This window comes from Corvus moneduloides, chromosome 2, assembly GCF_009650955.1.
Source record: "Corvus moneduloides isolate bCorMon1 chromosome 2, bCorMon1.pri, whole genome shotgun sequence".
NCBI lineage: Eukaryota > Metazoa > Chordata > Aves > Passeriformes > Corvidae > Corvus > Corvus moneduloides.
The window spans coordinates 68,543,006-68,673,247 of NC_045477.1; the positions used below are offsets into that span (position 1 = coordinate 68,543,006).

The window sequence follows — 130,242 nt, forward strand, 5'->3', positions numbered from 1 at the left end:
GCACTTCATCTTGATCATCAAATTGGTGTGACACACAACACCATGTAGCTGCTTAATTATGCATGTGAGTGTTCATTTTATCAAAACTACAGCTTTCATGTGCAGTTGTCTAACAAGGAAATGATTCCTGTGTAGTTTTTTTTGTGAGGCACATCACTGCATGGCTTTGCAGACACCCACACCGTGGTGTCACAACATTTACATCATAGCATGCTGCAGCCTGCCACCACGAAATGCAATGAGAAAATAGGAAAATACTGCTATTATGTCACGCTGACATTGTCTGCATTGTCTGCTGTAAAATGTGTGGCAGCTACATTTCTCCAGCAAAACACAAGACTTACCTTGTCAAAACCAGCCTCTTCATGGAAACAAGAACAGAAGAAAATCCTTGGGGGAACTTCCAACCGTTACACAGCTACTGTAGTTTGCCTGCAGCTTTGTTGCCTTCAAAGTCACACCTATGCAATGGCACTGGGGTAGAGGGAAAAGTTTCCCCTTCATCAAGGTCAAGAGGAATTATTGCTCCAGCGCAATGACCCAGTACTCTGAGTCCAGACTGAAGTCAACTGACCTTCATACCAAAAATCACCCCAGATGACACTCCTGGTGGTTTCAGCATGCAGCTAATGATTGAGTACTCCCTTTACTCCAGAAGCTGGCTCTATGGATATGGCAGGACACTGCATTGCCAGAGACTGTACTCTAGGCACTGTGGGGAGAGAGTGTCATTCTGTCCTATTGCTCTCTACAGCTTTCAATATTATCTGATCAAAATATAAAGAAACACTTATGTGATTATCGTGTAACTTTTGTAGACTGAAGGATTACTTGTCAGCTACCACTGTCTCCTTTGATTTCTCTATTAGATAAGTCTATTCTTTTGGACAAGGAACGCTATGCTTCTTAAACTATGCTTCTGCAGAGAAGACCTAAGTGATTTGCCTCTTTGGCTCATTAGCTTGTCCTTGCACTTAAGAAAGGACAATGCTGCTTATGAGTTGAATGCCCACTTCAGCTGATGAAGAATGGCAAAGAGACTAACCTGGCTTTATCTCCATTCTGTCCACACTTCATATTACATTTCCTTGCAGATTAAGAATTATGTAAAATTCTTAAATCACTGCAGAACAGTTTTGTGTGTGCTGTCCTGTGGGTAGTAAGCAATAATACTGCAAACACAGATGGACGGAACAAAGAGCTACAATATGGCAAAGATAGGCAGGACAATGACACAGTGATGAGCAAAGCAGCAGGACAAGAACCTGTGGACCAGTTCGGGAAGTAAGATACAGGGGAGTGAAAAGTCATGATGAATATGTCATTTTCCTACAGACAGGTGTCTGAGAACCAGATTAAGGGTGTTCTCCCAAACAATTGTAAGCTTAGTTTAGTAAATTATGTTTTAAATCAGTTTTCCTGTGTCTGTTATCTGCTTTTCTACACACAATGACAGATAGCACATGAACACATGAAAGGAATTCCTCATATAGGATGAGTCTCAATGTTCAGCAGATCCTAGTTGTGGATCTCCGTTTCTTCTCAAAGCCAGGCCCCCTCCCATGCTGACAAGATATATTGGGACTCTGCCTGCCAAGGACTGACATTTTACCTTTAAATCCCTGCAATTTTATGTGTTAACCAAAATGCCTTATTGTTAATATCTGCAACCGTTTTGTTTTTTTTTTTTTCCAGTAATTACACTAGCTGTGTATTCATTCCCATTTGGATAGAATTTAATTACCTAAATTTTGCACATCGATATAAATACGTCACTCTTTCAAAATATGCAGTTAACATTCAGTTAGTATGCTCTTAACATTCTTAACATTCAGTTAAATCTGGTTTTAGTTACTTCTGGGTTTGAATTTTTGATAGATTGGTGTCCACAGTTTTGGGAAATTAGTATATCAGATGGATTATCTCCCTTTTTCTTGGTCTTTGTGTAGAATTCTTTCCTATTAAATACAGAAAATCAGGATTCAGTACTATCCTTATTACTTAGACTATGACAGCTGATTAGAAACATGATTGCTGTCTCCTTTATTCCTCTAAACAAGAAAATCTGCCCAATTGCTAGAATGGATTTATAGTGATTCAAAATGGATTATTCATTCACACAACCCTACCAATTAACAATATTACACCAGGGATTAATTTGTCTTGTGACATTTAGGGCATAGGTTGTGCTTACCAAGGGTGCATATAGGTACACATTAACTCCATAATCATTGTTATTAGCTTAAAGTCTCTCTCAAAGTGAAAATCCACCAGTACCCATAATCATCTGTGTAGAAAGCCATCATATAAAATATTCTCTGGGAAGTTGCTGCTTTCAGTATTTTACATAATAGCTGCCCTAGTATTTTATATCATAAAATGTCCTTAGCCATAAAATATTGCCATTTTCAAATACTTCTGTTCATCAAATCAGAATGTGTGGAGTGTTTCTACAAGACTGCACCCTTAAAGCCTTGATCCTGCAAATGCTTGACTTTGATGACACTTGAATGTGGCTATTACTCACGTTTCTAAGGTTAAGCATATTCATGTCTACTGGATCACTCCTTAGCTCCTAAGCATCTTGAAGCAGGAACATTGCCTAGAGATGAGCATACCCCTGGGAATAAATTTTCATTGATGTGCTTCCATGCACAGTGTATAAGAATCAATGATGTATGTATTTCTTTTCATTTAATGAAAATAAATCCATCCTGCGTCCTCAGCGAGACCAGTTTATCACCAGTACATCACAGCTAAATGAGTCATAAGTCAGCTAAGGCCAGTACTGCCTCCTCAGGCCTCACCTCTATGTCCCATGCTGGTTTCTACCCACAGAAAGCACAGCTTTTAACAGCACTTCATGAGGACTGACTTAGAGGAGGACATGATTTCAAGTTCAAATCTATGTGTTTCATATATTTCAGGTAAATTCCATCCTTTTTTTTATAGGTTCATGCTGGGATGGAGCTCAGTCAGGGAGGTTTGAATTAAACTACTGTGGCAGCAGCCAACCCAATGAGTACAGGGCGTGAAAGGACCAGGGATGTAAAAAAATATTAGCCACATATCATTATTAAACAGTGTTTCAGAAGAGCATACCTTGAGTTCATTCTTGCTAATTCAGCAAAACAGAAGAATAACTGCAGTATTGTTATTCTTCACATGGGCTTTTACCATTTCTGAGCAGCAGTAAAACAGGAGAGGATTGGGACTGCAGCACATGAGCAGCAGAGCAAGAAATGCACAGGTTCAGATAATCACAGCATTTTCATTCACACAATAAATACTTCTGTCTACCCAAAACCACCGTTGAAATCAGCAGCCAGGATCAGAAAAATAAAGTTGTACAACTGGATTCTTTTTGAGAAAAAAGGCATACACCATAACCTCCAGTATGGCACTGCACATACACACACATGCAGACACCGTCCTGCAATGCCAATTTTATGGACAATGCCAGCTCTGCACCTGCCTTGCAGTTAGAGAGCAGAACCGGGGGCTTCAAAGACAAATTTTGCATGCATGCACACACACACACAGCAATAACAAAGGTATGGCTCAGAAATAACCCTCTGAGCTCTTGGGGCGCAGCTAATTCATCCCAAGGCTCGGTAGCCTGAGAGTCACTCCATCAGTGCTGCCGTGGGGGTGGTAGGGATGCCACACTCATGGGAAGGCCTTATCCCATTCCAAAATCGCTTCAGCTTCCCTGCCACTGGAAACATCCCTGCTGCTAGCCCCCGCACCCGTGGGTATCCTCCACTTCATCCTTCACCCCAGACAGCTCCCCCAGCAGCGGCGCTGCTGGTGCCCTCCAATCAGCAGATATCCATGGCAACCGCTCTCCGGCACCAGGAGGAGAGAGCTGAGCTGGATTGAAAACCTGCCTTCTGCTCCTGCCTCCATCACGTGCGACGAATGGGCAGGCGAGCGGTTTCCCTGCTCCCCCAGACTGGGAAGCAAATTCCTGCCTCCCTTTGTTTCCTCCTCTCAGGCCATCATCACCCGCACGGCGCTCACCGGGGCACCCTCGCGTCGCCGCTGATGCTCACTTAACGAAGGCGCTGGCGGCTGGCACTTCGCTCCCACCCTCCCAGAATTAGCACTCCGTGGGCGAGCCTCGCAAATTGCTGACAAATACAGAGCCTCTGGCCATGCCAAGGCTTTGTTGCACTGCCCTCAGAAACCAGGCAGCCGCGTAATAAATAGGTTCTCGTAACACAATTAAATTGGGGGAATCAAATAACTGTTATCATTCTAAAGCGTTTGTTGATGCCGCAGATATTTAGACAGGATAGCAGACTGCATATCGCTTTCCCTCTCCTTGCCAGTGGATCCCAGGAATCGATTTGCATGCCGTGGCCCCGTGGCTTGGCAGCTGAGCCCTCGGAGGATTTGCAGCAAACCTGTCGGCCGTGGACTGCTCAGCAAGCACATGCAGACACACAACCCTTCACGTTGATTTCTGTTGATCCAAGGTATTGACAACCCTGGACCAAGCCAGGCTGACAAAAATTTTGAACTCTGTTTGGGGAGTGTATCCATTCTAATTTGTGAGCTAATATTTTTAGATACCCAGCTAAATCTGACTTGCAGTTTGGCTTTGTGGTCCTTGAATGAAACATTTTTTTTCACTCTGTCTCACTTCTTGCCGGATCCTTGGAAGGAAGAAAGACAAAGGAATTTGATGGGCACAGCACCAGCACAATCCTGTCCCACCTCTGCTGCAGCAGTTCAGAGGCTGATGCTAAACCTCTGTGCTGTGTCCAGGTTGTCTCTGAGTGTTGTATTACCCTAAAAGGAGGCTGAGAGACAGGTGTCTTACCTTATTTTTATCACAGAGAGTCCAGTGCCTAATGTCTCTGGATCTACATTCAAAGGAATCTGCCTTCCCTTTGGCTGATGCTGACAAAACCCTATACAGCTCTGCAATCTTACAAAGGTCTTTCAGGATTAATCACTGAATACACGGTCCATTAAAATGCCTTAGAATATACCTATGAAATATCTGTGATAATTTTTTTAAGGAAAAAGCTGCAATTCATAACTATTTTAAATATTAAAAATTGGGGTTTTCTCCCAAACACACAAAATTAAGATCATCTGCAATATGAAGAATCTCTTTATATCTTCTTTTTAAAATCCGAATTCTAATGATTGTAGAGGGCGTGTTCCTGTTAGCTGGGATGCCTGAATGGTTTGGAGTGCAGACATGTTTCAGGTGACTGATTGACCTAACTGGCTATGATGGCACCAACACGTTCTTCAGCTGCACTGTGAAAATAGCAGCCTACAGCAACATCAGAAACCTGTGTTTTCCCTAGACAGATGCAGTGGATAGGCCACATATGTAGCATATTAATACATAGAGATGATATATACAGGCTTTTTGTCTCATCCTTCTAAAAAGGTAATTAACTGTCTTTCTTACATCTAAGGGGAGAGATTGGCCAGAGCTGTCATATGTTCCTGTCAGATTTTTCATACCAGCACTGCAAATTAGGGCTTTGGGGAGTTAGCAAAAAATAAAGATAGGTGGTACAGAGCCAAGTGGAGAGAACTGTTGAATGTTGTATTTGCATAGGGTTTAACAAAAATAGGATCAGAGTGAATTCATTCCTGTTGCAGAGGGCTGGCTTGAGTCCCATGAAACACCCCATTAATCCCTGATGGCTAAGGCGGAGAGAGATCCTTTGTACAAAATACCCCCCTTAAAGAACAGCAATCTGGCTCGGATGTCCACAGTGTTTCCAACTGACTCCAAAAAGATGCAATGTAATGTCAGAAAATACCATCCCCAAAAAACCCATAAGACACAGCTATCACTAGAACCTAGAAGGGGAGGTAAATATATCATAGCAATTCTCTCCAAGGCAGGAACAGCTATTGCTGGTCAGGAATACAAGGGCTATAGAAGTGATAAATTTCTGCAGTAGAAGTCCAGTTACAAGAATTCTCTGCTTTGGTGTGATTTGTTCACTGCATATATTTACAAAAACAGTACTATCAGGTCTTATTCTTTCCTGTTGGTTATTTATTTATTGTATTGTACAGGCCATATCTTGTCATAAGCCTGGGTATCTCAGAGGCTGCCCCAATGTACAATGCCTGCATGAAGAAGCGGGGGAGAAGGACCACACCTGTTCCAGCCTGTTCCCACACTAGAGTGAGGCATGTGGTGCTTTGGTCAAAAGAAGGAGAAATTGGCTAAAAACCTGAGCAAATAGTAAATATCATTAACTGCCTGCATTTGAAGTTCGAAGTACAGAACTGCCACAGGAGATTTTATTTCCAGCCTCACCCAAGTTTTGCTTTCTTTGTTTAGATGGTTCAGGGCAGCTGGAAGCAAAACCTCATTATTTTATTACTCCATAAAGCCCACATAGATACAATAGAACACTAATAGTTATAATAGCAGTAATGGAAAGCTCATGCAAAAGACTTTAAGACCCATCCCTGCCCAATTAAAAAAAAAAAAGAAATCCAAATACATAAGTGAAAACCACAAATAAGCACTATGAGAGTTTCCAGGATTTGAATGTTTCTCAAAGATCTGCTGTGCATCAGTGGAAGTCTTTGCTCACTAGGAGAGAGAGAACAAGGTTTGTTCATGCAACTAGCAATTTGACTTTAACTATTTTACTCCTATTGTTTTGAAGATATTCATGTTTTCTCAAAAAATAACATTCTCTACCCAAAACCAGGCTACTTCTGCTTGATTATTCAGTGAAGTCACCATAATTCTTCTTTACAATGCCAGTCTGTCACCATCTAAATAATTGCCTTGTCACAAATCCAGCATCATAACTTTACAGTGAGATGAAGCAAGAGGAAACAGGCAGAGGGGTTAAAAATACTTGGTGAAGCAAACCTCTGAAAGTAGCTTTGAAGTGCCTTTGAAAGTGGTCACAGAGACTTGACAGAAAAAGATAAAACCACCTGAAAGGTAAGCAGATGTAGGCAATGACACAAGTCAAAGCGGCCCCCAGTGTGAAAACTCTCCTACACAAGACAAATGAGAGCATTTGGGTCACAGAACAGTCACGTCTGTGTGAAGGGTGGAACATATGGAAATTTTTGCTGTTAATTAGGGTGTGCCTATGGCAAGGCCACTGCAGCTGGACTTGCTTCAATTCAGAAATATTCAGCTCAATATAATGGTCTGGTTAGAATTCAGAAAAGAAAACCAAAGGTTGTGGGTTTTTTCCCTTCTTTTTTCTTTTTCACAGATGCCAGAACAGACTATGTAGAAACCAGGAGGAATAACAGTACAAGGAATGGAAGAATGCCCAGAGTCTGAGCAGGGAAGGTGATGACCCAGGTGAGACACTCTGTTTTGGGATGCCAGCTAGGACAGAGGTCCCATGCCTTCCCATTCTGCTTAGGGTCAGTTTTTGCCCTTCACAAAATGAGGATAGTGATGTTTAAAGGCCTCTGTAAAGTTCACTGGGTTGGGATGAAGGGGGTCTGGACTTCGTTCTTGTCACTTCTATCTCTGGTTGAGTGATGCTGGGCCAGTTCCTTTGCTCTGCCCTGGGCTCCTCAGCTTAATCAGAGCTAACAATACCGACCTCCTCTATAAAGGGCTTTCCAGTCCACAAAAATCTGGATGTTATTATAATGATTGGCAATCACATCATGAGAGTGGGATTAATTTTTTCAAATTCAGATGTTTAAATTATTTTAACTCCTTCATAACAACCCAAGAAAAGTCTTATGGCCACTTTAGAAGTTAACATTTTCTTTGGTGTTTGTGCACAAATATTTATGAGACTTGATCCGATCACCAAACTTAAATGCAGTCCAGAATATGAACTACATTTAGACTCACCTTTTGAAGGAACTGTTGAATACTCAGGAACTGAAATCTTAATGCATGAAGGGAAACATAAGGAAATGTGTAATGGATCCAGCTTTTCCAGGCGTATTTATTGACTTAGTGATAAAGAGAAGTCTTACTTGTGATTCCTAAATAAATCAAAGCCATCCATATATCTGTTAAAGTGCTGGCTGTTTCTCCAGTGAAATGGGGGTTTTTGTCTCTTTACTCTTCTTCTCTGAGCTGAATTTCAACAAAAATTCATATTCAGGACTAATAGTGACATAGAGTTCTGTGGACTTTGGATAAGGTCTGTGGTGAACTACAGCATTGTATCCTCACTGGGCCTCATACAAATATGAACCTGTGTTTCAAATGACCATCCTTGTCACAGCACCCATGATGTATCTTATGGGCCTGACACAGCATGACACTATGTTGTTTGGGGAAAAACATCGAGTTTGTTTAATGTAGTCCCTCAATGCTAATAAAGAATTTAGGACCTGATAGAGGCTTTTGAATAAGACTTTAAAATGATACTCTCTCACCTGGGCATGAATAGGTCCAAATTAGCATTTTGAATGAGATAAATTGCTGTAGATCAAAGCAGGTAATCAATCACACTTTATCTAGGCCTTTGCAGGGGTAGAGAGGGTGAATGAAACTGCAGTATTGAAAAGAAAATGGACATAATACACTAGCCATGCTCCCTGCCCACTCCGGAATAAAGAGAAGGAAATTTTAGAGAGTCTCCATTACAAGGAGATGCCCCTTTTTTTGATTAAGTTTTGTTTTAAAAAAAAGCTCACAGCTTTCACTTCTTCTGTACAGTCTTGAGAAATGGAGCAAGCAAGACCAGCCAGTTGTGTTCCAGACACCATTCTTAGGGTCCGTTTCCCTTTGCCATTTTCTGCTACCCATTTTCTGTTTCAACAGCGCGTACTCGCTAGCTCATTTGACAGTCTCTGCTGCCCTATACATAGACCTGCTTATTACATCAGGTTCATTGAGGTTCAAGAGCAACTCAAATGTGAAAGAGAGCCCTCATTTAGTTTCACAGTAATCTTGTAAATGCTGCACAAAGGTACCTCTAATTTCCCAAAGGACAGATTGACCCACAGACACTCTGGGACACCATGATTTTCCATCATTGTTTCAGGGGTTGAGAACTTGTAAGGGTTTTTTTGGTTGTTTTTGTTACGTTGGTTTTTTTTCTGGAACGATTAAACAATGGAGACTTACATCACATGAGATCTTCCAAATATAGCCAGTACTGATGAGAAGAGATATATTTATCTCCCTTTGTACTTTTCTGAGACCACCACAGATACAAAGAGTAGAGGTTATTAAGTCTGATATCCCAGCTGTATTAGCCTTTCTATACTGCAGCTGAATACACAGAGTTGAATTTATTGACTAGGCTTACATCACTGAACACAGGTATCCAGAAAAAGATTCCTTCAGTGAACTGGGGGAAGAGACAGGATTGAGGCAAAATATATTTTGATTTTTATTCAATTAAGAACTTGAAAAAAAAATTTAAAATATACAGCAACAACAAGATGTTTTCCAGAGCATATGTATTTGCAGTCCAGTGTGTTAGGAAGATGTGAAATTATTCATGGGCTTTTTCTCTGAGATAAGTCAGTGGAGAAAGATATTGTCTCCTCTCAGCTACTTTCTCCTAGGCTTGAGATAGTCTCTTATGTTGACTGGCTTACTCATATGGCTAGAAAGATCAAATAGAAGACAAAAGTTGGATGCTTTATTCAGATAACCATCCACATTTTTTTGGCTTATTTGAAATACACAGATAATATTTGAAAAATTCCCAAAATATACAGAAAACCCCTCAATAATTTCAAGAGTCATTCTTGTCATATGTGGGAAGACTGTCTACAGTGAGACAACATTATTCCTTATTTATGTCCATTGCTACCCTTACAGAGGACTCCATTTATTTTTTTATTTGTTTCAACAGAAATTTGATGAAGGTCATTCACTCTTTTCACCTCTGTTTTTCCACATGGTAAGTGAAGGACAGCGGTCTTTCCAGAGCTCCTTCTGTTGCAATCGCAGTCGTTGTGTTGCAAGCAACAAATTTTGTATTTTCCGCTACTCTCCCTTCAGGGTAGGTCAGGTTTGAAGCAGCAGTTAGGGTTCTATTTCACTGATAGCCATGTCCAAGAAGAATATAGTTTATTTGAAAACACTACCTTTACCTGTTTAGTCAAGGAGTCCACAACTCTTCATTTTTAGATTCAGCTGAGCTGCACATTGCTTAGGTGCAAAGTCTTTACTTTCTAGTATGGTTAAATTTCGGGAAATTTGGCTTTCCTTGGCCAGATTCCAGAGGGATTTCTTTAAAAATCTAGACATGACCACTTAATTGACTTATGCCAGAAGGAAGATTATTTATTAAATAAAATGGGTTTTGATTTAATCACATTTCAGAACTGACTTTGATGGTGTGGAAAGTCCAGGAGGCAGTGTAAACACCTGCATCCTGAGACCAGCGTGAGGAGTAGCTATACCACCCCTTAAACTGGGCTCCTTGAACAGTTTTGCAGCTAGAGAAAAACAAGGTAGTATTTATACTACTTCAGCTGGTCTTCTACCTTGAGGCTTAAAGACAATTCTTGGGGCTTCTGTGGCAAGAATCCCCAACCTGAGTTAACTCAGAGGATGGATGAAGAAATAGAGATGAGTTATCTGAAAATACAGTTCAGTATCTATTGCTGTCACTATCTGCACTTCATATGTGTGACAGACATTACAAGAAGTGACAATACATTTTTCAAACAGTCCATCCTACTGAGAAATAGGCAGCTGTGGTAAAGGGATGCTTGGACAAGCACTCTACATTGGATGGAATTCAAAGCCAACCTCCCACAGTCACTCAGGCATCGCTCTACAGAAGCTTTGTTTTTAAGGAAGATATACCACAGCTGTAAACAGAGGGCCTGGATACCAGGTGTGATCCACAAATGACAGCTCTGACCATCTCTTTTCCTTTCCCACACCAGACCAAACAACATTTAAAGCAGCCTTGCAATAACTCATGGCAGACTTCTCCACCTCACTCTGCCATTTGGAGCATGTCGCCATTCTCTCTCCACAAGCTGCCCACACATCTGGTTTCTGTCCCAGGCCCACAGATACTCATCCCAGGGCTATGAAAGCAGCTGCAAACTGCTTGGATATATGGAGCAGGTGGCAAATCCTTGATCTGTGCCAGGGATAAAGGGATTCTGTTGTGAAGGTGTTTTAGACCTTACCTGCATTCATAGAGACAGAAATAATTATACAGCTTGCAGGATATAATCAAACCCGCTGTGCTAAATCCAGAGATGCAAAATGCATGCATTGGAACCATGGCAGGGATCTCAACACATTGACCAGAATAGGAAAATGTGGAAGTGTATGTGTGATGGAGGATGAAAATGTGTGCAGTCAGCTGCCCATCACATAGCACAGGATTACACAGAGTATTGGGCAATGGTCACAGAGGCACAGGGGGTTATTCTGCTCTCGCTCTCTTCTAGACAATCCCTGCTAGGTGGCTACATCCCAGTTACTGTGTTTCCCCAATACAACTGGAAGAATCAAGGATCATCTCTAAAGTAAAATCTAAAAAGTAAAATCCATAAAGTAAAATCTACTACTTTTCTGAGAAGAAAAAATGTCTCATTAAAGACACCATTCCCCATATAAAAAACAGCAACATCAAAAGTACCACACATGTACCCAGGTACAGAGTGCATATTTGAGAAGCCCTGCCAGGTTCCCTTGCCTACAGAACAAAAAGTCACCTCTGTCCCAAAACAGGAGCCAGTGCTGATAATCTCTAACTAATAAATCAGAACAGAAAGACATGCTTGCACACTGGTTGATTTATCAGAATAATTTACATTATTCAGCTAATTCCTGAGCAACATCAACAATATTCACTGCTTTCTGATAGACTAAGTCTGGCAGGGGAGTAATTTCCCCCATGAAATACACAAGCAGTTGAAGGAGCAGAGACAGGAATTGTCAATTTTTACGTATCAGATATATTTTTGCTTTGCTATTGTGATGGAGCTTCAAAGGAGAGTTAAAATGTTAGGTGTGACTCAGTTTACACATCCATGTGTGTCAAAAGTCCAGCAAGTACCTGTTTTAAGTGAGCTGCTTCCCGCCACAAAGGACTGTGTTCCCTGTGCCAGGGGATGGAGTCAGTACTGTAGTCACCTTACTTCTCCCTCTTTCACTTTTATCAGCTCATGTATTCTAAGCATACAGGAACACATTGTCTTCTTAGACAACAGGCTTCAAAAACAAGGAGAAAATACATGTTTTCCCAGGGCTAGGTGGCTTACAGGATTATACAGCTATAAAGATCTGTTCACAAGGGAATTCACATGAGAAAATACACAGGATATGATGGTGGGAATAAAGAAAAAAAAAATCAAGGCAGCTCAAGAGACTAAGAAAAAAAGATGTTCAAAGATGTAAAAATCTCCAAACCTGATGCTTTTCAGGATCCTAACCAGTAACTGCTGAAGCTGTGAGAAGACAAAGGTCATTGAGCTGAAATATTGGTAGTATTTCTTTCGCAAGGGAATGAAAGGTCACAATGACGTCTTCTCTCCAAGATGTAGTTTCCTAATTTTCTCCCCAGTACCAGGAATGAATTCACTGAGAAAGCTGTGCCCTTGTGGAAGGCGTGAAATCTTCTGCTTAATATTTACATCTTTACTGAGTGGTAATATGGAAAACAGGTTTGGGGAGTGTAGAAGCAGGCAGCTTGGGGAATACTCTGGCCTGGTCTGAGGCTCTGCAGAGGCAGACAGCCATCTACCGCCAGCAAATGAAATAGAAAGCAGCCCTACAGCTTCCTGAGAGCTGCATTTACAGAAAACCATGCCTCACAGGAAACAGCTTTGCTTGGCACATCAGGCTATCCAAGCTAGCCAGCATCAGGACAAACCTGTCTCAGGAAATGTAATATTTTTCTTCTCCCACTGACATGTTCGTGCTGCATCTGGGGGAAAAAAATCAGGAACAGATGATGGAATGGAAGGCTTTTCCATACAGATATGCTGCAGGTTTTTGATTCCATTTGTGGAAAATCCCTTCTCCCCCTCTCTCCACCCCCCTCAACATGCACAGTCAGATTCACAATGAATCCTCACAGACTGAAACACTCTGAGCTCTGACAAGGAAGGGCAGCGAATGGAGGCCAGCAGTGCAAATTGGAGCTCTGGGAGCACACTGCAGGTAGCTGAGTATCAGATTATCCAGGCACCACAGACTACAGCTTCCACCTGGAAGGCAGAGAAACAAAAGCCTCCCTTTGTGTCCCAGGGTTCTGCAGGAACTAAACACAGCTCCTCTTTGTGGTAGACCCAGACTCTCACAAGGAACAGGGAGCAGCCAGTAAACTCCCAGGCTGTCCTCAGGGAATGGACTATTTTAAGCCTGCTTGCAAACATCTCCCTGCGTATGTGCTGTATTTTCATGGAAGAATAATTTAATCTTCATTGCCATCATTAATTTTTGACAGAGAGCACCATATGACATCCTGTTTACAGCCCACTAAATCTCCATTATGAAGCCATGCTTACAGAAAGAAGAACAATCTGAAGAGCTGTGTTAACTTTTATGATTACATTCCAGCCCTGAAATACAGAAACATGATTGAAGTTACACACACACATACAAAAAAAATTTTTTTAAAATTAAATTTTGTTATGCTCTTTTCAGGATCCAGAGGAAAAGCTTCTTGTTTAAATAACCTGCACTAATACCTTTAAAAACCCCTGTATAACATATTGGCATTCATCCTTATGCAATATTTACCCTGTTGTTTCCAGCTGTGTTAAACAGCACAGGTAAGTGCTGCTATTCAGAGAAATTCTGTGACAACAGCAGAGATTTTACCCTGGTGGGTGGGATTTTGCTCATACTTCTTGTACTCACATCCTTTCATTTGGAAATCTAAGAAGAATTTTGGAGAGATCTGTTACTTTGCCCTGGGGGGTAAAACCACTCAGAACTAAAAACCACATCAGCAAGGACAGCTGAGGTGAGCCAAGAGCTCCAGAAGGCTTCTGACACAGAGGCATCACAACCACCAAGGTTCTGAGAGGGACTTGTAAAACCAGGAACAGTTCAGCAGCCAAAACACAGCATGTGACCATTGCAACCAGTTCAAAAACAGGGAAATCCCATCATTTAGGCCTAGATTTACCCAGCTAAGTTAGGCACACCCAATTAATTTAACATTTCTTCAAAAGTCAGTGAAACAAGAGAGGTCCCTCCAGGGACTAATTCTAGTCTTAGACTAAACTACTTGAAAGATAACATAAAGCCAGGATTATCCTCTGGAGTTTTCCCACTCTCCCCTACTTCAGAGAGTGCATAGAAATATCAAAATAAGTGCCTAAACAGTGTGGGGTAAACGTGGACAATAACTGTCCTTTAACCCGCCTCCTTTGAGATGTGGTTTGAAGGACATCCAGGACACAGCCAAGATTCCTGGTCCTACTAACTATTCCAGGTGAGACTATTCTCTTCCACTATATAATTTAATAAGTATATATTCTATTAAGCATTTTATGAAGCATATAAGTATATATTTAATACAGTAATTCCCTTTCAATCCTGCTCCTAGCAGCAATCATTCTTCACATACACCCAATCTCCTTTGGATTTAAGAAAGTTGAGTCATGGCTTAATACTCTAAAATTATCCCCATTAACATTAGCTCCCAGTCACCAGTTTCTAAGGAAAACCTCAGTGGCACTATTGAGGTGACAGCTCATGACTACACAGGGCAAAACCCAGGTTGTGTGGGTAACTCCATTCACTGGGAGCCTCTGGAAAGTATTTATCTGGAAATCAAGGTGATAAAAATTAGACACTACAGCCAACAGCCCTGTGGTTGATTTAATCTTCATAGATTAACCAAAAAGTTGTATAAAACTTTATCATTGTGTATATCGTACAAATCTGCACAAAGCTTGGGTTTCAGATTCATTGGTCTTTTCAATCTCCAGAAACCTAGTAGCATGCACATATACCTCTTTTTGTTAGAGCAATGAATAAAATTCTGGGGATTTTTTTTTTTTTGGCATTATTTTTCTATTTGGTAATAGAGACAAAATTAAGAACAACTAACAGTTTTGACTGTTTTCTACCAAGTTCTCTCACAGTCAAGGGTTTTACAAAAAGAGCAGGAGATGTTTTTATCACCATCTTCAAGTATTCCATAGCATGAGACTACTGATGGCTATCAGACATGACCATATTTTTCTTTCTTTTTCATTCCCCTATTTATTTGCTGTTATTATTAGTACAGCCTGTTGAACCTCACACTCCAGTGAGGGCATTGCACAGCCTTCACCTGGGAAACACTGATGTCCTGTTTGACACCTCTTCCACGACCCACATTTATGCTTCCTCAATTCTGTTGGTTTTGCCTCCCCCATCCATTTTCTTAAAGAAAGGTTGTTCTCCTTTCTCAAAGCTTAATATTCGCAGCTGCCTCCTGCCTATTTCCCATATCTATGACAAGTGCCCAACCCAAGACTTCTCCCTAAGCCCTCAGTACCTATTCTCCTTTTCCTTAGGGCCACAGTCCTGCTTCACAGCCCTATCTCAGCCGTCATCAGAGGGCTGCGAAGAGCTGGTGAAAGAGCAGAGGAAAGTTGAGGACTGTTCCTCAACCCCTCAAGAGCCCACTTTGCCTTTGCAGCCCACAGTCCTCTGTGGAGCTCTCTCTGCTGGAGCTCCACCACTACCCACACCTGCCCCTTCACTTCAGGTTTCAGGGCTGCAGTATAAGGAGCATAGGGTAGGAGGCAGACAGGGAGGGCACATTGACATGGTCTTGTTTTCTCTGAAGCTTACATCACATCTCAGTTGCCTGGGTCATCTCTCTCAGCCTGATGCCCTGCTCCTCTATCCCTCCCTGCCACAGCTGGTGAACCTTGCCCTCTGTGAGCCACCTGGCTTTCTTCTGTCTTTCCCTCCAGCATGCAGAGCGCAGAGAAAATAACAAAGTTTTTAGTGAAGGCTGCAGTCAGGAAAGAATTGAGTGAAACAGTTACCTTTAGTGATATTTTTTTATTCCCATGGCTATTAGGGGCAAAATTGAGTAAGGGGATAGTATTGGTGATCACATCAGGTTTGTGCTGTGGTTAAAGGGCTGCGAACCCTGCTGAGAAACTGGTGATTTTCTTTTTCCTCCCATCTACATCTAATGCGTTTCTATCTAATTGTTCTGACATTTACCTACTGGAGATCAGATGTAGGATTTGGAAGAGAGAATAGGTTTCAATGAATGTAACAATTAGATTATGTAAATGAGAAGAGTGCTTAAATACTTAGGTAGTAGACTTTGCAGAAAGCTCAACACGCCAAACCTTTGCAAGCTCAGTTAATCCTACATGTATAATAGCCATGACTACGTGTGGCTTTTCATGCGAAGGCTAAGGAAGTAATAAAAGCTTCTGTAAAAGGATGACTAAAGGAAGCCACTCTCAGTACACAAGTTTTATTGGCCCTGCCAAATCAAAGAAATATGCTACACACCCTTGATTCCTCTGTGATGAAATTATATTTATCATTTACATGCACAGACCAATGTAAACTCTGACATTAAAGAAAAAATAAAAGTGCAACAATAAGACCATAAGGGTGCTACTACATTTGGAGGGTTATAAAAAGCTAATGCCACGGGGGTGCTTCTAGCTGCCTGACTTGACATTTGGATTTTGCTGAAAACAAGAGTTCCTCTTCACCTGCTGGTCAGAGGCCAAGCCAAAAAGATGCAGGGATTTTGTGCATTGGATCTTTGCTCAAAAGGTCACCTCTTCCTTTCCATAACTTCAGAAGTTTTAAGTGAACTTGCTGAACTTGCTCTTTGGGAAGAGGAAAATGTTTTACCCACTTCAGTGTTAAAGTGACTTTGTGGCAAAACCTAATGTGTGACTTGTTTCCTGTGGGTAAAGCAACCCTGTTTGTGGGGAGCAGTGATTGAGGGTGCCATCAGTGTGCTTTAGGGCTACAAAGGATTTTGTTGGTAGGTGCTTTCTCCTCCCTGTATTGTTACTGTGAAAGGACAGTAAACATTATATCTTGAAATGTTTACAGCTTGGAGAGAGTTGCTGGCAGAGCCGAAGAGAGATATCCCAACTCAATTTGTGACTCCAGACCTCATGGGGACAGGCACCTCCAGCAGGCTAAGAAAAGTGGCATGGGTTTCTCCTCACATGCCTAATGCAACCCCAGCCCTTGTCTTCTCCTGCAGTATATGCTCCCTCCTTCCTTCTGTTTCTCCTTTTCCTTCTCTGCCTCTGGGCCATTACACATTTAGTTGTGTTTGAAGTGGTTTGCTGCTGTGCACACACTACAGATGGTGATAGAGCACACATTCATTTTATGACAGATACATGGAACCAGGCCCTAAACTCCAGCATGCTCTATCTACTTAAGGCAGCAACAGGAGCAAATCCTTCTCCTTCACCTTGCCCTGCTGCCCCAGGCAGCAGCAAATCCTCCTTCACCCTTCCCTCCAGCTCCAGGCAAAATTTTATTGCTATTCATTTTCCTATTGCACACAGGATGGACTACAGTTTATTTCTGTGTTCAGAGGTTTACACTGAGACTCTCTTCAGACTCAGACTCCTCTGAGATGAGGGGAAAGAAAAGGAAGAAAATAAAAATAGTAATAATAAACCCCCCTGGAACTACTTGCTCAGATGACACTGCGGTTGAAGAGCAGCAGTCGTGGCATGTATGGAGAGAGAGTGACAGCATCACACGTCCCTCTTCTCCTTTTCCTGCCCTCCCCAACTTGGTGACTAGAGATCCCAACTCTGGGGTCTGGGAGCAAGAATGGGCTGTAAAGTCCTATCAGGATTGAAGCTCATGCAGGGGAGGGAGCACACTCAAAGGAGCAGAGGATCTGCCATGGCCCAGATAGCCTGAGGGTTCATGTTTTGTTTAACAGCATGTTCATTATAATTTCCCTCAAAGCATGCCATAAATGGAGGTGGGGGGATGGGGGAGAGAGGTTCTGTAACTGAGATCCTTTGGGCGTTCAGTCATGCTCATTATTTGAATCTCCTAAGTATAAGAGTAAACAAAGAGGCTGTGGAAGCTGTCCATGTTACATGTTTCTGCTGGTGGCTTTTTTCCAAGATGCATTTTTGACCAGAAATATGGCTTTTTGTTTCCTTAACAATTGGGCTAACCATTAGGCTATTATATAGAGTGAAAAGAGGTGCTGCACCTGTATGATTCTTGCTGGTATTTGCAGTGGATGAGAGAGAAGGAAGGAGTAAATGTTTTAGGACCCAGATTAATCAGATTTACTCTTTGCAGGTGTCGCTACAAAGCCAGTGTTGACCCAAAAAAGCTTGATGAAGGTTAAATGAAATCATCCCACCTCTAAAAACAGGCACTTACAATACAGTGGTATGTCTGCCTAAACTGGTCATAATTGCCCTGGGCCAGTGCTGCTCTTCCCACTTCTTTGATTTAATGGTAAATTTTTGGGACAGTGCTCATCTTTTGCCATCTTACGAGATTGATGCTGTAGCATCTCTCTAGGCTCTGTTACATCACAAATAAATACAGTTTCCTAAATGCAGGATTCTCCTCTTAGCAGCTTTGCACCATTAGAGAACTTTGGCTCATTGAGTGCTATGATCATTTCAGGTGGTGCTAGGAAAAATATATACTTTTTGTAAAGGGTAAGTAGGACAAATGTCAAGAAGCCAGAATTCCTCAAAAACTGACATGGTATAATGAGTTTTGGTATAAATAAGCTGCTATAAAAGCAGAAGTGTTTGTCACATCTACTTTATGATTTCCTACCTTAATTCCATTTCTTCCTGCCCTCCCACACACAACCGCTTTACACATCTCCAGCCCCCTCAGCTGAAGTGTCCTCCAGGGCTGTTTAACTTCATCAGGCTTTCTTCCACTGACAGACAGTTCAAAATAAAAAACCCAACACCTTCATATACTAGGGATGTTACCAACATCCAAGCCCTGGACCTTTTAATGAGTGGCCAGCTGTGGCCAGGCATAGGAAACATCCTCTGGCATTGCTTGTGCCCAATTTCTGCAAGAGCATGCAAACGAATCCCAAGGAACAGCCACACAAGGCTCTCTGCCTTTTCACGAAAGATGGAAAGCAATGTCACTGTCCATTGAGCTGATGAAAATACATTTCTTAGGAAAACACCAGAGCTTTGATGGAAATACATTTCTTAGGAAAACACAAGAGCTTTGATGCTATGGTTCTCCAGCAGGAAGAGGTTGGTAAGAACACCACGCACAAGCCAAGGAAATGGTCAGTAGTCTCACCCTTCATGAGGAATGCAAACAGGACTACAGTGGCTACACATGTGGGGGCCAGCTGGAAAAAAAAGGCAGCAGGATCCTGTCCTCCTGCCAAGGATATAAAGTACTAAAAGCAGTTATGCCACTGTAAGCAGTTTAGTGGCTTGGCATTCCTCATTTCCCTTCCTGTTTAGAGTAGGAAGGACATAGCTTTTACTTGTCTAGGGCAAAACATGATAAAATTATGTTCTTCCAAAAGAACTGCTACCTTTCCTCCTTCCACAACATGCAATACCAAAACTCAGGGCAAAAATACCCATTTCAGCCTATCAAAGCCCTCTGAAGTTTTTCAGGATCACCGCAATGGAAGACAACACAAAGGTCACAACTTTTGGTTAGGATAATGGCTTGACATGCATCCAGCCTCAATAGCTGTGACTGCTCAGCAGGCAAAGGGCTGCAGGGAATCACTGCTCCCAGGACTGTGTAACCCCATCCCTGGGACTACCAGGACCCCAGGCTATGCAGTACGAAGGCATGTCGGTCACTGAAATTTTAAGATATTCTCTCCCTCTCCAAAGCCTTAAGCACTACTGAAGTTAACGTTGTTCCTAATTATATCTTAAATAAACATGTGACATCAAAAAATTACCCTGTAGATTCTCCCTCATCTATATTTACTCAGGCATAATAGCAGCTGCCTACACGATTTTTGTCTTGCTAATGCACAGCAATAATCATAGAACCACCCACAGCCCATCTATTTTGGTAGAGTGCAGAAATAGACATTAAACCTATAAATGTCAGAACATTGCCTTCATTTCAGATGTTAGTATTATTTAAATTAGCACTTGAATGATGTTTCCACAATGTGATAGCTTTTCAAATGATGGTATATTGCACATGAAGTGCACTGGCCCTGCTTTAAGCACCTTCAACCCATTAGGTCCATCTATAATTTGGTGCTTTTAGAAATGCAAACGCATTGAAGAAGGGCTGTAGTCTCTTTGCTTATGCCCAGAGGTCCCCAGGGAATTGCTCATGCCATAATTACCTGAGTATGGTTTGAATATGGGGCTCTGGTCGGGAGGTAAACATGTTGTCCAGACCCATTTGGGAACAGCTGTGTCTGGGTGGTTGGAACATCACATTATCTGAACACGTCCTCACATCTCAGAGTGAGCACAGGGCTCCACTGCCATTGGAGGGAAAATGTGTTAACTGGAAAATGGAAGCAGCAAATCATGTTTTTTCTGTAGGTCTAGGAAAATTAGGAGCAAATCCTCCATCTTCCTTCTGACCACTAAAACCCAGTACGATTTAATTAAAAGAAAACCAGGGAAGAAGAACTGATTATTCAAGATTTAGTGGACATGGGGAAGTTTATGGCAAGGAAACCTTATTTTTAAAAGACAAAAAAAGGGTAAGTGTGAAATCAGACAGCAGTTAGACCAGATCAACTTGATGTTGCTTTCAAGAAATACAGATTCTGCTCAAACAGAACTGTACAAAAGGAGACACCTGGGATCAGATTGCTGGGAACAATAGATGCCAGTTTTAGGGTGAAGTGCTTCCATAATTCTCTTGCACAAGAGCAGAGATGAAACACTGTAAGACATCCGATTCTGAGAAGGCCCTATGTGTCATTTAGTAAGTCCTCTCATTATAATAGAGTCTTTGACCACAAACATCACATTTTATTACAAACAGCATGCAAATAGAGCATCATGCTTCATCAAACAGGACACTAAGTTCATTCTCCTCTCTAAGAGCCACAAAACCACCAAACCGACCCACACACACGAGCTGCATGTACAAAACCAACAGTGACACCTCGTGGGCAATATTCAAGCACAAATACACTAACTACGATTTCTTCCGGAACATCAACTTTAGCAGATTGATCATTAAAAAAAATGAAGGCATATGTTCTTTTTTAGCACTAGGGGGAAAAAAAAAAATCACCCTTTACTGAGTGCTGTACAGGATAATGCAGACAGCCCAGCAGCTCCACACCGAACTAGTCCTGTATCCTCCGGGAGCAGTACCAGGGGAGTCCTGACTGGCACTGGGGGCCTGCCCACAGCAGCATTTTTCATTAGAATCAGGTGTGCACTTCAAAGGACATCTCCCCCTCACCCCTACTTTCCCCAATTTGGTTGGCATCCCAGTGCTGTCCCAGCACACAACACTAAACTGGAAGACAACATTTGGGAGCACCAACTGCACGGGACAAATAGGCACTCAGTGCACAGGCCAGGCTTGGCCTCACCTGCAGCAAGGAGCCCGAACATGCAGCATGGAGGTGATGGCCAGCCTGCCCACAGCCTCCCACAGACTGGTCCTGGCTGTTCAGCAAGCCAGGCTTTGCATGGTGTTACTGCGGCTGCTTCTGGGCTCCAGCTAGCCTGGATCTGCACTTCACTGTCCCCAGGGTATCTCTAGTCCCCATGTCTGCCGCTGGTGTCAACTAGGAGGAGCTGTGGACTCCCTCAAAGGTAAAGGGACATCTGGATAGAATACAGAAGTGGCCAATCACCAACTGTATGAAATTTAATAAGATGTATTCTCTACCTAGGATGGGGCAATCCTGGTCATATGTACAAACTGGGGGATGAGAAGCTGCAGAGCAGTCCTGCAGAAAGTGATCTAGGTGTTTGACGGCAAGTTAAATTTGAGCCAGCAACAGTCATGACAGCAAAAGGGCCAACCACACTCTGGGGTGCATCAGGCACAGAATACTTTTCCCTGTGTAAGTTTCAGCAAGAAATAATGTATAGCACTTGTGTCATCTCTCAGCACATGCTCTGACCAAAAATAAAACCTATATAATAAAACCTTCTTACTTTCCTTTATCAGAGTGAAGACTTGAGTAAGCTGCAGTTTGAGCACAGAAACAGCCTGGATAAGCTCCAGGAGAAGTTTTTTTAATGGTAAGACTACAAACAACAATTCCCAAATCTCTCGTTAAAAGTGGCTGCTGAGCAAGAGTTCTGAAGAGCACAGTTAAGGACTGGAAGACTTCTCAACTCAAATGAAATGCCAACACAACGTTTTGGTAAAGGACCACTGCCAGCTCCTTCCTTTGGTCCACAATTAAGGTCAACACTAAAATAAAAGCAAACAGACCAAGTGCCAGTCTGTCCAGATTCTACTACACTGCAAGCCTGTCAGCACACAACCCATCAGCTGCTCAAGGCACCAGTCATCTTTGCTTCACTGCCCAGCTTTTTACTGTCACTGCAGAGTTCAACACGCTTTCAGACAGAGTGAGCTAACGTGTTAAACTTTAGGCACATGAACTCTCTCTCGCACACCGGACTAAGGATATAGCTAAATATTGGATATGTCTTTTTTGAAAAGAGCATTAAATTTTGTTTTTTCTAGTCACTAGAAAGACTGAGGAAGGAGAAGCATATGTTAAATGCATTCAATAGCTAACACTGGCAGTAAAAGATGAAGCACAGAATCAATTACAATTCTTCCAAAGGATGGTATAGCCTGGCATAAATCTTGACATGTTACAGCCTGCACATGCCTGTCAACACCCATCTATGACTACAAAGACTGACTGGATAATCACTATTAACACTGCCTGGGGTTATTCACCTCAGCACAGAAAAGGCTATTCACACTAATACCTATGTGGTTTCAGGTTTAGATTAAGTGTCCAGATGCAGACCCTCTGGATCACACTAGTAATATCAAATTCTTGGATCAAACTGCTGAAATTCTTTTGTACGTTACAAATTGTTCAGCTTTCCTGTAGTGATATTGAGCTAAGAAGTGTCATGTTGAAGACAGCAGAGTCAAACCACTCAACTAGATTTGTGATTTCAACTAAGGTCGATTTGCAGTAAAATCTAATGCTTTTTTTAGACAAAAGTGAACAAATGCAACTTTCAGGCACCTTAAATACGCATTCCTCTTTTGAGGAGATAAATAAATACTCTATAAGAGAAGAAAAAAAACCCCAAGAAACAACTTTCTGGCCAGATTTTCCACCTGTAAAAGAAGCGAATACCAGTCTCCTACATTAGCCCTTCTTACCACACTGACTTATTTCAGCCTATTTATTCCTAGCCAGTTTGCTAGCTAGAAGGACATACATCTCCCCAGACTTTGAAAAAAAGCCCTCTACCAGCAGAAAGCAGTCTAAGTTACCTGTTTCTGAAAACAGCAGATACTTTTTCCTCAAGAGTTAGGTCTCCACAAGTTTAGTGCAAAAACTGAGAGCTCTGTTGTGCTTAGCTCAGAGAGAACAGCAGCTTTATCCTGAGAACTTTTTTCCAATCAGAAAAACAAGATACAGAAACAGAAGAGCAATTTGTCTGATCCCAGGAAATGCCCCTTCTCCCAAGCAATTATCCTTGCAGCTCTGCCTCTGGCCCACTGGACCTTAAGACCTCCCCCTCCTCACAGCTGCACAAGTGCAACTGCACAGAATAGCTGTAAAGCCATCTATACATTAGATAGATGGACTCATACACACATCCAGTTCAGTCTTCTAGATAATCTTGCTGGTTATTCATCTGAAGATGGTGTGGAGGAGAGCTGCTTGAGTGCAGACTTCAAGCTACACAGCCTAGAGATATCCAGTTACAAGGCACTCTTGGGTTCAGCATACAAACACTATCAGAAGTGTCCTGACGCCATGAGGCACTTACCCCACTGTGGTTTTACTTCTGTAGTTTATTCCCATGTGTTGTTGCACTCTCCTCCCACTTCAAAGGTAGATACATAAAGTTCATCAAACTACTATTGTCAACGTGCATGTGTACTAACTGAACTGCTACAGAACAAAAATACCTTTTAACAATTTCATCTTCAGTTAAGAACAATGCAAGATTATTCTCCCTGAGAAGAATATATATCCTTGTACTCTGTGTACTTCTACAAATCCTGCAGGTTTTCTTCCCCACAACTAGAAACTAAACCCAGATCCTTTTCATATTTCATGTGAACAGTATTATTGAGAATGAGATTGGTACTTGAAGTGTAGAAAAATAAAACTAGCCAGAGGCTGTGGGAAATGCAGCAATGACATTTATTGGAATTTCTCCAGGCATTACATGAAAAAAATTTAAAGTGAAACAGACGATAAAGCTCATTCAGTGCATCTTCAAAAAAAAGATGTACCTGAATAATCTTGATTCTTTGTAATAGATTCTGCTGCAGTTCCTGGGATTAGTTTTTTATATACACATCAGATAAAACTCACTCTTGAACAAAACTGCAAAGAACTGCCTTGTCACTTGGCATTTCCCCATCTAGTACAATACGACATTCTTGAAATATCTAGACAGATTCCACATAATTTTATACACAGTGTTAAGACCTTTCACCCAAAATGTAAAAAGAGAGACTGTTAAGTAAATCAGTATCTTTAATCAAATAAAACATCATGGAAGTAAAAAAACAACAAAAAACCCAGGAGAGCCAAAGCCCCTAAGTTCCACAGCAGTGTGCAGCAAATAAGCACTGTTGTTGCTCACTTTTATGGTAACATAAAGCGTAATACTTAGAAAGCAGTGATATTCAGTCCATGCTTTCTAAATTGGACAATCTTATGCAAAAAGACACTGCTGGATTTGGCACTTTGCTTAATTGGTTTTCTTACTAAAAAGAACAAGTGTTTCCTGAAATACAGTATAAAGGGAAAGAGATAGCATGAGCCACTGTAACACGCAATTAAGGGTTCAGACATGCACTCCAAAATACTTGTCTATTACACATTTGTCTAAGCCTTCTCAAAAATTCACTTGAAAACATTTTCAAATCTATATGCAACTTTTTATAAGTTTACCTCTATAAACATAATTTCTCCCTTGAAATGATCAGAGTTTATCTCACCTTCTGTCCAGAACACACAAATTCATGACTTTTGTTTTAAAAAGAAGACCACAAAGCAGTATTAAAACAGGAATAGCCTGGAAAGCATTATTAAAACTGTGCCTGTACTTCAGGATCCCCTTTGAAATGTATAGCCACTGTATATGTGAAAACTGAAAGGTACATAATATCTGAGACTTGCTTGGTCCTCTCTTGTGCACTCATGCTTAACTTCCTGCAACCTACCTCAATTTTCTTCTCAAATAAAATTTAAAACAGCTTTCTGCATCCCAATATAATTACACAAGGCTTCTTGCAGCATTTCTTTGGTTAAATGAGAACCCCTTACACATTTAACTTACAACAGGCAAATCTCTGGTGGAAAACTAACATCGGAATGAATCCCATCCCACTGCTGGGCTTCCTTCCTCTCCTCATCACGATCAACCCCAGCACAGGTGGAAGCAAAAAGGCCAAGAAGGGAGCAGCAGTCACCAAGCTCTTGCCTTTGCGAGCTCTGCGAGTGCGTGCAGACACCTATTCCTTAGCTCTGGGTGACGGAGGTGGAGCTATGATGCAATGCTTTTTTGTTTCCAGTTCCAACATGCATGTGGAATCACACTGCTGACTGGGACAGCCCAGGCAGCGGATGGCACTACAGCTCTTTCTGTGCAAAACATGTCATGACACTTTTTCTGCTTATTGGTCTGTGCTCACAATGTCAGTAGAATTAAAAGAGAGGCACGCATGAGTTCACACAGATTTTCCACAGAAGATGTGAAACATGCTGCTCTTTGGAGGGCAAATTACATTCTCCTTTTTCTTTTTCTTCAAGTATTATTCAACATATTCAATATACAGATATAGAAAGACACACTATCCTCATTTCACTACAAGACAAGCACATCCAGAGTGAATTTGCAGATCAGAATTATCTTTCTCTACTCCAATTCCTCTTTTTCTTTAGGTCAACTCTAAATATACATCTACTCATCATAATTACATGTGAGAATCCTTTATTTCCCCCTTGTGATTTATTTACATAACCATAAAAAAATTAATAGCCTGAATTTGCATACTGACACTTGAAGGCCCATCTGTAGCTATGAGTGTCCCAGCACTATTTTTGGGTAATACCATTGCCTATTGCTAAGTAGTTATTGAAAAAGCAGCATACTCATTTTTTCATTCTTTTTTTTTTTTTTAAGAAATGCTGCCTAGAAGACCCTGGCTTATGGCTTACTCCATATTTTATTATTTGGGTTGTAGTTTACTTCCTTCAGGAGCAGTTCACAGTCAGACAACGATTCCGCTGGCAAATACTTCACTATCTGCTCAAGAGTCTTTTGATATGTTATCTTCTCCTGTTCCAGGGACTGAATTACAGTCTTCATTTTGTTCTCCCGAGTCAAAACAGTCTCCAGGCTGGCTTCCAGACTCTGAATTTTAGCGTGAGCAACCTGTAAGTAATAACATCATAATAAATTTATAAATGCGGAATAGTTTTCTTTTAATATTATGATAAGGTATCTGTTAAGGAAAGAATTACATAGCTACTTCTAAAAGACATCTGTGTAGGCAGACAATACAAGGAATGTGCATTGTGTATCATACACCAGACCTCCTCACAGTGACCAGATCAATCTGAAGGATTTCTCAAAGCTTTACAGAGGGAAGGAGACCTACAAGTTGCAGCAAGCAAGGGACAGCTGAAAGTAACAAGGAACTGGAGCTGGAGGGGAAAAAACGAAATCAGCAGCTGGAGTAGTACTGGAAGAAATGACCTGTGTGACAGTGATGGAACAAGGGGAACCCTCTGTGATAAAGTCAGAAGCATGGAGAGGCTGGAGGGAAAGAGAACCTCAACATTAAGTCTAGAAGCAGACTGTGTTTTCTATTGTCCAATTAAAAACCTACAGCTTCCTCTGACTAGTCAAAGAAACCCTTTACCACAGCAGTAGCAGTTCCCTCTGTGGGAACTGGAAGAATTTTGATTGTTCCTAGGAAAGGGTACAAGCAGAGGAATGAAGAAGTTACACAAACAAAAAGGTGAAGAGGTTAAGGAACTGGGAAAGATGCATTATTGTAAGGCACTCTGAAAGAACAGAAAAGCTTTGATAGAGCCTTTCAAATCAGCCACTCAATTATTCTACGCCTTTGGTGCATTTTCACAACAAAGGTAAAAGCCAAAGCTGCAGTAAAAAAATAAAGAAAAATAAAAAATAAAAAATAATAATAGCAAAACGTTGAAGTGATTCCTGCTTTCAGTATCAAAAGAACACAGCACAGCACCCTTAGCCCATGAACACAAAAATAATGAGGACTTCATCTTTCCTTTTTTTCCTTCCTTCTATTTTCATGTTTCAGAAGCTGAAAGTACTTTCTGAGCTCTTTGCAATGTTTGTTCAAATTAACAAATATAACAAGAAATAGCCTGGTGATGAAAAAACAAGAACTTGCCTTTCAGGAACATGCAAGACAATACATATTGCAACTGAAACAAGTCTTGGCCAAGCTACAGGTGAACAGTGAAGGAGGAAGGACTTCTTTAAAGCACAACTTTATCAGGCAAAGTCTGGTGGCTTTCAGATGTAGTGAGGTCTGCTAGAAGAGACCACCTTCCAAAAGTAGACTATGAGTTTCAGCAGAAGGAAACAAAATAACATTGCCTACAAAGGCCTGGAGGAAACAAGTCTGCTGCATTATGGATTATTTCTTAAAACTTTCCAACAGGGAAGCAAAGAGATGAAGGGACAGAGAACTTATTTTTCAGTAAGACACACAAATTTTGCCAACAGATTTTATGGAAGATAAGGGAAGAGAGGCTTTGGGAAAAAAGAAATCTAAATCAAGAAGGAAAAGTCCAAGGAATGACAAATAATTTAGAAGTATGCTTAGCAGAAGTGAATCACTATAATTAAGAGAACTGCTCAACTGCACAAGGTCTTGCAGCAAGAAGACTTCTCACACAGACTTATAACAACACTTTCTCCACTATTGGCTGAATCATAGAAATGACTTCTCCATGAGTTTGTAGCCTAAGTCATTTACCTGTAGCTTCTCCAACAAATCCATGTTTTGCCTCTTCAGATGATTGTTTGCCCTCTCCAGCTTCTCCAGGGGTTCACCTTCATCACAAGGACTCACGTTTTCCTGTAGTTCATCTTGAAGAACATGGTACTCTACTTCATAGGCATGGAGCTGTTTTGAAATATCCATCTCGAACACCTGCCATGAGAGAAAAAACATTTTTAACTACAATAGAGAGGACTTATTCCACACGAATGTTTGACTAAGAGTCAGCTCTTCTGGATTAATGCTTTTCCTGTCCCCTTCAAAAAAGTGTTTAAGGGGATGTCTACAGTAAGAGCATTATAACATCGAGAGTTGTAGCCATAATAAATCATAGACTTCAGAAAAAATTGGATCATGCCTTTTACAATTACCAAATACCAGCTCTTACTAGGAGATGTATCAGCAGGAAAATCTTATTCAATCCAAGAATTTTATAATATGACCAAGTTTTATGGACTCTTGCTCAGGAATATTAAGAAGTTCAAGACAAAGTTTTTAAATCTGGGATTCATCAGATCTCTGCCTTCAAAACTGGATCCCTTGAGCTCATTTACAGACTTCTATAAAAACATTCTGCACAGTTACAGATTCCATGTGCTCTATCTCTGCATGATGACACACTACTTTCTTATTGGGATACTTTAGGGATAAAGCATTGTGAAGACTACAGAACTGAGCCTCTAACAGTGAATGGATCGCATGACCCTTATCTGTTCACACATCTAGTCACAGCCTCTCAGCCTTGGAAAATTACCAAAGATTTTTAGACTAGGATAGGAAGGATGTCTACAGTGACATCTTTTCTGTTCCTTATCCTAGAGATCACAAATATTCCACCAACACAGACACACATAGATTCCCCGAAAAACCAAGTTCTGTATTACTTTCACTGTTCTATTCTATTCAAATGAGATAAAACTTTAAATTATGTAGTGTTCAAGCTGGCTAAGTACCATTTTCCTCTACATAGCTACCCGATAAATCACCTGTGTATTACAGATCTGCATGATGTCTACATTTTTCTTTCACTACCCATTATAAGGGGATGGTCCTGGGAACTACCAGAGTGAGACAGCCAAACAACTGTCCCTGCAGCCAGGCTAGGTAGGAACAATAGGATACAGGCAGTCTACACATGAATGCAGATCTGGAAGGCTGCTCAGCATGAGACCACACCACAGGCCAACTGAGCTGAGCTGACCTGCATGTAACCACATTCAGCTCTGCAGGCAACATAACCCGTTCTTTACTCTATCAGACCTGGCTTTGCACAAAGCCATTTCTACCACGCCCCCACAGCACAGCTGCTCTGCAACCCATGCAGTATTAAACTACCATCTCTATCACTGCCAGAATCAACAAGTTGTGAAGACAGACATGAAGGTGCCTGACACAGGTTTAGCACAGCAGTCACAGTCAATGCAACAAGGAAATGAAGATTTACATTGTCTAAAACTGAATTCTTATCTAAAAGCACCTGAAAGATTCAAACCTTAACAAGCCACAGGAATGCGTAAGTGCTCACTCACACACACGGTTTTCTAGAGCTCTTCTGTTATCTCTGAACTACCACTTGAAGGGGGAGAGCTGCTCCCAGTTTCACAATTAAGGTACTAGACTGAGGCTCATTCTCAATTTGCAGCTTCAGCGCAGAGGAAGTTTAGGTACAGAGATGAAGATTCCAGCCACAGACAGTATTTCTCAAGAAGGTTTTCATATCTTCTTCTGAGAAGACTTTTGCTTATACTGTAGGCATGATTCTTTTAAAGTAAAATAAATGGGGGAAAAAAAGAAAAGCGAAAAACATCCTTACCTGAGTAATAATTTTTTCCATTTGAGGCTTAGTCATATCTGGAATAGTAGTTTTAAGAAAATCAACAATGTTCTCAAAACTCTCACATCCCATTATAGATGTCTCTTGACTGCTAAGTAGGCTCAGTGCTACTTTAAATATGACTTCTGTTCCTTGAAGAAAAATAATGTCTAAAAGAGAAAATAATTACAGTACCTTGAAAATGGGAGCTAGAGTCATTGGATAAATACATATATTTGCTGGGATGTTCTTCTTTGTAATCAATCACAGTGCAGATATATTCAGTTCAGAAGTGCAATGTCTTATTTCAACAAGAGGATAAAGCATATTAAAGAATTTTCTTTCATCTTACAGATGTGAGAGAGCATTAAAGAAAATACTGCATGCTTGTTATGTCTGTAGCAGTTATCTGCAATAAGCATTTCATCACTGTCTGCCACAGACTGTTAACCAACTGCTAACTGGTTTTAAGTGCTCCTGTGACTGAAAAGCTACTGGGGAGCAGATCACAACACAACTGTTTTTCTACAGGCAGAAGCTAGTTCTTAAAAAACAATCATGTAGATTCCATAACGGGTTATAATATTTTCAAAATTCATGGTAGTGATCTTACTGGCTATAATGTAAGCCCCAAACTCTTTGAGGTATAATTACATGAATAAGAGAGGAAAGTCTGGGCTCTGAAATTTCTGAAATTCCCCCTTCTCAGGTCTATGATGGACATTCAAACAGCATAAATATAAGTATATAGTTTGTGACAGGTAGGCAATAGCCATTTGCTCCTGGTATATTACAATGGCCCATAAGACACTGAAAATTCAGGAATTCAAAGCATTAGGAAGTAAAACAATACAATAACTTTGCAATTTTAAAATGGGAACATGCCTTGGTCAACTTATTTACAGAGAAATGACCACCAAACCTCTTTCCCACCTTCCCCCATTCTTAAAAAATTCATTTAGGAAAAAAAAAACAACCCAAACAACAAAAAAGAAAGGAACATGAAATGCTCAAGTGTCCCAGAATTCAGTAATCCCAAAGGGAAAGAGATATTCACATGACTGGTACACCACTGAAAAAGAGATACACCAATCATTTGTTCATACAGACAGCAGACAGAAAACATTTGCTGTAAATGGAAAAAACCCTGTATAACGGAGAAATCATTGGGTAAGAAAAAATTAAAAACTTAAAACCAAACCCAAACAACCAAAACCTTCTTCCTGCCCCCAAGACAACACACCACACAAACTGAGAATCTAACACACTCCAGTATTAAAACATGAGACGAAGTCAGGTTGAATTTCTTAAGAAAAGACAAAAGGTGCCATACAAAAACAAAGATCAAAGGGAAAAAAGTATCTGATTTAAGAGGAAGTACCTTACACGTGCATTTAGATTCTTGGTGCATATACAAGTACAGTGAGTTTTGCATTAACAAATAACTTTAAATTTAAAAAACAGGTGCATTACTAGAGATTTGACTAAGCTGGCAGTTCTTATGGACAAGAAAAGACGACAAAAAACAATTACTTGACATTCTGATACTGTAAACACTACCAGGCATAATCAATATTTAGGTTTCTGTACTACACATTACCTGAAGAGGAGCATATAATGAAAAAACCTAGCTGAATGAAATCAGAGGCATATTAAGACTTGGAAATTGTTCAATATATACATGAATACCTAAACCAACCTTTAAGTTCAAATTTGCTTGAATTTTATTAGAAAGCACTTTAGAATCTGAATTCAGAAATGCATTTTCTTTTTTCAGTTTGCAAGTTGGCCAAAATGAACTTTTCTATAGATATAAACTGAATACATTTGCAACAATAAACTTTCTGCTGTTTACACTTCAGGAGTCTCTTAGGTAATAAGAGAATACATAATTATTTGCTCAAGTCTGATGTTTCAAGGAATACCCTTTGGATTTTCCTCTTCAAGGAGCTGACACCCCACCATGAAAAGTGTTGCTACTTGCCACCCACAACAGTCACCCTAAATGTCCCCAGCATGTAGCAAACTACTGGAGAGTTTCAAAACACAATGGACTGTTTATTATTGCAATAGAATAAGCTTTCTTACCAAATACTCTGGCTACAAATCCTAATGGAAACTGAGATGCGAACAGTGTAAGAAACCACGGTGCAGCATAAAGACTAGGACTGATTTCATTTTCTTCAAGATGATTATACAGGTCTCTGTGATAATCATGTAGAAGCCTTGAGAGCTGATACATCTGAATCTACAGTGCATGAGGGGGTTGGGGGGGAAGGAAGTAAAGAAAGAAAAGTTCAGCTTTACTCAGTTTTCCCAATCATTCACATTTCATTCGAGGGAAATTAACTGCAGTACAGATGGCACGGTAAAATGAAGCTTAATTGCCGCCTGGGGCCTCGAGTGGTATCCACTCACATATAAACAACCTGCCACTAATGAATTAAAATCAACAGGGTAGTCAATAACAAAGAACAGTTTGAACCTGATTACTAATGAAGTATCATTTCAGATTCACAGGCTTAAAGTAAGAAGGGAATATATTGCTCCAACTTTGTCAACAAACCAGAATTTTCAGTCTCACAGCAATGAAAGTACAGGTACCTCCAAGATGTCCAAATTCTCCATGAATTATTTCTGACTGAATTTACACATTCCAGCTTTCATTCTCTAAATTTTAGCCTTATTTTTGCTGCATTTAAAACTCTAGTGCTACAGTCATCACTTTAGATAGTTTCTGTACCCACAGAACACATTTTATTTCCCAGAACACCTCCCAGTGGTCCTGAGGAATTTAAGATACTGGTGCAAAAAGTGTTGCTATACAACCTATAAAAGGTTGCAAGGGAAAATGGTTAAAAGGTGCTATTCATGGCTAAAAATATCACTCTGTGGTAAATTATTTCCTTGTGACACTTCTCTCAGAAAGCAGACATATATTGATTAGTTGTCAGGCCCAATTTTGTTGTAAACAGTGCTTTATGCTTAAGGTGAATCTGCTCCTCAATAAGAAAATGACTCATTACATCCAGCTATTTTCCTACTTCTAGAGTTCATGCTTGTTCCCTACCAAAAGCTGAGAGCCCTTGAAGCTACCTGTTTGTCAGCACTGTGTACATGAAGAGGGATCATTCATTTAGGCAAATCAGCTAAATTTGTGCATGCATTTGAGTCCCTGTTTTAATTGCAAAAGATACCAATTAAGCCCAGTTTGGACAGTGCCAATACAAAACACACGTGAAGTCAGAATTGCATCACAGAGTAGTAAACCAACTGGGACAGTTCATTATGAACTAAGGATCTAGATTACTACTTTTTCCAGAAAACAACTAAAAAATCTAAGACAAATAAGTTTTCATTATCTTGAAGAATCATCCAACACTTTTCTTCTACAGGAGTGAAGCCAATTCTGCATAAAAGCTTGCTTGTGTTTCACTACTGTAAATGCAGAAGAATTTGCAATACTCTACTCCTATTAGAAAACAACCCAAATATAGTAAGATCCTCTAAGTCTTCTTGTCTAGTTTGTCTTGAGCAGACAAAATTTGACTTTAACAGAAGAACTGCCTAGGAGCAAACTGTGGGAAAAGACAAGCCATTTATTTTAAAAGGCAAACAGTACTACAAGTGGTAAACCTCTCCAAATTTAAAAGTACTCTTACAATGAAAGAGTCACACTCATTTAAACTATAATGTGAAATCCTGGACATGTGAATGCTCTCAAATCATCAGATGTTGGAAGTCTATAACTGCAGTATAACACACACACACTTAGAGAGCATCTACTAGGGAAAAAAAACCCCCACAAACATGCATTTATCACACTTTTACCCTCAGTGGTTTAAAACGTATTTGTGGGGGGAAATGGAACAGGAGGAGGTAAAACAATGATTTTTATGGCTGTTCACAATTCATCAACAACAAACTTGTTATAGCATACTTACATCCACAGTCCTCTATCACTTTTAGAATAAGCACATACAGTTTCTCTAACTATGATCTATTCCATTGCTCTGAACATTTTCCAAATAAGCACCTAAAGAGACTGATCATGAAAAGCGGGCTAAAACTCTCCCTTAAGTTTTACTTAATTATAACTGTTTGCAGGGAGCATGGGGAAAAAAAAAGGAGACTTTTGTATCTGCTGCTTTGTTTTCTCTTCCTCCTCTGTGGACTATAAAAACTCATCAGTGGTATATTCCTTTACATTATAAGGGGTTTATAAAATATAATTATTCAAGTCAGTGGACAGTTGCATGTCAAGGTGAAAGATTTCTCAAACTTTAAACCCTGAAATTCATACAGATCTGAAAATTTTTGTCTCCTTCCTAAACAGTCTTGAGTATCTACAGCTAGCTGCTAAATAATATTGCAGAGCTTGCATCATTGCATAAGCTAATTAAACGACTAAAAATTCATCTGTTTTCTATCTCTGAGCGTGATGGAGTAGAAGACAATGAGAGAAAAAGAGGTGAAACGATGAGTACAAGGCAGGGCAGCCCCAAGTACAAATGCCTGAGGAATACATTGACTGACCACTGTGTGTCACTATTGACTTGACTTGGCCTTACAAGACAGACATCTACATCCAAGTGCTCATGGACTGAATAAAAACAAAATCGAATTAATTTTTAAACTCTATCCACGCACGACAAAGCGTATCAGTTTTTTTCTAGCATAAGGAAGAGAGCAATGAGGAAAAGAAAAGGAAGGGCAAAATAGCAGAAATCAGAATTTCTGAAGAGGAGATGACAGGGATGTGCAACAGGATAAAGTCTGCAAGTTTTAAACTTCTCTGTTTGCAAACTGAGAGGCAGAGAGGGGTTTGACAATAAAATATACATGCACCTTACAACCTCCAAAACAGCGTAAGAAGCTTCTTACGGCCCTGGAGAACCTAAGCAACCCCTGAGAGCTCAAAAGTGATTTAAAACTCTGGTTTGCTCCAGAAGGACTGACTTACCTGTAGCGACATCATGTCTGGCCTGTACTGTTTACGGAAGCCAAGGTCATACATGAGGAATTTCAGCATTTCAAAGGCCTGTTCTTCACTCATATGTAGAAGCAGCACTCCAGCTACAAAGCTTATACCTTGACAGTAACCCACTTCTTTGTCCAGCAAAGAGTATGCTTTCAAGAGATTAAACAGTGATAGCTGTCCTGCTCCAAGGTGGGCGGAAAAGTAAGGATGCGTAGGGAATGTCCGTCCTGATGTAAAGAGAGAAGAGTAGTTGATATTCAATTCTTCTAAAGAAAAACCCCAAAAAAAACCCCAAACAGCATCTCTCCTCTCTCAGACCATTTCTCTTTGCTTTCATATGCAGTTTGCCTTTAACCAGATCAATCTGTATCTTACCACTGATTTTAGACTGTACCTTTTGATCTCCTTTAATATTCTCATCTGCACAGAACTTGCAGAAGCAACTGCCTGACTTCTCTTTTCAGACAGATGCAGAAGGGCATAAATATGAATGGCATAGCCTAAGAAATCATCTGCTTACAGGACTCTAAATGGCATACACAGAATGTATCCTGGTGACATAGAAAATGGTGTTCATAGAGCAGCATCTATCTTCAGCAACAGCTTCTATTTTGACTGGTGTGTTTTTCACTGAAAGACCCACAAAACCAGTCAGAAAGAACAGACTTACCTAGATCTACGAGGATGGCATGCTGTTGAGCAGTCAGTTGTTTCAGAAGTTCTTTGTAAGAGATGTCAGGAGGCTGCTGCTTGTTTGGCAGCCTGTGCCTGACTCGGTGTTGCACAGCCAAAAACTGCCAAATTTCTCCCCGACGACTTTTTGGTACACCTGCAGGTCAGTCAAAAAAATAAGAGGCCTAAGCAGGGGGATACTTTTAGTGCTACAACAAAAGAATTTGCTTTGTCATAATCTTGGCTGAACCACTCTGGATGATCCCTTACGAAGTGAACTCCACTCTGCAGTGTGTTCACTCAGTAGCCACAGCTCAGTCCCACAAACTAAACGTGATCAACAAACTTAAGAGCAATTACCCTGAGCAGTATCTTGGGCAACTGAGGTACAGATATCCCTTGCTTTGCCACTTCTGAGCTGTTAGCCTCCAGCAGGAAAAGATGCACAACTACACACAGAATGTAGAACAACCTGTTTAGGAAGTCTGAACTAAATTCTCAAGTGTAAAGTACAGGGAAATCCACCTCCTCTTTCCCTTCTCAAAAGGCTGCTCATGTTAGTCCACAGACACAGAGAAATACATCTCCCTTCTATTTCTCCCTTTCTATTTGAAAGTCAAAATGTCAACTCTGCTAATACCTTCTAGGTAAATAATTAAGAAGAATGCAAGTTTAAAATACCATATCCTTGTTCCCAATTCTGAACTGCTATCCAACAGCAGAAAATAGGGTATCAAGATAAGTAATTTGTTGGCAGACTTCGGAAGGACACTAATAGGAACTGCTTTATATCTACTACAATTTACTTTGGTAGCAATTTAAACCTCCCTTCTGTACCACAGCCAGATCAGGCTGAACTGTTTTTCAGCATCTGTAACACAGATATGATATTCTATGGAAGAGGGCAGAGCAGTGTAATCAGGCCCTACATCTGCATCATAACAAGGCCCTCTGGATACCCTCTTGGCCTATGGCTAGTCCACAGGAAGATCTACTTCAAGACAAAATCCCCAGCCTTTCACTCCAGGAAATGAAATACTAAGTGACCGTATTCCAGGACTCTCCAAAACTTGGCTCTGATTTCCCTAGGTTTTGGGCACAGACCACAGCAGACATTATGGTCCAGCCTTCTCAGTAAGCAAGTAAAATCAGAGCATCTGAAACTCAGAGTCAATTGGACCCACTGATCAGAGACCAGAAGTTCAGAGGTGCAGAGGCTCCTAGTTCCATCTTGGATGTAATGATACACGGAAACAAGATGCTACTTTCAGGGGTATGACTGTACATGTTTCTGCATTGCTGACATTGCAAGCTGCAGACACAGCAGAACCTATTTTCTGTTTTGCAGGAGAAGGTGAGCGCCTCTGAAAAGAAGGCAATTTTTTGCTTCTGGAAGAAGTGTATTGCTGGCAGATTTCTGTTGGATCAGAAGAAAACAAAAAATATCTTCAGACTTCATACCTGAAAGCCTCCTACATAAATACCTTCTTTTAAAGTGGAATGAATATCTTCCATGTCACATCGGATTTTGGCTCTGCAGTTTAGTAACTTCTTATCCCAAATATTTATGGCATCTTTCTGACATGTGCCAACTTCATCATAGTCCAGTTTTACTTTTCGTGATTGGAGCTCATCTCTGCTTGCTAGAACATGGAACAAAAAGGAAGAGCACACGGAAAACCAGAATATCAGAAAATTACAAGATAACAACAAATGCACAAACCCCATTCAAGTTAGATCTATCTATCCAATAAGCTGACTGGGGATAAATACATCTACAATTCATTAGTTTATAGCTTAGATGGGGACAGTTGTTGTAAGATGCTGCATGTAACAATTTAACTTCTCTTACTGGGTCATGAATATTAGCAATTCATGAAGCACATAAAAACATTTTTTAAAGCTTGGGGCAAAAAAACCCACATTCAACAAAACCTCACAGCACCTGCTCTGCAAAAACACCTTTGATCATTTTGTTCTTGTTTATATTGAACATTACCATTGTTTTAGTATGGAAAGTCCCAAACATATGAATGTTTGTACTAGAGATTTAGGCAAGCAAGCTAAGCAAGTCTTCTGAACTGAGTCAGTCACACTGGCTCCAGCTCTTACATGTCCCTTAAGAGAGCAAGAAAAGCTCTTGGCACTGCTACCTGGCATCATCGGGCTGAGCAAACAGAATGAACCAACATGAGCCATAGCCAAAAAGATACATTTGTGCTGAAGCACAGAACTCTTGATGTTATAAACTAAAAAGCTTTGCTGCATAGGACTACCTGGTACAAAGTATTTATTACACTACTTCTGAAACAAAGCTGCATTGTCATCCTGGCATTTCATTGAGAAGCAGCTTTCATTTCCATTACTAAGAAATTAACTCTGGGTATTGTATTATTCATGATGCATGTGCAGAAAAACACTTCAATTCCTCTAACTACTGGTACAAAAAACTGAAATCAAGACTTGTATGTGTCTTAATTTAGAGAGATATGTTTAGTTGTCACTGGAGTGGAATGTACATTTCACAACTTGACCTCTGAGCTGCAGTTGATTTTATCCCAAATTTGCCTTGATCTGTGCACAATACTCCCTGCAGAAGCCTCCTTCCTCTTACAAATGTATTCCCTTCCCCACCATCACCTCTAGGTAAAAGCAAACTCTCACTCACATTTTTATACATCCTGCAAAACAAGACAATCTGTTCCTTCACCTACTCACCTCACTTCAGATAGAGTTAATATTGGATCAGTCCACAGGATCATTGCCTAGCCCACTTCAAAAAAGACAAATTATTTCCAAAAGCTCTGTTACACCTCTGAGATATTACCCACTCAATACTATAGGGGCCCCTGCAGAAGCAGGTATGCAAAGTGCAGTACACTGCTATAAAAATGCAAATGTGATCTTACCACAGGAATTTGTAGTTCAGCTGGGGCGATTTCAAATGCTACCCTACTGGTGTACGATTTCACCCAAGAATTCTCACTCTTGGAGGCAGCATGCAACTCAAGAGAGCAGTAACATACTTCAGTGTGACAACAAACTCCCACATTAATTGTGCAGTTAACCCTAGCAAAAGCCAGCAAGTTTGCCCATTGATCATACCTGCTCTACCTACTACACCATCCTTGGTTGTTTTCAGCCATCCTTACATTTTTCCTAATCATTGCTAGGTGGCCTGCTACTTTTTGCAGCTCTTATATTTCTAGATGACCTACTGGAAAAAGGAGCTTCTAGGTTCTCAGAAAAAAAGAAAGGAAAAGAAAAAGAAAGCAAGTTTGCGCAATTGACAGAACTTACCTTCTGTAAAATAAAGAACTAATAGCATTCAAGTCTCCTCGACAGCAAAAGGAATAGGAAAAGAGGTTCTATTAATATTTTGTACATAAAAGTCAACAAATGATTAACAGAAAACCACTAGAAACAGTTCCACAGCAATTCCAGTCTTAAACCAGTGGAATATATACAACTAATAAATTCACAGCTAGGAACCTGGCTTCAAGTAAAGGTATTTCTGCATTTCTGTTACTACATTTCCCTTTCCTGAGATGTACATTTAATTGTAAGGCCAAGAACCACCTGAACTAAGGCTTGTTTGGAATGTATCAGCTCTGCACATGTCCTGTCCATAAAATGGCCCATGTTATAACAGACCACAGGAAGGAAACCTAGATAGGTGCTAGAATAGTTTACTTTTCACCCTTTGAAAATAAGATGATGAATTCTAGGTAGCCAGAGCACCACTTTCACTAGCAGTACTTACGAACCTGAAAATAAGAATGGAGACATGCTCCTTGGAGCACAAACCAAGAACGTGGGCTGGCAAATGAGTGCCAGTTTGGCATCTCCACTGCCAACACTCCTGTTTTCACCACAAATGATCAGGTAGGAAGAACCTAATTTCTACATATCCATTACAGAATGGAAGCAACTTGTAACTGAGTCTTAAAGGAACTGGACTGATTTAAGAGTTTTCAGTACCCTTAGCCACACAGGATGGGTATAGCAAAGAGTTTATCCCTCAGCAGCTTAAAATAACAGAGGGAATAACATGAAATTAGTCACCCCGGCAGATCTCCAGCTTCCTCACCCCACAACAATAGACTATTTGCTAAAATGGTTTATGAAATGAAGATTTTGGCTGAAGTTCTCTCTAGATGTTCCCTATGAATCTAGGAGTTTCCACAGAACTGTGTGCCAACAGGGAGACAAACTGTAGAGAGAAATGGCACCAAGAAATACTCTACGTGTGCAGGAAATACATTCAAGGATGTATGCTTGGAGGGATATGGGAAAAACTTCTGTCCTGATGTTTTTCTTTCCTCTCCCTGCCTTCCCAGTAAGCTAGTCCAAAGAAGGCCAAAGAGTTAACTGACCTTAACAAGATCATTATGTTTTGTCTGAAGACTCAGACTACCGTATATGTTGTACAGCATAAAGGAGAAGATGAAGGCAGCAACTGCAGAGAGGACACTTGGAATTTTCAACTTGCACCAAAAGCTTGCTAGTCTATTTTACTGAAGAACTTCTATATGCTAGGACAGACATTGCATCCTATCTTTTATTTGTGTGAGTCTTGACCAATCATAATAAAGTATCTTAGCCAGAAGCTCAGGCAACTGACAATCAGAACAGTCAACTTTAGACCCCTCACTAACAGCACTCAATTTTCAGTGTACAGTGCTCATGGTTCCAAAAAACAGAACTTTCTGACATACCTCAAGAGCCAGTTGCTCAAAAATCATATTTGGATTCAAGCATTAATAAATTACCACTGTGACGTGGTTAATGAAGAACAAAAAGCCTGGAGAGAAAGGCCATGAGCTGCAAAGGACTGAAACGAGATAGAAAGGGTAAGGTTTACCATACCTAAGTGTTCACACAGCTCCTGTTCTCCTCACTCCACATTACAACTCCTGGACTCAGACAGATACAACAAAGACTGTAGCATCCTTTGTCTAACATGCACTCAAAAAGAAAAATTTATCACTTTCTTCTGTCACTAAGATTACTCATTTAAAGTCAGGTAGACAGAGAATCTGGTAGACTGTGAGACAGGACTAGGAAAACACAGGTTTTTTCTAGTACTGTTAACTGAAAAGTTACAGAACCACATCTCTGTTTGAGGTGCCCAACACCAGAACAGTTTTCATCTTCAGGCAGCAGAATCTGCAATAGCTTTTAGGGGTATTTTCTAAATAGCTAACCTTCCAGCTTCTGGTTTTCTTTTTCCATTCGAAGTAACAGAATTTGTTGATGGATGGCTTTTCTCCACAGACTTTGTAGTTCTTCTGAGTTTCTCCTCTCTCCAGTTTTATCTGGACCATCCTCATTTTGCAATACTAGAACAAGAGGGTCCTCCTCCAGGGGTGGAGCAAGGGGGGATAAGGGTAACAATTCACTTCCATCATGACCATCTGCAAAGAATCAGAAAGCTATTACAGGAAACTCAGATTGTTTGACATACAAAAAATCTATGTCATAGCAGAACAAAAATAGCTGTCTTTTACATTCAGCAGTTGAGTTGCTGATTCCAAAGACAGAGAAAATGCAGTTCAACAGTAGAGGATTCTTTTTAAATAAGTGTTTTGCTTACATTAAATAAATTTATATTAAAATGAAATAGAGCTAAATAAAGGGTCACCCAGTATTTCAAACCTTTCCCCTGCCAGCTCCTTCCACAGGCCTTACAATGAGGCATTTATCCATAAAGTCTCCTTTACTTGTTTACTGCTGTGATTTACCATGGGTTCTATATAAAAAGAAACCTTTTCCATCTGCTAACCTACACTACAGAGAGTGCTGTAGCACTTTATGCTCACTAAACATTGAGTTTGTCATTTGCCTATGGTTTTGAATTCTGCCAAACAGGACTTTATCAATAGCATGATTTCAGCTACTTCAGAGGTTTCTACCTTAAATGGCTTAAAGCTGTAACAATTATTAATACACTCAAGAGGTGCTATGTACACCACAAGGACACGACATAAAATTTACCATTTTCTGCAAATACTCCTATTATGTACACAGGCTAGGGTAAAAATTTCCTAACTGTTAAAAAGATTATCTTTGTCAGCAAGAGACCTGTCTTAATTTCCTTGCTACAGCAGCTATGGAAGATTGCAATTCATTTGATTTTGATGCCAAAGGCCTCTCTTCAAAGCAACAAAAACCTAAATAGTCTAAAGCCAAATGAGCACAACTGATCTCTGGCAAGGTTCTAGCATGAATATTGTACCACACTGAGTCCCTTCTCCCTTTCACGTTATCACATGTTGCAGTTCACTACAGTATTAAGTAACAACTGCTTGTTTATTTTCTTTAAAAGCACACACAGACCTGGATGCTGCATCTTGGAAGGAGATTTATTCATAGGTGAAGCTACCTGCAGGAATATTCTCCGCCGCCAGGAGATGCGGCGAGGTGTGAGCGTGGCCCCCACAGCATTTAGAGATTCACTGCTGCAGAAGGTTGATGTTCTTTTCTTTCCCTCCCCATCACTGAAGGAAAGAAAAAGCAGATGGGGTATTTAAAGTCAGTATTCCTTGTAGGGGGAAAAAAAAATCTTTATTAACTCTGTCTAATGTATAACCAAACCTGCAGGAGCATTTGAGGGGAAGCTTAAGAAGGCAAAGCATGCTGTGTGTGAGCTTCACCTTGAATACTCAAGCGCCCAATTGTTTTCTTGTAGCACAGTGCTGTGAAGTTTGCACTGTATACCACCAGGAAGCATCCATAGCATTCATACAGGGCTTAGCTGGAAGCTTAGAATAAAAGCTTAACTTTTGGAGAAGCTAAGAGAGAAACATTGTAATACTTAGCCTCTAACTTTGACAGCAATGGGTTTTGTTTTGCCATACACAAGTCTTCTGGGAGCAATCTGATGTAACAGCCCTAAAAGCAGAGATGGTGCTCCAGTGGAGCACAACACTCCATTTAGAGCCATTTTAAATGTCATGCTGAGCTCACAGGTGAGTATTTTATTGGAGACAATGTTCTGCCTTCTCATACAGTCTCTTTCCTAAGCTTCAAGAAGTGGATGCTTCACTTGGATAAATGGGGACAGATGTCCTCATGTTTCATCAGCACCTCCAGCTGTAGGAACAGAGCCCCTGCAAACAGAGGGCAGATCTTCTCTCCAGCTGCCATGTAGAAATATAATTACACATTAATTTTAATAATATTTTATGCTGCTGGAAGAAGTAAGGAGAGGATAGAGGAAAGCTTTACTGGGGGGACACACCAAGCATACCTTTCTACTGACTACTGCCAGAGAAAAAGACATTTAGCTGTCATAAGTACTTGATCCACTTTCAGAAATATTTCAAAATTTTGCATTTGTGGTAGTAAATTACGTGCAGAGATATTATATAGCAATGGGTACATTGATTATCTGCCACAAATCCTTTCACATAATGTCAACAGCACAATTACAAGCTTTTAGGAAAAGAGCATCAAACAGGGGGAGCTGTTTCTGCAGCTTCACCTTCAATACAGGGAATACTGATGTATCAAAACAGTAGCCACGCTTAAACCTTCATCCTGTAACAAATTTCCATGCTATAATGCAAGGATCCTAAAAAGTTAGATTAAAGGAAAGCCCAGCATGTTCACTATGTTTTTAGTGGTAAGGCAGTTGCAGATGATTGCAGTTTGCCAGCTACAGTCCATCCCCCCACATCTGGCTTGCACAGGAGAGATCTGCAAGGGAGGACTACGAAGTTTTACCTATACCAGTCTTCCAGCTACATTATCTTAACCAGCACTTCATAAGTAATACTCTGTGCTGAATGAATGTGCCGAATTCACCAAGCTAGAACCGGCCTTTTTGCTGACCAAAGCTGTCAGGATGCTAATGATCTACAACAGCTCCCTGATATTCGCAAGCCTGAGTGACCAACTGAACTCACTATCATACCAAGGTATAAGACCCTCCTTTCATATCCTGGTGGAGAAATAACCATGACTTCATATTCACCTACCCAGTACAAGGCACCACCCCTCCTCTCTTCTAAGAACAGTGCTACTGGTTGGGAGCCCTGAATAACACACAGTCTGAAGTGTTCTCCACTCCTGATTTAGCTTCCGTAGTGCCTCAGCTCCCTATGCATCACACTATTGGTGGGTGGCCTTTGAAGATCCCCATGTTGCATTAACCTAAACAGCAACTGTGACAATCTTCTTTATCTAACTCCGTGTCTGATGATGGGTAACCACTGCCTGTGGTAGCCAAACACAGACTACATAGACTATAACACTAATTCTGAACCCATAGGTGCTGTTTTTCAAAGGTATTTCAGTCCAAAGGCTCCTGGAAATGGGATACTGACTTTGGATATGTATAATTCTAACTTATGTTTCTATAAATAACTGTAACAGAACTACTGCTTACTGTTTCAAGTCTTACATATCATCGCATGTTATAACACAAAAACTGAGTCATTCCAGGGCTTACTAAACAGATGCTATATAACAAGGGAATGAAAACTTCCTTTCTACTGCTATGTACAAAAATCCATATTCAGCTACTGTGCCTCTAGACAGTCCTAGGAATAGTGTTCAATTTAGAGTAGCAAAATTCACAGAAAAGTCAGAATAAGAAGGTGGCTATTTTAGGGTATGAAACTAAGTTGTTTACACCATTTGAGTCATGGAGTTTACATTGGGATGAACCAATCATGTACGCTACCTCATGAAGCGTGCAAACCAGACAGTTCTGAGGACCTGTATTCTGTTGTTAAAAATCCTCTCTCCACAAAAATCCCCAGTCATTTTAGGCAACTAGTATTAATCACCTCCTCTTTCAAAGAGCTGTCCGATAAGTGATTAGAGGAAAACATCTCCAAGTCTCAGAAACACACCTTGTCATATTAACCCAGAAAAACACCAAGACTTAGGAAAGGGAGGGTAGAAAGGGAGCAAAGAAAGTTTCTTCATTTCAAGACAGACAACTCCTAGCTTAGTATGAGATCTGAAGATGTGAAACAATACCCTACAAAGCAAAAGCAGCAAGAAGTCAGAGTAAAATGGTAGTGTCTCCTACCCTAAAGAAAAGATTCAGGAAGTTGGTGCAAAAACCAGTTTCTCTAAACAGAGTGGGGGTAAAGAAAAAAATTAGCTATCAGCTCCCAGCAAAATGAGAGGTTTATTAATGTGAGTGGAGAGACTAAGAGCCAAAGCATCTCCAAAACAAGAAAAACAACTTCTTAAATAGAGTTCAGTCATTGCTACTGAAAAGCGGAGCAGAATTTTCACTACCACCTAAGCAGACATCTACATAGGAAACGTGCTGCAAGGTCACCTAGCAGAAGAATCTCTGGAAAAAGGTGACAATGTAATACTCTGTATTTAAGATATATGCATCACAACTCAGTTTGGAGAATAATGCTTCTCTGTAGGGCTACTTAGCCTACGCTTCTGACCCAATACAGAAACCAAAATGCATTTAGCAGCTTGTATACAATAAAAAATGAACAGCTGTAAATTCAATATAATGCCTCAAATATTTCAGTCTGTACTTTTATCCTTAAGCTGTTCCAAGCAATAACCCAAGTACTCAAGAGTACTGATCATCTAAGGTTTTATCTCTGGTTTTAACTGCAACTCGGTTTCACCCATTCACTATTCTATCAGATAATGCATAGCATGAAGATGAGACAGCTACTTCAGAGAAAGAAAAAAAAAAGAGAAGAAAGAAGAAATCTCAACAAATTGGTCAGACTACAAATATGCTTCTTGCTTGGTTTTGATTAGCTAAATCTCTTTCCAGAACTATTCTTTAAAATGTACCCGAAGACTGATATTTAAAAAACCATAATGCTACCCCCTTTCTTGTGAACTCTTCACATAATACTTACCTGAATTATTTTTCACTTGAGTCCATGAAAGCCAACTGACTTGTGAATAAATACTGTTGTTGTTCATGCCAAGACTTGTATTTTTCCCCATTTTGCTTTCATTTCAACTTCTCTTCTGATTGCTCTAAGTAGCAATTGAATCAATGCAACCTACTTTGCAATTTGGAGGCTGAGACAGTACAAAATCCCCCAGATCAAGTACAGAATTCAACTTCCCAGCACTTCAGCTGGCAGAAGCCTGTACGTAAGACTAATACATGAAGCATTCCTCCCATCTAGGAAGAAGAAAAACCAGTTTCTATCAGTTTACACCCCTCTATTCATTCTCACTCCTGTCATATATTTTTATTCTGAATAATTACTTTCTGCTATTTTGTTTAAAGAATATTCTCAAGTAGTTTACTTCCTTCATGAGACATGAAGCTGTTTTTAAAAAAAGGAATCTGTTCAAATTCAAATTCAGCTTCAATTATCCTTGCACAGCAATGCAATGAACAGAGAAACTGTGGGCTATCAAACCTATGCTGAAGGTTGTTCCATTTTTAAAAGTGCTGCTTTTACGTTTATATTAAAAATTCTTGTTTACCTCTATGTTGATCAGACCTTATTTTTACTCCTTATCTGCAACTCTGTTCAATATTGAATGCTGCACAGCACACTTGTGAAAAGTCAAGACTGTGTGGAGATCATTTCCATCCTAGCCTTCTCTCCAGAGAAATGTATTGACAATGCCATAAAAACATTCTGAAGGCACCTAAAAATATTACGGTGATGCCAAAATTTTACTATACTGTTCATTCCTTAAAGAATGGAACTGTATGGGAAGCTTCCAACCCAAACCATTCTGTGATTCAATAAAAAAACCACAAAAAACAAAACAAACAAAAAACAACCAAAAAAAACCCAACGAAAAATCCTATGCCATTCTATAGCATTCTCTTTGCATAGGCCCATCTGGCTGCTACAATTCCAAAATCTTTCTAAAATGAATTCCAGCTGAAACTGTCTTTGCTCTTTCACACTGAAGATTGCCAGAACACCAATAAAAGCTGCCTGCTGCATCATGTGTAGTCTCAAAGCTACATGATAAAGAAGTGAGACTCTACAGAATTCTTCTCTGGCACAACAGGAATTCCACACTTCATGAATGCATAGTAACCATGATTATTCTGGAAAATGCACTGAAGTTTTAATTAGGGTTCCTAACAGTCAAACAGTTTACAGTTTGCAGATTGCAAAGCTTAATTCCAACCTAACATATACTCACTCATATCAGAACGCTAAGAACACCTCACAGTGATCCTACTGGGATAGATGGTGGTCCTCTGAGAAAAAGAACAAAAGGGAAAAAATCCCAACAAACCAAAGAAGAAGCCTACAAGAAAAAAACACTGTAAAACATTAGAACTTCCTCTCATTCCTAAACCTGATGGCATAACATACATTCACAACTTTTGGCCACCATCAATTGGACAATATATTTCATTCTCCATTAGCCAGATGAAGTGGATTACCTCAGTGACCCTTATCACATCAGCAGTATTCACTTGGCACTTCTTTCTGACCATACTTGTCATATTCCCTCCACAAACCCAGCTAGATGCTAACTGTGCACTCTTGCTACTGCAATTTCCTCACCATGACAGTTCAGGCCCAGTTACTCCCAGCAAGACCTATAGCTAATGAGATCCCATTTTCACAAGAGTCCTCATACAAATTAAAGACCAAATTGTACCAGGAATGTGTATACTGTAAAACCTAAGTGGAAGCATGGTGGTCTTCTGGGAATTACTCCTTGAAAATCTCCCCTCCTTAAGAGTTCAAAACTCCACTACAATGAAACACAGTACCTTGACCTGCCTGCACAACCAATTCCAAAAACAGTATCTCAGAAATTTCAGTTTGGAATTATGTGGCAATACAGTACAGTTTTCATACAATACTCAATCCTTCATTCTCCAGATCCAGAAAGCTTGGTTTAATGGTGTCCACTGCCTGTACAAACTGACCTGGGCATTGGTTCAGCTTGGATCAAGTCTGCTATCTAAAAGGAACACAGAAATAAAGCTGGAATGGAACCCAAAATAGAGTGGTCTGTAAGAGACAGGTTTGGGGTATTTTTTGCCACTTCTCATACCTTTCCTTCTTCCCAAATCCTCTTCAACTAGAAGTTATTTATTAATTCTCTCTGAATGTCTCACAGTTAGTATCACTCAGTTAACTTGGTGTTTCCCCTTCCTCATGCACAGGCATCCCACATTAGTACTGTACACTCTTCACACTGCTCTTTTCTTATTTTCACATGCCAATGATCATGGCAACACATGCTGGTTTGCATTCAGCAGAGAAAGCGTTAAATTAGCATAACACTCCTAAAATCCACTGCATTTCACGTGACAAATCAATGCAGCAGATTTGCAACACTACAACAGAAATAGGTTAATAGCTGCTAGGTGTCAGCATAGAAGCCTCTGTTTTTAACAGGCTTTTTTATCCAAAAGCCCGCTTGTCCATTTGCATCACGGAAGTCTGTTAGAAATGCAGGAACACAAGGTGGAGTGGGAGAGATGCCATGTGCTGCATTCCACTGGGAATCCTGCTGTTAAGCTGGTGGCACTGGAGAACTAGCCAGGAGACAATGCTCTCACCTCTTGGAGAGGTCACTTTCTGAGTGCTGGAGCAACCTTCCTGAGCCCTGGTAAAAGCTTTTCAGGAAAGAAGGGGCAGAGAGAGAGGAGGGGAGACCAGGTGACGCAGATTCACTCTCACTGAGAGCGCGCCGAACCCCGACCACAGGACTGTGCAGGCAACAAGAGAACACAGCAGATGGGTCAGCATGGATTTGGATACAACAACAAAACCACCAGATTAAAGACACTGGCCAAATACCTCATCTTGGCTTACATTAACTCTGTTTCCCAGATGATAAAATGTACCATGTGCACACCTTGGCAGCTTCCCTGAGGATATTGATTTTGCTGTTACAGCTGATTTCTATTTAAGAACTTTTCGATGACATTGCAGAACAGGGAGACCACCTTATTTCTTTAGCTTTATTTATTCTCAAAGCAAATTTAGAAAAAAGAATCTCTTAAACATTCAGAAAATATCTTCAGAAACCTTCTTTCAATAATATGAACCTCATTGTTTCTTCCCCTTCAGTTTTCTTTTCCTTTTGTAAACAACACATTAGGAAGTAGAGATTATTTAAATGCAGTCTTTCTGGACAAATTTTTGTGAAGTAATTAAATTAAGAAGGGTAGTCCTACTACACAGTTAAATATTACTTAGCAGTAGTAACAAGTATTGGAGGGGACATAAAAACTAATTCAGTTTCTTTTGCTTAACATTTATGACTAATCCTCAAAAGGAAAGAATGAAAAATCTCAGCCTAGAACCACACTGCTACAAACTGTTTTGACTAAAAATCTGCTGATGCCACTTAATCAGTGACTTCTTAAAAGTTACTACAAAGAAATGTAGTCAGCAAGTCCTTCACTTTGAACAGGGTTTCCTGTTTGCATACAACACGGGCAGTGGGAAAAAAGTTTATCTCAGTAAAAAACACATTATCTCTATCGAAACACAATTTAACAAAGGCTAGTTTCTTACCCTTCACTCCCTTCCATTCTCTCAAAACAGAATAAAATTTTTTGCCCTCCTCTACTAGCTGGTGCAGCATTCACACTGATATTTTAATGTAGACATCAAACAGGTGACAAATTACTATATAAAGCCATTTTTAGAAAACAGCCCACAAAAAGTACTATTATAGCCAAGCACTGAAACAGACAATAGATTGGAGAATGTGATCCTCCAACAGAAAAAAATTCGGCTCATCTGGACCTGAGTTTTGTAAAGGGTTTGGAGTTTGTAGAGTCACTTACTGCAGGTAGCCAGCAGCCTAGAAGTAAAAAAGAAGGTACAACCAAAGAAGCCCACAATGAACTCTGGGGACCTCTTCTGCTGAGTGAAGGAACTCCTGAAGGAACAGTGTTCCATATGTTAACAGTGGGAGAGTCTCCAAAAAGGAAGGAGAAAGAAGTTACAGAGGGAAGCTACAGAGGGAAGCTCTGGAGAAAGGCAAATGGGGAAATCACATGCCTCAGAGTTCAGTGGATGTGTTTAATCCTTTTGTCCTTTTGCAAGACTCCTCACCAGTTTTAAATCTGGACATTATCTCTGTGAGCTTTGACTAACACAGCTACAGACACTTGAAGCTGTCAATGCCTTTTTCATCCTGGCATAAAAGTTTCAGGCTGCCATCTCTGCTGTTCAAAGCATGGAGGCCCTCTTCTCCGAAGGGTCTGACTACCAAGACTGCCAAAAAGGCTCAGCTCAGAGGTGACAAATAAATAAATAAACAGATCGGTGCTGGCATCCAGCCAAATCATCAATTTGATGTACTGATGCCTCCCCCAAACCACTAATTCAGGGATTATTGAGTTACTGCAAAGTACCAAACTACTCAGAAGCAGACAAGATAGGCTGAGAATAAATAAATAAATGAACGAACCAACCCCGGAGAAGTGCAGAAACCAATCTGAACTAAGCTCCTTACATACTTTGTCAGAAGCAGGGCTGTCACAGCCTCCGTAAGGAGGGCCACGGGTGAGGCTGGAGCACGGGAATGGCAGGGGACCGCGGGCGGGTGGCACTGCATGCCCCGACTCACCTTGCTGCCTCCACGCAGTTCTGCCGCAGCAGCGGGGACCGGGCGCTCTGGGACCTCCCGTTCTGGAAGGTTATCCTCCGTCTGGCACTGGAGGGCGGGTGGCTGAAGGTGTGTGCACGCCTCCTGAACTGAGGGGAGTCCGAGCCTTCCTCGGGAAACGTCTGCCAGGCCGAGGACACGGGGGACGCTGGAGGAGTAGCTGGCGGGGAATCGCCCGGCGAAGTGTCCTGAAAGGAAGTGCTGGCGGAATAAGGCCTGAGGCTCTGTGCCCTAGGAGATCTCTCACTTAACCCACGGGCCGCCAGCACCGGGGCACCAAAGCCTCTCCCCCTTCTGGGTCACAGCCTATTGTATGCTAATATCACCCAAACCAGACATCCTTTGATAGTTCACGCCAAACCAGCAGCGTCCTTCTTCCAAAAAGGGAAAGCAGAGGGAGGAATAAAAATGTATACGCAACACAAACAACATACTAATTATTCCAGGCATCCTCTCACAGGGATTGGCATTCCAGCTACCAGACTTCTGTCTCTTTCGGGAAAACACAGGAATGGAAAAGACTAGGGAAACTGCTTTTAGCTAGTTTCCTCGACATATCGCGAGCATACTTCCTGTACCGTCACAGCAACATCCTGGAAGAGAGACTGTTATTACACAGCCAGTTTATGAGTAACTGTAGCAGGAAAACCATAACAGAATCTTCACCTCCTGGGAAAACCAGTAACCAACCCTCATGTGAGGTAGAACTTTAAAAACAGGAAATAAAAAGAAAGTGAACAGAGTTCCGCCCTCTTGCTACCATACAGCATCCCCAACAGCTGGGCTCAGGTCAAAAATTCTTACTTCCCTAAAGCAACTATTACTTACAGAAAGGATTCTTCACCTTCAGAGCACTTCCTTTTGTTGAGACATGACCTTACTTAATTACTTCAGTAAAACAAGGCAGAAACCAGAAATTCCTTGTTTTTTGTAAAAGCAAGGGAAGCGTAGGAAAAAAGGACTGGCAATCAGATTAAAGCCAAAGCTTCAAGTCAACATAAAGCCCAGCTTTCTTACACCCTCTGCCTCCCAGTGGAAACATCTTTGAGTTTTGTAAGTTGATGTGCTTTGTTCTACTTCCTTCAAATTAAAGCAGAGTGCCGTATTTATGCTTCACTGACACCTGTGTATGAAAACACCAGTTTAAGCTAAGCTCTTACATACTCTATCAGAAGCAAGGCTGCTGCAGCGCTCAAAGCTGTCCATGCTTCCCAGGCGGCCTCGCATTCTGCTGGCTCCCTGCAAGAAAAAAGGCAAGCAATTTAATCTGGTCTTTTTCCTCTTCTTCTGAAGGTTAGGCAAAGATGGCAACACCTGTGCAGGTGAACATGGGACAGTTCAGGCATGCGACACATCTGACGTAAGACCACAGATCATGGGTCAGGCACTGGACTTCACAAAAAATGACACCTTTAACTGGCCAAACTGTATCTTCTCCCACAGTGCTCCCAGGAGTTTTAAACCTGCAGCTCTATTGTTTGAGGCAAGTGAGTATTTCCTGACTAGACCGAGGCAAAATAGCTAAGTCGGCTTAAACAGCTGAGTTCAAAAAACTCCAGACTTCAGTACTGCGCAGGCACTGCTCCTGATGGATGCACCTGACACACCACAGTCCCATGAGACACAGTTTATCTATACCTAAACATTTCAGACAAATTAAGTCCACCTGAGCCAAAGGAGTAAAAGTACTAAAACTGGGAAAAAATGCTCTCTTGGCAGCAAATCCAGCCAAATACCACCAGACAAGACAAGACTTTTCATTTATAATGCAGATAAACCTGATGCAAATTTGCTAGAAATTTATGTTAAAGGATCTTTGCTGAATCTGTAAGTGTCCTTTGGTTTCACAAGGAAAGGCAATAGATCCGCAACACTTTTTACTACCTTTCACTCCTAATGTTAACTCCCTGGTGATGTTTGCTGTTGGACACTTCTGACTGCTGAAGCAAGTTGCTTTCAGTACTTTATCAGGAGAATAATAGCCTAGGTTTTAGGAAAACTATAGACAGAGCTTCTCTTGCTATGCTTGCAACTCCAGGGGAAGTTTTTGTCAACATCATCAGAATTTACTTAGCCTACTTTTTCCTGGTAAGAGCTATTTCCAAGACTTGGAGTGCCCTTTAAGTACATTATCCCACTCAAGTGCATTACCAGTAAATACTCTGCCTGAAGCATCTCTTCACTGAATCTCCCAAAAAACCACAAGCAAAGTATAACTCGGAAGTTTCTCACTACCTCTGAAAACACACAATTTTGGCACCGTAAAAAAGACTTTTTCATTAAGAAAGAACAACAACAGAAGAGGTTAGTGCAGTGTGGACTGGATGAAATCCGTTCAAGAGGTCAAAGAAAGGTTATATTTATTTCTCTGAAGTACCTCATTAGGAAGCCTGTTTTTGGTTCAAACCTCACAAAAATAAGATCGGTCCAGCAAAACAAACAAGTAAAGAAGTGACATTCCTCTGGGACTATGTAAAACCAGGGCACAGAAACCAGCATGTTTCCTAAGGCAAGTAGTGAGTGGCTTAAACTGTCCCTTGATGCTATTTACCTAGCTAAGAAGCCATTCACTTAAAGTGCTCCTAGATACTGGTTACATACTCCTTTCTTTCTAACTTTCCTAAGATTGAGGCTGTCTAAGAGTCTCCCCAACTTATACTGACCTCTAACTTTTATTTAAAAATTTTTATCTATAAGAAGATGCCAAATGCCACCTTAAAACAAAACGAGTATAAGTTCTTTCTTGGTCACTTTGTTACTAAATGTACTTTTAAATAAAGATGGCAACTTATGCATAATTAGCTCTACTGCATCAATACCATCTGCACTGGGCTTAAGGAGAGGAAAACCCACTACACCAATAGGTATTTAGTGATTAAATACCTTTAGGAATTAACCATGATCCATTAGGCTTGTTGTAATAGCCTGATGAAGAGTAAGAACTCCAGAAACAGTCATTGCGTATCACATGTATGCACATAACACACAGCACACCTGCACAAAGACACTTGTATGTACCTGCTTTAAACAAATAATTAGTGCTTGAGCTGCACTCTAAGTCATTTTTCTTGGTCTTGCACTGTGTAACCTTTAAGTGGATCTGCAAGGACGAACCCCTGATGTTTATCATGACTGCAATATACTGCTGTTCCTGATCTACCGTGCTGTCAAGTTAAAGATGAGACAACCTTTCTTAAAATCACAAATCCACTTCGTAAACAGCAAACTTGAAATGGCCCTAATTCAGATTCAGGTGTCCCCTTCTCTTGAACTCAATTATGGGCTGTGGTAGATCCTTATATTAAAATATGCAGCATGTCTCAGTGGCCCTGGGGAGAAGAAATACACTTTACCAAAAAAACCCTGACATCTACTCACAAGAAACTTCCCTTCAGAGACTTTTCAATTCAAGCAGTGTATTTCCTCCAAATGAGTTTTCCTTGACATGACTGGAGTGCCAGCATGGCTGGGCATGCTTTGCTGAGTTATTTCAGTGATATAGGCTTCTTTCACAGCCACCACAGGGTTAGTGACCCACCACCAGAGCTACATCACTTGCCAGTCACATGTCCCTTAGATGTGGAAAAGAAACCAGACTCATCAAAGGCACAACTGTAGCTGTCACCATTTGATGATATTCCAAACTGCTGAAATTACCCAGCTCTTCTGACTGCTATCACTCTTTTGCTCTCTTTCGCATACATTCTCTCTTTCTCTCTCTCCATATTCACACCAAGTCCCTAGTTTGTAAAATCTGCTACACCACAGAGGTCAAATTTGACCAGGAGAGTTTTACTGCTAGTTTCAGTCCTAGATCAAATTGACACCTACCTGTAAGTTCTAAGGATTCTCTCTGGCTAAGACTTATCTGTTTCCTTTACAGGGAACATCCGTGGCATCCTACATTTGTAGGTTACTTTATGACGTGTCCACGTAAGCCGCAGGACAAGTGCATCTTAGTGCTTTTAAAGTTACTAGCAAAAGGAACTTAATGTCACTGGTCCAAATTATCCTGTACTCACAGCTCATGACATTTCCTCTATAGTGACACACTGGATCCCAGGCACACAGCCTTCTTGAGATATTTCCCTATATGCCTCTTCTCTGCTCACCCTTCTGAGCAAGGGACACTAAGCAAAACTTGCCATTCAGACTTCTTTACTAAAAGACTACTTAATGTAAGAGACTTTCAGTGATAATCTGCAATTTCACATCATATCTGGCTAGGAACATTAAAATGAAGATCAACCCATTTTTTACGACTATTGCTTTTGTTTCCGCCTGCAAAAGGAACTTTTGCAATTTTTTTTTCTTTTTAGCAATTTTTAGCAATTTTAGCTATGAGCTGGAAGGCATTACTTCTCAGAACAGAAAGATTTCCCATATATGCAGGCACATTTACTCACACTGTGAAAAAACCAATAATGTCTCTTTATGGGACCATGCAACCATCCTGATTAAATTTTATTCTGAAGCAACACATCCAACAATACTCAGCTAGCTCACTTGCCACCTACAATGAATGTTTGTTATTCACAAATTCATCTTTTTTCCCCTCAGCATGTGTGGCCTTACTGTAAACTTTCTAGTACAGTTAAGACACAATCAACCCAGCTGTAACTCATGGATTTCACAACGGGGATATTGCTTCATTAAGCATTTATCAGACTGGGGACAAAACAAAAAGTATCTGATAGGTCATTATTGTCAAGGGTATTTGGGACAGCTGATGGTAATGAGTTGTTAAACTTACCCTTGAGAAGATATTTTCCAGAGAGCTAGTCAAGGATTTCTTGGCCTTGTTTTTCAGAACATCAAGTTTAAACCTGCCACCACTGGTGGTGCTTTCTGGAATTGCACTGTTAGAAATGACCTGTTGAAATGAGCAAGGACACTATTCACCTTTGCCAATTCTTCTTTTAATTGTGAAGACTATTTCCAAAGACTAGAGCTGAACCAAGTTACATAAGAAACAAAATACCCTTGGCCTTATTAAAAAAAACACCACAAACATACTACCCTCCTTCAAAAAAAACAAATCTCAAAAAACCAAAACAGTCTCCCAAACAAACAAACAAACCCACCGTTAAAGGCACATTCCATCCCCAAAGACGATATTGTAAAAGCATACCAATTTAACGATACTGTTGCCCATTTCCTTTGCAAGGTAAATTCACAGTTTAAACTGAAACAAATGGCCTCTTCATTCCTATCCTCCCTAGATATTATTGCTTAGGAATGGGGATCAAAGGGGAAAGAAAAAGAAGAGTTATCCTCACAACATAAGGAAATATAGACATAAAAGTAACTGGGTGTCTTTCTTTCTGTTGTGTCCCCTCAACTTATAAAACCCAAACAAGCCACTACAAATTAAATCAGATTTCTTTTCCTGTACAGTCCTTTCTTAATTACAATACCCAGCTTCAGCTACTCCTGAAGAAATCTAGCAGTGATCCTACTAGTAATTAAGACAGCATTTTAACAGGGTGGGAAGAGGGAGAGGAATAATACAAAACCAAGCTTTACCGATGGTGCTTCACCAATGTGGATGTGCGTTTTCTGCTTAGTCTCACAGAGCTGACGGAGATGTAAGATCACAAGTTCATTTTCTTCCTGGTCATTGTCAGGCTTCATTTTCTGTCAGTAACAGCAAAGAAAGGAGTTTGTCTTTCAAGTCATGACTTGCTTATTTTCCTTCCTATGTAGGTATTCTTTAAAATGAATATACTGGTACCCCAAACGCCAGAGTGCAGTGTCACTATGCTGTATTGCAATTCTGTCTGTGCGCCTTCACACTCCCTAGCAAGATAGAACAAAAACTGAAAAATGTTGCAGGCTGTAGAGAGAACGGAGTCTTATGCTCATACATTTTGTTTTCTAAGATTGTCTGTTACTATACAGCCTTATATGTGGCATAAGGAAACCAAGCCACTCTATTCTTCAGGAATCTATAGAGGAGCACAGCCTTTGGAAGCCTAAATCACTGTAACTTCATCCACTAGAGTACATCTGCTTACACCAGAATGTTGTGCCAAAGTAAGTCAAAAAAGACAAATTCTGAAGATGCCAGACATGTTCCTGATACGTGAATGTCTCTCCTGCTCTCAGCCTACTCCCACATCACCTTCAAGCAGGGAAACATGTTTGCAGATGAAAAACTAAGCTCAGAATAAAAAAACACACTGGGTAAAAACACACAGTACCTCAGCAAGTTCGGGAAACAAAACTTTTCCAACAGCAGTGTATCACACATAAGGTGAAGTTGGAGCATGCGATTTCATTATGATGTTTGGTGGGAAAATAGTAAATTCTAGATCAACTACATAACAAACCAAACATAATCAAATGCAAAAATATCTAGTCCATTTTATCATGGTCCTTTTCAAATTAGGAAGAACAGCTTCTACCTGAACACGTTCAAAAATGTCTGCTTGCTCATTATCACTTAGTGATGACAGATGTCTCTGAATTACAAGTTTGGCTCTTGGTGGATAAAGTCCTGGGAAAAGAAAGGACCATTAAAGCTTCTAGAGTCTCAAAAGATCTCTCAAAAAACATTCAAGCAAAATGACAGTAGAAGATATAAACCTGTACTTAAGTTTATACAAGTTAAATGTATGACAGTTGTATATCCACTGTATACATGATACAAAATAATTGAGGTTTTGCTAAACCCTCTGGCTTTGTCCCCTTTCTTTATTAGCAAAAATATAACCAGCAGCAGCTAAGTGGCTGGCTCCTGTGTAAAAGGTCGGGCTCCCTACCCCACCAATGGCTTCTGTCCTAATACCAAGAGATCACTGACAGCTGGAAGCCTGACAAGTGAACAGGAGAGGAGGAGGAAAGGAACAGATCAGGGTAACAACTGGAGAGATAACCAATGCATAGGATACTTGGAAGCTTTTAACTGAAAAACTTAGACGCCTTTCTGTCCAAGGAAAGGATAGGGTAGAGGTCATACCAGAGAAATGAAGACACTTTTAAAAGCAAGAACAGCATAAAAGCTGTAAGAATAAAGGAAAGAATTTCTGATACTCAATAAAGTGCACGTTTTGTCACAGAGCTCATTCTAGGAAGCTACAAAAAATGTGAGCAAAAACAAACCCTTTGAACTAGATAACGATGTTTTTTCTAAGATACCATTCACAGAAAATTGCAACCAGAACAGATAAAAAATTTTTTTCAAAGTCATGCAGCTTTAGGTTTGATTTTGCTAAACTTCTAGACTCAAAACAAAGCAGATGGATAAAAAAAAGGGACACTAAAATAAGTCTTTCAGTCACTAAGTAAAAAAGGTTATGAAACTACCATTACAGTACTCTAGTTGTTGCCTTAAGAGAGATTTTATTTTGATACTGGGTACTTATTATCCCGCAAGCATCTGTGTTCAAGTTACCTTCACTGCCTTATACAGCAGCCTCTATAGCTTATCATTTACAGAAAACTTCCCAGCTAAGCTTTATCACTTCTGAACACCTGTTGTTAAACCCGGAAACTGTAAGTCTCAGCCTAACAAAATTTCACCCCACTAGGATTTTACACTTCACTTTTCATCCACCAGAGGGAAGTAAGTTCAGTGAAGCTTCAATGAATGGGAGAACTGTAAATACGGAGCACCATGATCACTAAACCAGAAGATACAAGACTATTTGCTTTTTGTAACATATATGCTTTTTTTTTGCATAAAATACTTTGCAAGGACACATAGCAGAGTGACTATAAAAATAGGATTCTTACTTTTTTTTTTTTAATTTTGTCTTGTAAGACTTTTTGCATGTGTTCTGGCATACTTCACTTCCAGAGACAATACAAAAGTCTGTCTATTCATATCTGAAGTTGGGGAGTTGCCTTAACTTTCTTCATTAGATATTAATCTCCAAATTTAAAAATTTATTTTCCCATAATATAACTAGATTTTGAAGTGTGTGAGGGAATAAACACAAAGAAGGAAAAAATAACCCCACACAGGAAAGAAGGAACACACAGGAAAGAAAGATCCTTTTTGATCATGACTGTCTTTTTATGAATCATTTTGAAAGCATGCAAATTAAAAAAAAAAAAAAAAGCCAAACAAATGAAGGGTCAACTGGTGGGCTTTGCTGCTCTGCTTAAGAAAGGTATGAGGATGAAAGAGTATGTATTTATAACAGAAGCCATACTATTTCTGTCACAGTATCACTACTGCTAACACTCCACCTAAAGAGAGAGAATGCAAAGTGACAGTAAGAATTGCACACTGGGATACTTTCCCCTCTGTTCTTACACTAAGTTATTCCTCTAGAAAAATCAGCAAACAACAATAAAAAATAAACTCAGCTGCTACCTTCAATTCTTTCACAAAGTTTGTGCAATGAATGCATAGGGCAGGCCTCACACAGTTTTATCTGTGTCTTGGCATTTTGCAGAGCTGCAGCAGTGCTGAAGGCTTGTTTCAGGGTCAGCATTACCTCATCAACCTATATGGGACAGAGGGAAAAGAGTATATAAACAAAAATGCATGCCATATACATGAAATTAGATTTATAAATCACATCACAGGTGCTTTAGAATTAAAGAAAAAACCAAAACCATACAAACCCATTTTCTGTTTTCTAAAGAGATCAAAGTTGAATTCCCAGCTTTCTACCTTTTCTGTAGATGGTCACCATCTTTAAGTTCAGCCAGACAGTGTAATTTTGGTATCTAACCGCAGCTAGTCAAGCTTACTGGGAAGGCACCCACCGTTTTAAGAAGCTGCTAGTGGGAATTTTTGGGTTGAGTATGTGCTGGCTAAATAAAAAGCATTAATTTCTTTAGCTTCAAGTTTCTCCTGTAAACTGCACATGCTCCCTCTTAACCTCTGTCTTCCCACCACTAAACCATTTTAGCACCAACCCCCACAGACCCATCCCTGCTGCCAGACAGGAGTTTCCCATAAGAGTTCACTTTTCTCCCGGATACCAGATTGCCTACCAGCTTCATTACAAACACCACGTATCCTTAAGTACTGCTGGCCTGCCCTGCAGTCTGCCCTGATCTTTCCTCTGCTGCTGCCACAAACACAGCAGTGCTATGTTCCCACACACCAGCACTGGAAAAGCTCAACTTGTATCTAAGGAAGGCTGAGCTCACAGCATCTGTCCTCATTCATTCAAATATTCTCCCAGACCTTGCATACAAAGCACTTGGAGCTCCCCTCTCTGTATTTCAGGGGAATATAATGCATATTAAAAGCTGTTTGCTGAGTCTTAGCATTAACAAGGAAAGAGAGAGACAGCAGCGTGAGAACAATTTTAGGAATGAAATCAGTATTCAACTTCAGGATCAGGTCTCAGTCTGCTTTTTTTATAAGCAGGAAGAAAAAAGCTGAAATATTTGAGACCAAAATCATGCAGTTTAACACTGGAAACATACAGACTTTTTTGAGGGTCTGTGACTTGGGAGAAAAAAGAAAAAAAAAGTAGGAAAGGAACCTGAACGTAGAAATTTGAACTAGTTTATGTCCCAGTATGTCTAGGTTTGTTTTGTTTGCTTTAAACCTCGCAGTTTTACGCATTACCAGTAATTTCTGGGTGCTTTCTCTTACTAGCAATAAATCAGCAGGACACTGAACAGTGAATGTCCATCTTACAACACGGACTGGTAAGTTTTTTAAGTTGGCTACAATCCCTCTCCAATGCAAGATCCATAGAACAGTGCTAAGCCTATGGATTATGACTACACTAAAATCATAATAACTATAGCACAAACTGTAACTAGGAGCAAATATACACAAGCCTCCCAACACAGCCTGTCTGGCAGTGGAGAATCTGGAAAGCTCTGCCCTGTCACAGCCAAACTGCCACCAGGATCTGTGTGATTGCATCTGACAGCAGCTCAGGACTTTTCATTTCATACTGCATTGCGGACATACCCACACCTATCAGTACTAGAATAGGCAAAGAGGTTCATAAAAACATGGGGGTTTTATAGACCACTGAAGTCTTTGAATTATACATGATCAGATTTATCAATAGGTCATATGTAACATTTCCTGTTAGTGCAATGATAAAGCTAATTTCATAACAAGCTCCCATTTTGACAAAAGTGCAGCCTCGGCTGCCATTGTACATCTAGAGGTGTTAGCTGTTTGAAGTTCTGTTGATGTAAATCTATTCACTCTCAAGCTGGTCAATGGATTAACAAATTGCATTTTCAGCTAGCTAGAAAAGTGATTTTTAGGTTTATCTGAGAAAGAGCTAGCAGCTCTTAGCAGAGCCATCAGAAACAAACACATTTCAGAACAGGAAACAACTTCTTTTTAAAGTGTCAGAATTTTAAAATAAAAATGGAACAGTCAAAATAATTTACTGTATGCATCTCACACTATTAAGCTACCTGTTATCAGTAAAATCAGTAGCATCTGAAACTTCTGTTAACTGATACATACTTTATACAATGTCCTATGTACTTTTCTTATAGTTACATACATGCACGAGTACTATGGTTTTCTTCTTCTGTGATCAGATGCTGCTGTTTTCTTCTCCTGAGGAACAAAACAGACTACAGGGAAAAAGCTAAAGCCAGATGTAGGCTTAAGACACATGCAGGATCAGCCAATAGTTTAAACCCTACCCTGAAGGGTATGTTTGGGTTTTATTGTCAGCTTTGTTACCGATTCAATACATGTCTTCACATGTCTAATGGGGAACCAAGTCTCTCAACAGTTAGAACTGGAAGAGTTACAATCAAATACAGAGCCCGAATATGCTCACAGTCTGCATGCACAAACACACCCATGTGGATTTATCTGTTACTGATATAGGCATCAGCAGAGTAGCAGGATACAGCTGTGCACGAACGGAACACATGCGTTTCCTATTGCACATTTGCATAGGCACAGCTGACATCTTGCACCTGAGCAGATGTGACCACTGAGGCTCAGCTGACACAGCAGAATAACAGAGACTCCTGTTGTTCAGGAAATGCCTTGGAAATGCTCTGATGAAAACGTTAGGATCATTAATAAATACTCACCAGAGACTCACTTGCACACTGGAACACATAGCAAATGTACTGGCTTAACCCAGGTTCCACAGATTCCCGGCAAATGAAACCAAAGTGATCAACGTGTTTTATACCCTAAGAGAGTTTTAAAACAGCATTAGGGAACTATTTTATAAACAGGCTTAGTTTCCAAAAATTTGAGAAACTATAAGTTCATACTCCTAATGATTTATTTTACAAGTAGTATTGTTTAAATTGCTTTTTGTATTTAAGTTATATAAAGATCTTTATACAATCAAAAACAAAGTTATACAGCAATAAATCTGGACCTGAATTTATTCCATTAGCAAAACCAGATTTTCAGGGAAGCAAACTAAAAACTGCTAGATTGCATTTGGAATTGCCTCCACAGTGAAAATCTGATGTAATAAGCCCATGCTAAAACACAGGATTGGAGAATTATCAGGGTAGCAGCAGACCCTTACTTTCCTGTGATACTACACCAAAAAAAAAAAAAAAAAAAAAAGAAGCACGGAATAAGTGGCCACATACAGAATTCCAACCAAATTCTGCAATAAGTTCTTTGAGACTGAGTTACATACCAGAAATTTCAAGACACACTACACATTACTACTGATACTTTCTTTCAAGATCTTAGTATAACAGCTTGACAGGGAATGCTACCTTGCTAACAACAGTGAGAAGATCAAAGACAGCTGCTTCCTAAGAAGCACTGTATTCCCAGTCTCAATTCAGGGAACATGACTCACTATTGTTAAAGCTTTTGCCAATGTTTTTATCATCTGAGTATGGTAATAGTCGATTTTCTCAAAATGAAAGCCTAATCCCTCAAGTTCAAATACAACCAAAATCAGAACACGGCTGCTTGGATCCATCTCCAAAGAAAACACCTATATCATAAAAGAGAGGAGGAGGCAAAGCAACTTGCCTGTCACTACAGAAAACACTCTAGACAAAATTGGAAATGCAGTACGTGACAGACTGAACACATTGTTGCTACACACTTGTTGTTTTTAAAAACAAAATTCCAATAGTCACATTTGTGCCACTTAATAGGTGCAAAGGGTCGCTAAGGTGACACAAATGCCATTAGTTGAGCTATGGTCCAACTAATCTTGACTTCATTTTCTCGTGACACATGAAGTCTTCAGAAGCATAAAATAAAAAACGTCAGATACATACACATGTTGATCTATAGTACAGTGAAGTGCTGACCTCTGTTTTGCAAGAAAACATATTTACTAAAGGTGGCTTGGTGAGATGCCAGTTCCCTCACTGCTGACAGTGCCTGAACAAGTCTACTGCTGTCTTGACTTCTCAGTCTCCACAGGAGAACATTTCAGGGGGAAAACAGATGTGACACTTGCCCTAATGAAGCATAAATAGCACGGTATGTTCCTAAATCAACAGTACTTCCATCACATTTCTTTAAGAGGGTGGCAGGACTTGCCATGATGAGAGAGCCAAGTTTTCTGGTTTTCTGGGTTCCCTTAAGGGTAAGGCTGCAACAACAAAACTTCTACAGCTATTTGATATCTGAGTTTAGACTGCACACACAGAGGTTTATCATCAATTATGTCTGCTGCTTGTCAATTTTAAGGAGCATGGATAATTAATTGAATGCAGCAGCTCAACCATGCTTAAGCTTTAAGATAAAAAATACCTTTATTAGACCAGACTAAGAGAATCCAGAATGCAAACTGACGATAACATCTCCTTTTCATTGTTTGTGAAGCTTGAAAGGATAAATATTCCTAAGCCACAGTCCCACAATACATAGTAAATCACTGCTCTATAAATCCCTAACAGAGTAGCCCTGCCTGGGGCTAGCACCAAGTTCTTAAAGGAAATAACGATGAGGTTTATGAAACTAATGCTTAGTCTTGAACAAAATAATATTTTATTTCTATTGAACACAGAACCCCCTCGACTTCTCTGAAGTAACTGCTTTTCATTAAAAAAAAACAACAAAACAAACAAAATCCCTGAAGTATTGTGATTTCTTCTGTGCCTCTGAGTTCTTCAAGAATGCAAAGTAACAGAAGCTTTGCTCCAAATGAAAGCAAAGAGATAGAGTGAAAAACACACCCAAAGCCCAACACACAGAATTACCTAACACTGTTTACTGTACAATGTTATTTTCCTGAAGGAAAGCTGGGCCTTGAAGGTCTTCCATGGTCTTATTGGTCAGCATACTTTAAAGTCAGCAGACAAAAAGTTGTCCCCACTTAGGACTGTTTTGTTTGACTATCATAAGTATGTATATATACAACCTAGGAGCTCAGTACCGAAAGCTGAAGTGTCATTTTTATTAGATCAGTACACCCAAAAAGCAGGAGAAGACCCAAGTCATCTGCAAATTCTGCTTTCCATACCCCTGCTTTAAGATTTTGATCTGTATTATAAACCTATTACGACACTGTTTGATTATACTGTCCTATTCTGTATTTGCATTAGCTTTTTTCCTCTACCAAAAGCAATACAAATTGTAGTCAAACAGTAGAGTCAATTTAAGGACCTGGACCTTTAGTTGGTAGCTCAAGATTCCACTTGAGTTACAAGTATTGCCTAATTCTTAATTTTTCTAAGCATTGGTAGCCCAGTCATACAGGAGCGGACTTGTTATTATCATTAAAATGAAAACACTTGGAGGAGAAATACAGGTTTAGAGAATGCCAAAAGTGTACTTCAAACTGGAATAATCATGTTAAAGGAGGCCTGAAGTGATAATGTGGCATGGCAAATGAAAGGAGATAATAAAGTAAAACCTCAAACCAGAAAGTGTCTGTAGTAACTGGTGCTGAACAAGAGCAAGATGGAAAGGTGAACCTCTTAGCCTTGACATTTAACTTTATAAGAAACATTTACTACTGAACATAGCTAGGTACACCTACTGCCATATTCTCCAGAAGAAATGATGCAGGTGAAGTGCTGTTTTTCTGAAGGGTTGATTTGATGCTCTCCTCCTTTCATTCTGAAGGATTTCAGGAGCTTATCTGCTCAGAAACAGCACACTCAGAGCATCCTAAATAGAGATTAAACTACTTCCAAAAACATATCCCATACTCTCCCAAAGCAGAACAGTTTATACTTTGTTTGCTGACCAGTGATCAAAGTTGCTGCTATCACACAGCTCAGACTGGTTATTTTGTACTCATATTTTCTGGACTTTTCTGGAAATAGAATTCTACATTTCTTTTTTTCTCCTGCCTATTGACCAGTGAGGCAACACAGCCGAAGAACAAATAAAATCTTTTTCTCTTGATGGTCTACATACTGCTTCTCTTTAGTGCTTACCTGAGAACATGAGGAGATATCTTTAAAATTCTTTTCAAACACAACAGATTTGGTGTCTGGACTGATGAGGTTAACTTCAAACCTTCCAACCTGAGGGGGAGGAAAACAAATCTAATTTATGACTGTCTTGGGGGCACAGCACTGACAGCAACAAAAATGCCAGAATCTAGCCCTTTCTTGTTCACATAGAGCACCTTTTGGCACAATCACTTACTCAGCAGGAACAAGGGTGCCAGGGAGCCATAATTCAGCCTATATTGAGTAAGAATATTTCAGCAAGAACAATACACTCAGTTGAATAAGAAAAAGACTTGGAAAGAAGACAGCTTTTCTTCCCCTCCCCCACCTTTTTTCTTCAAGTTATTTTAGTCCAAAGATCACACGTTTGACAGACAATACTAAAACCTTTAGGAAACAATGTGGCTAAATTAAAAGCCACAGAAAAAAAAATAATAATTTGGGGATTTTTGGTTTTTAAATTATACCACAGATAAGCTGAGAAACTAAGAACACTTTCTGGTTTGTACTAATTCTAAATGAGAAAGAGCAGGTTCTGCAGCAAACTACCTTTCAGCTTTCCCAAACTGTTTCTTAAGCCTATGGAACTTAATGTACAGACCTCAGAGATTTTTTCAGCTAAATCCTTTTAATTACTAGTGATAAGCTGTGGCTTTCTGAAGGGCAATGCATTCTTGCTTCAGTTATCATTTCCCCAAGAGAATAAAAAACAAGAATGATCTTTAAAACGAATGGAAAGACAAAATCCAGGCATTTAGCCTGTCGTTATTTTAAGGTCCAAAGATTTTTCCTTTTATGGGTCACCTCCTTTATGTGTCCTTCTGTTTTCTCAAAACAAGTTCCAAATATATGAAATGCACTTCAGGCAAGACAAATAACCACTGGAGTCTGAAGGAAGAAGCCTTCAGTGCACAGATGTTTGAATACTCATCTGGGAAAGAGGAGATATTAACACAAATTATCAGAAAGAGGCTGGCTCAAACATAAGGCTGTAAAAGTCTTACGTGAAGTTGTGAGTTTCTTTTTAAGTGCACAAAAAAAGAGGTTTTGTTTGCATGGTAGTCTTCACTGATTCTCTTTTTGAAAGAATATTCATGTTTTTCAGCTAGGTTCTAGATATTACTAATACAGACAATCCAAAACTGCATATAAAAGAATTATTTCTCTAAAAACTCTACTCTTTTGAGTGATTACTCCATAAATACTTTTTTTTAAAATTTGCCTGAGCTCGTGAGTTGAGGTGACTTCCTTAAGAAAGTTCAACTACTAGTATTCCAACCATTTATGAACAGATACAAAAATTTCTACAACAAATTCAAATAATGAAGCCATACTGGATCCGTATTACTTGTCTTGCAAAACTTGTCTCAAACTGCACAGGGGAAAAAGATATGGTACAGAACCAACAGGAAATTAATTGCTCGTCCTAGTACACACCTGGAACAACATTGTCCTGTTCTTCTCAGAGTCAGAGGGCTGAACATGACTGGGTGCACTTGCGTGTCTTCTGCGGGACTGTATTTTCAGGTTTGTGTCATGAACCCTTCTCTGCATCACTGCAGTGACACTGCTGCACCGGGAGCGAAACTCCTGCTGCTCATCAAAGCCAGCGTCCTCTAAAATCCTCTCTGGAAAGAAGCCACGAGTGCTGGCCAGGTTGGTCAAGTTGGTCTGGCTGCCAATTGTAAACATTGCAGCATGCCCCGAAGTGCTGTTTGGGCTGTCCAGCTCCTCAAATGGGCTGTCCAGTGGAGAAGCTGGCACATTTTCTTCACACAGGGGCAAGTCCAAACTCGACTCATTATTCCGCTGCTCATTTAACAGTTTCAGGCGCTGGCGCTCATGAAGGCTGAATTTCTCTATGCAGTCATCAATTAGTGTGGAGGGAGCTTTCTTGTGAGCCACTGTCACCTTTCCACAGTACAAGACCTCAAATTTTTGAGAGTCATAGAAGGCATCTTCACCATCCTTACTTGGTTTGGCATCTTCTTTCAGTGCTGCTTTAGAGACTTGTCTTATGCTGCTGATGACATCAGGAACCTAAGGGGACAGTGTGAAAGGCTTTTTTAGTAACCACAAATGAGACAGCACAGACAGTGATGTGTCAAGCATTTGTTAAGGTAAGCAGTTACACATGCTATTTCTCCAGCAGAGTGCCACAAGCTTCTTGGCAAACAACATAAAACCAGCAAAGTCTAAATTCTGTATGGACAATTGACGGAGTGGAAGCAGAGCAAATAATTTCTAATTTTTTCCTGGAACGTCTTCCAATACATAAGGTTTTAAATTACATAAGGTCGATTGGCAAATGTTCACATTTTTTTAAATTTGTTTGTTTTTACTGAGACTACCTTCTCTTTTCCATGGTCCTCTGCCCACATTGGCATATTTTACTGCTGTATTCTGTAAAGGGCCATCACTGCTCCTTTGTTTTTATTTTGCAGAGCCACTTTTCTATTCTTAAGACTGTTTTGGGAACAGTTTTGTGGAAAAGAGACCAGCAATCTCCATCAGTTTCAACTGACAGTTTTGGAATACAGGTAGCAAGAATATGGACATTTTATTGAAGTACCATGTGCAATTGCATTAGGTCTCACTTATTATCAACTATAAAAACCTTGCCCCATCCATCCTATGACACAGTTCACCTTAAGGTCACACTTCTCTGCTGCCTCAGTCATTGTGCAATTAAGCAGCACACACAAATCTCTTTTCTCTTCCACACAGACCCCTACTCTATATATATAGTGTGTGTGTATATATATACATATAAAATATATATATATACACATACACAAGGCCCTACTACTGTAGGGCCAAACTGAGCATCTCCAGTAGAAACTCACAATTTCAGCCCTGTATCACAGTCATTCACAGACACCTGGGTCTTCCTCCATTTAATCCAAATCACCCTGGGAGGAGTCTGCTTTCAGTACCAACATATTCAATACCTGAGCTTGTTTTTCATTTTGGCTTCACTAAAGAAAACAAGGACTTACCCAACTCCACTAACTGCAGATCCGAGTGACAAAAGTTGCTCTTTAGACAGTACCTACTCTTCTGAACCATGCCTCTTTCCAACATGTCCCATTTTCTCTCGAAGTATAATGAATGGCATCACACTACATGCATTGGGGAAGTTACTGCTGACAATAACAGGGAGACAATCTATCCAATTTTCTTTGCAAGAGAAATCAGATCTCAACATGCAACTAATCCGATATAATCAATCAACAGCTTTTGTATTTTATACAGCTTTCCACTGTGTCTGTAGTATATGATATTTTTCAAAGAATTTTTCTATTAAAAAAGGTAACTTTAAAGTCACACCTTAGTAAATAATCCACGCTCCCTACAGCATTTCTTTCTTTCAGTCACATGATACAGCTGAAGCTTGCTACTGAGGCAGCAATCTCATATACCAATACTTTTGCAAGTCACAGTGGAAAATTACCTTATCTTAATCCCCTTCTCCTACTACACACTCCTCATCCCTCGGGCATTCAACTCAAATCTGCTTCCAGTTCATTTATTGCAAAATGAAGTTTGATTGCACTAAGGTCTGCTGACCATTTGGCTTCTATCCCTTTAGATGCCATCACCATCTCAGTTTTCAGTGAGGTTAAAGCTAAGTCTATCTGACACAGATACTAGAGTGTAACTATTCTTTCCTCATTCTCACTACCAGGCTGCTTTACCATCACCCAAGGTGCACTTCCTCCCAGCCATGCCAGTTCAGCTGGACGTGCACAATCCTCACTTGGCACTTGCCTGTTGTATTCCAAGACACAGCTCTTTTTCCACTGATCGATCTCTTATTCTCTCCACAGCCTGTGCTTAAAGAAGTTCTAGAGTTTAAATTTCTTAGTTCTCTATTTTAACAGAATTCACAAACTAGCTATCTTTTAACTAAAACTTCCCTTTTTAGAATCCAGAAGCTGTTACAGGGCAATTCACATACATTTCTACTCAAAGTACAGTGACAAATGATAATTGTATTCAAAATGCACACGCTTTACACGCAATCAACTAGAGCAACCACTGTCATCTGTTTAATCAGCAATTTAGATTTTTTTTAAAGGGTACCCTCACTTCCACTCCAGTAACTGAGTTTTGCCTCTTGCTCATCACCTCTAAGAGAAAAAAACTGGAAATTCCTAAGTTTTTCTAAAAATACCCAATAGCCTCCTAACACATCCTTCCCACTCTCTCCCTCACCAGCAAATGTCCAGATAGGCTGACGATAAGACACCACCAATTCTACTCCAAAGGAATACCCATCCATCCCCTCTTCAGTCAGACATCTCCCTCACAAATACAGAGTTTTAAGTTATTCCAATTCTACTTAGAGAAACCCATCATCCTAAGTATCCTGCTGTTTATCACTTTGTTTTATTTCCATACTTTCCAGACTGTGTTTAGTCTTTAGACATTAGTATTTAAGTCACAATTATTATTTCAGAATCTCTGCTCATCAAAAAGTTTTTGCATCGCATAAATTGCTACAGTATTTTCACTTATGCATAGAGGGATCCTACCATTAGAGCAGGGGTTTCAGCTCATACAGCCCAAACAATCCTTATTCCCTGCTTTGTTTAGGTAAACTTTTTTAATAGGTTATATTATTTTTTTGGGTGCTCCCTCATCAGCATTCACTTTTTTCTTCTTTTCAGGCTATAGACAAAACTAATGTGAAAAGTTAACATTTTGAGACCTGTTTAATGTCTGTGGTTATGAATACTTTCCTTATACACAGATGAAGAGAAAAACAATGTAATCCAATACAGGGATGTCACAATTGATAACTAATATCTGTCAGACAGCCCAGAACTAGTTCCAGATGCTTGTTGGTTGTTTCATGGGTACTATGAGTGGCATGGTGTAAAAAACAGCTTCAAGTATAACATTAAAGACAGATACTAACATTGCCAGGCTATAAGTTGTGCACATGGATTTTACTGGTCTTTAGAGTACAGGAGTACCTGTGTGCTGTTGATGATGGACCCAATGACTGACAGTGTGCCAGCCTGTGCTGCTAGACCTGACCCTCTTCACTCCCAGAGTGACGCCTTCTTATCAAGAACCAGGAGCTACTTCTGAGATGTACCCGAGCAGAGTACAGCATTTTCACATAAAGATTTGACTTTGAGCTAAATCCCTAAGTGGGATCAAATGGAGTCTAAACAACAGTTTGCATCTGTATTTTCCTGAAATGCAAGATACAGGAAAAGTTACGTAATTATCAAGCATACATCCCAGTATGGCTTTTACACATTTCTTTGACATGTATCATTGGTTTTTGACATTTTGCTCCTCTGTGTATCAAGAAATCCCAGTAATAAAATTTCACCATCAAAGTTGTGTAACTTTTTGGAGATGGATATTAGCTTATTATCCGTTACTGTCAAAATTTCAGGGCAAAGTTAGACAAGACAATAAGCAGAATGGAGCTTTTAAAATACTGAATTACCAGAATGAAAATGCCTAATTACTTTTAGAAACCAGTTTAGGAAAACTGATTTTAGGAAATCAGTTTAGAAGACAGACTCCTGAAACAGTGAAAACTTACTAACGTATTTCCAAGTTCTAGTATTTCCCTGCAGAAGTCTAATTAAATTAAGCAGCCAGAGGGCAGAAATGGGATTCTTACTCCTGAAACCCATAGGACCATTGACAATCTTCCTGGACATCTACTACCAGCTGTTACAGTAGAGCAAAATTAAAATGTTAAATGAGTTACTGCATAGGTTTTCAGTATTAACCAAACAATGCCCCCAAAGGCAAGAGGTCATTAAGACATGGATGGACAGTGGGTACCATAAGTATGAAACTAAACCTGTGACACCAGTTTGGCTCTTCAGTGTGAACAATGCTACAAAACTTGATTGAGAAAAAAGCAAACCAAAAAAACCAAACCCCAGTACCAAAACCAACCAAACAAGACTGAGAGTTAAGAGGCAAATAGTAAGTGCTCTATAATGTCATCCAAGAGGCAATATTTCCCTCCCAGGAAATATATTTATCTAATAAAAGCAATTTAAGAAAAAGAAACAACCCCACACTTGGGAACCCAAATCAGATTTCTTATTCACATTTGAGTAGCCTAAGATTATATGAACCAGTCTTCACCCAAGCAGATCTGATTTCATACGTGGCGATTCAATAAGGAAAAGTTAGCTGTACTCAAATCAGAACAGATGGCACAGGCCGAGTTCTGCATCACCTAAAATTAGATCCTGCTCTGAAAAAACAACGCAAGAAGTAAAGCATGACACTGCCACAAACTCTGTTTACTACAGGCAGTAGTGTTTTGATAGTTGAAACTAATGACAGCACCAATTTTAGCCAGATAATCCTCCATCTCCTCTATCTGTACCACACACCTCCCCCTATGGTCTTGGCTAGAGACCTTTTGAGCTACTGCACCACATCATTCATTTGGCCAGACAGCGTAGAATAACATGGCAGCACTCAGCTAACTCCTGCTCTGCAATTCAAGGGATAGATCTAGCTCTGTCTCTTGTAACTAGACCTGTAATAGGGTCAATTCATAAAGGAGAACAAACAAACATCTTCCGCGTGCATTAGCAGCACACCACACAAAGGGCATGTGATTAGCACTGCCAAGAAATATTCTACTATACATCAAGGCACTTCACTGCATTCTATGCAGAATAGTATTTTCATGTTCAAAGAAACATCACTTTAACCGATATAAGTAATGCAAGGTCTTGTTAAAATTAATTCCAACTTCAGCAGCCCTTAAAACTTCAAAACCAGAACTTCAGTTATGAGTATTTATCATCAATATCTTGAAGCTGTAAAACAGCAAGATTACTGAGCCTACTAAATCATGGCTGCTGCAGCGTAACACTAGAACACTGTCACAACTCTAGAATGGGCAGAGCATCTCCATCATAATACTACATGCTTTCTTGAACAGCAGGGACAGAAGTGGGAGGATTAAAAAAAATAATAATAATCCCTTTGAATTTACAAGAGCCTCCAGTGAACAAAGGTGGATGTCCCGTTTTTGCTGGAGTGATAACTTTCAGTCCATCCCTTGGTAATTACTAAGCAGTGCTTTCAATTTTAATCCAAACTTAGAACTTGAATGCTATGGATATCGCAAAGAACAAAATTCACTGGCTGTATTTCATTATTTTCACAGATGAACAGAATTTCCCTGCAGAGAAGCTGCAGTTCTTCCTAATTTGTGTCTAGCTTCCACATGGAAAATTTCAGTCTGGAATTTATTAACAAAGCAAAGCCCGTCTTCATTCCATAAGGCTTATAAACATTAGTGTGACTGTGAAGTACTAATCTAACAAACATGCCTAACAAATCTGGCTACTTAATGACAGCAATTCTAGCAAGGCAATTATTTTCAAAACAAGGAAAAAGCTCAACCCCTCTTACTCCATCAGCACACAAAGTGCAGTGGCAGATCCCTTCCACCATACGCAGAGACAGGAGATGAATGAACTTCACACACACACGACAGGAGCAGTCAGTACCTTCTGGTGTGAGAGCCAGCTCAGAAGCAGAGGCATGTCCAAGCAGAACTGTCACCAAACCTTAAGTGTCATGAACACGAAGACTCTGGAACAGATTCCTGGGATAAGTGAGAGCAGAAAGGATCCCCCTCTCACAAAGGGCTGGCAGTGCTGTCACGGCATTTCCTCAGGCTCATTTCATGATATCACAGCAGAGCCAGAAATCCGTGCAGCAGCCGTTATTCTTCAAAAGCCAAGTACTTCCTGACTTGGGGCTGGAAGCATCCACGCTGCCTCGGATTTGAATAATGCATCCCACTCATGATCAGGCTATGTACACTTAAAAGCAAACAAAAGAGAAACGGGATACTGTTCAGAAATCAACACCCTGCGCTTTGCTAATTACTGGGAGTTTGACATCTATCAGCTAGAAAGCAGTGCAATGTGAGAAAAAATTAGGAGCAATTGGAACGACTCTCCTTTTGTTAGTGTTAACTTGCATATCCACGAGATAGGAGAACCCAGCCACAACAGTGAAACATGAACAGAGACAAAATAAGCCGCATATCATATCCTGCTATGTACCAGCCATTTGACATGGAGGCAAAGTTCTTATCTTACATAAAAACACACCCAAATGCCACCCAAAGTGCAGGTATCTGTAACTATTCTCAACTAGAAAGAAGGGTGGGAGAGGGAGAGAACTGTTTTTCTTTAACTGCTATAAATGCTTTTACTGCCATCCAGTTAGTCCAACACTGATCATTCAGACCTGTTGTACTTCTAAAACTACTGCATTCTGCTGCTTCCCACTCTGGTGACAGTGTCCCACTTAACAGTTTTCACCATTAAAAATTCATCTTTCCAATAAAGAGATAAAAGACCAGGTCGACATGATTCAACTTATGCAGTCACACAAGCAATTTGCTGACTTTGTTTAAAGCTAGAGGTATTTAGAAACTAGAATAGAAGACTCTGCCTCCATCAGCTGACTTACTGCTGAAGGAATACTGACCGTCTTCTGTTTTACAGGAATAAGGAGGACTTGTAGCCAAGAGAAATGCTATCACAAAGGGAAAGGATTAACAGCCAAATTACTGAATATTTCTATAACCCATCTGCACTTAGTGTACAGTCTAAAAATACAGTTTAGAAAACTCAAAGTCACAGCAGGCAATAATAAGCATCTGCCATCAACTCCAATTCATTCTGCTGCATGTCTGGGCCAACACAACACAAGCCTAGTAGCAGAAAGCTGGAACATAGGCAAAGAAAGATTCAGTGAAACAGCTAGTGCTTTCACATTTCTGCTCATGAGTTTAGCCAAAGCTTAAAGCATCAGAAAACACATTAAAGGATTGCATAGAGGAACATTAAAGGATTGCATAGAATAAAGTTTTGCTTTCAGGAGACAGTCTTCCTCCTATTTTCCTGGCCTATATTTTTCCTAGGTGATTGGTCAAGACCCAGCTAGCTTTGCTTCTAAAGAACTGCCTACAGAGCAGTGCATGTATTTTACTCTGACATTCAGCCTCACACCACATACTGGGGAGATCACATACTCCTGCCGAAGGCAAAGCTGAAGACTACTACTACACCACCTTAAACAGAGATCTATTTTTAGATAGGTAAGCGAAAATAAAATTAAATTCAGTTTTCAAAATAATTCTTATTCAAGATCAACTCAGCAATTACTTACACTGTTTAGTTTTTGATACAGTCAACAAGCAGAAAAAAGTGCCAGAGTTGCACAGCATACACTTACCAAACCATCACAGTTCCTAATTTGCTGCCGGAAACTTGTGGATCACCGAACACATTCTGTGTGCTACACACACACAAGACACTTCTATGCCAAATATCCAAATTTAAATAAGCACTATAATGACACAAAGTGGATCAAGTTACTTAACAGGAAAGAATGTCTAAGACTTACAAGATGGTTTAGATGCCTGAGCGGACAATAGGTGCCTTTCTTTATACTTCTATGTAAGCACTCTACCGCAGTGTATCAAAGTTAACTTCAGTGATGGCAGTGACAGCACGGCACAACAGGAGCAGTGCTTAAGCAAGGAAGGGTCTTGCACTCAGTATTTTGCTCCTGTGTTTAGGCCAGTCAGGCTTGATACTTTTCCACCTTTCAGATACAGCTCACATTCACTCAGCTTGAGTACTCTGCAACCCACAGCAGTGTCAGTACAGAGGTCTCATGATGATCCTTATCCTCTTTGAATATGTAGATTAGTAAAACTCAATTCATCAAGTTTAGGACATAGTTCTCAGTGAAAGACTTAACAAAGTACAGCTTGCCTGGAACAGCAGTTCTTAAACTTCTTTAAGCCAAGTTCTTACAAACTATAAAAGCACAAATTCAGATATTAGCTAGGAATTTTCTCCCGAAAACTGCATTTTAGCTTAACTTGGCAGTTCTAGTAAGAGGTTTATTAAAGATGTTGTTTTCAAAACTCCATCATGTTTAACACATACCCTATTTTTAAAAGGGCTTGCCTGAGAAGATAAGGCTGTCACGTGGACAGTCCCAAACAATTAATACATTCTCTGCATTCATTTCCTTTTGGGGGGGGAGTGGGGAGTTGGAGAGCTCATTTAAGTATTTTGCCCATTTATGGTCACTACTCACTTCTCAAATATAGATCAGAAGACCATGAACTTCATTTTAGCAGATTTAAAGTGGTAACACTGAAATAAATGCTTCATGCACCATGTTTAAGAAGGCGGCAATTTTTAAATTTTGTAGTTTCAGATAGACGTTCCCAAGATTTCAAATTTAAGAGATTAACTAACATGTTGATTCACTATGAAATGAACACACTTTGAAAAGTCTGTTTTTCCCCAGTCACAAGATCAAAGTTTTGGGACTCCTACATGGCAGAACATGAAGACTCCTAAAGTGAGTATCATCCCAGATTTGGTTGAAACCCACTATGATACCCATGGATGACACCACTTTTATAACTCATTTGCTACAATAACCACCTTCTTCTACTGTCACTGAAGGAGAAGATGGCAAGTGGTTAGTAATTCAGTGCTGACCTGGGAGATTGGAAAAGTTAGATTCTATTCAGTCTGGCAGATCTAGCACATGTGGATATACTTGGTCCAATAAAGTGAGGCACTGCAAAAACTTCTAGCTCCCTTAATGAGGCTAGAAATTCCTCAGTGACATGAAACCAAGGAGTTAGTTCTTTTCCTATTCAATGTTTTCCCACAAACTCTCAACTGCAGTGGGAGGTTTCAGACTACACACTTTCCTTAAAAAAGGCTCTGCTTACAGAAAGTTGGACACCAAAGCCAGTGTCAAGCAGCAGATGATACTGCGGCAGAGACAAAAAGTGTTACTACTGGGTTCAAGGCTCCTTTTCTCAAAAGAACATTCATTAGGAAACTGTGAAAGACAAATGCACATGGTTCATCAAACAATGTGCGTGGAGTATAAAGAAAATAGATTGCAACTTAGTAGCATTTCAACAGCTTCTCCACACCTGCCAAATAATGTCCACTAGTTTTCTAGTACTTTGGAGATAACACACCTGTACATGTTCCAGCTTGTTTTCTAATCTCACAGTTCACAAGAGCAACTGCACTGTCTTGTGACAGTATCAAATGCCTGAGCAACCAGTAGTACAATTAACTCTTCCCAGATAACAACCAGGAAAGAACCTAAGCATAAACACAGCAAGGAAGGATTTCAAAGCCATACTCTTCCAGATGCTGAATTACCAACTGTTTTGAAATGAGGCGCTGGGAAGAGCAGGGAACTTCCACCTAACTAGACTTCCTCCAGCACTGAAGTCTTGAACCACCACTTTGCCTAGGAGTCAGAGGAATAATGAATACCATGCCTGAAGGCAAAGTTAGCACAGCACAGAACACTAAACACTACTCTCCCTGGGAGTCGCATTAGTCTAATCTAGTCAATCAGTAACTGTTTAAAATACTAAGATTTCATCAGCTGGTTATGGTAGCTGTGAAGAGAATTATATTAGATAGTTATGGTGTTCAAATGTAAATCCATACAGACACAGCTCGATGGGCAAGTATTTCAATTTAAGAGCTGAAAGTAATTAAATGCATGGTCCTTTTCCTTCTCAACACAGAGAAATTCTAGAAGAGCTACAGAGCTACTGTTGCTACTACTAATAATAAAACAAAAAACCAAACCAAACCAAAAACAACCTACAAGACCCAGGATCAACAGAAAAGGAAATGCTTTCCCAGAAAGCTTTGATATAAAGGAATCAATAAAGTAAACAGTGTAAGGGACTTTCAGAGAAACAGCTTTATAAGGTGATTCTTGCACCAATAGTGACATACATGAAGAGTAAGCTAAGGGTGTGACAGAGACCCATGAGACTATTTATATATATTTCAAAAAGTCCGTGAGAGCATTTTGTTTTGTTTATGAATATGAGTTCCACAAAACTGAAGGGAAAAAGGGAGCACAGAGGCACTTAATCACTGTGTAAGTAAGAAAGCACAATAGGTATATAGAGTCAAGATGGGCAGGAAGAAGTTGTTTCTGAGATCATCAGGGAAGTTCTGCTCATTTTTTTAGGCAACATTTTCATATACATCAGGTAGAGTAACTTTTGCACTGCTTCACTAATTGCTACTGGCAGATGCTACTTATTTCAGTACAGCTGAACTTTATTTTCTGAATTTATTGTGCCTGGTATGTGCTAGTTATTTCTACGCCAGCAGCTGCACAACACTGCCTAACAGCATAAACAGTAAGATTTTGGGCATTTGCTTGAGACCACACAGGTAAGAAGAATAGCTAGGATAAATTAAATGACTGCAGCTAACTTTTTGATAACAACCTTCACAGAAAGAGTGGCACTGGCTTTACGATGTCCTAGCAACACAACGACAAATTAACCCAGGATTTCTGGCATTTTTGCAGAGCAAAGCCCACACTGCTTCACCTTCTGTAGCAGTATCTTCATTTCAGTAGTTGCTCTGGGTTTGTGCGGCAAGGTTTTGGTAGCAAAGGGCACCGCAGGGGTGACTTCTGTGAGAAGCTGCCAGCGTTTCCCCAACATCCAACAAAGTCAATGCCAGCGGGCTCCAGGACAGACCCACCACCAGCCAATCAGTGTCAGCCAATCAGCCAGTGTCAGCCAATCAGCCCACCACCAGCCAATCAGGCCAGTCAGTGATGGTGGTAGCCCCTCCAAGATAATGTATTTGAGAAAGGGAAAAAACCTGTGCAATGGCAGCTAGGACAGAAGAATGGGAACACATGAGAGGAACAGCCCTGCAGACACCAAGGTCAGTGAAGAAGGAGGGACAGGAGCTGCTCCAGGTGCCAGAGCTGAGATTCCCCTGCAGCCCCTGGGGCAGACCACGGTGAAGCTGCTGTGCCCCTGCAGCCCATGGAGGGCCATGGGGATGTAGAGATCCACCTGCAGCCCATGGACGACACTACACTGGAGCAGAGGAAGACCAAAGGAAACTGTGACACCATGCGAAGCCCACACTGGAGCAGGCTCCTGGAAGGGACTTGTAGATCTGTAGAGAGAGGAACCAGCAGTGGAGATGGTTTGCTGGCAGAACTCCAGCAGGAGACCCACGCTAGAACAGCCTGTTCCTGAAGGACTACACCCTGTGGGAGGGGCCCACACTGGAGCAGCCTGTTCCTGCAGAACTGCACCCAGGGGAAAGACCCAGATTGGAGAAGTTGGTGGAGAGCTATCTCCTGTGGGAGGGGCCCCACACTGGAGCAGAAGAGTGTGAAGAGTCCTGCCTCTGAGGAGGAAGCAGCAGCAGAGACAGTGTGTGATGAATCCCCATTCCCTGTCCCTGCACTGCTGAGGGGGAAGAAGGTAGAGAAAATTAGGAGTAAAGTTAAGTCCAAGAAGGGAGGGGTGGGAGGAAGGTGTTTTCAGATTTTTCCTTCTCGTTACCCTACTCTGATTTGATTGGTAATAAATTAAACTGATTTCCTCAAGCTGAGTCTGCTTTGCCCATGACACTAATCAGTGAGTGATCTCTCCCTGTCCTTACCTTGACCCACAGACCTCTTGTTTTCTCATCCCTGTCCGACTGAGGCAGGGAGTGAGAGAGTGGCTTTGGTGGGTGCCTGGTGTCCAGCCAGGGCAGCCCCCACACCAGTACTATTAGCACATCTTAGCTGGATACCTGTATAGTAAGGTATGTTCCATGCTTGTAAAGGAGAAGGGCAGCATTAGTTCTAATGTCTAGGGCTTGGTGAAAGTATACTTAGATGTAACATGGCAAATCCCATCATGTGGCTCCTGTCTGGCCTGGAAATAGAAACTCCTATTTCTGGTCTGATGGGCAAGCGATGAGAAGGGAAGAGTTATTTTGTCACAGACACAACCGTGTTCTCATGATATTTAAGTAAGTTATTTAGAAGGATAATATAAATCCCATTCACTTCAGCTTACTACAGGAGTTTCTTAATAATTTCACTAAGGTATGACTTGTCATACTCAGTGGCCATCAAAGCAAGATACACCTTCAAGTAACTTAAAGTTTCAGAAGTAAGTATGTGAGTTGTTCTTTCATAGAAGGCAACAGTTTTCTCTGGACCGAGGAACTTAGAACTCAGTTTATGCACAATTTGGTCATTCTACAGCTTAATTTTTACTTCCAATATCCCAGATTATGAAAGATTTCTCTCTGCAACTGGTGAGAGTTAGCAGTGAACATGTATTAACAAACTATTAACCGAAATCAGAAAAAAGGTCCCCCAAGTAGTGAACTCTATTCCTTCTGCTCATCAACTCTCCCTCCCCTGGGGGAGCTTAGTTGATCTGGGAATTATCTATGCTCGGAATCTATTCTTGTTCATGTCTGAATGTCCTGTTCTCACTGAAGTCAAGGCTGAAACTTGTTTTGCAAAGTCAGTGAGGAAACATTGTATCATAAAAGTTAAGCATATTTCTTAACTATCTTTTCTGTGATTCCCAGCATCCTATCTCAGAACAAAGGTATGTCTTACTCACCAAGCTTCAGTCATTTCTCAGCTGTGACACCTACAAGGGCTTCCAAAACAATTCCATACATTTCTATATGGTAGATACTGGTAAACTTCAAGAAGAAACAACAAACATCTCAACTTCAGAGGTTATGCCAAACATGACAGAAATATACAGCACTAGTTAGATTTCGTTATTCTCTAGGGAATCTTTAAACCATCTGGCATAGTCCCAAGTGCTGTAGTTTCTGTTTGTTCAAGAGCTCTCAGGGAGCTGAAGCTAGCATAGGACACAAATTGGATCATTTCTGTGTGTTTTTGTTCTTGTAAAAACTTAACATCTTGCATAAATTGAGTAACTTCAAAACAGTTTTAAGGAAGCAGATTTAATAGATTCATATCTTATCAAGAGAACTTTATTAGAATTTATAAGGGTTCAGAAATTAGTATGGACTGTCAGCTAGAAGCAAAATCTGAAAAATACATAATCCATTTGAGAAGCCACTATGGAATTTGTTAACCAAGATGTAGCTCAAAGGGATTTACATGAACAGAAATAAAACTGAATATATTAACATCTCCATCCATATTTTTTCATAAACAGAAGCCAAGTCCACCAGCGTGTAAATTTTTTTGTTCGGGTATTGTTTATTTTTTTAAGGGGCAGAGTCTTTCATGAGAGGGTTAGGAAGCATTGGAGCAAACAACGACAAAATCCTAAGTGAAAGTAATAGGAAAATGTAAGAACAGGCATGTTCGCTCCCAAATCCAGTACTTGGTACATACACAATTTCAAAGTGCCAATTGAGAGCAGCTTCCTGCAGCATTACAACCTGCCCAGCTGAGGTTGCTCCCCACAGGTGCTCGAACCTATATCCCATAAAGAGATTTTAACATCCTATTTTCCCTCATGGGAACAGTGGGAATGACTACCTCAGACTTGGATGTTCAATTTAATATCACACTAAAAGTACTGCACCTCCTCTCCCCAAGCAGAGAAGTACTAAAGGAGCCTTTTTATGCCACAGTCCTTATGTTTACCACAATCCTTGTTCAGTCTGTTGGACTCCTTCAAAGATACATCACACATAAACACCAGTCTTGGAATCAAGCAATTTGGAATTGCTACCAGCACGTAACACGTAAAAAACTGTATTACTTTCAGTTAGTAGCAGCTTCATGATCATTGTTAGCCCAATTTATTTAGATGATGCCAGCTCTGAGGCTGACCACAGAGACAGGGGTACTAGAAGGACACAATAAAGCAGAATTGTTGCAAGGAACTTGTAAGCCCCAATAGCATTTGGTAAAAAACAGCTACTGAACAGCAAATTTAAAACTTGTGCCCTCTTTTCGTGTTAAGAACACAAGAGGAAAGCAACCCATGAAATAAGAGCTAATCAAAGGAAAAAGAAAGAAAGGGGAAAAAAAGACTTACACACAAACTCAGTTAATTATGGGGACGCAGAAGAAAGCCTGTTACTAGTTACTGGATTGACAGGTCTGAAATTTTTATGTACAACCAAGGAGTAAGAGTCTTTTGAGTCAAAGAAAATAAAATTATCCTAAATGTCAGAAGTTGTCACTTCTGGAATCAGTCACTGGTTTAAGTGGATAAATTGCTAAGTAGGAGGATGATTTTAAGGCAGCACTTCAAAGAAACATATTAGGTAACAACAGATACATGACATGTAGTAACATCCTGGTATTACACCATGTTCATAAGTGGCATGAAGCTGAAATACAGGGTTTAAGACACCAAGGGTTTATTTCCAATACACAAATAGTGTAAGATTAGGACACAGGTGAAGAACAACTGGCAATCACAGTATTTTATTAGGGTTTTTTTCTGTGTCTATGAACAGAGGCAGGAAATCAAGATCAAGTTGAGGTCATGTGGGTATAATACATGTTGACTGTAACAAGGATTTTACCAGAAATAAAAAAGGCAGAGTCATCTATGAAAGCAACTTTTGTCAATAATCCTGTATTGTTTATAAGCTATACTGCTTGTTGTGAATTCCCAAGCAGATAAGAACTGCTCATGATGCACAGACTTCACAAATAGCCCCACCTCAATAAAACTTGGGGGATGCACACCTGCTACTCAGAAATTACGATTCCACTCAAAATTTAAGTTGCAGCTTATTTCATAATCTATAAATTTACAGTAAAATATTTTTCATTTATTCTTCTAAGGAAAAAAAAAATGGATCATCATTTTGCCCAGTTTATAGAATATCCTACAATTTCATTCTGCAAAAAAACCCATACAGACATTTAGAAAAATATTTATGTAATTAGAAGGATTTAAAAAGAGGATTTTAAAAAGAGTGAGCTGCTAAAAACACACACTTGATGTCAATCCAACACTGAAACTCCCAAGCATTTATCAAAACTACAGTGCACAGCCTAAATGTTTCTTAACCCATAATTATATGCAGCATAATTGGAAAGCCTCAAATTTCAAGAAGAACTACCCAAGTGGTGACAAGATAACAGAAGAAACTCCTACTGGAAGACGAAACACCCCACTCCCCAACAGCTGGTCCTTAGAAGGGTTCGTATGTGCAGCTGGAAAGGAAGAGATTCATTTCAAAGTTGAGATGCTGAAGAGCTTCCCTGCTACCACCTCCCCAGTATTCTCTCAAGATATCACACCAAGAATAGTGGTGAACCTGAACCAGCACTAGGTTACTAGTTGGACTTGGGGATCTTAGAGGCATTTTCCAACTTTAACGAATCTATGACTTATCCTGATAGCTGCATACAAATAGGATTGCAGACATCATTGTATTTCTATAAAGCTTGATTGGATGCTCACGCCCACAGAAGGTAAGAGTGTACAAATTTACATGTGTAATGTACAAATGAGTGTACTCATTTACAAAAAACATTCCATTTTGCCTCCCCAGCTTTACCCAGCACTTTCACAGGCTTTATGAGCAGACTTTCCTTGAATACAAAGAACTGAGCTGAGACTCTACCCAGCAGGTGTTGCTCATAAACCGACAAAACTGAAGCTTCAGAGCTTTTAAGTTCCCAGATAATTAAAAAATATTTCATAAACTGAGTAGGGGAGGGGGAGCTGCTTTTTACAACACACGTTAAGAACAAAGCTGCATTTATGTCATTTCACTGCTTAGCTGAACACCACCCTCCGCTATCTAACAAAACACACACTGCACTTTCCTGATAAAACACCCTGTGCTAAGGTAGCTGTACCTCTCCACCGGGATGTGAACATGTGTCCTGAGCCCTATTACAAGCAGCACAGAAACAGATTATTTCAGGCTTTATGTACTCAGCTTGGATTTAATCAGCAGCCGCACAGTGAAGCCTCTGCACGCCCACAAGCCTGAAAGAGCACTGGCTGCCATTGCTTTACTTTTATTCTAACTTGAGATCTTGTCATCTTAACCTTTACCTTCTAACACCATCAGCCACATTAGGCTGAGCACCTTAGCCAAGAGCTTCCCATCTAGACAGCCAGAAAACAGACTGCAAGACTTTTTTCTTTTAATGAGGTCCTGAGGTCATCAAGGAAGGGTCCAAGCAACACCCACATACAAAGGTGCACTAAATTAACCTTGCAAAAATGCACAGAGTGCTTGGCTCTTGGAACAAAGTGTGGCCGTGAGGCTGCAATGCTCACCCTCATTTGTAATGTTTTGTCAGATTCTTAGGCTCTGTGAGGACCCTCTGCAAATGCTTTTAATTTTAAAAGCAGAAGATAGTAAATTATTCTTTATTTTAGTCTGGAGGGGAAAAAACCAAAGAAAATAGTTTACTACAGTATTCATTATATTTACAAGTGCCATTTTATGTCTTTGGCAGATCTCTCAAGTTTACCACTAAAAGGATAAGGTCACAATATCGAATTTGCTACAGTGTAACTGCTTTTGGGGGAAAAAAAGAATTTGCTTTTCTGAGACACTCAAGAACTAGATGAAAAATTGAGACCCCTGGCAGTAAACTGTCCCCTGCACCAGCACTGTTTCTCCATTACTGTAAAAGTGCAGGCTTTAATCTCCTTCCTTCTACAGCCATGCCCAGAAGAGTCCAGATAGACTGATCAATCAGTTCTAGTCAGCAGGGCTCTGTGAAAGGGCAGAAGGTCTTCCTCTCAAACCAAACTGCAAGATCAGTTTTAAATGCCTATGAAGGTTCATCTGATCTGACGGACGTAGTAAGCTTACAATAAAGTAATTGCAAAGGCTATGCAGTAGAAAAAGAAAAAAGAAGAAAATTTTTGTACAAGAATAAGTACCACTTTTGTAAAAGTTTGTTCTGTATCAGAATGTTTAAATAAGAGCAGGTTATTTATAAAAAAAGGAAAAAAGAAAGAAAAAGAGTTTTTATTACGTCTTGTAGCAAATAATGAATAAGTTAAATCTGCACAGGGAGAAGGACAGGAAAGTCTCTCTTCCAAAAACTTGAACCAAATAATGAAGTCCGTCTTTCCCAAGAAGAAGATGACAGAAGACAAAGCTTTCCCTCCATGTCACCTGTGTCATTTGTACATTCAACTGCTCGGTGACACTTCCCAAAGCAGCCAGGTTCTACCAAACAATACAATAGCTCACACAAGGTGAACAAGCAGTGTCCACTCAGTATCTCTGTTAAGTGTTTCTGAAGTCACTCCTGCCAGCATCATTTTTCTACACATTCAAGGAATCTGATGGAAGACGCCAGACTCTCAAATTTCAGCAACAGGAAACAGCCACCATCGAATTTCTTTCTTTTTTTTTTTTTTTTAAATACAGCACTGAGTCTTAACGCACCAAGCAATCGAAAACATGGCAACAATACAAGTTGAAGGTGAACTTGGACAGATAAGATATAAGGTGTTTTACAGTGAATTCTGGCTGGAAACACTTCAATGCATTGCCAAGCATTATCAAAAATTTGGTGAGAACTGCATTAAAAGAATTAAAAGCTCTGATTTACTGAAGTTATACTCAATTTATATCCAAGTTTATTTTTAGGCCTCAAGTTCTATTTCTTTCATACTTCAAAAAATGAGATTTTGGATACTTCATTCACTAGTAAAGATGATTTACATTACAAAGCACATAAGTAGCATGAAGAGCATAATCCGATTTGTGGTGCCTCATGAACGACAGACAGGACATTTATACATGCTACTGAAAACTTCATCTCTCAGGAAGGAAGTTATTTGCAGTTCTTCAGTCGAACTCAACAGAGCTGGGAAGAGATTTAGTTGCTCTCAAAAGCTTGTTTTGAGGATTCAGAAACAGGGCAACATGGTAGGCTGTGTCTGCACATCTTAACTTTTGCTGAAAGCATAGCCAGCTTAACCATTCCTACAAGCAAACAAGTGCTTGTAGCAACAACTACAACTTGATTTATTTTTCATAAACCCTTCAGTTTATATGAAATTCCAGTGCAGGAAGCAAGGCTGATCTCTGCTTACAAAGCATTATCATTTATCATTTCACAGAATGAACCTATCAAATTAAAGGTACAGTGTAACAGACCATAACAACGTGCTTTTTCTTTCCTTTTTGGATAAAACTAGTGTTTGGAAACAGGACTGAGACTAGAATTCCACACTGCCTGTCTTAGTTCTGTTCTTAGATGAGCCTAGTCTATCACAGAGGTCCTTCACTGGGGGACAGTCAGGGATATAAGAACGCTGCTCATGTACAGACAGTTGTATTTCATCCCCAGCATCATGAGGAATGTCAGGATAATACTGAGAAATTACATCCTCAAGCACAGACAGAGCAAAGGTACATTCAGTGGCCTTCTTTTGCTATGAGCTACCTGATGTGCAGCATTTAAACTTCACTCCTTGCTTCAGATACCTGAACCTCTCAGGGAAAAGCAGAGCTTCCCAGTTCCTAGACAGCAAAAGGAAAGAGTGTTTGCAAGGAAACACCTACTGTTTAGAAAGTAAGAGTGAAAGACCTTATTGGGAGCTCCACAGATAATCTGGAGGTGCCTGATCTGCCTTTGTAAGGGATCACAGTGTGATCACGGTTCTCACAATGAAAGCGTTGCATGTCCAGCTGTGAGACTGGAAGAAATAATCACAAGTCTCTTGTGAAACATCAAGGACCATCTACAGAAACCTTGTACACCTCATTTCCTAGCTAAAAACAAAGGCTTCTGAAATCACATCATCAGTTCCTTGTTGTCTTCTCCATTCTCACAATTCCACTGAATCTGACTGCTATGTCTACCTTTAGAGTAACCTTTGCTGGGGAAGGACAAGTAGAATGTGTAGAAGAGAACATGACCAAGTGGCTATGTAAAGCACAGATGCCCACACAGAGCAGAACTGACAAGCTTATACTGAGGGCAACTGTTCTGCTCAGCTGGCCAATGCACACACAAGTGTGGGCACAGTAAACATCACTACAGCTGGCATAACACACTGTTTCTTGCCAGCAACTACCTGAGAACATAGAACAAGCTGAAAAACTGAAAGACTGTTTAAAACAAAGAACGTGATAAACTGCTTTATATGAAAGAAATTCTTATTGTGCATTTTATTTGTGTGTTTTTCCATGCCCTCTTACTTCTGCTCCACCTCACTGGACAATTTCATGTTCATTTTCCAGGAAATGCTGAAGGCCTAGCTGAATCTTCTGAGGTACCCAGCACATTAGATCTTTCTTATCTCTTTGAAACAGAAGGAAATGGATCAAAACAAGAAATTCTGTAACTCATGAAGTGGCAGGAGTGTTTGTTCTGCAGCAATCTGGATTTTCCCGATTTGTGAAGGAGAAGCTGTATTACAGTTTTATATAAACACTAACACAGTGTTATTTCAGGCATGATGAAGATCACAAATTGCATCCCTCCTTCCTACTCCCTCTTAGCCATACACACATTGCAGCCTTTCATCAGTTGCAGTCATAGCTCTCTAGAGTTATTAAGCCAAATGTTTCACATTAAGACTACATTATCCATTATCTCCAATGCTACACCAATTTCATGTGTTTAAGCTCAACCTGTTCCTATTTACACTTTGCAGCATGTCACTGAACACCACCCACTATTTAAGAACACTGAAAACATTGCACAACATTTCCCTGGCTCAGATACTGCCTCCTAAGCCAAACTGCTGACTTAACAGCTGAACTTTACAAGAGCAACAAGACAGAGCTGTATCCCCAGCAGGACAGCAGAGAGCCTAACACACCTCCATCAGCTTGTCTCACAGGGCACATCCAGAGCTTCTAGATGGTAAGACTTCAGGTTTTCCAAATGCCTAAGAACTATCCCCTCACCTCCTTCCACTAAGTATTTTTCAAGGGCATTATACTGACAAGCTGGAATATCTGTTATGTGTTTTCAAGGACTGAAATGATTAGGTGTTTGAACACAAAGAGTGTTACACAACCCTCATGCACAGAAACAATTCTTCAACCTTGGAAGAGACAGCAAGGATTTTGCCATTCTGTAAGATAATGCCACAGCTACCTAAGCTACCATCAAATTCATATTAAAAATTAGTAAAGTTGACTTTTTGGCATATTTGTTTTCAACAGAAAGATGGACTCTAAGTAGCATATAAAATACTAGTGTAGAAGTATTGTGTTTGGCTAGTCAGGAATCTTCAAATCCTAGGTAGCTATGTAATATTTAACTATTTCGTCTTATGCTGATTGTCTTTTCTAAACTGAGCTAAAGCAATTCATGCATACCATATTTCTGTTACTGTCAATCAAAACACAACTTTCTCATGCTTTAGGCAAGACTATTTATTGTGAGTGAACAGACAAGATTAATAATTTAGTGGGTGGCTAACAGAAGTTGGAGAGGAGTTTTACTACTCCATGTAAGTGAGGTACAATAGCCACCTCATGTAGGAGATGGAACTTAAACCTGTAGCTGAATCGCATCCTGCCCTGTCCCATCCCCAAAGAGATTTCTGTTTTTCCCCCCTGAAATGAGTTTGACTGAAGAATCTGAATTCTCACAGGAAAAACACACACAGCAGAGTGCCCTGCGTCTCGATGACATCTGGTCAGGCACCCCAGACTGAATTTGGTAGACCATTGCCAACTATAATGTGCCAAGTGTAGGTGCCTATGAATAAACTCAAAAGCATGAAATAGCAATAGAGAGAGAATCCACTTACAAGCAGCTCTGATTTTTATCATCTCTTCATATACAAACCCCAAGGTTACTGTCTAAGCCAAACTGGCAAGAGCTACTTCTGAACACAAATAAATCCAGCCTTCCACTTTCCAGTTGTCCTGGTTCTGTTCAGGACAGGGTTAAGTTTTGCAGTAACCACATCAGAATCAAGTTTACTGAACCCGATCTGGTATTTCAAATTATACTGAGCAGATTAAAACCTTTCCTTTACTCACCATTCTCTTTGTAGTTATTTCCTATTACCTTTTTCTCACTTGTAATTTGACTTGTAAAAGTCAAAAATTAATGCTTACTCTTAAGAAATTTATTCCTCCTAAAGCAAATCCTTCGTAAATTCCTCACTGATACCATTTAAAAAATGGATTGAGGCAGCAGGGGTATTTCCTAATATCCAACTATCTAATTATGAGAACTTATGTACTTCAATTTTGCCTCCTATCCAGAATTTAACTTTCTTTTCCAGGTATGACAATAATTCCATTAAAAAAAAAAAAAATCCATCATATATTTTTCCTGTAGTTCACTATTATCCGAAAGGTTCTTTAACCCACAAGCCTGGCTAAATGAGCAACTGACATTTGAGCTTATTGACCAGGGGTACCACTTGTTATCATCCAAAGCATCAACAGCCAGGAAGGCAGAACATGTCCTATGACATTCAGCACTATCTGAGAGATGTATTTCGAAGGCATCCACTTTAGTCTCAGGCCATAAGTACCCTCTAATAGAAAGAAGGTCACATATCCAGACTCCAGTCCGAATATCAACTTCCTGCCCTACCACCTCCACCACACCCTCATGTGGCCATTAAGAGCTTGTTCCCTTCTTAATCCATAAGCCTGAAAAGAGACATTGATTTCAGAGGGAGCAGTGTCCCTGCTACCAGCTCTGGATCCTTTCTGGGCAGAGTTTGTGGTTAGCACGATAAATCCTAAGGAGGCTTATGCTGATTTGTGTCTAGCAAGCCTGGGATCCTCAGGGAGTCCCACCCCAAAGCTCCAGTGAGTTGCTACAGGATCAGCTCATGTGCATTTACTGAATAATTTATCACACACACTTTGACAGCTCTGGAAGTTGCAGAAAGCCCTTACAGCCCCTCCCTTCCAGCAGGGATTCTCTAGCTTCCAAAAAATCCTTGCTCAAGTTTTAGACATTAATCAAGGTTTTCTCGATGACCTTTGCTCACAGAAAGCAACTACACATTTTAAAAGCAGTCTGAGACACAGACTCCCTTCTGATGAGGAAGCGGTCCTGCTATGTGCAAACGGTTAACTTTGGGCAACAATACTGATTAAAAAGAAAGACATTTAAGGAGTATGCCCAAGGTTCTTTACGCCAGACCCTAATTCAGGGACTGGCTTTACCGAAACTGTGTCTTGCACTGACAGTTTTCTGTGAAAGTGCATGAACTTTCAGAAAACAGTAGAGTCTACTATAGAAGTAATTAAATGCAAGTTGGAGAAAAAACAAATCTGTCTAGAAAGTTGTCAGTTGTACAAAGAAGTCCTCCTTTGTCATTCTACCATCCTATGATTTTGCAGAAAGGCAACTTTACAACTTGGTTCATAGCGGTGATGAAGTTATGCATACAAGAAACTTTTTGCACCCCAAAGCCAACTTCCCTGCTTGAGGAAGACATACAAAGAAACTTAACTTCCTGGGCTGTTGTGAGTTTTTATTATTTTAGACAAAGCAAAGCATACCAGATCTGAAAAGAGAAGCTCAAATACTGAGACTCAAAGAGTCCTGCGAAAGATAAGCGCTTGCCAGTTGCATGTAACCTCTCTTCCAACTGGTTCTGTCTGAACTACTAGAGCAAGGAAAGCTGATTTTTCATCTATATTTGCTGAAGGAAAAAAAATTAACAAATCTGTATCAAGGTTCAAATCATACAAAGGGCTTACAGTTACCATACAGGAGAGATCATCTTCAGCAATTTGACTTCTGACAACTGGAAAATTGTTTGTGGGTGAAATAATGCAAATGAGGTCAGAGAGCGTCATCTGCAAGTGATGGCAACAAAGTAAACTGTAGGAAACAACCTGTTTGCTGGAAGTTGCACAGCATTGTGAGGGCAACCTGAACACCTTCCAACGCCATCATCTGGGAAACAAGGTATGGCTAAATCCCACAAAACCAAGCTACATTATATCAGTTGATTCTTGGCTAGTAAGGGCCATTATCAAAGTATTTAATCAAGTGTAACAACACCTGTACTAACTTAGATTCTCCCTGCTGCTTTTTTTCTCCTGCCCCAGCTGTGATCTAAAGCATATTATCCAAGAAATTACTATAGCTATAGAGACAGTTGCAAAGAAGAAACATTTGGGTAAGAGTGAAGAACTTTAGCTTTAAATACAAAGAATGCTGTTGGAGTGATACAGATGTACATCTTTCACATGACAGCTTTTCATTAATTGTGGCAGGAGTCAAAAGATATTTCTACGAAGCCTGAAAAAATTAGTAAGGGATTTTGTTCATGGTGACAAAGTAGAATAGCAGCAGCTAGCATTTTCCCAGTGCTTTGGGGAAAACAGCACAAGCAGTAGTAAGAGCTCTTCTTTAGTGAGAGCCCCTTCCAACACGAAGGGGGCAGAAGTTGCTCTTTACAGCTCCTACTTAAAAGGACCAATAAAACAAACTTAGAATATACCCTGTCAACCATACATCCTACAATGGAAAAACCCTTTATTTTGGTCACAATTGCCAACTATCACACCATGAAATATTCCAGAAGAGGTCATGATTTTTTCCCAAACTAAAGCTCTAATGGAAGAACAGCATTGCTGCTGATACATAGGCAGACACTACCTGACAGCATATAACTCCCTACCTAGACTTTTTTCCTGAAAATGGCATAGAGCCAAGGGAACTATCTTGCAGCATTATAAAACACTATTGCTACATTAGTGATTTGGTCTGGCAGTCTCTCCAAAGCCATCAACACAAACAGAAGAGGCCTTCTGTAGAGCCAGTAGACATGCAGACAAAATACTGAACACAGTGGTTTCCACTACAAAATGCAAACTAGATGAACGCACCCAGAACAAAAATTGTTTTCAGATGGCCTGAGACAGGGCAAGTTTATTTTTGTGGGTGTAATATTTATTCTCAGGCATAAGACTCAGGCTAGCAACTTACCCAGATCCTAGTATCTGGAACCATAAAGGCAGAGCAATATGTCACCAGCCAATGGATATTTTAAAAATCCTTTGAAACCACTAACTGAAAGGAAGCATTCAAGCACTATAGGGGAATGAATTACTAACTTGAAATAAATGTTTAAAACACTCAAGAGATCACATTAGAAATCTTATGCATGTATGGGGTGATAAGTCCTACTATGGATCAATTCCTAATAAAGAAATCCCTCTCTAACCCCAACTCCAGTCCCTTTGTATCCAACTGTACTACCATAGAGACTCAAAATCTTAATGGGAGACTTAGAAATGCTAAGTGTCTCAATGACCAGTTAGAAGTCAAAGTGTGCACCTAACAGTGCACAGTTATCAGGCAAATGCCACATTTGCAGCTAATGAGTGACCACATCACCCTACCCAAGCAGAGCTCCACATGCTCACCTGCTCTCTGCACAGCATCTCCCACGCTGGCTGTGCTGACACCTGGCTGAGGTGGGAGGGAAATGCTGTATGCCTGCTGTGTTACCACTCCAAGGAAAACACAGCTATGGCAGAGCTACTGTGGAGCTGTCAGCACTTGAGCTCATTTCCCTGCACCTTTTCTGCAAAGCAGACAGGTCTTAACAACAGCTGGAACACGTCTCGTGCTCTGACCTGCACCTCTAACAGTCCCAGGGGTGGTCTGAAGACTTTCCACACCAGTGCCATAGCCAATGAATGAGAGCTTGGGTTTAGTGGAAATGTACTCGAAGGCACACTGAACCAATTAACAAGATATGAAAGCCTCATGCTCCTCCACTTCATAAAGCATCAAGGTAACAGTGTACCTAAACCTCAAAGAGTTTCAAATTATTTTCTATAAATGTAAAGAAATAGATTCCTTTAACTGGGAGCAGGGGAGACATCATCTTGTTCCTCCCTCAGAAATATCTTTGTTTCTCAAATGATCTTCATCCTTTGAAGTCAGAAGGATTTTCACCTAAAGTTTAATTAAAACCATTTGTCTTAAGAAGTGATGTTACTCTTTCTAAGCATGGTTTGTGGCAAAAACAATGTGAAGAGAGGTACAGGAGGGAAGAGAATGTTCAGGATTTTAGTTACTTTAGTTACTCTTACTAGGAAGAAACCAAAGGGAAATAACCTGTACCTTCTTTTCTGTTAAAATGTACATGCTCTAAAGCACAGGCTAGCACCACTGAATGCTAAAAAAGCTTGCTCTGACTACACAGTACAAATGCATCACCCATCAAATGTACACTGACAGTCGTTCAGTAAGGAAATTCAAATTCATACTGTCACAATCTGCCAGTCATATATTCCCTACAAGCTACCCTCCTTGGGGCAGCAAGCAGAAAAACACATCCTTTAAAAATTACATTTTTGCATGTGCAGTGTAACTCAATACCACAAAGAGAGAAAAAGACAGTGCACATCAGTCTGCAACCACTGCTAGCATTCACCAACAAGAATCCCCTTCCAGGTCCAGAGTGTTGCCAACATTCTGGAGTTTTGTTACACAACTGCAAGAACTGCTTCAGCTCCCACTGTGCAATTTTCCCCGGTAGCAATTGTTAAAGGCTGTTTTTCCTGCTGTGTTATGGAACAATGGGAATGATTAATGTACCCAAGAGCAATATTTGAGTCGACGATTATTGATATCAAGTGTTGGTGTTTGGCATGAGATGAACTAAGTTCTGTTACATTACAGACAACTCTCCTCTGCCAAAACCCTAACCTCATTTTTGTAGAGGGGAAAAAAAAAAAAACCAACTCAACGTAAGTAAAAACATTTTTAGGAGGGTTACCCACTTAAAAAGATATAGCTAGTCCCATTATTTGTTTAGTATTGGCAGTAAAAGATATAAAACTAAACCCTAACACATTTGATCTGACATTTAGAAAAACTCAGTAGTGTGAAGACTTTAGCTTTACCCATAAATTGTGTCTTCTAGTACAGGGCAGTAACTACAGTCCCTACTGTGTTTCAGTCCACTTTCTTTTTAATCAAGGTTGTTTGTTTGTTTATTCAACCCTTATGAGCTGGGTGAAAGTACGGTTTTGCTTAGGTACACTTTGGTCACCATCAGCTCTCCCCTAGGAATTATTGTTCATGACCACAAAATATTCTTATCTTAGTATTTCAGTATATTCTCCTATTTGTACTGAACATCCTTTTAATCAAAAGGTACAGATACCGCTGGGTTCTTTGAAGCACTTCAAAGCTTCCCTTTTTGAAAGCAGCTACAGAAGCACACATGCAGCCACAGCTCACCCCTGTGAGCAGCGGCTTAGGGAGCCTCTTTCATCCAGCATGACAAATGTCTTGCAAGGCCAGGCCTTGCACACTCAGCTCTGGTCATGGATAGATAGGTGGGAAAGGGTGGGGGAAGCAGGAAAGACCTAACGTTTTTCTACATAAGGGATATATTGCTATGTGAATGTTTATTGCATTGATGATAAATGCAAGCACTTGAGTAGTGAAATACTAAACACATGCAGGTTCTAAAAAGTAGACTCAGAGTGAGGTGCACAAGTGCAGAATGTGTTCCAACTAAGGTCTTACGATTTTTGATAAATGAAACAACTTAATTTGGGGCCAAAACCCTTCCATTTTTACCATTCTGTAAAATGTAAGCATTAAAGTAGCCAAGTTAGATCTAAATCACTTGTTTGTATATGACTGCACACAATTTCACTGGGTTTTAGTGCTCAGGTTTAAAAATGGCGAACATGTGGAAGCTTGGCACCCATTCCATGAGCACATTGTTTAAGGAACTCCAAAAACTACAACAGAATGGACATAAAACTTTTTTCAAAAAAGTAATCTCCCGCCTTAATAGAGATACAATCCTCACAAGTCAATGGAAAAACACAATGAATTAATACAGGGTTACAAGGAGGGAATAAGACTTGGGGGTTTTTAAAAAAGTTTTGTAACAGAGCTCCAAGACCACAGAAATTACATAGAAGAATGCAAAGACACACTGATGCAGATTATTTTTTCTCCTCAGACTATTTCAACTCTTCCTGCAATAACAATCCTTCTGTCCCTCTTATCTCCTCTAGCATTGTTCTAATGTGTGTAGTAGAAGCATCTTACCACTGCTGGACCACTTAAACAGTAAGCTTATGAATGGAATACTTCTATTTACATTTCTTTAAACAGAAACTGCTGGAAGAGTGGAAAGAGTTCAGCATACAGCTGGGTCAATGAAACAATGACCTTAGGTAAAAATACACACTCCTTAGGAAGCTGGTGGCTGCAGTTGTGGTGTACCAGATTATGGATAGCAGTAGCATGTGTCCAGGAAGTCTGTGTTTGTGCTAATGTTATGTGCACTCTTAACCACCAAAGCAGCATGAACCATCTTTGCTATTGAGTGCAATCAAGTGGAGGAATAAAGAGCAGGGGCAAAACACATCATTTCTAACTGTAACAAGGCAAAGGAGACAAAAAAACCCCATATATGTTGTAAGAAATAATGCATGTTTCATCTGGTTTCCACCCCCATTCCCATTACTATTCCATTTTCTCAATCCATGTCTGTAGCTCATACCTAAGTGCAGTCTACATCATCATTTGCACAACAGATTCTTTAGCTACAGCTTGGTTTCAATACCTGACCTTGTAATTCCTGCAGAACATTTGAGCCTTACTTGCCTACCTGCTTTAATAAGCCAGAGAAATCATAGTATCAAGACAGCATAGCAGAAAACACCTTAAAAACATCATAAGTACCACTCAGGTTCTACACTATTAGAGAACAGTTTAGTTCTAAAGACCTGAAGATCTTAAATCAGTATTTTGCATTTGCTGTAATTTAATAATCAGTGATGCATGCATTTCTTCTTGCAAGCTCTAAGAAACATGCATCAGAGAACCCAGAATACAAGTGCCTTGCAGAACCTCAGCACATGGCTGTCTTTGCTACTGTTGGACAATGACCTTTTTTAAAGTCAGATAGTAGTTTTAAAAAAAAAAAAAAAAGCTTTACTCCATACTCACTCAGCAACCATACAGAGCAAGAGAGCATCAGCTCTGTCAGCAACCAAATGCCACAATCCATAATCACACCCAAGCATAAGCTGGGACTCTACAGTTTGACATTTTTTTTTAGTCTGGCATGGAAGCGATTTCATTAGTGATATTAAACGGCAATGCAAAATTTCACAAATCCTGGCAGAAAAGATTACGTTTTTTCATCATGACACTTTTAATCTGAGGGCAATTTAACAACCCTACTGTGGAAACATTAGGGAAATACTTCTGGTTCTGCAATTTGGAGTCTAGGTTCAATTATTAATTAAATACAAAGGCAGTGAAGCATCATATAAGCATTTAATCATTCATTAAGAGAAGCACTGGCAAACTCCTTATTTGACACAAATAATAATCCAAGGAATTTACAACGCTTTTTTCATATTCCTGCATAATACTGGAAATAAGTTATAAACTTATAAATGCATAGATAAATTTTCTTTAGGAATAGCTAATTCATTTACTTGAAGAGGCATTCTGCTGAAGATAAATAATGATTCACAAACATTCTATTTTGTGCCAATAAAAAGAACCATTTTTTAATTACCTACTTCATGCGTAAATGGAAGGGAAATGAGCTCTAAAATCGGATGCCAAAACTGCCACAGTCATCAGAACGAAGATGATGGTCCAACATCACCCATTTGTTCTCTACAGAAGCTCCCTCTTCCTAGAGAAGCTGCCTCTTCATCAGTTAAGACTACTTAATTTACAGAGGTAAGTAGACACAGTTGCTGTCAGATGTGACCAGCTTCCCAACAACTAACTCTCCCTACACACCCAGAAGCTTTTCTGGGATCAGTTCAGTCATTTGCTTCTCATACCACCAGTCTGAGTGGCTACAGCTGCCTGTAAGCTCCTCTTGAGAAATGCAGCAGTCAGTCAAAAAAGGTCTCCTCACACCTGCTTTCCTTTAAAAAACCCAGATCCTCAACAGTTTATCAAGTCATTTAGCAACTTTCTCTCGTTCACCATGGATAAGCTGCTGGACAAGAATTTTCACTGATGTTCTTAAGGCCTTCAAAATAAAATTCCTTGAAAATGCTGTTTGATTCCTTTCAGCCTGCCACTTGCTTTGAATTTCAGTCCAAAGTCTCATCCCTGCTCACCCACACTGTGCATACAAACTCACTCCCAAGTACTCTGTTGGCTTTCAGCACCTCTCCCCGTTGGCTTGCTCAAACATTAAGGATTAAGCCTAGCACCACCTGCTTGCAGGGCAATACAGAAAAACAGTGAGACTGCATCAAATCTGACCCTTTCTTCCCTTATATCTCCAACATTTACATGCAAGTGCTGCTTTCTGCCCTCAGCACCCCCTACTATTCATGTAAGGAAAAGGCTCTTCACCCAGCCGGTGGCTGGGCACTGGAAGAGGGCCCCCAGGAACATGGTCACAGCACCAAGCCTATCAGGAGCTCAAGAAGCATTGGAAAAATGCTCTCAGGCACATGGTGTGATTGTGTGTAGGGCTAGGAGTAGAACTGATGATCCTTGTGGGTCCCTTCCTACTCAGGATATTCGGTGATTCCACGATTCAGCCAACTCCCAGGACATGACAGAATCACTTCAACACCATGCCACTGTGTCACTCCTGCGACTGCCAACTCCCACCTCATGTTTTTAGCTCCCTGAACCATGCAAAGTGACTACCCATGCTTGGAGGCCCTGTGACCACAAGAGATCCGGATAAAACTCCAAGAAGATGCTGGCCAGAGTGGACAGAGCCAGTACCCTCCGGAGGGAGCTAGCTGGGCAAGTTCAAACACAAGACTCCCATCTGTTTGATGCTGGAGTCAAGAGCCACCTCCCAGAGCCTTTATCAGATACCTTTATCAGGATATACACCAATTGCAATAGGAAACTCTTCAAGGACAAGATCATGTCTTTATTTATGCTTGCACAGCTCCCTCTGCAATGCAGCGCTGACTCTAACTGTTCAGCTGTGCAAGAAAGACTGCAACTGTTGATGCCACCAGCTCCATGCTAATTAGATTAAATCTGCCACTCAAAACTGTACTTACAACACTTTAAACATCCTGCAAGGCACAAGCTGTTCGTTGATGTCATTATCCTCCAATAATGTTACAACTAGTGATGCCTTCATATGCTTCTTGGTATCAATATGTTTAACATTTACTGTTTCAGCAGTCTCTTCTCCAAGAATGACTGATCCTCATCGTAACACACTGAATTTAATGGGAGTGGGTTCACAACATCCTAACACATCTAATACCTGCTCCAATCCGATCACCGAAATGGTGTTTTGGTAAACAGGTGCACCTTGTATCACTGATGGAGGTGTCCTTTCAAAATGGTAGTGTTTTGTGAAATACAGCGCAGAGTCATAGGATTTTCACTGTTATCTCCCACTACCTCTCAATATGAAACCCCAGCTAAAACATGAAGGTACCTTTTGAATAGAAGAAGGTAACAGCCTGATGCATAACTTGGTGCACTAAAGCCTCTCTCTGTGTAATACAGTGAATTTTTTCCCCCAGCTTTAGCTTTCTTCTACCACAACTGAAAGAACATCATAATCAGACTCCACCTTAGCCCCCCAGATGTTTGGGGAATAGGACCCATTGCCCAAAGCAAGCCTCCTTTCCTTTATTTCCCTCACTTTCATAGATCTCTGAAGCACTAGTTCCACAGCACTGATGTCTCAGCTCCATCAGACACAGAAACACTATATACATTAGAGATCTCAGTATTTAAGCAACTTATAAATCTATACAGATCATTATGCTATAATTTTTGCACTCTTCCATTGTTTTTTTTTCTCATCTCCATTCAAGTTTTTATCCAGGACAAAGTCCACCCAAAAATAATGGCTGTCCCAACAGTGTAGCTATTCTAATCAGAGTCTCCTATTGAAGGCTAAACCATTTTAGAATTTCTCTCCAAAGGGACTATTCCAGATGACATTTTAAGTACAACCCACATGGCAACCTGTTCTGAAGAGCCAAATCTGTCATCATCATCCTAAACAGTTTTACTCTCAAGGCAACACCACAGAACTCTTGTAACAGCATACGTAGAGAAAGAAAGGCAAGTAGATGAAAACAAGCAATAGTAAAACTGGCAGAGTACAGATTTTGCATGGGAAAACAGGAGCTCCAATGCAGCCCATACAAATCACCTTCATGTGTTTTAGGACAAGTGCTCTTTTGTAGCTTCAAAAAAATAGCAGAGACAGTTCACTTTCTGGTACTTCAGTAACAACCTGCCTTTCATAATCCAACCATTTTTTAGTTCCATTGGTAGTTCTGGTAACGAAGCTTAAAATTAAAAAATCAAGTACTATTGTTTAGTTGTTTTGAGAGAAAGATGTATTTTTTTATGCTGACAAACAAAATGCAACAGCAAACTTTTGCCTTCATTTGCACTACCTTCTCCTACAGCTGCAAATTTTGTCTGGAGTTTTATCAGGAGTCCGGAGTTTCATCAGGATAACTGAGGGCAGAGCCTACAAGCTGAATGCAGGTAACCTTGCTGGGAGGCAGAACAGGTCCACGGGACACCTGCTCTGAACTAACATTTCAGTTAGAAACATGTAAACATTCCTGGTTAATGACAAAACACGCAGGAGCTTTGACTGTGCGTGAGGAACATAGCAGCTGATTAAGGTGTTGATTTTGTCAGTCACTGGCTCCCACGGAAAAACCTAGCCAAACTTTCCATTATCTAAAGTAAATGTTAATCAGCCTTTTCAAATACTCAGCAACATGAGTTGAAGCCCTTAGTTAATTTAAATTATATTGATTTTTTTTTTTTTTTGCACCTGCCTGTCAAGACCTGTCTGATACAAGCTTTTCAACTTGCAGTGAAATAAAGCACTGCTGTAGCCACAACAAAAAAAAAAAAGGTAAGACTACAGACCTGTTGTAAGATGATGTCCCATTCAGAACAATGTGCTTGGATGGAAGATGCTTAACCATTTAGCAGTTAAAAGAAAAAAAGTCAGGGAATGACAGCATCACTTGTAAATAGAGGTCTGGATTTCTCTTTGTCTGTAGCTTTCTTGTGGAAAGCCACAGCAACTCGACCAATGGATATCCAAACTTAGATGTGAACAGCCCTGGAACCCTTTTCCCTTTAGCTGTTCCCAAGTTGTTTCTAGCAGTTCCTGGTGCTGTTTGCCCAGTTCTTCTGCAAGACGTGCTTCCATCCCCTTAAGAAACATTCAGGTTTATTTTAAAATAAAAGCATTATAACAGACATATTTTTTAAAAAAAGCATTGGAACAGAAATTATAAAAACTTACAGTTTTCTTCCTTTCTGAAAGAAATGTTTTCTTGGCTGTTTTTTTATAATGGTAACTAGCAAAATGCATGCTTTTGTAGATTTCTGTTACTCAGTTATGCTACTGAACATTAAGGAACAATTAGCTAACAAAACTGAGAGTTACTCTTTAGCACTTTCTAATTAGGGAGGAGAAAAACGTCTCAGAATATGGAGTCTAAGAACACAGCTGCAGGTATAGAAGGTGAAGGAGCTTTCAAGTAGCCTTAATTTGTAATTCATACCACATTTAACAGTCTGCAAATCCAGATTCCTCAGCAAATACCCACATCTGCTAAAATTTTTGTCCAACCACATCACTTCAAAGCTTACTGTCAAAATTAATCCTTCCTGTCACTTATGACATATTTTATCTAATATACTAACTCTTTTCAGGAAAGAATAGCACAATGTTACTGCTTTAAAGCATCATATTTTTACTCCTTTATTTCTAAGCCACTGGAACTTAAATTGCAATACAGTTAAATATAGAAGCAGATGAAATGACTGTAGCAGAAACATCTTCCCTGTTTATCTGTATTTTACAGGATTTAGGGTTTAAAAATTTAAGCTGCCTTCCAAAGTATCTAGCTGATGTGACATCTTCAGCCAGTTTGGTAACCTTTCCGACAGCCCTTGAACAAGTGAAATTAAAGTTAAGCAGCTGAAACAAACAGTTCAAGAAATATATCCAAGAGAGCTAGCTAAGGCTTTTGCTGAGACTCAAGTGCTTTATTGGTGCAATTAACATCATTGTTATAGCAGATTTAATTTGTGAAAACCTTTGGAGGAAGCTTTAAATAACTGACATCCTTCCCCTTCAATTAAAATGTGACAGCTTAAACTATACACAAACTGAAATACTCTGGATAACAGCCTGCTGACTGCTAGAAATACTAGAAACTGAACCAGGACAGCTTTACAGACTGCCTTTGCACTGGAAGGGAGCCTGAAGGGAAGTAAGTCCAATGATCCCACATTTGCAACCTCTTCCTCCAGGTGATGTAGTGCCTTTTTAAAGGCATTTTTCTCCTAACATCCTTACCAATACTTCGCACTCCTCCAAAGGAGAAGCAGCATATGGCTTGTGAGAGGAAAAGGTTTAAATATAGGTAGGAGTAGGAAGCAAGGTAACACATGCTTGCTGCGGTTTCCTCTTCTCCTGCCAGGGCAGGACAAAGAAAACATCCTCAAGGCCACAGCTTCCAAATACCTAATACTCTAATTTGCTTCTGCAAACTAGTTTTTGTTGTGTTATTTTACATCTAAATGGGGAGGGAAAAGGTGGCCCTGGAAGTAGCCAGATTGTGTGCCCAGGAGGACGAAAAAACTGCAGAGGCAATAAAAACTTTCTGGCATTTAAGGGGGCACTGCATGTGAGAGAATGCGAGTCCTACCATTCTGGGACAATGCTAAAGCCTCTCTAATATATGCCAAGGAGCAGGGTTACATTTAACCTCTGCCAAGAAACCTCTTGAGTACAAATTACAATCTCCTATTCCACTTCTGAGAGTTAAAAGCTTATTTGGACTACGAGAGAACTTGTAGTAGCTAATCATAAAGCATAATTGCTGAGAGCTTAAGCAAACTCCAGAAATAAGCATAACCTTGGTTTCTGACTGATGAGAGATGCAGCCAAAAAAAGGTTCAGCAGAATCATGCAGTCTTGCACTACGCTTTCCCCAATTACATGGGAGCATTTTGTTTTGGTTACAAACCATGTGAAATATCTGAGCTTTAAAACTTGCAAGATTACTGAAAAGTATTTGGAAATCTTAGGACTCTGCTTTCAAGTCGTGCTTAAAGAAAACCCTTCAGAATGCATCACTGGAACTGCTACTGCTCATCATTTCCTTATTGGTTTATGTGCTTTTACGGCATTTTTTTGGTCAAATTTAGATTGGGAACCATAAAATGCAAATTAATATTCCAAAATGAATAGTAACGGTTTCTCAGCCTATATACACGCTAGATGTCAAAGAACATTTACTACAGTCATTGCTTCCTTAGATTTTAGGTTCTTTTCTACCGCTATTTAAATGTGCAACAGTGGAAAAGTGAAGGGACAGATTTACTTTTTAATTTAGTAATAAAGATGAAAAGTCAAAGAAAAAAAGGTCAGTCACTGTAAACAATGCATTTCTTTACGAAAAGTTATAGTCCTGACAGACTACTCCAAGGACCAATGTCTGGCTATAAAAAAGCAACCTTTAGATCTAATTTGGGATCTCTTAAAAATAGGAGTATTAACAAATGGAGAATGATTTTTACCTTATCAGCACAGGATGTTTATTCCTGATTAACTTTATACATCCATGTTAATCTTTAATACATTAAAAATAGCTCTTGCATAACACAATACTTGTCCATGGTGCCTGAAGGTTATGTTCCACAGAAGTATTTTGGTGTTTCCAATAAAGGCTTAAAGGACTGTGTGTAGATTAGGAACCCTAAACCAGAAGGTTCTACATGGTTGACCTTGAGCCACTGTAAAGTGAGAACGCATGTAACTTTTTTTTTTTTTTTTAATCAATTGTATCATCTGAGTGATGGCCTGGATGGAATTCTCGTGTTCTGATTCACTGCTCAGAGGACAGGCTCAGCGCTTTGGGGACTAGCCTCAGCTCCAACTAATCAACAGATCTAGGATGCAGCTTGGCTCTTTCCACACCAGGAATCAGCAAGCAGTCAGCTGCCAAACATCTGCTTTGAAAAGGCAGAAAGCAGCAGAAAATAAATGTTCTGGTAAGAAAGCAATTCCAGTTTCTGAGGAAAAGGGGTTTTTTTGGTATGCCTGGTTTCCAGAGGCAGATTGTGACCCTCTTCTGTAACACATGCCAAATGACTCTGATATGACAGAGGTGAGGCCATTCCATGACGCCCTCTGGTCAGTGAGGTAGGTTTGCTCTTCAGACTGAGGAGACTTCTGGGGCGCAGCACAGCTTTCCTCCTGCTCTGGGGGCTCTCTGTCTAACGATAAAAAGTATGTAGGACGCAGTGTGAACCTGGACCTTATGTCACGGACAGAGTAAAGCAGAATCACAAGCTGAAAACCATTCCTGGTCTCTCTCATAGTACAAGTACCAAGGAAGGACCTAGTTTATTTTCTGACATCAAGAAACAATCCCAATGGATTTCACCTTGTAAAGACAAATTTGTCACCTACCTTTGATCTGAGAACTAGAACAGTGCAATTTGTGCAGCTTATTTGTGCAAAACAGAGCAATTTTGCTGAACTCGTGTTAGAGCTATACAAAGCTTGCACTGAACAACCAAAATAAACTGGTATTCTGATGGGTCCGTGAGGCAATCTCCCATGGAAACTTCCTTCCTGTTGCAATCCTAATTGAAACAATATGAGAGTAAATAACTGCTGAACGCTCAACTGCTCCCATCACACAGTTTGTTCCAAAGCTTTCTGAACCTCCTTGGCTCTTTAAGAGTCTTAACAAATGGAATTTCTCCTCTCTTTATATACCACACTTGGGGTGTGTGTATATACATGTATATAAATGTAACAATGAGACTCATGACAGTTTTTGTCCCCAGTCACTTTCTTACTCAAAAGGCGAGGATACAGTGCCCCACATCACCAATTCCAACCTTCTTGAAAAGTTAAGAAAACTGAAGGACTACCCTCCATCACGTCTGTATTTTGTTGTGGTGTTTCAGGGTTTTTTTAGACACCACTCACTCTTTGTGGCATTATGTCAAACAAAAGCCAGACTCCATGATCCTCTCTGTGCAAGAGAGTTGTATTTCAGCTTATTTCTGAATTTTTTATGTTCTCATCTAGTTAGGTTGATTCTTAATACTCTTTTGAAGTGCAGTTTAGCTGGACCTGTAAAGGCACAGGATAAACTCCATTTGATAAAAACAGTTAACAACCAAAATCAAATAAAATTGGCTGTTTCTGTGAAGCCTAATTGTAAAATAAAGCATATGGTCCACAATGCTGTCCCTTTAAAGTGTTACGTTTTTTAAGAGACCTCTGTCCCTGTTAGGCCCATTTGTCTCTGCCCACAGCTGGCAAAGAATTTTGATCTTCGCATGTCAGCTCATACTTAAAAATACAGTATGTTTATTTTAAACCTATTAAACAAGTTTGTAATACTGAATGGATTCAGGGCACCAAATCTGCTTCTGTCTCAAATGCAGCCTGTCCAAGCTGATTGTTTCAAATTCAGAAATGCCTAAAAGTGATTAAAAACTGCTGCAGTTTCTCTACTCTGTAAAGAAAATTAAGAGACCAAGAAGCCATTACCAACAGACAGAGCTGGAAACTTCAAAGGGAAATAGAAGTGTGTGTGGACAAATTAACCTGTCTTTACAGGTAATCTAGGTGTTAATCACCAAAAAGCCATGGAAATCTGAAGAAATGCCACAATTTTTTTTCTAAATAATATGTATCTCAAAGGGAATTTCACATTTACATTTAAGATAAATGGTGATTTTTTTAAGAGGTGACAGACTATTCATCTCAAAGAGAGTCATATCTGCCCTTAATACATGCTACCATTCTAAAAAGTAGTTGCTGCATATTCAGAGTGGTTACTAAAATTTAGGCTATAAAAGCCTGTCCTTTAAATTCAGTAAATGAGTAATCATTTCCCTTCTGAAACTCTTTTTGATAAACAGATGCATTTATCAGGAAATACCTTCTCAAAAATGAGATCAGTCACTTTCAGCTATTCACAGCCCAGTCTAACCATTGTGGTCTTGAATTCAAACGCAGCTGAATGCATTTTTCACAGATGGTAATAAAAAGGGTAATGTTCTCTTTACTACAGAGGCGTGACTGAATTCATTTAAGCTGTGAAATTACTTCTAATGCTATTGGAAGGCCCTTCTCTTGAAAATGAAATTACTTTGACTGAACTGCGCAAGGAATTAATTAACTCTAGTATTTCTTAACATCTCTGAATTTACAGAAATTGACTAGATTTTCATCTACCTTTCCCATAACATCAGGGGAACATCTATCACACTCCTGGCTCTAGATGCTTACAGCCAAGACATGCAAGTACCTCCTAGTTTTACTCTGACCTGAAAAGCATCTCCTTAGGGCTCTCTTCTTGCAGAAGCAGGCTTAGCACTGGACTGCACACGTATGGACTTCACCAGCTCTCCGAACGGCACACAATATCTAGCCCACGTGTCCTGTCTTCACTGTCTGCTCTTAAACGTATAGAGGAGGACCAACAGCTCTGCTGAGGCTCACCTCTTCATAACCCTAACACTGCTGTGCCAGGAAGATGCTCCGTCTCCCGGTATTTGCTCAGAAGTAAGAATATGAGACCATGAGCAAAGGATCAGCTAACTGCATCAACATCTTCCATCCTTCTTGAAGATGACCTTAAAATGACCTCTATTTATAAAGCCACTCCCACCCCCAAAGGCTAGGGTTCCTCTCTAGTTCCTCTTGCTGGTCTGTCAATTCATCTGGAGGGAAACGACAGTGCACCAGTGCTTAAAATGCAACAGAAAACACAATATTTTTATTGAAAACATGAATGGAAGTAATGCTTCTGAACATTCAGAATTTCAAAAGCACTAGAACCATGCTGCTTGCAGAAAACTGAATGTTTGAGAAGTGAAGCACTAACATTTCTATAGCAAAACCAGCTGCCCACCAAATTTGTGGATCTTAAGTCATAAAGGTCCCATGTCCTGGTGAGCTTAAAGGAAACAGACCTTTCTGCACATATTAAGCTCCATTCCTTTTTCCCCACACATTTTTGGTAGTTTGGTAGTTCTCATCACTTCTCAGCCAAAAATATCTGACAGAAAGAGACACCATTCCATATCTCCAGCCCAGAAAATCCATGTGGAAATGCTTGATGGCACTTTCAACAATGTAAAATAATGTCCACTCTTCTAAGGAAGAGCACCACCTTGGATGTTGGCCTCTCCCCAACCAACAGTTTTATTTTAAAAGTTACATGTAACTCCTACAATTAAAGGCTGCTCAAATGAGGCAGTAGTTCATGACACAATAGCTCTGTTTTCAGATCACAGCTTTCTCAACCTTTCTGGACTGACATCTGCAAAAAAGTTCAGCCACTGCTAAGAAAGAAATACACTTTTGCCTGGGTTTTGGATTCTGTTAAAAAATAAAATCACCACAAGCAACTCTTTCAAGGCATCTTGAAATGCCTTGTGCAAATTCTTCAGTTTGCCCTCACTCTTAATGTCTGTGGCATATTCTAATAAAACTGCTTTTTCCAAAAAACCCTGAAGTTATGAGAAGGTCACATAAAACTGTAATCTACTACAAGAAGTACTTGGAATAAAAGATCCAATAGCACGTTCTTCAGTTCCTAAGTTTGTGGGAAAACAAGTAACAGCTTATTCTTAGAATGTTTTGAAATTACTTGAAGTTTCTACTTCATAGTAAAGTATGCCTGCTGGAAGAGGATAGGTGACATCCTACACACTTTTCTACTAAAGCACATTTCAAACCAGCTCATGAATAAATGAAAGAACATTTGCCTTGGTAAAAATCAAAATTTACAAACAAGGTTTCATCTGGAAACAAGACCTAACCATAGCACTCTTCAGATTAACCTTCCCAGTCAAATTTTGGGCTTGCAGCCAATTTCAGGAAAATTTCTACATGAGCCAAGTCCCTGAAGTCAGCCAGAGTTGTCCAAGAACACCTGAAAGGCCCATGCCTTTAGAAATCAGCTTGGAAAGAATCATCACTTCTAAGTTTTTAAGCATGTAAAATCAGCAGAATAATGTAGTTCTGTGCAAGAACTGGCATTTTTGTGCCAGCCCAGCTGTAACACTGGGCAATTGTGTTCAACCAGGAACTGCAGCTCACAAGGCGGCGGCATGACTGCAAGGTCACAAAGGTTGTTTACAAGCTGGGAAACAACCTGAAGTAAGGTACTTTATTAGAAATTATAGCTATGATCCCATGTTCTCAGCAGGGGATCTAGAAGGAAAGGAACTTATCTATGCAATAGAGAGCGAGCCGGACATTTAAAGATGATCTGGCCCACAAACAGGAGGTTGACGTTTGCTGAAATAGGACTTGTGTTGTTCAAAGCAGCCATCAGCACCATAGCTGCAGACGCCTTTATGTGAAACTGCAGAACCAGCTACAAAAAATTCACTTATGCTTGATCACATCCAAACTACTTTACAAGGTCTAAGTGTTCCCATGTATCTTTTTTTGCGAGGCATGGATGTTTTTGCTTTATACTACTGAGTGTGGGAATTCTTGGGATACACAGTGAAAGATGCAACACATAAACATTAGATACTTAGACTCTGAAACAGCAAAGTAAAAGCCACTTATGCTTGAGAAAATGTAATTATGGTGGAAGCTGCAGGGAAATTGTACTGAGACACAATCATCCTTCACTGAAAAGCTGGAGAAATACACAAGCATTAGAGCTCCCCAAACACATGAAATAGGCATTTTTATTAATCTGGACTATTAAAAATTGCCAGTGACTCAAATCTATTCTTGAAAATAACTGACCTTGTTTATAGTCCTAATAAGCATTCTGCACATAAAGCCAACCCACCTCTATTAGCACCTTTTTTTTTTTTAATTTACTCATCTCTAAAACAACCTACATCTAATCCAATCATATCAATTTATTTCCAACCTATTTCTGAGGCACAAAGAAATAATGCTTTTATGAATGGAATTTCCATGCTTGAGCTATTCAAAAACATTTTCAGGCAACAGCATCTTTTAATGAGCAATTTTGATGCAGTTAATGTCCCCTCGTTCCTTAGCCAACACCATCTGTTAGTTTATACTCTGGAGGCTCAAGCAAGAGGTGTGCACTGATGCATTCTGGCTGAGACCATCCAGGTTGACAGAAAGAAGCTACTGGGTAACAAAGAACTATCGGAGCACTCTGAGCTACCTGGTCAAAAGACAGGGGGCATGTCTCTGGTTCTCTGTGGGACTCGAATCTGTGAGTGCCTAGATGTAATATGCTTGAAAAAATTACTACTGTGTTTGGGGTTTTTTCCTTCATGTTATTCAAACTATGCAGACAAGTGGTAACATGGATAACAGGAGGTATGATGCCCAGGAAGGTATTCAGATACTGACTTAAACTGTAAACTTGTAGCTGTAGTGCTACATCTGTAAGCAAACCGGCAACTAACTGTGTTTGGTGTTAGAAATAGCATGATTCAAGAAACAGAAGGAGTGTATCTGTCAGAGTCACTGGTTAATTATTCAGGAGCCTGATTATCATACAGGACACTAAAAGCTTGCCTTTCATATGAGTGGCCACTAATCACTCCTCCAGCAGACTCCCATGGAAGCACTACTATTCCCCCATGGAGCAGGGGAATTGCCCGGCTTTTGCCTTTTGTTTTAACCTATGTTGCTGTCCTCTCCGAAATGGCACTCTGAAATTTTGTAATGTATAGTTTCAAGTCACATCAATTTGCTAGCTTCTTTAAGATCAGTGAGACAACTGAAGGATTGTTAAGAACTTTACCTACTCACCCTTTGCCACAGTGCACTAGGGCAGGGCTTGGGGCTTGCAATTATTCTTGATGCTCAGTTTTAAGTCTGCTTGCTTGTAAAAGGCAGCTGGGAGGCAAAGTCAAGATTAAGGAAGGTAGAAGCGCTCCTTGCCTTAAAATTAATTAACTAATCTGTCAAAACAATCTTCCAAAGGACATGATGTTCAAAGATAACAAAGTGAATAGAAATTTTTGAGCAGATTAATTTTACGTAGTTGCATACTCTGAGGCTCATATTAAACACATTCAAACCTCATTACATAGACATGACCATCAGCATAGTGACCTACAATAGCAGCCTAGTACTGCATTAAGAAGCAGAAAAGCAATATTCAGGAGATTCCCAAGGACAGATATCAACATTATATTTTGATATATGAACCCTACCTGTATTAACAGTAAAAAAGAATGTGTTCTCTGCTACTATTACTAGGAGACTGACAGAGAAGAATAAATTAGAAATTTATAGTTATGTCAATGTCATAAGTAGGTCTGCACATTTGAAAACCTGAGGCACTAGAAAATGCTGTTGAACCAATCAAATGTTACAGAGATTAAAGTATGCTTATCTGGAGTGTACTTTTCACAGCAGTTTTTACCGGGTTCAAGTTTACTTTGCTCTTAACCAGGCAATCCACCAGCTGTAGCAGCAGCCATGCAATAACAAGCACCCTTCAGCAGCAATTTGTCTCACTAGCAGCTATAAATGACTCAGCTGTTCATATTAGGCTCCAGGAGTTACTTTGCTAATACTGCAGCCTTTTACCATATAGCACAGCATACTTTCCCTCTATAGTAGTGGCTGGGGTTTTTATTTGTTTGAGGATCTTTCGTTACTCATACCTTCCTTCTGAAACACAATACAACTGTGTTGGTTACCAAGGAGACTAGCTTTCACTGCTCATCGGCCATTGGCAGTATGACTTAAAAATAAATTTGTGACAGGTCATGTATTTTAAAAAAAGGGTGTGAAGGTGAAACTAAACTTTAAATGCAAAGGAACTTTGAGCAAGTAAAAACATTAGACCAGCAGAACAGCTCTATTAAAATGATAATGAACATCATGCATTTTCACATAAAATTTTCTGTTTAAGTTGCTATTCAATAAACAGCTGTTACCAGAACATACATTTTAAAAAACCTGTTAATATCAATATAAGAAAACAGAAAAAAAAACCCAAAAAGCCAAAAAACCACCAAAAAACAAACAAAAAACCCAAACAACAACAACAAAACCCCAAACTAGTCTTGGTGATACTTCTAAAATTTGAAACTTGGAACAAGCAGTATGAACAGGAATAAAGTTAAAATTTTTATAAACCTGATAGCTGTATCTGAAAAGCTCAGCTCCTGGCAGCAAGTAACCAAAATAATGAATGACTGCTTTTTTTCCTTTCAAGTTTTAATTTGGAGCCGGTGACCTGTGGGAAGTAATAGGGTTAAAGGGACTATTATCTTTTTCCCCTATGGTCAGAATCATGACTCTTCATGACTGATAATACTGCATGCAGTACCAACAACTCCTGCAAAAACCAAAGATTATAATCCCGGATTGGTACAATTTCAAGGAGCTGAGAGAAACAGAAGAGCAACAGATACAACATAAGAAAACAATAAGCAGTGGACTTCTATACCCATATGGTAAAAAGACTGGAAAAGCCCAAAAATTTGAAAAGTAATGCATCTGTTAACAATCAGTAAGGGATCTGTGTTCTTTACTGTTCTGCGGGCAGCTCTGATTTCTGTACCACATTCCCCATTACCTTCATGGTGCAGTTCCCAATCCCACCCACACTGTGATCACTCCCAGGTGATCTAGAGAAAACTCACAGGTTAACTAGAGAAAACATCCCTTCAAGAAGTGTGCTCCCAAAGAACACTCCAGGCACATACCAGAGTCACGCAAACTTCTATTGGCACGTAGATCTGCTGTTTCCTTAGGTCTACAAATGACAATAGCAATCCATACTGAATTAGAAACCTGTCACATCCTTACTCACCTGTTTATTCAACTGAGCTAAAAGATATTTTCATATTTTAATAGGAACAGTACAGGAAGAAAAAACTTTGAGTATTACTTTTATGACGTAGTAATAGTAAGAGACTGCTGTATTTGTTAGTAGGATGACACTTAAAGCAGTAACAGAGTAGTGAAGTAGTATTATCTTCTAGCAGCTGGTGATCCTACAGGAAAACACTGTGCAATTCTGACAATGATTTGCGTGCCTTGGATCCTATTTCAGAGCAGGGCTCTCTGGACAGAGTCTTAAGCTGTTCACTGAATAGCTCTCTGAAACCAACCCAAAGCAATTAAACCAGGGATGAAAGCATGAAGCAGACCCTGCATAGTTTCATGCAGGGCTCTTGTGGGTGCATAACAACAGCCCTTCCAAGAGCAGTGATCCATTACAATTTGTGTACACTGCTCCCTGAAACATGGCTGGGGAGCCCACGTGGCAGCAGTATGCTCAAGTGAATTCACTGACCTGTGTAACAGGACACTATTAAGCCTACTCTTTATTTCTAACCAAGCAGCCCAGGACAGGGCTGGGTGCTGTGTCTCCACAAGGACAGCAACAACCTGTGGGACTCCACAGAACATTCTGAGCTTTCCACAGAGCTACGGTAAGAATTTTAAAATCCGCAACATGAGTGTCAAAGCTAGTGGAACTCTGCCAGTTTTTCAGGTGATGGTAAACTACGTGTATAAAGTCTAATAGTAGAATTGCAAAGCATAACAGCAGGACTAAATAGCTAAAAGAATCTTCAGTATTACAGGCTGGCTTGGCAAACAGTGAAATAGCACTCCAATGTTTCATTTTGATACTTCAAGCTTAGCATAATAGGAAAGCTTATGATAATCCAGATAATAATGTGAGTCTTGCAGATTTGTTACTTGATAGGTAATGAACAGCAGCATATACGTATACATCCCTGTCTTGCTGAGGTTGACACTTCTAGAAGTAACATCCTAAAGCATCTACTCTGTTATGCTGCAGAAATACAAAAATTGTCTTCTCAAAATCTAACCTTTTTTGGTGGTCATGTGAGAACTCAGGGCAGAAGCATATCAAATAGGTTGTCAAATCTTAAAAATTTAAACTCAGATAAGAAATAAAAAGGCACCACAGCTAAGCTTCTGTTCAGCTTACTACTGATGGTATTGTTAAAAATGGGTTTTAACCTCTAATTTTCACTAAACATGAAGTTCTCTTTCAAATTCCCATACAGCTACAACCAGCAAGACTATGATTTTAAGTAAAATGCAGAACAGTAAGCAATCATACAGAAATAAAATACTTGGTTACATAAAGAAACACAAAACTCAAGCAAACATAGCAGTCTGGGCTGGTCTCCATGTTTCTCGCACTCACAGCTGTAATGCTATATATTTTAAGAACAACATACATATTGAACAAAGGAGAAAAAAATTCCCTAAAAAACTCCACAGCATTCATACAGATTGATTGATAGCTCTATATAATTTTTTTTTTATATCACCTTCTTCTGTGGTGATTTCTGCAGACAGAAGGTCAATATGGAAGAAACTGATTCATTTTGTAAACTTCACACTATCCCACTAAACTGCAGATATTTTTAGTTCTCCCTAGCACTAAGCAGACAGGGAATCCAAGGCACAGTGCCAGGATGTAAACCCACTCCTTCTGAGCTGGCTTTAATCATGTTGCCTTGCTCCCACTCTGCTTCCATGTTTAGGTCAGCAAATTTTCTCAAGGCTAAATCTGAATATATGCACACATATGCCATGGATAATCTGGGTGTGTTTCTTCATGAATAACTCAAATAAAAGTATGGTGCGTTGCTCCTACTGAAAGGCTCACTTGATCTTCTTTTGGCATGGTTCACCCAAAAAACTACTGCTGAAGAAGAGCCAACATCTTGCATCTATTTATAATGTAGTTGGTTTACAAAAAAAAGTGTATCCTCTTTACAAGTTATTTTTTGTACTGCTGAAGTTTGCAGTTGTGCTGCACAGAAAATGAGGCCCTCATTGAGTATGACCATAAAGTCAGGTCAGAAGTACTGTCTACAAAAGGCATACTTGTTTGAAATTGTTCTCCCTAAAAAAACCAAGCCTTGTACACAAGCCTAAACCAAATTTTACAGAAAGAGCAATATTTTCCATAGAAAACTGTCTTACCAGTTGCTATGGGATCTGCACATCAGAGCAGCATTTTGGGATCTTAAGATATGTTCTTGTTCTTTTGTTTTTGTAAAGCATAGTTACAGTAGCCTGTTTGGCAATTTGTGACCTAACTGCTTAGATCGCCACAGAAGTACCATGACACTGAGGGCAGCCTGGTATTTATTTTCATTGCCAAGTACAGCAGCAGGTCATACACACAATCCCTCCACCTTCTAATCTGCACAAAAGCAGGAATTAATTTTTTCACCTTAGACTACCAAAGCTATAATTTTGCACACTGTGACAGAGCTGGGGCAGGCAGGAATTGCAGACCTTTGCATCTGTACAGCACCTGAAGGTCAAACATCAGCTTTCAGCACAGGGTTTAGCTGGAGCTGGTGTGATGCTTCATTTCTGCCCTTCAGCCAAGCAGCAAGCAAGCTGAAGGGCAGAAATGGCTCCTCCCTGGCAAATACAGCACTGTTAAATATATATTAGCCTACTCTATTTTTATTTAGAAATCTTACCGTAACTTGAGATGGAGTTGTGAGAAATAATCAAGCCAAAGCAAGAAACAAACTATGAGCAGGCACATAAAAATATGCTTCAACAAGTTAGCACTGCACATCCTAGCCTTTCACTGCTCTGTTACTGAATATTTACTGTTTCAGAAACACTTAAGAACCCACAGACCACTGACTGTTCCCAAAGTACCAGGGACATTGCTGCTTTTTGCCCTTTTTCTGAATTAACGTAACAGGAAACCCATATCTGCGTCACATAGTACATGAAATATATTTAACATCAGCATTCTAAAAAATAAATATTTATTTATCTTGCTAGGAAAAACAAAATAACAAAGAGTCTGGAAGGCAGTCACTGCTATGCCCTGGAGGATAGTATTCTGACTTCCCTCAACATGTTTTTCAATGCTTCAGGGATCTCTAAACAGCACTATGTAGATACTGCTACATGTTCCTGCCAGGAAGAGTAATGAAATAAAGCATAACTCCAGTCATTTTAACAGAGCGAGCTCTTTGTTAAGGTTTATCAACATACAAAAATTAACTTCATGCCTGAAATACACCCTTAAAGTCAGCTGTAATGGGAGAGGGAAAACTGCAGAGCTAGGGATGGTAGAGCTGGAAAAAGGCCACACTTTTATGGTATTGGTTTTATCTTACCCAACAGCTTCTACAAGTCTTTCACACTGGCTTTGAATAACACTCTCTCATGTTTGCATTTTAAATTAATTTAATCCTTCAGAAAAGTGCCACGTGCCCAATACTATGCAATCCTACCTATCTTCAGCAGTTCCAGAGATGAAGAACAAGAAAATCCTTAGCATATTACCCTTCCAAATTTCTAGAAAATATTTTTCGTAAAAGCCTAATTCAGAATACATAAAATGATTTTAAAAAAGGAAATTATAGATTCCATTAGAAAGCAACTTGATTTGAACAGAGATGAAGACAACTCACTACTACAAGTAGCTTATAAACTCAGATAATGTGGTTTAATAGATACGATTCCTCCAAAGCACCAAGCAGAGTTTCTGAATAGCATTAGAAGTCCAATAAAAATTTAAAAATGAAAAAAAAGTTTTCTTTTTTGCAGTGGTTCAACTGAAGTATTTTGCCACTCTTATAAATGATCCAAACTGAAAGGAGTTGTAACACAACTACACAATTATTAGCTCATGGCATCTTTTTGAGGCTCTGAACAGAAAAATAAAATGTAAGACATGTTTTACATGTATTTACTATATTCCATCTACCTTATCTGAACTTCATGCTATGACAGCCTTTGAAGTACATGTTGAAGGTTTTTGTTCAGTTGACTCAACTAAAACCACACAAAAGGACAGAAAAGCCACGTTTAAGCACTGAAACTGAAGTCAAGACACCAAGTTTGATCTTGGGAAGATAAAACGATACCTAATGGTCTTGCTGGTGCCAAGCTTTTCCTTTTTTTTGTGCAGAAAGAGTCTGCTAGGGGAGCAGTGGAAATCCTGGCAGCACCACCCTCTCCAGAAGAGGACCAAGTAATTAACTTCTCACTCTAAATCCTAATTCCCTGCAGCAGGGAGAGGGGGAGGGGGGCTAAGCAGCCCATTTCACTTAAGAGGGATGGCTTTAAGTAGGCTTTGCCTCCAACAGGGGGGCACAGTTGCTGTTCATTTCAAGCAGTGGCTGCTACAGAGAGGTAGAGGCAAGGAAGGGAGAGCGGCTTGAGACCGTGGGCTTTGTGCTGGTAGAGCATGACTGCATTCACAGTAACAGACCGTTATTATAACAGAAATAATTATTCTGCATTCAGAATAACAACAATGGATTTTTCAAGATACACAGTTAACTTTTATAAAAATATAAAACTCAAGGGCTACGGTGAGCCCTTTCAGTCAAATGCATGTGGTTTTGTTTGCTTGCTTGGGTTTTTATGTTCTTTTCTCTTCAGTCTTAAATACACTATCAGAACTAAACCCACCCAGCACAAACAGGTTTACCTTTGACCAATGCCAGGAGGAAAACTGAAATACCAGAGTAATTCACAACTACAGGACCACCAAGAATATTTATTTGTCCAACTCACTGATCTACCAGATGTCACCTGATTAATACACCTAAAAAGGAGTAAAAAAACCCAACATGTTCATGGATGAAAACAGACATATCCAAAACTTATGCATGCTCTCTGGTACCCAAAATAAATCACAAAATAGGAAGTCACATAGTTCATGCATCCCTGGTGTAACCACTTCCATATTTTTATCCTGGCCGGTGACATTCAGTATTGTCTTTTTATACTTTGACCTCTCCAGGGACGATGTAGTTGTTTGTGAAATGATCATATGCTATCTTGCATTGGTGATGCTCCACTTTATTTTGGAACCCGAACCCATGTAACTGCATATGATCTTGATGTATCTGCTAGTGTCAGAAAATTAGGTGATAGATACTATATTACAGGCGATACAGAGCAGGAAAGCACAGAGCCTGTTTCTAAATTAAATCACTTCACTTTGCTGCCTTAAATTTGGTTTACAGCAGCCCTGAAACATCATATTATTTAATGACCTCTACAAGTAGATTTTTACCCTTAAAGGTCTTGTAGGTATTTTTACCTCCTTGTGGTCTCTAAAGGTGCCTCAGAACAGGATGTAACACAAAGGTGGAAGATGCCACAATTCACATATGTGACAAGTGACAAAAGCCACATTGGAAATAAACTCCTTTTTTTTCCTCTTGTCTTGAAATAGTATCTGAAACCACAATGGAAACAAAACCAAGTGGCAGAGGACAGCTGGTACCATGAGGGGACTGTGCCAATGCTGCTGAAAATCTGCATGATCTACAGACCAGACAGAAATCTCTGAATTGTTCCCAACTCACTGCAGTATTCATTCGCCACTTCACCTCAGAGAAACTCAAGATGTCCAGGGAGTTTTAAATGGGCAAGATCGATGGAAGAGATGCAAAGAATGGTGAGCTGTGCACATCAAATGCTGTACCAAACTCTAGCAAAGAGCAGAGATTGATAGGCATCAAGAACTCCACTATTTTGTAATGACTGTTTAGAAATGAAATATTTTCTAGAATTCACTTTTATAAATAACCACCTTCAACCATTTTGGTCTGAGATTTTCATCACCCCTAAAAATCAGACTCTCCTTCTTGCCAAGACACACATACGCTAGCCAAACCTTTTTTAAGACAGGTTTCTATTTAATTATTTTTAAAAGAAACTGCCCCTACATTGAAAGACAGAACAAAAAAAACCCTGTAGAAACAAATAATCAGAAGAGAAGCCTTGATTTGGTATTCTCAGATACACACAAGCTCCTTTCTTTAAGACAGCCTTATTATCTGGTCATTGTTTACCTACAGCCACTCTCAGTGACCTTACATAATTTCATGTATTTTATTTTGCCTTTTTTAAAATACAGTCCTCTGAGGCATTGCTTCTATTACTCAAATAATGGGTGGTTTTCATGAACTGCAAAAGGAAATATGAATTAATTCTTTCTACAAACACAACAGATTAGGGTATTTAAAACCATTCCCTTTCCTCTCCTAAACATTAGCCAGGAATAAAAAGGCTACATACCACCATTTAGAAACACTTAACAATTTTAATGTTTTTATTATTTCTTCTGTTTGTGACGTAGAAAAAAACTATTATGGACAAGATGTTCAAAATTTAAAGACAGCTTTACAAGCCTAAAATGACAGGTACTCCCATTTTCAGGAAAAAAAAAAAGTGCCAAATCTATTAAGGAAATTAAAATGAAACCTTAAGCTCTCAACTTTCATTTTCAAAAAAAGGGAGTGCAAGACTTTTCATCTGAGGCTGTATAGCCCATGTAAGCTAGAGACAATAAAGCTGCTCACCAAACAATTCTGCATTCATTGCTAGCCCTTAACATCCATGCTTTGTTCTGAGTCATTCCTTTTCGGTTTCTCAACCCATGAACGAAATTCTGACCCCCACAAACTTGGAAAACATTTCTTTTTTTTTTTTGGTCCCTCCAAGACTTGTTTTCTTGGTAAAAACTGGGACAACCTATCTTTCTCATGGAAAATCTTTCCTCTGCAACCAAATTGTGCTATCAACCAAATGTTATCTCTCCCATTTCCTACAGAATCCTTCAAAACCTAGAGCGTATCTATTTTGTCATGTCTGTTATACCTATTCAAAACACATCTATCAGACAACTCAACCAGTGCAATACCTTAATATGAATTCCAGCAATGCTGTATATAGGTACTTCGTACACCATGACTTTATTGCCATTCAGCTCATGCTCCTATATCACATAAAAATCAAAGGACAACAGAAATACACGGAAACTTGACAAACTTTGTTCTTCAAACATTTCTAACTTACATTCTCCAGTAAGAAACTTTATGTAACATGATATTAATACAGCATAAAAGCCTCCTTTGACTAGACTTTGTACTGATTGCCTCGCTTTTCCAGAACAATTGTCTTACCTCCTTGCTTTACTGAAACACATTATCCAACAGAAAAGAAACACATTCTTGGAATAGACAAGTGTTTCTGACAAGTGAGCTGTCTCTGGCTCTTGTCTCTGTCCTTCTGTCTCTTCAGTTCTTATCACAGCTTTACGCTGTCACTAAAAAGGCTCCATTATTGCTGCTTCACCTTGAGAAAGTCTAGACCCTTAATACATGGGTGTAGCACAAAGACACAGCCACAGATTATACCCACAAGAGCTAAATTCAGCTGAGGTTTGTCCACCTGAACATTTTGTTTTTTTCACAGCCAGCCTGGATTACTTTTGAAACCTTGTAACATTTTCATCATGCTTATAAGTTTAAGAAGAGAAAACCAAAATGTATGAAATGAGTTCTTACTTAACTGGAGGAAACAACCATTTTCACTAATAAGAATCAAGTATAGTATAATTTGATTTAGGATGCCAGTTCAGGTTAAAAAAAGCCCTCTCAAAACAGGCTTATTCATGTTTCAAGCAGGAAACACGCAATCTAGATCAGCATGATAATAACAATTTTAGAAGTGCAGAAAGAGATCATACCATAAGCCTCTCCCCCAGAGAAGAGGGAACTCAAGGCAATTGTCAAACTGCATTGATTGTTCCACACAATTAAAATCTGGTTTACAGAATAAAAATCGGTATTTCATGGTAAAAATGTGTTAAAGTTGAGCTTGAAAATACCAATTAAACAGCCTTTTCTCTGTGACTGCAAGAAGGGTATGCCTGCCATATTTATAAGCTCCAACTTTTGGGTTAAAAAAAACCCAAACCTGTTCCCAGGATTGTAAAGAAAATCTGTCAAATATAAAATGAGACAATGCTGTCATCTGATGTCTACATACAGTCTGTGCATATCTGATAATTCTCAAATGACAGCAACACAAAACTAACAAATCTTTGGCTGCTACTCAGAAGCTACCAGGAAACACTGAACAGACAACTACCCTTATCTACTCCAGCTGGCTACTGCTTTGAGCAGTTACAAGAAGCAGCAAACACTGTAACAAGTTCTGGGGGGGGGGCAGGGGGGAAGGGCAAAAATTTCTGTTCCCATCTCCACCAGTCAGATGGCTTCAGATGTCTCCCTTTGTAATTGAACAGCAAAAGAAAGAGGCACACACCCACACTGCCCCTCCAGTAAAAGCATCTCAGCATCCATTGCCATGCTGACAAGCTCTGGGTTTGACACTCTGCCAAAGTACTACTCCAGAACAGGAGTCACCCCACCGGCTCCTACTTTTCAGCTCTGACTAAAATTTGCAAGCTTTCAAATAAAATATGAAGGTGTTTCATACTACTAGCTCACTCTCTCATTTTTCTCTAGTCACAGTAAATAATACTAAATGATGTTATCTTCCCACCTGACGTCATCAGAGCACACATTGCATTGGCTTTCTGGTAAAGAAATTTGCAGAGAATGGCAAGAGGCGGTGTTTTTTCCTATGAATAGCAGCCCTTTTTGTGGTCATAGTGAATGCATGTGCACCCTAAACATTGTGCAGTACAGCTGGTGGGACAAAGCTACAGGCTTGAAGCCAAAACTTTCATTCTCACCTGCACTGTTTTTTGAATTATCATGGTAGCATTAGTCCCTTGAAAGTCAATCATTAACCTCTCACTTTTATAATTAACATCCACCATTTAAAATTATGGCTAGCTGTCCTCTAACTCAGAAACCACAAGACATCTCCTGTACCCTTCCTTCATTCCAGAGTTACTTAGTGTGCTGCTAAACCTAATACTGCCAAAATTGACAATACCATGGCTTTGCAGTCATCTCTGGCTACTCTGAAGTCAGCATAACTTCACAGGATCATAGAATGGTTTGGCTTGGAAGGGGTCTTAAAGACCAGCTAATTCCACCCCCACTGCCAGGGAACACCTTCCACTAGACCAGGTTGCTCAAAGCCCATCCAACCTTGAACAATTCCAGGGATGGAGTATCTACAACGTCTCTGGAAATGATCTTCTCTAGAACTTCTGGAAAGGCTATCTGACCCTTCCCCTTCTTGGCCACTCATTGATACCTCGTGCCTCCAACCCATCTGTCTTGATGTAAATAGTTATTAGGGTTGCATAGTAAAGCAAATGAGGGAAGTGGTTTGGAAATACTCCAGAGAAGGTAAGGGAAAAGCAAGCTTAACACCAGTCAATTCCCTGATCCTGTTTGCTGTATGGCTGCACAAACAGTTGTGCTGCCATGAGGACAAAATTGAGAGGAAGAAACAAGGGGTTGTGGCTTGAAGAGGACAGGATCACTTTTCTCAGTAGCTGTGCCAGCTTAGGTTGGCTGAAAGTCACTGTAGCCTAAGATGGAAAATGAGGTCGTCTTAAAATAACAGCTGTGAAAAATACTTTCTAAGCTAATACACAACATGAGGCTCATATAACCACTACGAAACACAAGTGTGTAAAAATCTTGAAAGCATGCAAGGACAGCATCAATTCTATAATAAACAATTAAGAGCTTTGAAAGAAGATTTTTAGAGCTAGTAACCTGCAGCTTGACTTCACCTGCTCAGGATCAAGCTTTAGCACAGACCAACAGCCAGATACCTGGACAGGCTTAGCCAACCAAGCCTTGACAAATTGATAACAAAACTCGGAAGAGGGAAAAAAATCCACCTCTTTTCCTTTTGGTACCTTAAAAAAAACCTGTTTGTCAGACACTTGTGAATCACATCGCTAGCTCTGCATTTACTACCCTCACTGTAGTTCAAAGTCATGCACTGAGTAACGCAACTGGGAGGGATATATTCTTTATTAATGATAACGAAGTTAAAAAAATCTTGACAGGTATAGCTAAAGACTGAACAAGATATGCTCACACTAACAACTTCTTTCAATAGGAAGACTTTACCTACAGAATCAGTTTGATTTAATTCAATGCACATGGGCACTTTCCCCATGAGGAAAGAAGGAAAGACATACAGATAAAGCTTTAGTCAGAAACAGCCTTCCAAAAGTAAATGTATGTAGTAGCTTGCACATTCACTAGAGTACTAGGGATTCACTATCTTAAAGCAAGATTGGTTTACAAACTCACAGTACCAGTACAGACCTACCCCAGAAATAAATTTGATTCAGCATCTTCTGCCAACAGCAGGAACCTTAGTTTGCCTCAGTCCATACTGCCAAACTCCTAAAAGGACATTCAAGCTCCTTCCTTGACAGATATGATCCCCTCCATGCTCTTGCTTCGTGCTCTCCTGGCAGAGCACAACCCATAGCAGTTGCCAACAAGTTATGCACAGTTATCTCCACTTGGGATACTGCCTGTCCTAAACCTGTCCTTAAGCCACAGCTATGAATGCAACCTAAACACCTCCATGTTCTCTCTGGCAGTATGCTGCCATAAATTAAAGTTAATATACTGAAAACTTTTCAGTAGTTTTCTTAATACTTCCTACCAACCTCACTTAAGAAAACCCAAACAAAAGAAACCCGAGCAGCTGTTCAGTACACGCAGTAAGTCAGCTATCTTCTAATTGCAAGAGTTTTTCCTCCAGTTTATGAAAACTGAGAAGGTATTCTAACTTACTCAACCAAAGGACTGCTATCGAATGGCCTTTTTCTTGCTGTCATTGTGCTAAATTGATTATCCAACCCACTTGTCCATCCACTATTGCTCACATACTCTAAACAGGGAAGAGAAAGAAGTCTGCTGCATATTTGATGTGTGAGCCAAAGCCAGCTAGATAGTCAGGAAAATATAATCTTACTGTTAGGTCTTTTTTTCCAGTTGGCACTTTATCAAAAATGTCCCCACCCAAACCTAGCCTTTTTTGTAGCACTACTGCATGCGCCTGAGCACGGCCAGGTGTCCTTAGTGTGACCCGTGAGCACAACAGGGCCCGCTGGTCACAAACGATGGTTTCTGTACCACGGGGGTCTGAGGCAAAGCACCATCCTCCACTATTCGACCCCTGTCCAACGCTGACAGCACTGCTGGGACGCTTTAACACAAATCCTGCTTTCTGCTCGTGGAGCAAACCGTGCCCTTGCCATTGAGCTGTTGCAGGATGCGAGGCCTCCCCACGGAGGATGAACCGGGAAGAAAGGGGCTCCATCTCGCCCTGCACTGCGTTCCGCAGAGCTTGGTACCCCCAGCCTGCCAGGGGCTGGCAAGGCACCCCATGGCCACGCGGGGCTCTGTGCCCCCACTCCCCCCCTTTCCGCGGAGCCCAAGGGCGCTGCAGCCGCCGGAGCTGGAGAGGCAGACCGGGACGAGCCCGGTGGGCACGGCCGGCCCCGGGCGGGCTCCCCCCACGCCGCGGGTGGGCGTGCGGGGGTTGCGGTCCCGTAGCGCCCCGCAGGCATCACCCTGCCCCGCCCGAGCAGATCGGACCCTCCGCGGCTGCGGAGCGCAGTGCCTGGGGTCCCGCCCGGCGAGGAGAGGAGCCAAACGGGGAGATCCCGGGCAGCGCCCCCGCCCCCTGCCCCCACTCGCCTGGTTGGGGTCGGTGGCCCGGAAGACGTGGCAGGCCATGGGGGAGTCGGGGTTGTCGGGCTGCGCCTTGATCAGGTAGGCGAAGTAGGTGAGGTCGTGGCTGTTGTGGATGAAGCGGGCGATGTGCTGCGCCTTGTGCTCGAAGATGAAGACGGCGGGCGCGGGGCTGCCGGGGCCGGCGGCGGGGCCGGGGCTGGCGGGCACGCAGCGCAGCGTGGGCCAGCCCAGCAGCAGTAGCACCTCGCGGGCCGGCACCCCGCTGCCCGGGGCGCCGCCGGGCTCCTGCCGCTGGCTGCGGCGGCGGATCTCGGCCACCAGCCAGGGCAGCATGGGCAGCGTGGTCCGCCTGTCCAGGCACGACGAACCCACGTACCACAGCCTGAAGCGCTTCTCCGCCGGCGGCGCCGGCTGCGGCTCGGGCTCGGGCTCCAGGGGGTGGGAGAGCGGCTCGCCCTCCCCTCGCTTCTCCATGGCGGGTGTCAGGGCGCAGGACGCGGCTCTCCGCGGCCGCTTCCCCCGGCGCCAGGTGCAGCCGGCGGGGCCTGCGCTCGGCCGGGGCCGCCGCTAAGCGCACATCCCGCCGGGCACGTCCCCACCGCCGCGCCGCCTCCTGCCTGCCCGCGCGGGGTCAGCCTGCGAGCCGGGGAAGGACGGCCGAGATACCCCACTCCTCCTTTACCTCCTCCTCCTCCTCAACGCCCCGGGGAGGAGCGGCGTGGATACGCCCCAAGCTGGCTCCGCGTCCCGACCGCCCCCGGCCCAGGGGCGGGACAGCTCCGCCGGGCCGGGCCCTAAAGGAAAACACAACGTGCGCTGCGCTCCGCTCCGCTCCCCGTTCTGCCGAGTGCTGCCGGCCTCCCTGCGGCCGCGGGCGCTGGGCTTTGCCTGCGGCTCGCAGCGTGGCGGGCCGTGCAGGGAGAGAGAGGAGGAAGGAGGTCTGCAAGGGGAGGAAGATCGCCGAGCGGCGGAGAGAAGGAGGTGGGGAGGCTGCCGGGTCCGCCCCCCCCCGCCCCGTTTGCAGAAGCTCCCAAGCGCTCTCTGAGTTGGTTTTGATTCTGACGAGTCGGAGAGTCGCTGGTGAGAACGCTCCCGGCAAGGAGCCCGCGGCCGGGGCACCCCCGCCCGCGGCGGCTTCGCTGCCACGGCCGCCCCTCCCCCGGCTGGTTCTCCTCCGCGAGCAGAACCAGCCGTACCGCGGCCGTGCACAGCAGCGTCCCCCTGCACTGCCTAGTCAAGAGTTTCGTTACGGCTGATTTTAATTTTCCTTTTTCCCTAAGCTTCTGTTTCCTGCTTGAGCTTTTAACGGGGGGGGAGGGGTGTCCGCATCGCTATCGCGATAACATTTCTTGTCTACGACAAATCCGCCACCTACTGTAGATGTTAGTAACTAGTCTCCTCTACCTGAGAAAGTAGCTGGACAAAGCTTTGCCAGCCATACAGCATCCGTAGCCTTTTGGTAATTACCAGTTGTAGCGAGTGCCCCCCTGTTTAAATCCGTAGCTGCAGCGGCGGTAACTCCCAGTACACGTTGTTACGGCCACCGTTTTAACCCTGCCTACAAATAGAACATCTGTAGCTTGAGCTGAAGAGCTACTCCGTGTAATTTGAGACTGCATGATTATTTGTGCAGAGAAGGGTCATGTAGCACTCCGGTCACAGCCCACAGTAGACTGAACTGACAAAAACTGTCGCATTTGCGGTATTTTCATACTGTTACAAACCACTCTGCTCATTTCCTGAACAAACAACTTTGCTCTTTTTTTCCCAGTTGAACCAGCTACTTTATGCATTCTGGTTTATCAGTTGTAATTTTCAACTTAATATTGTTGCTCGGTAAGACCTCAAATATATATTCTATCATGGCATCCTACAAGCCTTAAGGGACCTCCTACAATGTCCCTTAGGACAGGGGAGCTAATGCACAAAGTCTTATGCAGGCTGAATATGTTCATATGAATATGAACCAGCTTTAATATGTGCTACAGTGGTACAAGTTAAAGCCAGACTGGAATTGCTTTCCCAAACTGACTGTTTTCACACACTTGATCATGTGAACTGCATTGCTGTACAGTAGATTTTACAGCCAGGGTAATTCGAAAAATAAGGGCCAAATTTTGTGGATCACAAACCTAAAAAATTTCTTGTCCCTCACTCTGCACAGTTAGTACTAACCCTTTGGCTGAGAATGGCATTTAAGATTTTGTGCAACAGCATTGCAGAATGACAATTTGTGAGCCTCTTACCAGTGCACCTGGAAGAGGAGCTATTTGGTTCCTGGCAGCAGTGCTGGCACTGGTTCAATGCTGCCAGTTCAGTTCTGTGAGCTGCCTCTAATTTAAGTGACAGCACTTACAGAGAGCGCTGTTGGCACAAAGGGAGCAGGAATGACTCCTCGGGGGTGAAGAGGGCAGCAACACTACTCGGCCTTTTTGGGGATGCTTGGTGAGGCAATTCATCTAGAGCGTGAAGCTGCAATTCAGTCACTTGAGCGCAAAGACCAATTTAACCTACCTGGGAAGTGAACTAAACACTGGGCTTGCACTAGAGCAGCGGTAAAACCCCTGCATACTTTCTTTTGCAATGGTTTCAGATGGGATCATCATTAAATGGCTCCAATGAAGCATTGCTCCAATGAAGCCTAAGGGCGAGGCTGCAACATACTGAATAGCTGCGGCTGCTTACCAACACCATCTCTGGGACTACTAGATCCCTTTTGTTTTATGTTTGTATATGACCTACCAAAACCAGTTTGTGGACAGCCACCTAGACTTTTAGGTGCTATGGCAATACAAATAATTAATAACAATCAGAAAACTTGAAGACAGTCATGCAAACACATTAAAATAGCAAAAAAAATCTTTTAAGCAATTACAGATGCCTTGATGTTCTTGCATCATACAAATGCAACAAGAAGTCTTCACTTGAAGATGTTACAGAGCTGTTTTCAGCTGATTAAGGATGTACTTCAATTATTGCAAATTACCAGGTAGAACTTAAGTTCTAAAATTTGAAAAATGAATGTGAAATTCTTCAGTTGTCACCATTGTACCTGTTTTGTAAAGCTATTTGTTTCTTCTTTCTGTTGGGTAATTTGCTTAATATGATATGAGATCTGGTTATTTTGACTTAATTTATTTTTATTACTGAATTCTTTATTCAAATCCCTTAGAAGATGAAATTAATTTATATAAATGCTACCACTAATATTTTAACTACCTTCAAAATCAAATTCTCAGATGTTAATCCAAAGTTTTCGTGCTTTCTTATTGCTTCAGCTTACGTCTCTATGAATTGATTCTTCATAGTAATCCCTTTTAGCTGTCCATTACTTTTATCCATCTACTTCATCATTTCTTATCCTTTAATTGCCTAACACTTTATATCCCCCCTTCTCATTAAGAGTGTTTCAGTAGGAAGTCAGTCCTTTTGTTGTATAACTTTTCTTCTTGAAGTTGGTCCCCTTTTCCCCTTTTCTCATTTCTTTTCAGTTGTAAGATTTCATGCACCTCTAAGTTTAAAATTCCAATTTCTCTCATACTGAGCATAGTATTCCTTTGCCCATGACATCTGACATGACTCTCATGTAATTTCTAGTGTTTAAACTATAATGATAATGAAAAAATATCTTTCTCTAATTCTTTACAAAATGTAGTTAGGAATTAGCATAAAATATATAATCCTTATAGCTCAGTTCATGGGAATCAAAAACTTTGGGACAGAGAAAAAAGCAACTTTCCACAGCCCTTTGAAAATATAATAATCCACAGAGCTTTGAAAATATGTCTGTTCTTGATGAAAAAACTGTTTCTCTCCAGATCATCCCAAACAGAAGTGTAAACGCAGCACCCATGCCAGAGACATGACAGACAAAGTCTCTGGTGAAAAGCCACAATTTTTTAACAATTCCTTTTTTATTATTATCATTAGCGTTAGCATTGACCACGCTTCTTGAAACAAACTGTAAAATCCAAAGGCAACACTGTACTGGAAGATCTGAAGTACATAAAGTACTATGGGCAATAGTGGCCATAGCATGTGCTGCAAGTGCATGCTTAGTTTGTCAAGTGAAACCAACCACAGACCTAATCAGACTTTTTTGGATTGCTGATAACCTGCCATTGGCTTTTGTTCCAAACATAGACTTTAGATGTAAAACCTCTTAAATTAAGGCATATTATTGAAGTGACCAAACACAGATAAAGTTAATTAAATGTAAGTGCCTCTGAACATTTTGGATTTGATATGCTTGTCAATGGAGTATTACATGTAGGGGTTATTTTTCCAAATAAAACAGAGAATGTATTTTCTTTCTGTTTATTAGAGGACGTATGTTTAGTTCTGTAAGACCATACCTTGATAATATATGCTGTTTCTGCACATGGCACCACAGCAGCCATTTCAGATATCATATCTGGATCTTCAGTTCATACTCAGTGTTAAAGGATTTAGACCTGCAAAATGGTAAGCAACCACAGCTCTCAGTAACTTCTTAAGCAGCGGAGAGACCTCAGCATCTCACATGATCAGACTGTTAATTGCTAGTAATTATCCATCCCCTTAAGCTTTCTAGCCACAATTTTAGTTGCAAAAAAAATATCAAGTTATTAGAGAAGCTGTAGGCTTGACTTTACAATCCCATAATTTATGCATAACTTCAGTCACCTTCGACTATTATTTCAGTAATATGCCCTGAAGCTGAAATTGCTTCTGATTCAATTGCTTTTCTAAGAATGATCTCACTTAGCTGTCTGGGAATTCAAGGTCCATTTCCATATTTGCATTAGTTTAAACTAGTCATATTTTATTTTACTTTAAGATCACCTTTTTGTAAGATCTGAGATATAGGCATTTTTACTTTTAAAACCATTTAATTAATTTCAACTACTGGGGCTTATTTGAAGACTGTAATGAAATAACTTCTGGAAATATAATTGAAGTACTAGAAAGTTCAGTAGACTGGACCTATTACCAGGGCTTTAAGCTTGAGCTGCTAAAGAAACTCTGGTGCCTCCTCTTTTAAAGTACATAAAAAAACCTCACTAGAAATAACGAAAATTGTGTATTTGGCAGGATGTATAAAGATTACAATAGATAAAAATGCAATGCCAAAGTTTTGAATAAGACGTATGGGTCTTGTAGAGATATGTCAATAGCAGGGGACAATTGCTGCAGTTTGTAAACAATAAAAATGATGAAAAATTAATCTGATAAAAGGCGGGTTGGTGTTGGTGTTTTCTTCGTAAATCACACTAATCTTTTTTGATCAAAATGACAGATTAGAATTTGTTCTGCCAATAAGACCCACTCCAAAACAGATTTAGGGGAACTGGAATGAGCAAAGTTCGTAAGAGAATAATTCCTATCTAGAAATTTCATAAACATCTCTAGAACTTAAAGCAACCTGCCACATTTTATGTCTGTGTTCAGTTATTGTTATTCCATTAAATGCAGCACCGATTAAGAGAGACAATGCATTAAATTATTTTATTTCCTCTTCAAAGAGAAATTTGATTGTGGAAAGATTCTTACTTAAGTCATTTTTTCATATCACAGTCATCCCATTAAACTTTCCAGGACAAAAGACTTTGAATGCAGTGAAGAACCACAATGCATTTTCTTTAAAACTAAGTTTTAATCTGGAGTCCTGTGTGATCATAGAATCTTTCCATGTGGAAACATTTGAAATTTGTTGGAGTTTTTGTTTTGTTTATAATAAGGCCCCTGCCCCCCAGAAGTGTGTCACATCATCTTACTACAATCCTTGTTGTTGACGTAATACAGAGTTTGGTGGCTGTCAGCAGCTCAGATCAGCTGCAAAGTTAGTTACTGCAGGAGGTAGAGCAACTTCTGCAGCAAGAACTTCCCAATTATTTCTGCTTTTATAAAAAGGAGCCATTTACTTCTCTACTATTCCCCAGCCACTGCAGTAGCAGTAACATACAAATAAGAGAAAAAAATGAGGAGGAAGAGATGAAGTACTGTGACTGCTGCAGTCTACTTCTCTCCGTAACAGTGCCTACTACATCTACCTCATTTGGGATTTGGAAGGGATCCTGGTCTGCTCCAACTCTCTAGCAATGGAAACTAAGAGAATTTCTTGTCATTGCCAAAGCTAAAAGGACCATATTGATATTTTTTCACAAATATATTATGATGAACACAAAGGATGAACCACAGGCTAGAAAGGTTAGCAAATCTTGAGTAGAGTGCAGAAATCACATGGAAGAGGGTTGCTTTGGAAGGCAAGAGTACTTCAAAGGGCACAAATTATGTCTCCTCAAGAGGAAAATGCAAATTCCATTATGACTTCAAGTGTACCACTATTAAAGTGTTATTGTAGCTTCTCCACTTCATACTGTATGTGTGGTAAAAGAAGGTACAGCTTAGCATGAACAACGGGGCACTGGTAGGCCCAACACAATACCAAGAATGGTGCCAGTGTATCTGCTAACATAAAAAAAGAACAGATGGGAATCCCTTAATCCTCTTTCTCATCGTCCTTGACTCTCTCCTAGGTAAATCGACATCTGTTGTCTTGACTCTGTTGACTGCTGAGCATCTCTCATCTCTCCCCACATTCCCAACTGCGAGAAGCAGTGTGGCACAGCACACCAGTGATTCATGCCAGACACGCGACTGCATTCCTCATTTTAAATGTAAACTTGAGTACCATTTTCAAGCTTCATGTCTGGTTGCAGCATCCTGGACTTCCCTGTTCAGAAGTATCACTGGGAAGGAAGCCTGTCTTGCTTTCATTTGGGCAAGCTCTCAGATGAATATTTTTTCACAAACACCTGTAAACTGCCAAAGACTCAGCAGCAATGACATTCATGGGAAACAGAAAAATTATTTTCAGCTTCAGTAACACCAAGAACATCTGAACATGACTTTTCAGATTCAGAGGTAATTAACAGGGGCATTAAGCTCCCAGGCCACTTTCAGTGGCTGAGAAGCATACTCCTAAATGTGGCATAAAGACACTGATAACTAGGCTGCATAACAGAATATGGAAGAAGGATTTTAGAGTGGTCAAACAGCATGAAAACCTTGGATAGAGAAATGCATATGCTTTTTCTATGATCAAGATACAGATCTAGAAAAATCTCCCTGAGAGATGTATAAACTGGGAAGAGTAAAATGAGAATAGGCCCCAAATGCAATATACTATTTAAAGAGAAAGTCATAATGCAGGAATGTCAGTATAATTAAGTTACTGATTTAAACTGCTGCAAATATGCAATATAAGGTATGTATTGTTATCATTAAAATGCTGAATGTTGTTTATGTAGCTGGAAATCTTTGTGCTCATCTTGATAATAATTAAAAGGGAAATTAGATTGTTTCCCTACAATGTGAGAAGTGGGATGGAAGTTATGGTGACATGAATTCGTACAGTTCCAGATCCAAGCTACAGAGGTCCTTATCCCATAGACATGCTGTCAAACGATTGCTGTGAGGCAAGACTGTATGCAGCAGTGCCACCTGGTGACCGATGCTGGGACAAAGTCCTCTGGAATTATTATCTAGCACAGAGATGTATTGTATGAAATAATAGAATTTCCTTATTTTTCCAAAGCTCATTATGTGAAGTAAAAAAACTGACATTAAAACTTCCAATTTATATAAATGTAACAATATTTGTAATGTAAACACTGACGGAGTATTTGGAAGCTACAGCACTTACACATATCAAACAGAAAGTGTTCTCAAAGTAGGGAAGCTTTGTAATTAGCCATTGCAGGTAAATGAAGTTTAGGGAAGAGAAAACCCAAAAGTACTAAAATTAGCCTTCCTTCATAGAGAAGATCAGCGATCTCAGCTTCCTTACTTGCTCAATGACACAAAGTCATACATAATTAAGAGACATATCCCAGTAACTCAGCTAAATGCCAGGTCATTTCTCCAACTTCTCTCAGAAAAGCCTTGGAAACAAGAAGCAGGAAGCACCCAGGACTGGGTATGAGGAATGCCAAGCATCATCCTTCTGACTTGTCTGCTTGTGTCCTGGTTTTGGCTGGGGAAAAAATTCATTTTCTTTACAGGAGCTAGTAAGGGCTGTTTTGGATTTGTGCTGGAAACATTGTTAATAATAGTTGAGATGATTCTTTTGTTGCTGAGCAGTGCTTTCACAGAGCCAAGGCCTTTTCCACTTCTCACACCACCCCACCAGTGAGGGGGGGTGGTGCATGAGTAATTAGGAGGGAACAGTTGGGACAGCTGATCCCAACTGACCCAAGGGATATCCAACACCATATGACATCATGCTCAGTATACAAAGTCGGGGGAAGAAGGGGAGAACAGTTGGCGTGATGGTGCTTGTCTTCCCAAGTAACCCTTACACAGGATGGGGCCCTGCTTCCCTGGGGATGGCTGAACACCTGCCTGTCCTTGGGAAGTGGGGGATGAATTCCTTGGTTTGCTTTGCTTGCCTGTGCAGCTTCTGCTTTACCTATTGAACTGTCTTTATCTCAACTCATGAGTTTTCTCACTTTTCAAATTCCCCCTCTCGTCCTGCAGAAGGGGACCGAGCGAGCGGCTGTGTGGTGCTTGGTTGTCAGGCGGGGTTAAACCACAGCACCTCATACGCTAAAGAGCCAAGAGCAGATCTGTATGAGTGAGTATGGACACTGCTGTACAATAAAAGCAAAAGCAAAGGAAGCATTTGGCCAAAATTCCACAGTGACAAGCAAATGCAGTTACGAGCTGGCTGAGCCTCAGGAAGGAAGGACTGCAACAGCATGCCATGCAAGCTGAGGTTGAGGCACTCAGGTCAGGTACTGACCTGCACCAATCCAGCTTCCTAATGAAGCGAATGCCCAGCAAGTTATCAGCCCAGCCAATGGGTATGTAACTGTACTGAAAGTCTGTCTGGGAAAGGAGCCCTACCATGATCACCCAGAGTCTTGGACAGGATAGAGGCTGCTCAGTTTCAAGTGCTTCCCCCCATAGCCCCCGGCCAGTAGTAGAGGTTCTTCAGAGATGTGGCATTTTTTTTTCTGCAGGTAGATCAAATGACTCAAGACACGTTTTTGTGGTTTTTTAGTACCTGCAAGGTCTTAACAGAACCACCCTGCATGCCTCTGCAAAGGAGTGGAAATTACCCTCTCATTATACCTACAGACAAGAGGGTAATAAAACATTCAAACAGGGCAAACAGGAAAAAGAAACATTCTTCCCTCAATTTATCACCTCTTTGCCTTTGTTTTTAATTGGTCCAAGGCAATGTGTCTTCAAGTGTTCAAATGGAGCACAAAGGCTTAAAAAGGTGAAAAATAAAGGGGGTGGGCTCATGATGAACAAGAAGGTCACATACCTTCAAGATGTGGTTAAAGAAAGGCAGTACAATTTTATGGAAGCAAGAACAGAGACATGCTTTCACTTGGCCAAAGTGTGCAGAAGCTAAACATATAAAACACTAGTGCACAGACATGCTCCAGCCATTTGTGCACTCCTTCTATGGAGCTTTCTACAAAACAGCTTTCAGCAAGTGGGCTGGTGTGTTTGAAATTTATGGGAAAAAAAAAGTAATGAAGTCATGTGATGAATACAACAGTCATGGCTAGGACATTCCTTCATTATTCCCTCCCCTGGATTTGCTGACGGTGCAAGATCCCACCCCCCCTTCCTTCCTCTGCTCTGTTCTAGGCAAATGTT

At 40.4% G+C, this 130,242-nt stretch overlaps 1 protein-coding gene across 7 annotated transcripts; it reads right to left on the bottom strand.

Annotated features, from left to right (window-relative positions):
- Window positions 1-24,186: 24,186 nt before the first annotated feature.
- On the bottom strand, window positions 24,187-121,583 carry TBC1D4 (TBC1 domain family member 4). 7 transcript variants are annotated; one of them, XM_032099958.1, is made up of 21 exons: window positions 120,589-121,583; window positions 65,845-66,447; window positions 64,390-64,479; window positions 61,102-61,206; window positions 58,430-58,562; window positions 56,514-56,605; window positions 55,633-55,743; window positions 54,860-54,979; window positions 51,271-51,345; window positions 50,068-50,294; window positions 48,041-48,190; window positions 41,875-42,035; window positions 40,743-40,952; window positions 38,836-38,838; window positions 37,020-37,178; window positions 35,534-35,692; window positions 34,846-35,090; window positions 31,971-32,130; window positions 29,883-30,052; window positions 28,046-28,222; window positions 24,187-26,454 (listed from the first exon to the last, which is right to left on the bottom strand). In XM_032099958.1, exons 1-21 carry the CDS (start codon window positions 121,057-121,059, stop codon window positions 26,227-26,229), a joined length of 3,849 nt encoding a protein of 1,282 aa, XP_031955849.1. In that variant the 5' UTR covers window positions 121,060-121,583; the 3' UTR covers window positions 24,187-26,226. The 7 variants fall into 7 exon arrangements, with proteins under 7 accessions (XP_031955849.1, XP_031955854.1, XP_031955851.1 ...); XM_032099963.1 differs by lacking the exon at window positions 120,589-121,583 and adding an exon at window positions 71,925-72,074; XM_032099960.1 differs by lacking the exon at window positions 48,041-48,190 and having other exon boundaries at window positions 120,589-121,581.
- Between the last annotated feature and the right edge of the window lie 8,659 nt (window positions 121,584-130,242).

What these genes read in the sequence shown, in the direction of transcription:
- TBC1D4 (XM_032099958.1), bottom strand. Translation starts at nt 121,059, where the DNA reads ATGGAGAAGCGAGGGGAGGGCGAGCCGCTCTCCCACCCCCTGGAGCCC. An exon ending in TTCCAAGATGCAGCATCCAG is followed by an intron (nt 40,953 to 41,874) that starts GTCTGTGTGTGC and finishes GATTCTTTGCAG; the next exon opens with ATGGTCATGATGGAAGTGAA. An exon ending in TGGAAAAAATTATTACTCAG is followed by an intron (nt 28,223 to 29,882) that starts GTAAGGATGTTT and finishes CTCTCATGGCAG; the next exon opens with GTGTTCGAGATGGATATTTC.